The sequence below is a fragment of the Cervus canadensis genome, chromosome 8 (genome assembly GCF_019320065.1).
Source record: "Cervus canadensis isolate Bull #8, Minnesota chromosome 8, ASM1932006v1, whole genome shotgun sequence".
NCBI classification, from domain to species: domain Eukaryota; kingdom Metazoa; phylum Chordata; class Mammalia; order Artiodactyla; family Cervidae; genus Cervus; species Cervus canadensis.
In genome coordinates this window covers 67,177,954-67,299,849 of record NC_057393.1, presented here as the reverse complement: position 1 = coordinate 67,299,849, position 121,896 = coordinate 67,177,954, and the positions used below count along the sequence as shown (strand labels likewise).

At 45.4% G+C, this 121,896-nt stretch overlaps 4 protein-coding genes, 2 long non-coding RNA genes and 1 pseudogene across 8 annotated transcripts; 4 read left to right on the top strand and 3 right to left on the bottom strand.

The window, feature by feature from the left end:
• Positions 1 to 382: 382 nt before the first annotated feature.
• LOC122446459 (core histone macro-H2A.2) lies at positions 383 to 53,891 on the top strand. The gene is made up of 9 exons (XM_043476722.1): positions 383 to 703; positions 23,744 to 23,975; positions 37,372 to 37,478; positions 38,733 to 38,930; positions 40,204 to 40,314; positions 41,691 to 41,790; positions 45,072 to 45,161; positions 51,291 to 51,465; positions 53,057 to 53,891. Exons 2-9 carry the CDS (start codon positions 23,804 to 23,806, stop codon positions 53,220 to 53,222), a joined length of 1,119 nt encoding a protein of 372 aa, XP_043332657.1. The 5' UTR covers positions 383 to 703; positions 23,744 to 23,803; the 3' UTR covers positions 53,223 to 53,891.
• On the top strand, positions 27,896 to 28,636 carry LOC122445999 (annotated as a pseudogene).
• Positions 53,515 to 71,316, bottom strand: AIFM2 (apoptosis inducing factor mitochondria associated 2). Of its 2 annotated transcripts, none has more exons than XM_043476720.1 (10): positions 71,189 to 71,316; positions 63,757 to 63,950; positions 63,287 to 63,402; positions 62,022 to 62,141; positions 61,222 to 61,314; positions 58,636 to 58,744; positions 57,402 to 57,554; positions 56,037 to 56,237; positions 55,553 to 55,727; positions 53,515 to 54,146 (listed from the first exon to the last, which is right to left on the bottom strand). In XM_043476720.1, exons 2-9 carry the CDS (start codon positions 63,932 to 63,934, stop codon positions 55,576 to 55,578), a joined length of 1,122 nt encoding a protein of 373 aa, XP_043332655.1. In that variant the 5' UTR covers positions 63,935 to 63,950; positions 71,189 to 71,316; the 3' UTR covers positions 53,515 to 54,146; positions 55,553 to 55,575. The 2 variants fall into 2 exon arrangements, with proteins under 2 accessions (XP_043332655.1, XP_043332656.1); XM_043476721.1 differs by having other exon boundaries at positions 63,757 to 63,947; positions 71,189 to 71,284.
• A 132-nt stretch (positions 71,317 to 71,448) lies between these two features.
• On the top strand, positions 71,449 to 76,708 carry LOC122446461. Its single transcript, XR_006270877.1, has 3 exons — positions 71,449 to 71,576; positions 75,306 to 75,350; positions 76,324 to 76,708. It is a non-coding gene; the product is annotated as an uncharacterized LOC122446461 (long non-coding RNA).
• A 1,174-nt stretch (positions 76,709 to 77,882) lies between these two features.
• Positions 77,883 to 87,954, bottom strand: TYSND1 (trypsin like peroxisomal matrix peptidase 1). 2 transcript variants are annotated; one of them, XM_043476718.1, is made up of 4 exons: positions 86,640 to 87,950; positions 84,630 to 84,760; positions 83,438 to 83,623; positions 77,883 to 80,969 (listed from the first exon to the last, which is right to left on the bottom strand). In XM_043476718.1, the coding sequence occupies exons 1-4, from the start codon at positions 87,806 to 87,808 to the stop codon at positions 80,752 to 80,754; spliced, it is 1,704 nt and encodes a 567-aa protein (XP_043332653.1). In that variant the 5' UTR covers positions 87,809 to 87,950; the 3' UTR covers positions 77,883 to 80,751. The 2 variants fall into 2 exon arrangements, with proteins under 2 accessions (XP_043332653.1, XP_043332654.1); XM_043476719.1 differs by lacking the exon at positions 83,438 to 83,623 and having other exon boundaries at positions 86,640 to 87,954.
• On the top strand, positions 80,859 to 81,366 carry LOC122446462. Its single transcript, XR_006270878.1, has 2 exons — positions 80,859 to 80,997; positions 81,238 to 81,366. It is a non-coding gene; the product is annotated as an uncharacterized LOC122446462 (long non-coding RNA).
• Positions 87,955 to 90,243: 2,289 nt separating the features above from the next.
• SAR1A (secretion associated Ras related GTPase 1A) lies at positions 90,244 to 103,348 on the bottom strand. The gene is made up of 7 exons (XM_043476723.1): positions 103,200 to 103,348; positions 99,722 to 99,795; positions 99,478 to 99,597; positions 98,967 to 99,032; positions 96,419 to 96,522; positions 93,698 to 93,829; positions 90,244 to 92,648 (listed from the first exon to the last, which is right to left on the bottom strand). Exons 2-7 carry the CDS (start codon positions 99,777 to 99,779, stop codon positions 92,532 to 92,534), a joined length of 597 nt encoding a protein of 198 aa, XP_043332658.1. The 5' UTR covers positions 99,780 to 99,795; positions 103,200 to 103,348; the 3' UTR covers positions 90,244 to 92,531.
• Positions 103,349 to 121,896: the final 18,548 nt, after the last annotated feature.

Here is a 121,896-nt window from a genome sequence, read left to right as displayed (position 1 = left end):
AACACTGGATTTTGTCTTAATTTATAAAAAGCTAAAAGGCAGGCATGGATATAAAGTCTTAGTTCTCGTGGCAGCGGCCACCCAGTGCTATCGTCCCAGTGATGGACACAATCGTTAATGTATTTATTATTCTTTAAGGACATGAGACATTGGAAAATGGCATTTTTCCCTTTCACGTTCTAAGGCTCTCCCCAGGACTACCAGATGAACGCCCACGCCACCTTCTTCCACCAAAGGTGGATCCTGCTAACAGGAGACTCTGGATCGAGACCATAGCGCCTCAGTCCCCAGCTCTGGGGGAAGCCTCATCTTATCAAGTGGCCCTCAGCGCATCCAGCGGATCCGCCAGCTAAGCGGAGGCCGCGCGGTTTCATCATTAATGCTCCTGAAGGACAATAGCTCATCAAGCCCCACCGAAAGCCCCGGACCCGTCGCGGAGCCTGGGCTGGCGGGGGATGAGGCTGAGCGACTCCTCCTAGAGGTGGTTATGTGGAGAAGGAGCAATCCCTTCTCCCTCCTCCTCCTCCCCCCGCTACTATCCGCGGCCCGGAGAACTGCCGCTTGCCGCCATTGACACGCACAGATAGAACCCAAAGAAAGGCAAAGAGTCCTGCCCGGCACCGGCGCCGCGCCGGCCGAACCTGCGCCCGGGGAGCGGCGCGCGGAGGGCACCGGGCGCCCGGAGCAGGCGGCGCAGCACCAGGTGAGCCCGCCATGGCGGTGGCATTATTGTTCAGGGGGCTTCGGGGTCTGGAAACAAAACGCGCCGCGGGGGCAGTGCAGGGGCCGGAGAAATCCCCCTGCCCCTCCCCGCTGCCCAGCCCCTGCGGGCGCTCCCGGAGAGCCGACCCTTCCCGCAAAAAAAAAAGAAAAAGAAAAATTAATAAATCAAGCTGCCCAACTTGCCTTCTCGGGAAATAAAGGGGGGGTTGCTAAAGAAGCGGTAAAATTCCTGGGGCCGGCGAGGAGCCGGGGGGTGGGGGGCATCTTGGGCGATGAGGGAGGGAGAAGGAGGGATGCGGGGTCCAGTCGCCGGCCCCGGGCGACGCTGGACCCGAGGGAGCGGAGGGCTCCTGGGGATGCGGAGTTGGGGCGCAGAGGGGGAAAAGGGAGGCGCCCGGCCGCAGAGGAGGGTTAGTCCGGGGGTGGTGGTCTGCGCAGGGGCCGAGAGAGCCCGGGCAGGGCCGCTCTGGGGGCCTCCGAGGGTGCCCAGGTCGGGCGCCGGCTGCTCCGGGCTGACAATGGAAGGGGCGCAGAGGCGCCGGGCGGAGGGAAGAGACCGGGGTCCGGGGGCGGGCCGCGCCAGAGAAGGTCAGGCCGGGGACGCGGGCCCCGGGAGCTAGGGTCGGGGGCTGCCGCGCGGTGAGCGGGGCGCCGCGGGCGCCTGCGAGCCCCGGGCCGGTGCGGAGGAGGGTTCGGGGCCGGGCACTCCCCTCCGGTTTCCTTTCCGGGGCGCCCGGTGCCGACGCGCGCTGCGCTTTCCCCGGGAAATGGCGGCCCCTCCGCCGCTCGCTCGGGCAGTCCCAGGTTCCCGCTTTGCGCGGGAAAATAATAATAATAATAATATTTAGGGTGAAAAGGAATAAAAGTAAAGTGTCTACGACTCAGGAAAGGGCTGCGCCGGGCGCCAGATGCGGAGCGAATCGCGCGCGGGGCGGGGACCAGCCCTGCCTCCCCGGGCGCCCAGCCCGCTCTCCAGGAGCACCCTAGTTCCAGCCTCGCCCGCCTCCAGAATTCCGCCCGCGGGTGTCCTTCCCCACCTTTCCTCCTGGGGGCGCCCTCCGCTCCTGCCCTCTTTGTTCCACACAACAACGGCCAGAAGGGCCCTGAGCCTCTGAAGGGCCAAACGCGCCTCCGGTTCACTCGTTTCCAGACCCTGATTATTCCGGGCCTGAAATGGGCCGCCGCGGACTTGAGTTAGGCCTGGTCACTGCTGGGTTTATTGGCACTGGCCCCAGGGTGGGCGAAGGGATAAAAGGGACGAGGATAGGCTGAGAAACCACAGCGCGGGTCCCTGTGTATTTTAAGGGGGAGCATCAGCGACCACAGCCCCGAGGCCCTGATGATAAACTAAGGGCAGTTTGGGTTTTCCAACAGCGCTAATGAACTAAAGTGTTAGCCTTTCCAGCCTTTTTCCAGCCCAGGGGAATTCAAAACCTCGCCTAGGTCTAAGCCCCCTGAGACCTCAGGGACCCATTCCCCAATCGGTCCAGCACAGCAAACGACTTCCTCATTTTTTTTCATTTGTTTTTGTGTCAAAATGCAATTGTACCCTCACTGGGCTGCACAGTTGCTATTGAAACGGTTCATTAGGTGAGAGAAAAAGAAACACTATTAAGAGCCAACATGTGTCTTCTTTTGTGTTGTTTCTTATTTAGGAGCAGTTCCTTTGTGAAACACAAACCAAGTTACATGTGATTCTCAATGAGTTCACATTTAGCTGAAAGCTCTCTCTCTTAACCCTTTGGAAAACTCTTCTTATTTTCAAATTAATGTTCAGAACACCAAGATTTGGAACTTCACTAGTCGATTTTTAGAATTGCTTTAGCTCAAGATTGTCATATAAATAAATATAGGCACTGCTTGGAGGGAAGTTTCTCTTGCATCACGTAATTCACACCTTTAAAACCCTTATTTCCTGTATCCACATTTCCTTTAAAAATATGCCCAGTTCTCACTCTGGTTTTTCCTACCCTTTCACAGTTCCTCCTCACCCAGATCCATTTACTGCCATACTTTGGACATTATTAATGGTTTCCTCTATTTCAAAACCCTATAAAAGAATTTACCTTCTTGGATCCAGAATGTTCCAAAGATTGTGACCCTGCTCCCTCACCATTCCATCTTGTCTAGTTCCCAGGGGTTTTGAGGCGCCTTTGGTCTCCTGTTTCCCAGCGGGTGGGACACCCTGCTAGCTATTGTCTGAGATAACCAGGTCTGTTTTCACTGCTCCCTGCCAGCAAGGCAGGAGAGAAGCCTGTCTTAGACAACTTTAAATGAAAGATATCTGTAACTTGTTCAGGGAGGAGGTATGTGCAAAAAAAAAAAAATCAACCAACTTTCTTAGAATTTTTTTCATTCTCAAAGCTAACTTGGTAAATGCTTTTGAAAAGTGTGTATTGCCCAGAGGTGAACAGAAAACTTATGGTTAGAGAGCATTCAACAAGCATTTGTGAAGTACCAGTTATTAAACCCCACTGGATGGGGGAAGAATTCCAAATATGAGGAGATCCTAGACCCTGCTTTCAGAGCACTTATACCCCCAAACCTAGGAAATAAACTATATATGAAGGTAAAAGAAGGGGAAAGGAGATTAAGATTGGCAAATTAATGGGAAAATGGGTACGTTTATATACTGCTGACAGGTGTATAAATTGATATAGCCTATTTGGAGGGAAGTTTGGCAGTGTTAAAATTAATAATGTGCACATTCTATGACCCAGCAATTCCATTTCTCAGTATATATCGTAGAGAAGCAGGCAGGCGTGTACACATATTATGTTATTCCCTTCCATGGCAGAGTTTTGGTAATTTTGAAATTGAAAAAAACCTAATGGCCAGCAGTAGAGAATGGCTGAATAAACTCTGTACATCTTCTTGGAAATTAGGAAACAGTTAAAAGAATGAAGTATACCTATATATACTGAGACAGAAAGGTCATTGAGACTTATTATTAATGGAAAAAGCAAATTGCAAAACAATATATACTGGATGGTACCACTTTCATAAAAACAAAATAAAACCATGAATTTGTATAGGTAAAAATGCATACATAAATGGATAGGAAAGGTGTAGAACGAGACACCCACTAAAAGACAAGAATTAAAGGCATTGTGGAGGAGTTTAGTCATATTAATCATACCCATCCGTAACCGTTGTTATAATATTTGAAATTTTACAACTTGGATTAATTTGTATGTTGCTTGGATAGCTAAACACAATTAATTTCAAAGTGATTGATAATATGTAATAAAAGCCATAATTAAAATGCTACAACAATTTTTAAAGGAAGAAGAGAATTCTAAGCTGGAAGGGAGGGCTTGGGCAAGGCTTCATAGAGAATGTAGCAGGATTGGAGGGAAAGAGGGAGAAGAAACAACGCAGGAGACGGACCTAGTGCAGATGCCAGGCTCTAGCTAGCACCTCCTCTTTCTTCTGCGTGATGATGTACATTCCCTCACAGGCTGAATCCTGGCCTGTCCTGCCTGCCCAGGTTCAGGCTGGGGCGTGAACTAAATGAACAGGTCACACTTGCTTTCATCGCTATGATTCTAGGAATACCTTAAGTTAGATGTAGAAGGAAAAAATGAGGACATGAGTCCTAACAGTGGTATTGACATTTTGAAAAGGAATGTAGGGGGGACTTCCCTGGCGGTCCAGTAGTTAAGACTTCGCCTTCCAACCCAGGGGGTGTGGGTTCAATCTCTGGTCTGGGAGCTAAGATCGCACATGCCTCAGGGCAAAAAAATAAAAAATTAAAAAAAATAAAACAGAAGCAATATTGTAACAAATTCAATAAAGACTTTTAAAAAATGGCCCACGTAAAAATAAATAAATAAATAAATAAAAATGGAAAGGAATGTGGTAGAAACGAGGATGGGGATTGGTTTTCCTCTGGATACTCCATGAGATATGAACTGGGAAGTAACTTGGAGGGGAAAGTGTCTGAGAAGGTGATCCATTCCCTCTCCCCAAATATCACAAAAGGAACTGCAAAATAGTTTGAAAACAAATAGTTAAGGTTGGTTTCACTCTCTCATTGAAGGAATATTTTTTTGAATATCAAATGTGTAGATAATACTATGCAAGGTGCCAGTGGGGATGAAACATACAACAAAGAGTATGAGAAACAGCCCCAGACCAGGGTTCCAAAAGTGGGGGTGAGGGGACCTGGTCTGGTCTCACACAGACTGTGTAGCCATGGTCAAGTCGTTCAGTGACCACCACCCTTCATTTTATTGTGGCGAAAATTAGGGAGGGGGTCTAAATGACTGATCACTCAGGTCCTTTTCAGTCTTAGGTTATGATGTTGTGAGATCTTATGGGTCTAACATTGTGATGATTGTGAATTCCCAGGCAGATGGGAATATGAGGTTAGTACAGGTGGGGCCCAAGGTGCCTTGAGGGAAACAAAAGCATTCCCTGCAGAGCACGTGGCTTTTGGTGTTCTCCCAGGACTAACGTTTCTTTTCCACCCCTTCACATTGCCTCCTAAAAGCAATGAAAGAAGCAGAAAGACATCACTGAGTTTTAAGCCTCATGTTATACATACATCCAGCACTGTACTATTATAATAGTCGCTTTTGAATCCAAATGTTAGCCTGCATTCTATGAAAATAGTCTCTAAACCTTTCTTTCATGGGAATAAGTCATAATAGCTAATGTTTATTAAATGCCTTCCTGCCTGCCAGGTACTAGTCCAAGCATTTTGTATGTATCGGTAAGTTTCATTCTTACAACAGCCCTAAAGACAGGTACTGTTGTTATACCCATCTTGCAGAAAAGAAAAGAGAGGTTAAAATGTGTCCAAGGTCACCGCACAACTGATGGGTGGTAGACTTAGGACTCCCACGCCAGCAGTCTCACTCCACCAACCACATCCTCATGTGTGCCTAGCGAGAACAGGAGGTACCAGCACTCCACTGATTCTCAGATTATGTTCTTTTTAAAGTTTTTTAACGTTATTGTATGCAGATTTTCTTTTAAAACTCTTCTTTATGTCACTATTTTACCTGACTGTGTCAATAAAAGATAAAGAGCATCAGATTGAACCACATCACACTGTACTGTAAACTGTCTTTGTCACGAAGTATTAAATAAGATAAATTTGGTGGTTTCTCTGAAGCCCTTACTGTTCATTTATCCATCTCACCATCCATCATACTTGGCCCGATTTATTTGACTGGCATTGCCAATTTGGACTTGGAATGGAGTAAGTAATTCAAGTCAAAATTCCCCTGCTTTGACAGAACATGTATGGAAACAGGCATAGGACCACCAGCCTCGTACAGGGATGTTTATTTCAGCTGATTCTGTGATGCCACGAGAATTAAGTACAGCAACGGTATAGTTTAGGTCAAAATTGCAACACATGGTCTGACCAAAGGTTTGAAGGTCATTTCTGGATATGAGAGGTAGTCCTGATGATATAGTTTTGATGCCTAAATGTGGTTATTTCCATGACAACAGGGTAAAAATCTAACAGAATGAAATCAAACTTTCCGGGAAAACCCAGGCCCTGTGTTCTGGCCTCGGCAATGGTTCATACACAGAACTGGGTAACTTGTATTTTTGCTGCCTTCACTGCTCAACAAAACCATAACAGTAAATAGTGGTGGTAGACTACAAAAAGGTAAGTTCCAGTAGCTCATACCATATACAACATAAACTTTTAGATCAGATGATAATTCACTGGGTTCCCCACCAGAGTGCTGAACTTCCAAATCGACAGGTCTTCCAGAATTTCAGTAAGGTGGTCATCCACTCAAGCATTGCCCCCTGCTTCTAAACTGGATTTTCACCCCTGGCTATTCTGTAGTAAACAATATAGATCATTGTCTTGGGGTGGAAAAGAAACAAGCCATAAACTCAGTGAGGTTTTTCAGGTCTGCTTTTTCTTTTCTGTGGTTATCATGGGTGATGCAATAGTGACTTCAAAGGAAAGATCACCAGCATATGATTTAATTCTACCTGACTGTTTCATTTCTAGGAATAAAGTAACAGATGGGAGTGGGGGGTCAGGAGTGACATTGTAAGCATCTTCCTAGAGTAGCAACAACTTTTAGGTCAGAAAGGACCTCAGAGGTCCACTAGTGCCATGGTTCTCCAGTGGAATCCCCTGTATCCTCAGTTGCCCAGCAGTACTGAGTGTCTGGAAGCCCTTAATGGGTCAGGCAGCACAAGGGGCTGCAGACCACTCACTGATGGACTGGTCCACTCACCCACCCCCAAAGGAGGCTACATCCCCTTCCCTCCCACTGAGCAGCTCATCTGGGTTCAAAGCTAGTCCCCTGCAAGGGTAGGTCACTGTTCCAACAATACACCTCACTATTAATTTGAAACTATTCGATTTTAAGGAAACAGGATAGTATGCCCACTGTTCTGATTTGTTAATTCTCAAAAGAGCAAAAAGACAAAACCAGGCTGGACCCAGTGAAGGGTTTTCTTTTATTATGTTTTCCGTGAGTAAATAGATTCAGGAAGGCAAACTGGTTCATTTTCTTCTGGGATGTGTTACTAACTCAGAATCAAAGAGAATTCATGGTATTTTTATTCATTCATGTATACTCATTTCTCATCTAATTAATACCATAGGTGGCCAAATATATTTATATTAGAAAGTAACAGAAGGCTAATAACAAGGAATCAAAAAAAAAATTCTTGACTCTGGTTCAATGAAGACAAAATGTTTTAAGAGTCACCAGAGATAATTGAGGAATATAAAATTTCTTATCCAGAGATTGTATAAAACTCGGGGCTTCCTGGTGGTCCGGTGGTTAAAACTTCGCCTTCCAATGCAGGGGGTGCAGGTTCCATCCCTGGTTAAGGAGCTAGGATCCCACATGCTTCATGACCAAAAAACCAGAAACAATGTTGTAATAGATTTTTGCTTTAAAAATGGTCCACATAAAAAAAAAAAATCTTAAAAAATAAAAAAGTCACCATGTACTGCAGTAGCAGCAGATAACCTAAGTCCACTCCACATCGGCTCCATCCCACGCTCTGTTCTCCATCCCTTCTAAAACGTCTCAGACAGCCGCATATCTTCTGCCTCTGAATTATAAAGAATGTGCTGGCAGTTGATTTTCCTGCCAGATTATTCCAGGACATGACTTGAAATGCTTTTTTAAACGGGACTGATTTGTAATCCAATAGTATAATTTAAATAAATTGGGTTAATGCTTGGTTCTAACTTTCGTGGTTGGTTAATTTAGTTAATTTGATCCGTGTCATCTTGATGAAATTGCATTTGATATAGCTCTTTACATTATAAATTGTTAATGCGCTTTAACATATATGATGATAAAATTATTGACTCTTCTCATTCACTTAAAGGTGGCCTTGGAAGAAAATGGTTTGGAAAGTATTACTTGTGCAATAATGATTTGCCCTTGGAGTTCATAAATGGAAGTGTAATAGAGCAAGTGATTTAGCCAGCACTGCTGAAAATGGTTTTTACAGCTACAAAATAATACTAATAAACTACTATTATTTTAATACAGTACTTATGGTAACACACCGAAATATGTTAGAATTTTATCAAGTATGAGACTGGGATTTTTTTTTGCTACCCTTTAAAAACATTTCTACATACAGTTAATGTATTTACATTGAATTCCCTTATGTCCTACCTAATTTTATTTCATCTCATTTTATTCTCCCAAAGGATAGTTTTGAAATGACAAAGTAAAGATGCTTATTGCAGGATCTGCTTTGTTTTTTCATAAATATTTACAATAGAAACTATTCTGAAGCACAGTACGACAGATTAGGGAAATATCATGGGAACTGAAGATGAATAAATTGAATAAATTTCAGCAATTTTAAAACGAATCCATTAGGGGATGACACTATGAATTTCATGTTTATAAACATTACAGAAGTTTGTTTTTAAATTTATTTCTACCATTCAAAAGCGAGAAGACCTTTTAGTTCTAGATTTAAAATAATGTATGGACAAAAACCATTACAATATTGTAAAGTAATTAGCCTCCAACTAATAAAAATAAATGGAAAAAAAATAATGTATGTATAAAAGTATTTTGATTTATATACTTCTGAAGGGAATGACCTCAAAAGAGTATTTAAAATAAACTATCTTGATAGTCTAGATCCTTCGTCAAAGTGGCTCATCAGCCCAATCAGACTACACCTGTAACACACTGGCCTATAATTATTGCTGCCAATCTCAAGTGCTGACTGCTGTCTCTTTTTATTTTTTATTTTTTTATTTATTTTATTTTTTTTGCTGTCTCTTTTTAAAAGATGGTTTGCTGAAGCTCAGGGGCAGAAAAAGTTGTCATTTAAATCAGAATTGCTGGCGGCTGCTAACAGGCCATCTTGCCAGTTGGCTACTTTGTCTTGCTCCTCATCAGTTTGTATATAATAAAAACTTCAAGAAGTTGGGGCATAAAACTTAGTTTACTCTCGATTGGCTATTTATGCTTGAGAAAGAACTTATTTAAATTAAAGGAAGATACTAGTCTAAAAAGAGCTTCCCTGGTAGCTCAGCTGGTAAAAAAAATCCCCCTGCAATGCAGGAGACCTGAATTCCATCCCTGGGTTGGGAAGATCCCCTGTAGGAGGGCATGGCAACCCACTCCAGTATTCTTGCCTGGAGAATCCCCATGGACAGAGGGTTGCAAAGAGTCGGACACAACTGAGTGAATAAGCACACAGCACATACATTGTTCTAAAGAAACCAGATTATTTTATCTTTTCATGAAGGCAGTCAGTGTATTAAGTAAAGTTTGCTGTTTCTCACCAAGAGCAATTCACTCAATAAGGGCAAATGCTTGCTTAGGATGTTTTCTTTCCTTCCACTCCTCCCATCTGGGATTACAGTATAGTTTTAAATATTGTTTATAGGAATTCCATATGCTATAATTATGCAAATACAGACACACTGAATCTGATTCTACTAGTGAGTCTTATAATCTTTCTTTTTGATGTGGACCATTTTTAAAATCTTTACTGAATTTACTGGGCTTCCCAGGTGGCCCTAGTGATAAAGAACCTACCTGCCTGTGCAGGAAACATAAGAGACATGGGTTCGATCCCTGGGTTGGGAAGATCCCCTGGCATGGCAACCCACTCCAGTATTCTTGCCTGGAGCATGCCATGGACAGAGGAGCCTGGTGGACTACAGTCCATGGGGTCAAAAGAGTTGAACGTGACTGAAGTGACTTAACACACTGAATTTATTACAGTATTGCTTCTGTTTTATGTTTTGAGGTTTTGGCCGAGAGGCATGTGGGATCTGAGCTCCCTGACCAGGGATCAAACCCAAGCCCCTTGCGACAGAAAGCAAAATTTTAACCACTGGACTACTAGGGAAGTCCGAGTCTCCTACAATGTCTTGATAAGAAATTTTATATTCCTCAATTGTCTCAGGGCCAGTTAGTTTCCACTGACTCACCTGGTGATGAAAGTAAATCTGAATTTTTCAATATGCCATTCTTATTCAATCACAAAACTCTTGAGCTTTTCCTCTTTACTGGTATACTCATTTCTAGGCTAATTCCCAAGTGATGTTTGTTAAGAGGTTAAATTAAAATGACACTTTTGATTTCCGGTCCTAAGTGATGAACTCTGAGCACCTGAGCTTTCCCAGAGCACATGCGCTTTTCCTCTGGAGCCCACAGAAACAATGGTAAAAGACATACAAAGAAAATAAGCCCTTCACAGCCAAGCAGTGGGGGCTGCTGATGGTCATCAGCAAACGGGAGGGAGATTTCAGCAAATTTCTTTCTGTGACTGAAAGCACATAGAAACGTGGATGACATCACAGAAAGAGCCACAGCTAAGAATCAAAGCAGGAGGGACCTGCCCTGAAGTTGGGCAGGGTGAAAAATGGAAAGTCATTGAAGGTCTGTCTCCACAACAGTTAGGTGAATGGGTCTCTCTCCCTCCTCTACTTCTAATAGGGCTTCTGTCAACCTGGCATTTATCCTCCAAACTGACGATCTGAGGTTTCTTCTCTAAAGAAACTGAACAACTTCAGAGCAGGTCTAGAATCTGGAGGATGGGTATGGCTCTATCAAGTAAAACTCTCATTCTGGCATTTGAGGGCTCTTAGTTCCTAACCAGGCACCCTAAGATGATGCCTGCTAATTGGCATGCCCCATGCATGTACCCTGAGGTCCCAAACAGGAACAATGCCTACCAAACAGTAGTGTGGAAAGCTTTTCTGTCTGCCTGTAGTAAGCCTCCGTGCCCTCTGCGTCTTTCATTCTTAAATATGAATGCATGCCCAAAGATCACCAGACATGGTTGGAAAGCCAACATGAAAAAGAAATAAATGGGACAACTGAGTCGATAACCTCAGACATGCAGATGACACCACACTTATGGCAGACAGTGAAGAGGAACTAAAGAACCTGTTGATGAAAGTGAAAGAGGAGAGTGAAAAAGTTGGCTTAAAGCTCAACATTGAGAAAACTAAGATCATGGCATCTGGTCCCATCACTTCATGGGAAATAGATGGGGAAACAATGGAAACAGTGTCAGACTTTATTTTCTTGGGCTCCAAAATCACTGCAGATGGTGACTGCAGCTATGAAATTAAAAGACGCTTACTCCTTGGAAGGAAAGTTATGACCAACCTAGACAGCATATTAAAAAACAGAGACATTACTTTGCCAACAAAGTTCCATCTAGTCAAGGCTATGGTTTTTCCGGTAGTCATATATGGATATGAGAGTTGGACTATAAAGAAGGCTGAGCACCGAAGAATTGATGCTTTTGAACTGTGGTGTTGGAGAAGACTTGAGAGTCCCTTGGACTGCAAGGAGATCCAACCAGTCCATCCTAAAGGCAATCAGTCCTGAATATTCATTGGAAGGACTGATGCTGAAGCTGAAGCTCCAGTTGCAAAGAGCAACTGAACTGAGTCGATAAAATAATTTAGAGAAAGAAGATGATGTAAACACACCCCATAGTTTCAGAGAGATTGGAAGATATGGTGCATTCATTAAAAAAAAAACAAAAAACAAGATGCTATGAAAAAGGAACAATCAAAGAACAAGAAAGAACGCTTGGAAATTAGCAATATGATTACCAAAATTAGAAATTAAAAAGATGGGACTTCCCTGGCAGCCCAGTGGTTAGGACTCCACACTTCCTGCAGGGGACATGGGTTCAATCCCTAGAGGGAACTAAGATCCTGCATGGGAAGAAAAGGAGTGGGGAGAGAAATTTAAAAGACTGAGAATCAGAAGGAAACGGTTGAGACTTGGGGGAGCAATCTAGGAGATCCAAGACCTGGTTTACCGACATCCCATTAAGAGACAAGTAAAGGGAGAAGTGGGAGAAATGAAAGAGATGGGGGAAATAATCAAATACATAACAGGAAAAATTCCAGGGGCTTCGAAAAATTTTCAGATTGAATAGGTTTATCATCAAGTGCTGACACCTAGACACATCCTTGTAAAATTTTAGAACACGCAGAGAAAATTTAAAAGCTTGGGGGATTGGAGTCTACCAAACTTCTCTGTAAAACTGAATGCCAAAAATGGCTCAATGGCTTCAAAACGTTGAAGCAAAATGACTTTGATGCTAGAAACTCCACCAAATAATAGTCCAAAGATCATAAGGACAATTTCATTTGTGTAAGAAAAAGTTTATCTCTCAGCACTGTCTCTGAACAGCAACATGAGGCAGATAAAAGGAAAACAAGGGAGAAAGACAGTAAGGAGGAAGTCATGGCATCCAGGATGAGCTGGGAAGACAGCCCCAGGATGACCACCGGGTAAAACAACCACTCCCCACTGGAGCCCAGGGCAGAGGGCTCCAGGAACAATGTCTCTGGGGGAAAAGTGCCCCCTGCAAACAACAGTGTGACCTAAAAGCTGGGTGACGCCCCAACCAGGGATCAAACCCAAACCCCCTGCAGCGAAGGCTTCCCCAAAGGCTCAGCAGTGAAGAATCCATCTGCAATGCAGGGGATGCAGGTTCGATCCCTGGGTCGGGAAGATCCCCTGGGGGAGGAAATGGCAACCCACTCCAGTATGCTTGCCTGGAAAATCTCATGGACAGAGGAGCCTGGTGGGCCACAGTCCGTAGGATCACAGTCAGACACAGCTGAGCCATAGAGCACTAGTCAGTTGCAGTGAAAGCCCAGAGTCCTAACCACTCGGCCGCCGGGGAGCTCCCAAGGCACGCTTCTCTTCTGTCAACACGAACAAGATAAGTACCGTCAACCCTCATCATTCATGGATTCCATATGTGTAACTCGCCCACTCACTAAAATTTATTGGTAACCCAAAAATCAATACTTGTGGCACTTTTGCAGTCATTCAAAGACATGCACAGAGCAGGAGAGGCTGACCCGTCCACTGCGCACCTTCCCAGCTGAGATCAAACAAGGCCACACTCTGCCTTCTTCTTTCATCTTCCACCTTGTACACGAGTCTTCATCGTGGTCTATTTAGTGCCATGTTTTTCACTTTTGTGCTTTCTGTTAGTAACCTCACTGCTCAAAATACCCCCAAGTGTAGTCTTGAAGTGATGTCTAGTGTTTCTAAGGGCATGGAGGCTGAGATGTGCCTTATGTAGAAAATATGTGTGTTAGATAAGCTCTGTTCAAGCAAGAGTTATTGATGCTGGCCATTTCAGTGTTAGTGAATCAACAATTCATATTACATAAGGTGTCTTTGAACAGAAACATACATCAGACAAGGTTGTGTGTTGATCCCTTGATGAAAATGTTGTGATCAGAGGCTCACAGCAACCCAACCCCGTTTCCCCAGAATAGTTGTTCACCACTCACTAGCGCAGTGTCCTGCCTACTTTATAGAACACATTATAGCACATGGAACTCTGCTCAATGTTATGTGACAGCCTGGATGGGAGGGGAGTTTGGGGGAGGATGGGGACATGTGTATGTATGGCTGAGTCCCTTTGCAGTCCATCTGAAACAATCACAACATTGTTAACTGGCTATACTCAGTATAAAATAAAGTTTGGTTTTTTTTTTAAAGAACTACTGCACATAACAAGGCTCAACTGTAATTACACAAATACCTCATTTTATTGTGCTTCGCGAATACTGCAGTTTTTCACAAATTGAAAATTTATGGCAACCCTGCCTTGAACAAGTCTACTGGAGCCATTTTTCCCACAGGATTGACTCACTTAGTGTCTCTGTATCACTTTTGGTAATTCTCACAGTATTTCCAACATTTTCATGATTATTCTTTTTGTTACGGTGATTTGCGATCAGTGATCTTACTGATGTTACTGTTGTAGCTGTTTTGGCATCTTTTTAGCAGTAAATTATTTTTTAATTAAGGTATGTACTTTTTTTTAGACATAATGCAGTGCTGTGTGCTTGGTCACTCAGTTGGGTCTGACTCTTTGCGACCCCATGGACTGTAGCCCGCCAGGCTCTTCTGTCCATGGGGATTCTCCAGGCAAGAATTTTGGAGTGGGTTGCCCTGCCTTCCTCCAGGGGATCTTCCCAACCCAGGGATCAAACCCAGGTCTCCCACATTGAAGGCAGATGATTTTTCACTGTCTGAGCCAACAGGGACGCCCAAGACATACTGCTATTGCATGCTTAACAGACCACAGTGAAGGGAAAACATAACTTTTATATGTGCTGAGAAGCCAAAAAATCCGTGTGACTCACTTTATGGGGTTATTCTGGAGCAACACCTAAAGGAGATCAGTCCCAGTTGTCCATTGGAAGGACTGATGCTGAAGCTGAAACTCCAATACTTTGGCCACCTCATGCGAAGAGTTGACTCATTGGAAAAGACCCTGATGCTGGGAGGGATTGGGGGCAGGAGGAGAAGGGGACAACAGAGGATGAGATGGCTGGATGGCATCACCAACTCGATGGACATGAGTTTGAGTAAACTCTGGGAGTTGGTGATGGACATGGAGGCCTGGCGTACTGCGATTCATGGGGTCGCAAAGAGTCGGACACGACTGAGCGACTGAACTGAACTGAACTGAACACCTACAATATCTCTGAGGTATGCCCGTAGTAACTTGGGTGGGTGTGTGGAGTGTCCTAGCGTTGGACCACAGAGAAGGAAGTGTGATGCTGGCATCCCACTCAGGTCTGACGGGAATGATATTTACAAAGCCTTCATCATGTAAATGCTGTTCATTGGCATTTATTTTTAAAATTTCACCTAGGGACAAAATTGTGATTACAGAACAAAATAGAGATGTAATTCAGGATAGTGGAAAATACAGAAGAGAGAGGTAGAAATAGGAAAGTAAAGTCGGGAGGTGAGGGCCAAGGAAAGATTGGGGGCCCCACATCCTCATTTTACATTGGGAAGGCTTAGGAATTAGTACCTAAACTTGTGTGTGTGAAAGTTGCTCAGTCATGTTCAACTCTTTGAGACCCCATGGATTATACAGTCCATGGAATTCTCCAGGCCAGAATACTGGAGTGGGTAGCCTTTCCCTTCCCCAGGGATCTTCCCAACCCAGGGATCAAACCCAGGTCTCCCACATTGCAGGCGGATTGTTTACCAGCTGAGCCACAAGGGAAGCCCAGCAATACTGGAGTGGGTACCCTGTTCCTTCTCCAGTGGATCTTCCAACACAGGAATCGAACTGGAGTCTCCTGCATTGCAGGCAGATTCTTTACCATCTGAGTTGTCAGAGAAGCCCTAAAGTTGATGGAGTCAGAAACGGGGATTGAAACATATTATTTAAAGTTTTCAGTGCAATCAGTGATGGAAATAAAATTATAAACTTCTTTACCTTTTCGATTTATTTTTTTGTTGTGTGAAAGTATTATAGATTTAAAGATAAATTCAAAATTTTAAATAACTTCTTTAACTTTCTTGTTTTCCCTGCTTTAGGGAGACCCTGAGCAAGTCCTAATTATATGTTTCAGCTTATATAAGCTCACAGAGAATTTAGGGTCTCGGCCATTTTTTCACAGAGCCCAGAAAAGCCTTCCATTCCATTTATTAAGTGGTTCCATCTCAACAGCTAATAAGTATTTCTGTCCTAACAATTTAGTCGGAGAAGGCAATGGCAACCCACTCCAGTACTCTTGCCTGGAAAACCCCATGGACGAAGGAACCTGGTAGGCTGCAGTCCATGGGATCGCTAAGAGTCAGACACGACTGAGTGACTTCATTTTCACTTTTCACTTTCATGCATTGGAGAAGGAAATGGCAACCCACTCTAGTGTTCTTGCCTGGAGAACCCCAGGGACAGGGGAGCCTGGTGGGCTGCTGTCTATGGGGTCGCACAGAGTCAGACACGACTGAAGCAACTTAGCAGCAGCAGCAATTTAGTAGCCATTTGAAAAACTAATAACACATGAATTAGAAGAACAATTGCATCCCATTCTTAAATAACCAGGGATGAGTTAGAAAGAGGGGGTGTACACCTGTTGGACACTACATGATTTCTCACACCTTGGAATCAGATTGAACACCCCATTCTCATTCACATTCATTTTCACCCCACACTTGCTTATAATCACAACAGCCAATAACTCAGCTTTGCAAAGATACAGAATCACCAAAAGGAAGATAGTATAATCTACCCTGAAGCACTGGTGGAACCACAATAAGCTGGTAGTTGTGGAGGCAACCAGAGTTTGACTATCACCGTAGTCCACTTGAAAGCTGAGACATTCGCTGTTTTGTCCCAAACTTGGCACACAGTTTGAGAACCATGGCTCTAGCATCTTTAGAACTTTATTATCATCTGTCATGCAACTTCATTGGAAAATATTTGAGGCCAAAGGCCATGTATATTTTACAATATCTAATGTAGTTTCTTGTTCAATAATAAGTGCTCCATAAATACTTTCATTGAATCGATGATCTCATAGATTGTAAGAGCATGCTGACTTCTAGAGATTAAAAGAAAATTTTAAGTGCATCATAAAATCAGTGAAATACAATAGCTATTCAAATAGGCTGGTGTGAGTTTATTGCCCACGTCTGAGTCAGTGCTGCAATTTAATATTTACCCTTGTGATACCTGTAAAGTCTAACCCATCGGTGTTCTTATGGACTTAAAACACAAACATAAAAATAAATCCTAAAACAACAGAGTCTGATATGCCCTCTTTCCCAGCACAAACAAAGCCAGTGGTGTCCTCCCAACCGCTGTGCTCCCAGAGGTGAAAGGCAGTGAGCAGACAACACTCATTTTCCCTGCCTCTTCCATGAGTTTTATATTCCTCCCCTCCCTCAACTTAACATGCTTACAACTCTTCTATTCACTTTGCAAGTCATTATGAGACTTTATACAGTAGTCGTACCCTAGTCTTTCAGATGTGGAAGGAAGGTATGATGCGGATCTGGCTTGTACCTGATCTGCTTTCCCATTCCTCTCTCGTCCCCCGCATAGTGTGTATAAGCACTGGAAGAGCTTCGTCCAGCCGTCTTCCTCCTTCAGTCCTATAAACAAACATCACACTGTAGTCCTTAAGCTCTGCCTAGATCTCATAGACAGAATGCCTGATGAACTATGGATGGAGGTTCGTGACACTGTACAGGAGACAGGGATCAAGACCATCCCCATGGAAAAGAAATGCAAAATGGTTGTCTGAGGAGGCCTTACAAATAGCTGTGAAAAGATGAGAAGTGAAAAGCAAAGGAGAAAAGGGAAGATATACCCATTTGAATGCAGAGTTCCAAAGAATAGCCAGGAGAGATAAGAAAGACTTCCTCAGCGATCAATGCAAAGAAATAGAGGAAAACAACAGAATGGGAAAGACTAGAGATCTCTTCAAGAAAATTAGAGATACCAAGGGAACATTCCATGCAAAGATGGGTTCAATAAAGGACAGAAATGGTATGGACCTAACAGAAGCAGAAGATATTAAGAAGAGGTGGCAAGAATACACAGAAGAACTGTACAAAAAAGATCTTCACAACCCAGATAATCACGGCGGTGTGATCACTCACCTAGAGCCAGACATCCTGGAATGTGAAGTCAAGTGGGCCTTATAAAGCATCCTTGAACAAAAGCTAGTGGATATGATGGAATCCAGTTGAGCTATTTCAAATCTTGAAAGATGGTGCTGTGAAGGTGTTGCACTCATATGCCAGCAAATTTGGAAACTCAGCAAGTGCCACAGGAACTGGAAAAGGTCAGTTTTCATTCCATTCCAAAGAAAAGGCAATCCCAAAGAATGCTCAAACTACCACACAATTGCACTCATCTCACACACTAATAAAGTAATGCTCAAATTCTCCAAGCCAGGCTTCAGCAATACGTGACCGTGAACTTCCAGATGTTCAAGCTGGTTTTAGAAAAGGCAGAGGAACCAGAGCTCAAATGGCCAACATCTGTTGGATCATCAAAAAAGCAAGCAAGTTCCAGAAGAACATCTATTTCTGCTTTATTGACATGCCAAAGCCTTTGACTGTGTGGATCACGATAAACTATGGAAAATTCTGAAAGAGATGGGAATAACCAAGAACACCTGACCTGCCCTCTTGAGAATCTGTTGCAGGTCAATGGAAGCAACAGTCAGAACTGGACATGAACAACAGACGGTTCCACTGGAAAAGGAGTATATCAGGTGTATATTGTCACTCCTGCTTGTTTTAACTTGATTTCAGAGTTCATCATGAAAATGCTGGGCTTGGAATAAAGCACAAGCTAGGATCAAGAAATTGCTGGGAGAAATATCATAACCTCAGATATGCAGACAAAACCACCTTTATGGCAGAAAGTGAAGAATAACTAAAGAGCCTCTTGATGAAAGTGAAAGAGGAGAGTGAAAAAGTTGGCTTAAAGCTCAACATTCAGAAAACTAAGATCATGGCATCTGGTCCCATCACTTCATGGCAAATAGATGGGGAAACAGTGGAAACAGTGTCAGACTATTTTTTTGGGCTCCAAAATCACTGCAGATGGTGACTGCAGCCATGAAATTAAAAGACGCTTACTCCTTGGAAGGAAAGTTATGACCAACCTAGATAGCATATTAAAAGGCAGAGACATTACTTTGGCAACAAAGGTCCATTTAGTCAGGCTATAGTTTTTTCAGGGTCCATGTATGATGTGAGAGTTGGACTGTGAAAGAAAGTTGAGCGTCCGAAAAATTGATGGCTTTGAACTGTGGTGTTGGATGAAGACTGAGAGTGCTCTTGGACCTGCAAGGGGATCCACCATCCATCCTAAAGAGATCAGTCCTGGGTGTTCATTGGAAGGACTGATGCTGAAGCTGAAACTCCAATACTTTGGCTACCTCATGCGAAGAGTTGACTCATTGGAAAAGACCCTGATGCTGGGAGGGATTGGGGGCAGGAGGAGAAGGGGATGACAGAGGATGAGATGGATGGTGGCATCACCAACTCGATGGACATGAGTCTGAGTAAACTCCGGGAGTTGGTGATGGACATGGAGGCCTGGCGTGCTGCGATTCATGGGGTCGCAATGAGTCGGACACGACGGATCGACTGAACTGAACTGAATTAGAACTTGTTTTCAAGGAGAAGGTAAGTAAATGTAAACATTTAATTATTAGTCTAGTGAAACAAGTTTCCCTTTGCTGTAGTTCTTCTCTCTTTCCAGGAGTGGCCCTCCACAGAGATTCATATTCACAAGAGTAAGGAAACCTGTGTTCAAGTTTTTTAACTCCTGTATTACCAAGCCTGCATAGAGTCTGGGGTGGTCTGGAAAAGAAGGAAGTTAAAGGTTATCTTTTCTCACCACTCCGGGTAGAGTCCAGTGCAGGCTGGGGGGCAGGGGGGATTTGGAAAGTAGGGTCTTCTCTCAAGTGGGCTGAGGAGGTTCTACCCTTCCTTCCATTTATGGGTCCCGGCAGGTGTGACCTATTAGCTCCCATGAGCCTACTGTCTGCTTCCCGAAGGATTCCTGGACGCCATCTGATTCAACGTGCAGGGGCCTCCCAGCCCTCGAGGCCAGGAGTTAGGCACCTGGCTGCCAGCACAATGCAACCGGAGGGAGACCCCTTCCAGGGCCCGAGAGTGAGCTCTCATCTAACACTTGGAAATGAATTGTCCAAGGAGACACACACACTGACAAAACAAAAGACTTCACTGGCAAGGGGGTGGAGAACACAGGGTAAGGGAACCCAGGAGGGCTGCTCTGCACATGGCTCGCTGTCTCAGGGTTTTTGGTGGGGGGGGGTTAGTTTTTGGGTTGACTCTGGCCAGGCATCTTGCTTGTGCTCATACTTGGTCTGATCAGGGTTCTTTCTAGTGGGGCGGGCATCTCTCAGCCAAGATGGGTTCCAGCGTGAGGGTTTCTGGGAGGTTGGCAGAATATATCGCCCTCCTGATCAGGACCTCCTGTAGTGAGACTCGTAGTTCATGCAAATGGTTATTATTGTGCCTGGCCACAGCGAGTGGTTTTGGTCACTAGTTCCCTATCAAAAAGACGGGTCCTCAGACACAAAGATTCTCCAGTCCTAATAAAGCACGTGCAACAGTCAGCCTCACATTTAGACTTCAAATAGCGCTGCATCCCTAGCTCTAAGGCCCTTTTGTTGTTCAGTCGCCAAGTCGTGTCCTCTTTTGCAACCCCATGGCTACATGGACTGTAGCCACCGGGCTTCTCGGTCCATGAGGTTCTTCAGGCAAGAATACTGGAGTGGGTTGCCATATCTGGAAGTCAAAGGAAGAAATTCCCGATACAATGTTTGGGGTGATCCCTACATTTTATAGTGTTCAGCTTGTACGTTACTTCATTTGATCTAACCCTTGTTTTCCTTTTTGGCTATTTTATCTTCATGAATGTGTTAGGCATCAATTCCCTAAAGTCCCCTATTTCTCTTCTACTGCCAGTCCTCATTTCCAACTTATAGGGCAATTTGTGACTCCACTTGGCTAATTCTGGGAGAGTCCCTGGGTGGCTTTATCCTGCACACATAGTCATTCCCTGTCTGTTTTCATTTGAGAAAATGTCCTGGGGGTGGGGGATGAAGGGGTCCTGCCCTTGTGGCGTTTGTGCTTCGTGGGTTTTGCTCTCTGTCAGAGAGATCATGACCATCCAGCACATCTACTGTAGCCATGGCGTATATCCATCCTGTGATGGGCTTTTCAGGTGGTTTCCTTGGCAACCAGACCTACTAATCCTCCCCCTCCCCCAACTTACCAGTAACTGGAAAAAGCACATAATTGGTTTAGTGGAGTTACAAACACTAACACATCTTTATACACCTGCACAGACTTTTAACTCTTTAGAACTCATTTCTTAAAGAGACAGCTTCTTTTCCAGAGCCACTGAAAAGTGCATTTTCAAAGATTGGAATGTTTAAGATCAGAGGGGCCTTCAGGATCAGTCAGTCACCTCCCTGTTTTACAGAGGAGGCCCACATGAATGACACATAGAGCTCCCATAGCTGGTCATGAAGAAGTGGGACCACACCCAGGGACTCCTGCCTGGTCCCCGGCTCTTTCCACTACACCAGGGGCCACCCCCGTTTGAATGTCACCAGTGGCTAGCCAGCATGTGCCACAAAGCTGTCCCTGAGAACAGCAACTGTTTAACATTGTTTGGAGTGTTCCCTGTCCCCCAGGACAGCGCTGACCAGTAGGTACTTCATACACTTAACTAATGCCTGACCTAAGTTTCTTTAATATGAATTGATGGTCATAATCCTGATATGCAGCTACTTGCTCCAACATAGGGAGGACAGCTGTAAATGGATTTGTGAGAGTTTGCAGCAAATGCACAGAAATGTGGAAGTTCTAAAAACATTGATGCTGTCTTATCCTTGCGCCTTACCGGGAAAGAGATAATGTTCTTAGGCTATTTGCTAATCTTTCTCGTACTTAACTTTGATGAATACCTACATCTCTCGGTGGCAAAATGACACATAAAATAGGAGTGCAGTAAGTACATAAGAACATATGAAAAGAATGTATGTAAAGTATGTAAAGAAAAATGCCTCTAACTTACATCATTTACCTCTGAGATAAGAGGGTGCTGAGAATGGGGTTTGTTGCTAATTCCATGGTTTTTATATAAAAATCCTCAGTTATACAGAGTAATCAGATACTTTAGAAAATTGAGCTCCATGTTCAGTCTTCCGTCTGGATTAAATAAATACCAGTTCTGTGTCTTTCATATTAGCCATGAGTTTATTTATCTAGCACTTTCTTCTATCGTTTTTTTCTTCTTTCATTGACATCTTGGTTGTTGGCAAACCGACCGAGCCAAAATTTGTGTTGCCCCAACAGGTAGAACCAATTTTAATTTATTTTTGACCTTCTCATTTTCCATCCCCAAAGAAAGGGGCCACTGAAAACAATGTTGCCCTTGGGCCAGAGAGGTTTGATTAACATTTTTCCTAGAAAACTTTTGTTTCCTTTTTTTTGGTCCTTCTTGTTTGTAATTTGCTTTTACTTATTCTAGCTTATATTCCTTTATTTGGTTATAATACTCTCTCCACCAACAGGTTAAGCTGTATTACAATTCTCTGAATTAGTTTTAGCCTTACAAAGACTTCTTCAGAAGTATACAATTATTTTTCATCTTTGCACTAAAGATAGCTTCCTGAAATAACAATAAATCATATACATATCTCTCCATGCATTGTACCGAAGTCACCTCTTTGTGCTGATTCTGAAGTTCCTCCCCCAATCACCCTGGGTTCCCCATTCCAAAGAGCAAGAGTCCGAGTTGTGCTATGGTTTTCCATTTGCTGTGTTACTCTGCATTAGCATATTCAATAAAACGGCCTCTTCTGCCATGTTTCTGTTTGCAAGGATACTACATTGCTAGAGAATTTAGAAAAGTGTTTCCATCTAAAAGGTGCACATCAGCTCTGAGTTGTGGATCAAAGCTAACCATTATGATAGGCATGGCCATATTAACTTTGTACTATTTATTAACAAGAGGCAGAAGCAAATCACGGCAAAGAGGAACCATACTGGTTTGCTTGTTGCTGCTGTAACAAGTTATCCCCCAAATTTAGTGGCTTTGAACAATACAAATTTATTCTCTTACAGTTCTAGAAGTCAGAAGTCCAAAATCATTTTCTTTTTTAAACTTATTTAATTTTATTATTTCTTTGGCTACGGTGGGGCTTCGTTGCTGCACATGGGCTTTCTCTAGTTGTGGTGAGCAGGGCTGCTCTGTAGCTTGGGTGAGCGGGCTTCTCTGCGGTGGCCTGTCAGGTTTCGGAGCACTTGTTCTAGGCACGTGGGCTCAGTAGTTGTGGCGCATGGGCTTCGCTGCTCCTCTGCATGTGGTATCTTCCCGGACCAGGGAGCGAACCTGTAGCCCCTGCATTGACAGGCAGATTCTTATCCGGTGGACCACCAGGGGAGTCCCAAAATCATTTCCAGTGAGTAACATGAAGGTGTCAGCAGGGCTGGTTCCTTTGGGATGCTCTGAGGGGAGAATCCATCTCCTGCTGTCATCCTGTCACTCCTCTCATCTCCCTCCCTTCTTAGAAAGACCCTTGCAATTACATTAGACCCACCCAGATAATCCAGGATAACCTCTCCCACTTAATCACATCTCCAGAGGGTCTTTGGCCACATGAGTGAGTGATAGTCGCTCAGTTGTGTCCGCCTCTTTGCGACCCCATGGACTGTAACCCACTAGGCTCCTCTGTCCATGGGATTCTCCAGGCAAGAATACTGGAGTGGGTTGCCGTTTCCTTCTACAGGGGATCTTCCCAACCCAGGGATGGAACACGCGTCTCCTACGTTGCAGGCAGATTCTTTACCATCTGAGCCACCAGGGAAGCCTACTATGAAAAGACATTTCTGAGTATAAAGACAGAGCCACTTAAAAAGTATCAGCAGATACATGCTTGATAGCCAATTCACAGATTCTGGAGATGAAGTGGATTTCGTTGGAGACTGACCACAGGACCACCGGGTGTCCCTCTCCTGAGTTTCTGTGGCCTCTCCTGCGGAGGCTGGGCTGGCTGGGTGGGATGGGGAGTTGTTTGTGGGCGGGCGTGCGGACACCCAGCTCCCATCTGCAGCGCCCTGCAGTGGCGGCCAGGACTCAGCTACCTCCCCGGGGCTCTCAGGTGGGTCACAGGTGCCCTGGGGCCGCACCAGTCGCCCTTGCTCACCCTGCCATCTCTCCTTTCCAGCATCGAGTCAGTGCCCGGAGGCCACCGTGTAAAGCAAGCTGAGAGGGAAACTAAGGCAAGATGTCGGGCCGGAGCGGGAAGAAGAAAATGTCGAAGCTGTCGCGTTCAGCCAGGGCCGGGGTCATCTTCCCGGTGGGCAGGCTGATGCGGTACCTGAAGAAAGGGACGTTCAAGTACCGGATCAGCGTGGGTGCTCCCGTCTACATGGCCGCAGTCATCGAGTACCTGGCAGGTAATGTGAACACGCTGGGCAGGTAACCCTCCCCCCGACCCCCACACCCAGGCTGGGCAGGGGAGCCTTCATTCATCCTGTGGCTGTCTCAGGGTCGCTGTGGGCAGTACCAGGGTTTCGGCTTGCCTGATTGACTAAAACTGACTCCTGCAGGCTTTAGGGAAAAGGACAGAGAATCCACATGAAGGGAAGAGAAACAAAGGGACTTTTCTAGGCCACCCCAAGAGAGGTGTGTCTTGCTGTACACAAATGTAATACGTAAATTTCTAGATTCCCACAGAAGACAAACTACAGGGAAGATAGGGGGTTGCTATTCATTTTGCAGGCGAGTTTTTCACTTTTACTTCAGGGTCCTCACTCAACGTCAGTTCTCCTGCTGTACTGAACTCAATGTCCATAAATAATGGACTCAATGTCCGTAAGTAATGCTGACCCCGGCATTGAAAGCATCTTCAGTTGGTTCTATAAAGCCAACAATATTTTAATTTTACTCTCCATTACAGAGGTAGTCCTCTGTCTACAGATATATTGGAAATAGTTTCCCATGTTGGTTGCTAAAATTATTATTATTATTTTTTTTAGTGAAAGATGACATTCTTATTGTGTGTGGTCTCTATCTATTTGAGGACTTTATATTTAGCTTTTTTGCTGTGGCTCTCTTATGTCTTAAACAGAAACCAAACTTCACAGTATCAAAGCATATATACATATATAAAATATATAAGTATAAAAATAGGTATGAAGAAATGTGATTAGTTCCTTGAGAGGTCATTTTAGCTATAAGCAACAATATCCCTGACTTTGCCCAAAGTTAACAGATTCTCCAGATACCAGGGTTAAATCCTGGTTAAGTCCATAGGGTTACAGAACAAACCTCCCCAAACTGTCTACCCGGGAAGCCGAGCTCCCTACAGCGGCAGGATGACCCAGCTTCTGTCACCAGATCCCTCTTTCCCTCCTGCTTCCCCTTCAAGAGGAGCCTCTTCCTTCTCTTTATCTACTCAGTCCTGTTCTGCCCTCTTGGTCCCCACTGCTCACCAAGCAACACTTACTGGCAGGAGGTTTGCTGTGATCCACCCATGGAAACTTCCTCCCCCTGGAGCTTCCATCAGGCAGACCTTGGCGTCTTGAGTCTTTATCTTCTCATGAAAAGAAACGCTGGTTCCTGAGCTAGACGTGTTTTGGGAGGATCCTTTAGGAGGTCGGAGAGAAGGGCAGGAGGGATCTGAAAGGCAAATCAATCAAGTGTGATACAGCAGTGCTTCTCAAAGTGGGGGTCACTCTGGGAATCTTGTGGATAAGGTCAGGGGTAAGGCCTGAGACTCTGCATTTCTGACACGCTACAATGATGCTGATGCTGCTGGTCCGGGGACCACTCAGAGGAGTGATTTTAGCCAGTCTTTCAGCAGCATGAATGCTTGTTTAAATGCAGGCTCCCGGCTGCACAGCCCGCACCCCCAGGGGTCTGATTCACTGGATCTGGAGTGGGACCCAGGAATTTGATAGGAGAAAATCTCCTGACTCAGAGGGAGAGGAGGGACTTTGAAAGTGCTGACTGAAGCTTTAAAACAACCTGTCAGGTCCGTGTCACCCACTGATGCGGGAAGACCCTGAGTAACCCAGAGATGCCATAGCCTCCAAGCAGGGAGCCAGGGTTCCCTGAGGTTCTTCAATCCCAAGCCATGCATTTTCTACTTCAATACACTGCTCCATTGCAATGTTTGTATAATCAAAATAATTAGTACTTCCAGCGCCTCCATGTAGCCAAAGACTAAACTGTGCGTAACAGAACAAAATTTGGCCTTTTCAATCACCAGTGACTCTCTTCTTTGGTTCACATGTGTTTGATGAGAAAGCTTATGTTTTCCTCTCCACTCATTCAACAAATATTGGCCAAGCTTCTACCTGTCAGTGCACACAGTAAGTCCTTAGACTTTTTCCTGGTAATAGCATTGGGCTGTTCATATGATTTTTCATTTATTTTGGCTTACAGCCACGAGACCCCATAGCAATGCATATTATAGCCTGAATGTCACACTCTGGACTTTGAGACAGCACATCCGTGAAGAATGATGGTGTCTCAGAATATCACCCATTTTCTCATAGCCCTTCATTCACTCAACAGACATTTATTGAGCACCTACTATATGCCAGGTGTGGTTCTAGATGCTGAGGATACAGCAGAGACCAAGGCAGACAGGAGTCCCTGCCTTGGAGCAGAGTGCATTCTGGAGAGAGAAACGGTCAACAAATGAGTGAGGTGCATGTGCTCTATTAGATGGTGATACGTGCTCCAGGATGAATGAAGCAGGAAAGGAGTGAGGCTGTTCCAGGAAGCTGGGAGCTGAAGGGAGGCCCACTGAGGAGCTGGCACCTGAAGGAGGCCAGGAAGGGGCGTGTGGGGTGGGCCCTCGGGGCCGGGGGAAGCAGGTGCTGGGAGTGTCTAAGATGCAGCAGTGTGGACAGAAGGCTGGGACTGAGGGAGGGGCTTGAAGGGTAAAAGAGGCCCGAGGGACAGTAGCTGGCCGGGGAAGGAGAGCTTGTCATGAAGGGTTTGAGCAGAGGTGGAGGGATCTGACCTTGCAGGCAGAGGAATATAAGGCCAAAGCAGGGAAAATGGAAGGAAGTTAGTTAGTTGCAGAGATCCAGGTTAGAGATGCGAGGCTGGGGAGCGGCCGGTGAAGCTTCTAAAGAGGGATCAGAGTACTAAGGGATTTTGAAGGCAGAGTCAACAGGATCTGCTGACAGGTTGGACATGAAGTGTGAGAGACAGGAGGAGGAGCACCCGGAAGGATGGTGTTTCCAATAACACTCCTTCCCAGGGCCAGCCTCCAGCCGTCCTGGGTCAAATGGAGAAGATGAAGCGGGTCTTCTGGCTTCTCTGTGTCCTTTCCATCCCTTCCTTTTGTGCTTTTTTCCTCCTCTCCAAGCGAGGCTGGAGTTGAGAGCAGGGGTTTAGATGTCAGTTTAAATCTGGTTTCTCAATTTACCAGCTCCATTACCTTGCACTAATTCCTTAACCTCTCTGGTCTTTGGGTATTTTCAGAGTTAAGCTCCTTTAACTCTATTAATGAGCCACAATATATGTAAAATGTCTGATGCATAGGATGCACTCAATTAATGCTTATCCTTCTCTTTTCTCTTCTATAAAGAGCTGATGAAATCATTCAGGGTAAAGTGTAATGACTAATTCCATAAAGGTGGTTTATTTGGGGGCTGTATTGCATTTTAATGAGGAGTGTAAGCCAAAGGAATGAATCATTACTGCAAGCCATTGGTGAATAAGTAAAAGGAGGATTTCTGTTGGCTGTTGTTTTGTTTTGTTTGGGAGAGGGGCATGAATTGACTTTGTTTAGGGAAAGGAGTTGAAAATGTGAGAGTCTCCCGTCACCCTTGAAATGACTTTCAAAGTTCATGACAATACTGACTGAGTTTCTCCTTTGGATCAGGCCTTGAAAATATAAAGGAAAACAGACAGATGTGGTCCTGGGTTTACGTTCTAGCAGGGCCAACCAAATAAACACAACAAAAAAGGGACTTCTCTCGTGGTCCAGTGGTTAAGACTCTACACTCCCAATGCAGAGGGCTCGAGTTCAATTCCTAGTCAGGGGACTAGATCCCACATGCCTCAACTAAAGATCCCGCATATTGCAACTAAAACCTGGTGCAGCTAAAAAAACAAAAACAAAAAACAACACAATAAGATGACATGCCTGTGGGCAGGGAAGCTAGAGAAGCTTTGGAAAGCAGGGGGAGGCTGCCTAATATCAAGCAAGGGCTGTAAAGACCTAAATCAGGTTCTCAATCCTGGTTTTTTAACAAATTGATTGATTTAAAATCCTGATGCCTGGATCTTACTCCAAAGATTCTGGGATAATTCTGGGCATCAGAATTTTTTTTAATTTCCCCAAAAGATTCTGATGGGCAGCCGTGGTGAGTAATTAGTAGGAGCTGGATAGACTCAGATGGGTTGATTATGAGGTTGGGAAGAAATGAGAGGGAAAATCGAAGTTTAGAGGAAGTATATGGCCCCTTGCAGGACCTAGAGGCATTTCTGTGTATGTGGAGCAGAGCCGGGGAATGGGAAGGGTGAGAGATGAGATGGGGGAACAGGGGACAGGGCTTTTAGGCCACATGACAATGTGCACATTTTGCACACTCATGCCAGGGAAAGGCATTGAAGGCAGGAGGTGGCATACTGGGGCCCTTCAATATCCATAATATTGGATATTTGGATTGGAATATTGGATATTGGAATATTGGAAAAAGAATGTACAAGAAGCTGATAGGAACCTGAAACATCTTGTAGTTGTCTGAAGATTCTTCCATCACTACGTCAAGTAACACAGATGTTTCTCTTTCTTCATTTGATGAAGATCAGGGATCTAAACTTACCCTAAAAGCTAGAGGCACCATTTGACCCCATTGGAATGGCAGGTTTTGCACCAGTTGTTGCATATGGATTGTACAGATTGAAAAGCAGGGGAAATACTAAAATGTGTGTTCACCTGATCCACATGCGTGTGGCCGTCCAAGGCTTTGTTGTGGGAGCAATGACTCTTGGTATGGGCTGTTCCCTGTATCAAGAATTCTGGGCAGAATCTAAACCTTACAAGAGGAGATGCCGTCTTGGTCTTGTTGGTGGTGCTTGCTTTAGTTAGATATCTCATATTGAGGTTATATGTTTATATTGAAAATAAATTGTTTGGGTCAGACAAGAACATGGTAATTTGAATTTTGGCTTCCTTTCTTGCAGGCTTGATTTGTCTGGTGACCAAGTTACTGGTGACTAGTTCCCTAGCTAGGTCATTCAGGGGAGTCAGATCAGCACAAAAGAAACACGTCACTTTAAAATACACTTGATAGCAGTACCTGTCCACCTTCTTAAACTCTTCTGTTGAAATTAGTTCTAAAGAAGACAACATGCCAATCCTGAAAATGCGCCCAGTTGCTGCAGTATATCATATGCTTTTGATGTAATGAAGGAATCCTGTTTACCCCAGTTAATTTAACTTTCTGACTGCCTTGTGGACTGAGTACTGTTTTTTTGTTTTATTTTGTTTTGGTTTTTTTGTGTGTGTACTGTTTTAAGGGCTGGTTGGCTCTTGAGGAACCCTTTCAGAACAGTGCATGGAATACATTATAAACCTCCCTGCAAGTTTGTGTGTGTTTTTAAACCAAACCTAAAAAGCTGGTAACAGAGCCACTTTGAAATAGTATTTATTTTAGCATCATAGTTGTAAACATGAGAATAACTTAAATTGTAGATCCTTTTTAGCTCTTTTGTAATTGCAGAATTATATCTTGCTGCTGTTATATTAGAATAATTTTAACTGTTAATTTGAAACAAATGTGTAGTTTAAGTGCTAATGCAATGGTAAATGAAAAACACTTTTTAAATGTGTGCAGTATGTTTATTTTCTCCAAAAGAACCATCAAATAAAATGCCTATAATGGAAGTGATTGATGAGCAAGCTGGTTTGGTCAGACATTATACAAACTTTGGTATATCACAGAATGCTTTTCTGTACTTGTGAAATTCTCTTGTCTAACTTGAATTTACATTCCATGGTGATAACATGGTAAATGTAGTGTTGTTAAGTAAATGAACACACACACAAAAAGGATGTACAGCAGTAAATAACACACGTTGTAAATCAACTATACTTCAATAAAAAATTTTTTAAAGAAAAAGAAAAGGGTTTTTAAAATAGCATGTAAATTGGTGGGAATGTAAATTGATACAGCCACTATGAAGAACAGTATGAAGATACTTAACTAGTAATAAAACTACCATATGACCCAGCAATCCCACTTCTGGGCATATACCCTGAAAAAAACTATATTTGAAAAATACACATGTACCCCAATGTTCATTGCAGTACTATTTACAATAGCCAGGACATGGAAGCAACCTAGATGTCCATCGGCAGATGAATGGATATAGAAGTTGTGGTACATATATACAATGGAATGTTATTTGGCCATAAAAAGGAACAAATTGGAGTCAGTTCCAGTGAAGCAGATGAACCCAGAGCCTGTTATACACAGTGAAGTAAGTCAGAAGAGAAAAACAAATATTGTATATTAACACATATATCTGAAATCTAGAAAAAGGAGCTGATGAACCTATTTGCAGGGCAGGAATGGAGACACAGACGTAGAGAACAGACTTTGGACACAGCAAGGGAAGCAGAGGGTGGGATGAACTGAGATAGTAGCACTGACATATGTACACCACCATGTGTGAAATAGACAGTTAATGGGAAGTTGCTGTTAGCGCAGGGAACTCAGCCTGGTGCTCTGTGACAACCTAGATGCGTGGGATAGGGGTGGTGGGGTGGGAGGGAGGTTCAAGAGGGAAGAGACGTGTATACCTATGGCTGATTTATGTTGATGTATGGCAAAAACTAACATAACCTTGTAACGCAAGTATCCTCCAATTAAAAATAAATAAACTTTTTAAAAATAGCATGTAAAAATGCAAAGTCATATTTCACAAATCTTTGAAATTCATGAACCATTCTTTCTATTAAGTTAAATTATACCAAGAAATTATCCGTATTTTAAAGTCCATTTTAATTTTTCCTGGAGCAGATCCCCCAATTTAATAAAATCTATTAAAAATTTAAATATTTAACAAATAAAAATAAAATCTACACCACATGGGAAAAAAACAAAAGAGTAGGTGCTACTTAGCCAAAAAGAAGGTTGCACAAATTTTCAGGTGCTTGGGGAGAAATAGTAGTTGGCCTTCCCCAATTTCTCTGAAGTGGCTGCCTGGCCAACCCCAGGTTCACACATCATTATGAGTTTAGAGCCATATGCCATTTCTGGTCCCAACCTATGGGGGAGGTTGCACACTCTGGCAGCAAGTGCACGTTGGACTGCTTATCTAGAAGGTCCCTTCCACCAGAAACACCCACTAGCCTCTGAGAACGGACATCACATTCATAGTTCAGTTTATCAATCTGTACATCTCTGATGTAAGTGAGGAAAATGGACTGAAAAAGCAAGCCCAAATTCTGGAAAAGAATTTTGTATCCATCAACAATAGTTATCATGTAAATCTAAGGTATTGAGAATGAGTAATTTATAATCATCTTATGGTGAGAAAATATTCTGTAATATATTTTTAATTGACTGGACAAATAGGCCTTAAAACAGGGTTGAGTGACTTCCCTGGCAGTTCAGTAATTAAGACTTCATGCTTTCACTGCAGAGAGCATGGGTTCGATCCCTGGTCGGAGAACTAAGATCCCACATGCCACTCAGCATGGACAAAAAAAAAAAAAAAAACAAGGTTGAATTTGAGGGAACTTCATGAAATCTTCATGTAACTGAGAAACCTATCATTTACACATCATTTCCGGACAATTGGGTTTATCCATTTAACACCAATGGGTGAATTTAGTTCATAGCAGGAGAGATAAGAAAGCCTTCCTCAGTGATCAGTGCAAAGAAATAGAGGATAACAATGGAATGGGAAAGAAAAATTTCTCTTCAAGAAAATTAGAGATACCAAGGGAACATTTCATGCAAAGATGGGCACATTAAAGGACAGAAAAGGTATGGACCTAACAGAAGTAGAAGGTATTAAGAATACATGGAAGAACTATACAAAAAAGATCTTCATGACCCAGATAATCATGATGGTATGATTACTCTCCTAGAGCCAGACATCCTGGAATGCGAGGTCAAGTGGGCCTTAGGAAGCATCACTACGAACAAAGCTAGTGGAGGTGATGGAATCACAGTTGAGCTATTTCAAATCCTAAACAATGATGCTGTTAACAGGCTTCACTCAATATGCCAGTAAATTTGGAAAACTCAGCAGTGGCCACAGGACTGGAAAAGGTCAGTTTTCAACCCAATCCCAAAGAACGGCAATGCCAAAGAATGTTCAAACTACCACACAATTGCACTCACACACTAGCAAAGTAATGCTCAAAATTCTCCAAGTCAGGCTTCAACAGTACATGAACCGTGAACTTCCAGATGTTCAAGCTGGTTTTAGAAAAGGCAGAGGAACCAGAGATCAAATTGCCAAAATCCGTTGGATCATAGAAAAAGCATGAGAATTCAAGAAAAACATCTGCTTTATTGACTACACCAAAGTCTTTTTGTGGATCACAACAAACTGTGGAAAATTCTGAAGGAGATGGGACTACCAGACCACCTGACCTGCCCCCTGAGAAACCTGTATGCAGGTCAGGAAGCAACAGTTAGAACCAGACGTGGAACAAGGGACTGGTTCCAAATTGGGAAAGGAGTACATCAAGGCATATTGTCACCCTGCTTATTTAACTTATATGCAAAGTACATCATGTGAAGTGCCAGGCTGGATGAAGCACAAGCTGGAATCAAGATTGCTGAGAGAAATACCAATAACCTCAGATACACAGATGACACCACCCTTATAGCAGAAAGCGAAGGATTAAAGAGCCTCTTGATGAAAGTGAAAGAGGAGAGTGAAACAGCTGGTTTAAACTCAACATCCAAAAAACGAAGATCCTGGCATCAGGTCCCATCACTTCATGGCAAATAGATGGGGAAACAATGGAAACAGTGAGAGACTTTATTTTCTTGGGCTCCAAAATCACTGCAGATAGTGACTGGAGCCATGAAATTAAAAGACACTTGCTCCTTGGAAGAAAAGCTATGACCAACCTAGACAGCATATTAACAAACAGAGACATTACTTTGCCAACAAAGGTCCATCTGGTCAAAGCTATGGTTTTTACAGTAGTCATGTATGGATGTGAGTTGGACTATAAAGAAAGCTGAGCACCAAAAAATTGATGCTTTTAAACTGTGGTGTTGGAGAAGACTCTTCCATCGGACTGCAAGATCGAACCATCAATCCTAAAGGAAATCAATCCTGAATATTTATTGGAAGGACTGATGCTGAAGCTGAAGCCCCAATACTTTGGCCACCTGATGTGAAGAACTGACTCATTAGAAAAGACCCTGATAATGGAAAAGACTGAAGGCAGCAGGAGAAGGGGATGACAGAGGATGAGGTGGTTGAATGGCGTCACTGACTCAATGGACTTGAGTTTGCGCAAGCTCCGGGTGATGGTGATGGACAGGAAAGCCTGGCGTGTTGCAGTCCATGGGATCGCAAAGAGTCGGACACAACTGAGTGACTGAACTGAACTGAACTGATTTAGCACCAAACTTTTTTTTTTAATTTAATGATTTTTTAGTTTTTACATTTGGATTTTGAAAAGATCACTGTGGCAGCCAGGATCACACCTGTGGTTGTGCAGGTTGTACACTGCACAAGGACACACATTTAAGGTGGTAGCATTCACATCATAGACCTCAAAGAACTGTAACTTATTATGAACACTTCCAGCAGATGGCAGTAAAGGGTCTTGTCCTAACAAAATCAGGGAAGTCAAGCATCTTGAGGAAGGGGCATCTTTTTCTAGTTTGCACAAAGACGCCATCGGCCATTGGTGGACTTTTGGACATGGGTCTAGACGAAGACAAAACTGGGGACAGGAAAACCACTCAGCCACTACAATTATCGGGCCTGGAAGAGAAGAGAGCTTTAACTCAGGTAATGGCAATAAGCTTGGGGAAGAGGGGCAAAGGTGTGTAAGACTGATGAGGCCAAGTGAAGAGAGGAAGGAGAGGTAGGGATGGAGAATGACTCCAGGTCTGTGTGGATGGAACTGCCAGTCCCAGGGGTGATGAGAAGAGCCTGTTTCTGGGAATGATTTAGATTTGGGGATGCAGTGAGTTGGATTTACCTGCAGAACAGCCAGGTGGCATCATGGCAGGGCTGGAGGTACAGAGCTGGTGATATGAGAAGGAGGATGGAAGTGGGCGCTGTGACTGAATGAGGTTTCCCCAGAAGACTGCGCAGCCTGAGCGGAGCAGAGCACCCAGACTGAGCCCAGGGACACCGCCAGTTCGTGGGCAGGCGGACAGACGTGCAGAGGCGAGGGCAGGAGATAGTCCTGTGTTCCGTCTCAGATGTACTGTGGTATCTCCCATCTCCTGTGAGCTGAGCTGTCCATTGTTGGTTTAGATTGTGTACAGAATGAGAGGACACGGGCTCTTCCAAGAATAATGTGCGTGATGAGCTTTCCTGCATCCTTTTTGGCTATAGAAATCATTCTTTTTACTATCGGATACTCAGTTGTATTCCAGATGGTTACTGTGACTGGAAGTGTGTCTTGCGAGAAGTGAGAGGTCTGCTGTAGAAATTTCCAGACTTTGTTGGAAGTCTCCACCACTTAACAAATTATGATCTCCCCACAAAATTTGCAGTGAAACATTGTGTGCCATATAAATTCAGTTTTCCTATTGATTGCCAGTTCACACAAGGATATTTGTGTTCCCAAGATCAATAAAATCACTCAGGAGTGTAGCAAACTTTTATAGTTGACATGAATATATTTGTCATAACAACATTTGAAAATATTAATAATGATTAACGTTATTTCAAACATTTAAATGGTGAAATCTGGCCCCAGGAATGTTTAGGCTAAACATCCAGCAGAGAAAAGAACTTCTAGGTCCAGATTTTCTGCTGTGTATTGTTTTTTTTCTCTTTAAAGAAAGATTGTTCTACCTCTGCTTTTGCACTCGAGCACACAATCAAGCTTTTCCTTCCTATAAATTATTTCTGAAGAGTTAGTCCAAGAGCCCGGCTGCACACGGGCCAGCCTCACCTGTGGGCCTGCATTGCGCCTCCTGACAAATTGCTGCCTTTAGCCTCTTCCTGTGGCCACATGCAACGAGGGCAGATTTTCCTTTTGAGAATCCAGTCTTTGCATCTGTCTGTCAAGCTGAAAATAACCTGACCTTTAGGGGCTTCCTGAAGGCTGCAAGCATGGGCTGCAAGCTTCCCATTAGCCCTGCCTCTTATACTGATGGTTAATTTGATGAACCCTGGAGAGGATCCTTAGCTGCTTCCTCTAAATGCTGGTGACAGAGGCAGGACAGTTATGGTCCATGATGCTAAACGAAATTCACCTGTTCAGAAGCTTAAAACTCAGAGGCCCATTTCCACCCATCTGGACAAAGGGGTGAGTGGAGTGCTCCTTCCTCCCAGGATTGGGGCCCCTAGGATCAACAGGTATAGGAAAGTCCTTTTAATTGTGCTCAGTGGGGCGTTATACATTTCAACCTAGAGTCATAACACAAGCCTATTTGTGAAGACTTTACAATGACACCTCTTTTGATGGGTTCCCTTTTGTATCATTTGATTGACTGATTGATTTTTTGGCTGTTCTGAGTCTTCTGAGTGGGCTCTTCTCTAGTTGCGGCGAGCAGGAACTACACTTCTTGCAGCGCACGGGCTTCTGCTTGTGGTGGCTCCTCGTGTTTTGGAGCACAGGCTCTGGGGCACTCCAGCTTCAGGAGTTGTAGCACATGAGCTCAGTAGTAGTGGCTCTCAGGCTCTAGAGCCCAGGCTTAAGAGTTATGGTGCACGGGCTTAGTTGCTCTGCAGCATGTGGAATCTTCCCTGACCAGGGTTCAAACCAGTGTCTCCTGCATTGGCAGAAAGATTCTTTACCACTGAGCCACCAGGGAAGCCCCACTGGGTACCCTTCTTAAAGAAAAGTTGGGCAACAATCTGAAGGCAGCAAACCAGATCTCTAATATGGCATTCATTTCAAATGCTCTTGTGTTCCAGTCCCAACAAGCCTGCTCATATTTTTCAAACTGCAGTGCCTCAATCTTTGATTCAGAAAATGCCATGACTGTGTAAATGAATTGTTAGTAAACACCATATTCCTTGCTTAATAACCTGGAAAAGATGTTGTGAGAATGAATTTGCAGTGATTTAGCGCTTTTCATTATGGAAATGCCATATAAATATTTAACTCTAATGCTTATTTTATTCTAATTTTTTGTTAATCACATTTACTTAGTTAATATGGCATATTTATGCCAAGTTTGTATTTTATTGCCATAGATTTTATGAATGATGGCAATTGCATGTGTTGTTTTATTTGAAATTAGGTTGATTGTATAAACTCATGCAAAATTGTATGTTAATTTTAGGGCTTAGTATATATTCCATTGTACCAGCAAATCCCCTCAACAGACACACGTACACACACACCTGCACACATACATACATATAACACATTCATGCACATACAATTACCCCCAGCCCCACATATAACTCATTGGCACTTTGCCTCTTTCTCTAGGGAAGGAATTCTTTCTAGGGAAGGAATTATTTCACATGCTCATTCATACTTTTGAAGGCAGACAAATTTGATTTAGCAAAACATTCTTCTAAAATTGAGAGAGAATGAAAAAAATAAATAAAACAAATGTGGAAGGAGAAAGCATTCAGGAGTATAAACCAATTCTATGGATTTTTAAAAAAAAAAATTTGACCCCCAAATTTTGATAGTATGTGAAATACTTTTAGGAATATTATTTTCTTTAAACTTTTTCATATTTTTCAAATAATATGTTTGCTAAAGTCAGAGCCATGGTTAGGTCCTGAGGGATATGTGAAAAATCCCTGGGGCCCAACAAACCTCCCTTCCTAGGTCTCAAAGGTATTCCCGGTAGGAATTCACCTTTTGGGTTGAGCAGTTCCTCACCCGCTGAGTATAAATCAGTTCTTTCTATCCACTTTCCTTTAGGACATAAGGGACCAGGGGCATCAAGTGAAGAGGAAGGAGATTCTGAAAGGGGTCTCAGCTCTCCTCAGAAATGGCCGCACACTGAAAGAAACTTGGGTTTTACGTTAGGGTCATGCTTGAATAAGGGTTAACTTCTGCTGAATGTGGCTTAAACAGGAGAGTTTCTTCTTCTTTCATACAAAAGAAGTCTATGGAAGACAAGGAGGCTCCGTAATCATAAGAGATTCTGGTTCCTTCTACCTTGTTGCTCTGTCACCCACAACTTCGTACTCTTGGACAAAGGTGGCTGCTCAAATTCTAGCCATCGTGTCCTCAGTCTGCCAATAAAGAGGGAAGAAGAGCACTGTCCTTTCACTGACAGATACTTCCCAGAAGTACCATACAACACGGCTGCTTGCCTCTCATTGGCCGGATCTTTGTCACATGACCACATTTATCAACAAGGGAGGTTGGGGAATAGTGTCTTCATTCCTGTGATTATGGGCTCAGCAAAAAATCAGAGGTCTATCTGCTAAGAAAGATGGGGGAGAATTAATGTCAAGGGACAATCTAGAAGACTTTGCCACTGGATCATATATCTGGTCTTGCTAAAATATCTTACATGTCTGTGACCTGAGTACTCTTCAGTTTTCTGGATTTCTTTCCAGGCCCAGACATAAAAATCTCAAATGAGTAAAAGTGATCAAACTCAAAGACCATTTCCAAAGAAAAGCTTTGGAAAGCTGTGACCCCTTTCTAGATTGCCTATTAACCCTCCCTTGAAATTTCAGCGGAAATTCTAGAATTGGCTGGGAATGCAGCAAGGGACAACAAGAAGGCCCGGATAGCCCCAAGACACATCCTGCTGGCTGTTGCCAATGACGAGGAGCTCAACCAGGTACGTCTGAAGCATTGACACCAGCCACCAAATGGGTTTGCCAAACACATTACTGCTTGTGGACCCAGCTGGTTAGAAATACTTCCTGCTATAGTGCCCAGTCACATGTACACTGAAACATTCAGATAGTATAGGATTGAGATTCAAAATAAAATTGTCTCTGGAATAGACTCTATTATACATTCTGAATCTTGCCAGAGCTTCGCTTCCTTTTTAAAAGCAAGCTCTGCATGTTGCTAGAGGAGGTGCAGTACACACGTGTTCTCTTTACAGGTTCTTCACCTAAAACTTTGTTGATGGTTTATTCTGATGAGGGCAGAAGTGTCCTTCTTTCTATATCAAAACTAACCTTTTATACTTTAAAACTGATTCCAAAATCAAGTAAATTCCCACCCTCATCCCCCCACCAAAGATGTGTGAGGTAGCAGGTGGATAGTATAAGAACTTTCATTTATATTTATTTTCTGGTCTTATCTTTTCAGCCTGTTTGTGGCTAAGAATCAGTTCCTGTTTCCAATCTAACATGAACTGATATTTTCCTAAAATAAAAAGTAATTACTAGAAAAAGTAAGACAAAAATACACAAACTACCAGCTACAATTTTGTTGTTACTAGATCTAATAGATATAAAATAACTCTATCAACTTATTAGACACTTCCTCATGATTTGTGTACTGCTTTTGCCACAAATGGGTAACTAATAGCTTGTGGATGGGCCCTGGTTGCAGACCACACTTGGAGTAGCGCTGCTATAGAATGTGCAGAATGTATTAGTGTGGTAGTTCATGTTGATTAGTTAGAGTAAACAGATATCCATTGGGAGGTGCATGGTCAAACATATTTTACTGATGGAATGCATGATCAAAGGAGTGAGGAAGGTTGTTAACTGAGTCTAGCCCTTGCATTAACCTTTGAACCCCACTTTGTCAAGCTGTGCTCCTGCGTCTGAAGCTCTTTATCCTCTGTTATGTCTGGAATTTCCGAGCTCTGGGCAATATCCCTGGTTCCACCCTGTCTATGCTTTCATTTCACTTTGCTTGTTTTGTTTTCCGTACAAAATTGTGGATTGCCTTGATACCTACAGAGAAAAGCCCTACCCGTGAGGCAGGGAAAACCAGTTAAATCGTGTATCGTGCCCTTTCTTTGGAAAGCAGAGACCAGATTTAACACTCTCTTTGCCAACAGTTAGAATCGTTTTAAATCCAGAACCAACGTGCTCTTTGCTGTCTGAGCTCACACATCGTCTCTCTTCAGCTGCTAAAAGGAGTGACCATCGCCAGCGGAGGCGTCCTGCCCAGAATCCACCCTGAACTGCTGGCCAAAAAGCGAGGGACCAAAGGCAAGTCAGAAACTATCCTCTCCCCTCCCCCAGAGAAAAGAGGAAGGAAGGCCGCGTCAGGAAAGAAGGGGGGAAAGAAATCAAAGGCTGCCAAACCACGGACATCCAAAAAGGTAAGCCTACTGGTATCTGTGAGCCCCGGACACTCACAGAACAGGAGGGAAATTGAACCCTCCAAAGAGGAGGATGTGGCCAGCATCCCCAGAGGACTTGAGGCTTGCCTCAGCTTGGTACCAGGGGTGGGTGGGGGGAAGAAATGATAGGAATGTCTGTGAAAAAGAATAAAGGGAGGGAGTTCTTGGCAGCCCAGTGGTTAAGACTTCACCTTCCACTGCAGGGGAGTATGGGTTTGACCCATCCCTGGCCGGGAAGCTAAGATCCCACAAGCCTGGAAGTCAAAAAACCAAAACGTAAAAGCAGAAGCAATATTGTAACAAATTCAATAAAGAATTTAAAAATTAGCTACGTCCAAAAAATCTTTAAAAAAAAAAAAAAGAGTCTTTGAGACCAGCCTAGATAATCGTGCAGGGTCTACTGGAGATTTCCAGCCCCCAAACATGGTGGTTTTCACGTTTCCGGACCCCTTCCACTGCCCCCACCAAAATCTTCAGTGAGAGATGCTGGCCTGGCACCCTACTTCCCACCTCCCCCATGTGGCATACTGACACATCTCTAGCCTTCCACAGAGAGTCATCCAAGTTCAGCCACTGGCATTTCAGGTGTTTGGATAACCTGATATGCTAAGTAGCTATAACTCAGAGATACCATTTGTGGAGTCATATTTTTCATATGCTGCCCAGTACAGCAACTACTAGCAACATATGGCTATTTAAATTTGTATTTAAATTAATTAAAATGAAATAAACCTCAGTCCCTTGGTTGTTCCAGCCACATTTCACATGCTTGACAGTACCGAGCAGCACAAAGGTATAACATTCCCACGAGGGAAGGAAGTTCTGTTGGACAGCACTGCCCTGCGGGTTGCAAGTTTTCATTCCTTGGACCTCTGTGATGACTAAAAAGATGACAAAAGAGTTCATTTCTCGGCTGCTGTGCCCCAGGGAGTCCTGGGGAGAGAGGAGATTGAACAGTGTACTATGAATGACCCCAGCCTCCATAAGGTGCAGGTGTTGAAAAGAGCAAGAATAACATACCTGTGTCCAGGTTTGAGTAAGGACTGTGGATGCATAAGAATCCCTTAAATACACTTTATTTCTTGCAGTATGCTTTTTTTCCCCATATTGGTATCCCTTGCTTCCCTCCATCAAAAACACCTGACCACTTCCTTTTATATCCAGTGGGGTGGTAACCAAGGGGAAGACTTAAAAGCTACTTTGGGCTTTTTGTGGATGATTTCTCATCTGTCCTTCTGGTTTCTACCAACAGTCCAAACCAAAGGACAGCGATAAAGAAGGGACTTCAAATTCCACCTCTGAAGATGGGCCAGGGGATGGATTCACTATCCTGTCTTCTAAGAGCCTTGTTCTAGGGCAGAAGGTAATAAAGAAAGTTGTAATATGCTGTCATAAAGCACTACTGTTTACAAGCAATGATGCCACCTTCATCCATTCCTTCCCTGATACAACTTTCACTCTGGTCTTGTATTCATTTTTAAACTAAAAGGCTATGGCAATGTCTGCATTGTGAGGATAAACAAGCTCTTTAGTGCTGAGAATTCTTTATGCTGACATTGGCCAGCCAGTGGATCTTTCTGCTCAGTATCTTCCTGCTTCCCATGTCCCAGTTATTCCTGCGCTCACCGAAAAAATCCATAGCTAACTTTCTCAACCAGCCTTTGGGAGGCCTGCTTTACATGGTGTGATGTAATTTATCATAGAAAGAAAATAGAAAGATATGTCCCCTGAATATCCCTGGTGTTAGAAGTGAATTATTTGCCAATAATTCAGTCTGCTTGCCTTTCTAGGCTGCAGAAAGAAAACAAACTGGGTTATACATTGAACAGTTTTCAGCAGCACAACAGCAGCCCCCGCCAAACATGCAGATAATTCATTCCCACAAGCATAACAGACAATTTATCTACTAAGTCAACTGGGGCTGCAATAAGACACGTGTGGAAAGAGTCAGTTAATCATATCTCGGGTAGCGAATGTTTGCAGCCTGACAGTGGTGGAACCTCTTTTGAAGCCATTGGCAAGAGCATGTTTTGAGAAGCGCATCAAAGTGGCGGGTTCCTAATTTATCACTGATGAAAGCAGGAGAGCAAAAGGTGGAAGTTATGTCTGCTCTAGGGGCTGTCCATGGTTATGAGATGATTCGCTTTCTCTCACTTAAATAGGGGAGCAAGAAGTTCTTGCTCAGGTGGGGAGATGATGGAGAATGGTTTCCATTCCACTCAGTTCACGCCCCTAGGGCAGCATTTCACAAGTGTGGCTCCAGGGTCCCCAAAAGACAAGGTGGCCATACATAGGCAGGTCAGAATCCCGGAGCCCATCACTTCTCTCCCGCAGAAGTGGTTGGCTTTGCGTCCCTGCCCCCAGAGGTCTGTGCTCCCCTGAAAAGAATGCCGGGAACTGGGTAGCTTCTTGCAGGAGCTACTCAGAAACTACCCCATCAAACACCAAGACCACCCAGACGAGAAATGAGGGCATAATCTATAGGGAGAAGAAAAGGAAGGGAGGTCCCATTCCTGTTCCTGGAAGGGGAGGCAGATTTGTTGCGTGCTGCTAACCTCAGGGTGGACATCAAATCCTCTGAGCTCAAAAGAGCCTACTGAAACCACACACCCGGGAAACTTGAGATGGTCGCTCCATGTAGAGCCCTTTCTGTTGGCAGCCAGTGAAAGAATGCACAGATGTGAAGGTTTTCCATAGGACTTACCTCACCCAACTCTCCATCTTCTCTTCCCAATGCAGCTGTCCTTGACCCAGAGTGACATCAGCCATATTGGCTCCATGAGAGTGGAGGGCATCGTCCACCCAACCACAGCCGAAATTGACCTCAAGGAAGATATAGGTAAGGTTCTGAGACTTCAGGAGAAGTGCCTTAGAATAGCCACTGTTCTGGCAAGTTTTCGTGAGGCCAGTCTCTGCTTGGCGGACCCTGTCAATCAAACTCTGCCTTTGTGTTTAACTGAACAGCATTAAAGTATTGGGACGTCCCTGGGGCCTCAGACGGTAAAGAATCTGCCTGCAATGCCGGAGACCGAAGTTTGACCCAGGGATCAAAAATTAATTTTTTTAATATGCACATATTTTTTTAATTTTTATTGAAGTGTTATACAAAAACAGATCATTAGTGCACAGCTTGATGAATAAAATTGTGTGACCAGCATCGTGATCATGAAACAGAACCTTGCCAGCACCCCTCAAGGCCCCTTCATCCCTCGTCCCAGGACCATTCTCTCCGAGGGTAACCACTGTGATGTCCTCTGTTTTATTTTGTTTCGTTTTGTTTTTTGTGGCTGCGCTGTAAGGCATGCAGGATCTTAGTTCCCCCACCAGGGATTGAACCCATGCCCCCTACAGTGGAAGCACAGAGTCTTAACCACTGGGCCACCAGGGAAGTCCCTACCACTCTCCTGTCTTCTAATAGCATAGAGGGGTCTCATCTGTTTTAGATTTTATGTAAGTCATGCAGTATGTCTCCTTTTGTGTCTGGCTCCTTTAGCTCAACTTTGTGAAATCCAAGCATGTTGTTGAGCATGGTTGTAGTTCATTCATTTTCTTTACTGTGCAGTGATCTGTTGTAGGAATATAAGAGTTTGTTGATCCAGTGTAGCCCTGGTGGCGCTGGGGCCGTTTCCAGTGTGGGCTGTAATGAGTAGTGTTACTCTCAATGTTGTTGTGCTTGTTTTGGGTAAACCTGTACATATATTTTAAGCTGCAGTATTAAGAACACCACTGGTAAAAAGGAAATTGACATCTGGAGCAAGTTAGGCTGTCTGTAAGGCTATACACTGAATTATTTCACCAGTGGATTGCCACCTGTCCCACAAGTGGTACCAGGCTAGATGGAGGAACCTGGGAAGGTAAGCTTCCAGACACTAGAAATAATAAGGTGGCAACTAAATGGTTACCATCTCACCCATTTTTACAAGACAGAAATGAGTAAAGAAAGGGTTTTGTTCCTGGGATACAGGGCTTGCTCCTGAGGTAGGTGATTTTGTGTGAATACTAGTAGCTCAGCCCTGGATGGTGGCACCAGGGGCCCCAGGCTGCCAGGCTCACCTGTGTGTCCCCCTTGGCATCAGAGGCCACTTGCTTTGCTGAAATGGAGATACGATAGCACTGGGTGGGCGAAAACACAAAAAACAAACAACAAAAGCTAGTATTACAGAGAAACAGGATTTCTCTTGCACACAGAGATAGTGAAAACTCCTCCACTCCCCAAACCCAGACCAGGCTCTACCAAGGGCCCTCAACTCACTGCATTTGGAAAGACTCCCCCTAGTGGCTTAATCTTGAGCTCTGCCTTAAGTGTGTTCTAGTGGCTCAGTTGGTAAAGAATCTCCCTGCAATGCAGGAGACCCTGGTTTGATCCCTGAGTTGGGAAGATCCCCTGGAGAAGGGAATGGCAACCCACTCCAGGATTCTTGCCCGGAGAATTCCATGAACTGAGGAGCCTAGTGGGCTACTGTCCATGGTGTCACAAAGAATCAGACACAACTGGGCGATTAACACTTTCACTCTAAATATGTCCTAGCTTCTCACAAGCAAAATAAGTTTATGTTTTAAAGTTTTACCTTCTTTTTCATTTCTACAGTATTTGCATTTTTATATCAGGAAAACAATAAAGATAGCTCTATTTTTTAAGTGGTGGGTAATAGTAGAATAGAAAAAACACTAGAATTGGAACAAAAACTCAAGGTCAGGTCCCAAACCCAGTAGAGGTTCTGAGTCCTTAATTTTTTAAAAAGATCATTAAGAGTTCATGTCACTGAGACTGCTTAATGAACAAATCAACCCCTAAAAAGGTCCTTTGAAGAGTTTGTGTCAATTGCCAACAATATAACTTGTACCACTGACTTACTTTGACAGTACTCGTAAAGGTATAACTTCTTCTCCCATTTTATGCCTCTCCTGTTTTTTCTTAGGCTTCCTTTTTGCTTTCAAGAGGGATCAGTCTTTTATATCTCCAATATGCTTTTCCTCTACAGTGGAGACTTCTTATTCTAAATGAAATACCAAGTTAAGAAATAAAGACCTAAGTTGAAAAAAAGAAAACTTTATTTATCTAACCCTAAACCTTAAAGTTATAAATACCTTTGTTTTCTTTGCAGACTTTTTTTCTTTTTTTTTTTTTTTGGCCACACCATGGGCCCCAGCAGTGAAAGTGCCAAGCCCTAACCACGGGACCACCGTGTAATTCCCTCTTTGCAAACTTCTGAGGCTTCTTTTTTATTTGTTGTCTTTCTGGGCCATTTTTTAAATTTCTAATTTGGGAGTGAAGCATTCTGCATCTTCAGAGCAGCTTCTTTTCCTCTTCCCTGTTCTGACTAAAGGTCCTAGACCTACCTCAATAGCTTCTGCTTCTAGTGCTCTTGTTTCACATTCCACAAAGGCAAACCCCTTTGACTCTCCAGGAAACTTATAATGTGGTACAGTTATGGAAACAACATTACTGTATCTCCCAAATATTCTTTCAATCCAGCTGTGACTAACATTTTGGGGAAATAATTCCTATGATACATTAGAAGCAATAGTAAGTGAAATAAAATATTAAGTAATTCTTTAAAAAAAAAAAAAGTTTGCTAGACTCTAAGGACTGTTGGATAGAAGCACAGGGACCCCTGCCACCAGTGATCACTGGCAACCAGGATTTAATTTTTTAATTTTTAAGGTTTATTTATTTATTTTTGGCTGTTCGAGGTCTTTGTTGCTGCATGAGAGCTTTCTCTAGCTGCAGAGAGTGGTGGCTACTCTCTAGCTGGGGCAGAGGGAGTTCTCACTGCAGTGGCTCTCTTGTTACAGAGCACAGGTTCTAGACACACAGGCTTCAGCAGTTGCGGCTCACCAGCTCTAGAGCACTGGCTCAGTAGTTGTGGCTCATGAGTTTAGTTATCACGCAGCATGTGGGATCTTCCCAGACCAGGGACTGAACCCTTGTCCCCTGCTTTGGCAGGCAGGATTTTAAGTGCTGGACCACCAGGGAAGCCCCGTAACCAGGATTTAATTGCAAAAGTTGATTCCTACTTTCTGAGCACTTTTTTAAGACCTAGCAAAACTGTCAACCAGTGTAAATTAATGGCTTTGAAAAGGACAACCACAATGGCTTTCCGCTATTGTCCTTCACAGGTAAGGCCTTGGAAAAGGCTGGGGGCAAGGAGTTCTTGGAAACAGTAAAGGAGCTTCGCAAGTCCCAGGGCCCTTTGGAAGTAGCTGAAGGTAAGTGTGGAATTGGGTCACGTCCCCAACCACCTTCCCCTCTAGCAGGACATACTTCACACACATTCACTTCACAGAGCAAAACAGGCCACAACCAATCAAGAAGGTATTTTAGCATCTCTCAGATAATCAGAGCAGGTCCACATAGATCATTTCATACACCATGGGGACTATAAAGTGTCTGGATAGTTCGGGCCATTTTGCATCATCAGCTCACCCAAAAATGGTCTAGAATGGTTGGGTAACTTTCTGTGTGTGCAGAAAATACATGACAGAATTTACCATTGTGACCTTTAAACCTGTACAGTGCGGTGGCATTAAGTATCCTCAATGCTGCTTCTCTGTCATCACTACCTAGTTCCCAGAACTTTTTATCACCTTCTGTAGAAACTACACATGGATTAAGTAGTCACGTCCCTCCCCCAGCCACTGACAACCACCAGTCTGCCTTCCCTTTCTATAGATTTGCCTCTTCTGGATATTTTATATAAATTGAATCGTATAATATGTGATCTTTTGAGTCTGGCTTCTTTCACTTAAAATGTTTCGAGTCTCATCCATACTGTAACTTGTATCAGTGCCTCATTCCTTTTTAGGGCTGAATTCATTTGTTTATCCATTCATCACTTGTGTTATTTCCACCTTTGGCTTCTGTGACTAGTTCCTCTGAACACCTGTGCACAGGTTTTTGTTTGTCTGAACACTTACTTTCAAAGGTAACTTTTTGACAAGTGGGTCCGACTTCAGATCCGTGTTCACACCTACCTCCAGGGACATCTAGTTGGTGCCAAGTGCTGCCCTGGGGCGGGGGCTCCAAGGACAAAGAAAACCCACTCCTGTCCTCCAGCACTGGACAGTTGAGAAGGAAAGACAGACACATAAGTGGGGTACAGAGAGAGAGCCATACTCTCTGCTTGGGGAGTTGGGGGAGTACCAGTGAGGATGCAAGATCTACTTGGGGGCAAGGACATTGTGGGCAGTAGGGAACAGTGTGTGAGAAGGCAAGGTCAGGAGCCGCAGGGAGGAGATGAGCAGCAGCCAGAGGTGGGCCTGGCCCTCGGGCTGTGCTAATGGTGTGGATTTGACTCTATGTAGACTAAGAGAGGTAACTTTGAAAATAGAAGCTGGGGAATGTCATGATCAGATTTGACTGCAAGAAAAGTTATAGGGCTACTGATCAAGAAAGAATGTGTGTCCTCACTTTACAGTCTGCACATACCACTCGTCATATAATAGATAGAATTTCCTTTTTAAAATTTTGAGACATTGGACTTCCCTCATAGTCCAGTGGCTAAGAATCTGCCTCCAGTGCAAGAGGCATGGGTTCAATCCCTAGTCCGGGAGGATCCCACATGCCGTGGAGCAACTAAGCCCTAGTGCTACAACTATCGAGCCTGTGCGCTGCAACAAGAGAAGCCACTGCAATGAGAAGCAGGTGCACCATAATGAAGCATAGCCCTTGCTCACCACAACTAGAGAAAGCCCTCACACAGCAACAAAGACCCAGCACAGCCAAAAAGAAATAAAAATTTTAAGACAGAGGCACGCTGACATAAAACATAAGCATCCATGTAGACAGAGATAGGAGAGCTGCAAGCAGCAGCAGTGAGGGGACGTGGGAGCTGGGCTGCAGTTCTGGTAATATGGAGAGAAATCAGGAGGTCGCCTCTTAACTGCTGATGGAACCAGAGTCACCTCACACTTGGAAGGGACGCGAGCCAGGCTCCCTGGTGAGAGAAAGGGCTGGATGAAACTTCCAGCCCTTACAGGAAGCCAAGGTTCTGACCAACACCTTGGGCTCTGGCTTGTGTGAAATCCATTTTCTAGAGTAGCAGAAGTGCAGAGAGCCCCTCACCCAAGCCCAGGACCACATCACCCACCAGCTGAGTGCCTGCATCTACCCCATCCCTTGTATAACCCTGAGACAGAGCCCTGAATTGTCCGTGTAAGAGAGGATCCTAACTGGGGTCTTGGGGAAGCACCTGCAAACTGCCTGATAGGATGGGAAGGAGAGAGAAACAGCTTCTCTACATAAAATGAGAGCCTCCAACATGCTTCTAACCAGTTCCAGAGGTAAGAAATAGGAGGTAGAGAAGCAGTATGTAAAAAGATGAAGGGACTTCCCTAGCAGTCCAGTGGTTAAGACTCCATGCTTCCACTGCAAGGTCACAGGTTCAATCTCTGGTCAGGGAACTAGGATCTTGTATCACGGGCCAAAAAGTTTAGAAAAATTAATAATTAATAAAAAGATGAAGAGTTACAAACTACTATGTGTGAAATAAATAAACTACAAGGATATATTGTACAGTACAGGGAATACAGCTAATATAGCCAGTATTTTATCATAATGTTAAATGAAGTATAATCTATAAAAATTCTAAAGGACTATGTTGCACAACTGAAGCTAGTATGTTATACATCAACTATACCTCAATTTAAAAGAAAAAAGATCTTGACTGAGAATTTTCCAGAATGAAACCCTTGAGTCTTCAGGTTGAAAACATTGAGTATATTTAAAAAATCAAAATAAATCCAAAACCTGGCCTATCCTGGTAGCATTTCCAAAAATCAAGAGAAACCTGAAAAGCAGCCTAAGGAAAGGCAGGGCATTTGTAAAGATGGTTGTCCTGCCAGCAGACTTGTCAGCAACAAAAGATGCTCGGAGACAGAAGTGTCTTCAGAGCACCAAGGGGGAAAACTGTGCACTAAGAAGTTCACATGTTATTTGTTATTATTCAACAGGGAGGGTAAAAGGTGCAGAATTTCAGATAGCAAAAGTTGAGAGTCAGAGGTCCACAGACTCTTGCTGAAAGGACCACAGAAGCCTCAGAAGCCTCACAGGGAGAAACAGAAGTGAATCCAGAAGGAAGGAGAGGGGTGCGGGAAACAAGCTTGAGCTAAGAAAGCAGACACATCTGTACATGGCCCCGGGGCCAAACAGGAGTTACCTCCCTGGGAAGAAGGGTTTCGTGTGGGTGCATCTGGAAAAGGGGAGATAGTTCATCAGGGTCTAAATTAGACCATATTTCATTCAGTTTCAAAACACCATCACTTGTAAGATATGTCCTTATTGTAAGAAAGAATACATTTCCAAGATGGAGTGGCCAGTAGGAGACCCCACACAAAGCCTGGGCACCTTCAGTGTAACAGAAAGCAAAACATGGACCCACCATGCAGAAAGGGCAGCCAATACCTGTCTTGACCTTGGCATTGGGTAGACCAATGGGGAAAAGCCTCACTAGGGAATTTGAGCTACATGCTGGTACTCCTGTGGATTTGTGCGGTGGCCCCAAAACCTCAATTGGGAAGGTTAGTGGGACATGACCTGGGTATGGTAGAGTCCCCAGATGACATAGAAGCAAATGCAACTTCCCTGTGGAAGAACTCATCTCGGTCCAAGCCCACAGCGATTATAAGTGCATCCAGATTCCAGCCAGGAAGCTGGATGGGAGAGGGGTGGGACATGGTGGTGGAAGTCAAGCAGATGGGCCTAGAGTGAGGCAAGTCAGAAGAAGCCAACAGGTGGTTCCAGCGACAGAGACAGAGGAAGGGGGATTGGCTTTGGGCGTGAGCAATGACTCATGGGCACCTGTTGGACCTGGGGCTCCAGCAAGGTCACTGGTAAGCAGCTGATGAAAACTGCAGACAAAAATGGCTTGTGGGAGCCAGGGCCAAGCGGCAGCAGAGAGAAGACCGCTAGGCCTGGGTGGATAGGAGAAGGAGGGGCTGCTGCAGGAAGCTGAGGCAGGAGGGAAAGCACAGAGTCATGGAGACCAAGGATTAGCTGTCGCAGCAGCCTCCCAGCAGGACAAGGGGCCACCCTGCCATCCGCCTGATGGTGGTGACTCTGAAAAGGTGTTGGGCTCCCCTAAGGAAGGTCCTAGAGGCTCCTTGCAGCCGCTCTGCCGTCTCAGAGCATGGTCCTCACCAAGTGAAGGTGACTCACCAGGGGACATCACATCTCATAAAAAGTATTAGTAGATGTTTCTACCAAATATCAGGGTCCCAAGCCCCAAGATCACTTGACCTTCACCTTGGCACCTCTAGAGAACACTAAACATTACAACTACAAGCGGAGGTTTCCATTTCCAGTTGCCATGGAAATGTTTTGTTTTGGGCTGACCTGCTATCATGGACTACCTTCAAAATCTAGTGTAGAGACTTCTCTGACGGTCCCCACTGCAGGGAGCCTGGGTTCAGTCCCTGGTGGGGGAACTAAGATCCCACATGCCATATAGCACAGACCAAAAACACCAAAGAAACAAACAACAATAACAAAAAAAAAAATGTGTAAATAGAGAGTGTCAGAGAGGATGAGAAGGCATGCCATTTTTTCTTGTTTCACTTAACACTACCATTAGGGGTACATTTCTCTTATTTAAAATGACTTTTAACATTAAAAAGAGTATCATTCAGCTGGTAACATGATCATATTTTAAACATATAGAAAATAAATCAACCTTTATTTTGTAAGGAGCTGAAATCTCCCCAGCGTATAAGAACAGTGAGGGCCTCAGGGAAGTTGCCCCAAGCAGGCAGTGCCAATCCCCATGATACTGGGTTCCCTTGAACCACAAGGCCAATGGGAACATTCTGCTTCTGGTGTACAAATGTACATGGTCGGAGAGTCAACCGCCCGCTGCTGCCTCAGTATTTACATCGACTGATTCCTTAACTCACTCCTTCACTAATCAGACGCTTGGCACCAGCCTGGGCACTGGGAAGGCAGGGCGTTCACAGCTGTAGCCGACAGGCGGGGGACGCCCCTTGCGTTTGTCGCCACCCACCCTGGCCTCTGCAGCACTGTGGATGGACATCACTAGGAAACACAGCTCGTGTACTGGGTGGGCATCACACATTCCAAATAAGTCTTTCAAACCAACCCCATACGCTGCTCTGGAATGTGGCAGACATATATTTGTTAGAAATGCTGCCATAGCAGCCTGACCTGCCCGAAGTCCCCCAGTCTCCCAGAGCCTGGCCACTGCAGGAGGGTGGAGGACCTTTGCTAAATCTGGTCCCTTGAGTGGCACAGAGCCCCAGCTCCACAAGGTGGAGGCAAGCAGCAGGTGGCTGCAGCCACGGACACCCCTAAGGGGCCAGAGAGTGGCCAGTGGATCAGACCCAGCCACTCCTTTGGAGATCAGTGGCCACAGGGACTTAACCTGGAACTCCTCACTATCAGCTCTGGCCCTGACAGGAAAGAGGTTTGGGGGAGTAAAAAATAAAAATAGGGAGTATGAACTGAAATTATGAGACCAAGCAGGCGTAATCTAACTTCACAACCTGTTGTGAACACCTGCTCCCTGCAGGCTCCTCAGGTATACAGAGATGATCAAAAGATAGTCCCTGTCCAAGGAGGTATACAACATAGTAGAGTGGTTCTCAATTTATGGAGGGTCCTCAAATCACCAAGCACAAGGCCTGCATGAGACTTACCAAGTCAGGATCTCAGATGGGGAGAGGAGAGAGGGCTTGTCCATTTTTAAAAAGCCGTTGTATTAGTTTCCTATCACTAGAAACTGTTACAGACCTGCACAAATTAACACAAACTTGGTAGCATCAAAAAACACAAATGTATTGTCTTAGCACTCTGGACATCAGAAGGCGCAATGAGTCTTAGGAAACTAAATTCAAGGTGCTGGCAGGGCTGGCTCCTTCTTAAAGCAGCTGTTCCTTGCCCGTTCCAGCTTCCGTTTGTACTAAGTTATTTCAGTCATGTCTGACACTGTGAATCTATGGACTGTAGCCCGCCAGGCTCCTCTGTCCTTGGGATTCTCCAGGCAAGAATACTGGAGTGGGTTGCTATTTCCTCCTCCAGAGGATCTTCCCAACTCAGGGATCGAACCCACGTCTCCTGCATTGGCAGGCAGATTCTCTACCACTGCACACTACTACCTGGGAAGCCCCATAGCTTTTATTAGGAGGCCAGAAGGCAGACCATGTGAACATCTGTGGCACGCTGTCACATCTGTTTTCACTGTTTACCCGAAGCTTGTGCCAACTGTCAAAAGCAATTCTGACATGGCTCTTCCTCTCCTAAGGAGGACACAGGAGATTCAGCCTAACCCCCTGGCTTAAGGTGAAGACATAGGAAATAACCTATGGCATTTCTCTCTCCTGTCCCAGCCGCCGTCAGCCAGTCGAGCGGACTTGCAGCCAAATTTGTCATCCACTGTCACATCCCGCAGTGGGGCTCTGACAAATGTGAAGAACAGCTTGAAGAGACCATCAAAAATTGCCTCTCGGCAGCAGAGGACAAAAAGCTGAAGTCGGTGGCATTCCCGCCCTTCCCCAGCGGCAGGTGAGATGTTCTCTTCTGGGCGGGCAGCGGGGATGCTGGGTCAGTTCTTGCAGCCTTCTTCCTGGGAGCCAGCTGCGCCCCCACGTGGTCACATCCAGCGTGGCCATCCCAGAGGACAAAACCAAGGACTGCCAGTGGATGCCAAGCACTTTGACCAGGCGACAGAGTGAGAAACAGTTTCCCTCGTTCGAAACACACAGAGAAAGGTAGCTTCCAGGAGGAATGGGAGGCAGAGTCCCTTTTTGAGAGCCGGGTTCAAAGTCCACGTGCTCACCAGCTGTCCCCGTCTAGAACACAAACTGGGAAACACCTGGCTCAAAGGCGCTTGCTTCTCAAAGCGTGGTCCACCGACCAGCAGCAGGGAGCCCACAGAGTTAGGATGCAGATCTCAGAACCCCCAGGGCACCCCATGCTGCCCTGGGGCTGGGCGAGCCCTGCAGCAGAGGCTGGAGAAGTGAGAGGTCCTCATCAAGAGCTTGCTTTCAGGGGTTGGAGAAATGATTCCTGTCTCTGCCACAGACCCCAAAGGGGCGTGGGAGCAATATTTCAGGTAAATAATGAGGCTGTCTGTCCTCACATGTAGCATGGCCTCTCCCCTCACACTCACAGCCAGAGGGAGTTATTGCTTTAATTTTGAACACCCTCTCGAGAGAGAGTCCTCCATAGCGAAGATAATGATTTACAGTCTGAAGATGTTACAGCCGAGTCACAGCGGAAGGTGGAGAGGGAAGGAATGAGGCTTAGCTTCCTGACACAATTCTATCTCAACCTAAGCGGGCAGTGTTGGGTCTCCATAGCCTGGCCCGGAGGCGCTGCGGATGGAATTCTCTGCATACAACTGCAACCACTCACCGGGATGTCCTGGGCTGGGACGTGACAGCTGACGGAGAAGAATTTTTATTAGGCCAGCCCGTCCCAGACCCACCCAAGGGGGCCAAGGTTTCACCACGATGGTTGTGTCCCTGGCAGACAGCTCTCCTGTGGCATGCTTGACAGCTTGACAGCTCTCCTGGGGCTTGGGGCCCTGCCCAGAATCGTCACTGCTGAAATTACATTGGCACATCCACATGGGTTAGTGAGAGGAAGGTGAAATGCATGAAACAGGAATTAATGAAGATGTGCCTCTTTTGAGCATACATTTGTGCCCTTTAATAAACAATCTGTTTAGCATGGAAACCGGTTTTGAGGGAGCTAATAAAAACTATACAGGCTTTCTGCAAGATCAGGTATTTTAAATCCTGAGTTTGTATTCTTTAAAGCTAAGCCAGACTTGAGTCAGGCCACATAGATTCAACCATGGGGCTCCTCACCAGCCAGCCCTAAAACCATGGTGCCTCTCTGAGCCAAGGTGGCACCTGTAAAGTGGGGACAATGACCCCTGCCTGTCTCCTTCCCAGGCTGTCCCTCTTCTGGGGTCAAAAGAGATTGTGTGTGGACCCCCCTGCACACAGTAAGACCTTGAGTGACAGGAACAAGGGCCTGGTGCCAAGATAAGAAGGAATCACGTCGCCCCGACCCCGGGCTGAGGGCAGAGTTCCTTCATGGGCCCCAGAACCAAAGTAACATTGGCTCCTCTTTCCCTTTGGCACAGAAACTGCTTCCCCAAACAGACGGCAGCCCAGGTGACCCTCAAAGCCATCTCGGCCCACTTTGATGACTCGAGCGCATCCTCGCTGAAGAACGTCTACTTCCTCCTCTTCGACAGCGAGAGCATCGGCATCTACGTACAGGAGATGGCCAAGCTTGATGCCAAGTAGCCGCCCTGCGCCCACAGGTGGCCACCACACTCACCAACGGGAAATCAGGAGGATCAGAGTCACAGGAGCGGGGTTTTATCTTTACAAGGAGAGAGGAAGGGTGACGGCAGGGGAGCAGAGGGCAGCTGAAAGGGAAGCGGGTAGCAGGAGCCGCAGGAGCAGGCCCTGCCCATGGGAAGAGCCCTCTGCATTTCTATTATTTTATATTCTCGTTAAAAAAGAGCCTCAGTCCATAATTAACCAGGTCTCCACCAGGGTTTTCTTTCTATGTGTTTTCTTCCTGTTGTTTTAGAACTTTTTAAAAAAAACAAAAAAAAAAAAACAGACTTTGTTTAGATTTATAGCATTGACTTTTACACACACACAAAATCTTTTCAAAATTCTTAAAATCTTCTGTTTCTCCTTTTTTTGCAAGGGAAGAGGGCGGAAAAAAAAAAGTGACTTGGGCTTTGTTGGCTGTCTGTATTCAGTGATGGGAGAGAAGAAAATTAGAAAGGCATCTCACTGGTGCTTTTCTTTTCTGTCTTAGTGCCCCCACCTTTAACCCTATAATATCTGTAACTACTCTTAAAAAGATTTTGCTTCAGGCTTTTTTTGTTTTGTTTTGTTTTGTTTTTTAAAGAAAATGAAAGGAAAAAAAAAAATATAAAAGATCCAGTGTCTTTCTTACAATATATTCTTTTATTGCAACGTTGTCCTCAGTCTGGAGAACTGTGTCCCCATGGATGGACACTTCTAGAATGTTATAAATAGAACAAGGCCTGTCACTACAGGACCGAGGCTCCCACCATGCCAGGCCCCAGGGCAGACGGCACACAATGGCTTGTGTTTCTCAGGCAGCAGGTCCCGCTTGCAGGAAGGGAGTCTGGTTGGTTGTGGTCCGCAGGAATGGAGGCCTGGGTGAGCCTCCATGGGGTGGCCATCCTTTGGGAGAGAGGCACAGTCTCTCTTAGGCATGGGCAATAGCATGGAACAGACCTGGGCCACAGCCCAGACAGGATAGACCACGAGACCCCAGTGAGGCTGGTATCCTAAGAATTCTGGTCAAGTACCCAGAGGTTAGCAGTAAAAGTAGGCAGCAAGAGACAGGGCAGGCCAGGACAGGGCCTGAATTTATTCAGATGAACTCGTCAGGCTCTTTTCATTAGGCTTATGGTCCCAAATAGGCTTATCCTGATTAGAAGTCCTCTCTCTAATAGAAGAGTCAACTTTTTATTTTTTATACCTTAACATCATTGGTGGCAGGCATTATTGCCACAAGGCTGAGCCTCCAGATAAGTGACATTGGGGTTGGTCAGGAAATCAGAGGAACAAAACCACAGGGTTCCCACAGGGTACCCCTGCTCCAGCATCAGCTAGAGATTTGTCACAAATTTGCCCATGATGCTAGCCTGGAAGCATTCAGGGGTTCCCCTGCTGAACCCCAATCTGTTCCCTGAGTGTTAACCAGATTGCAACCCATGAAAATGGTCACGCTAGCTTGGCTGCCTTTCCTTAAACACCCCCAGCAGCTGGCAGACCAGGCTTCTGTCTTAACCCTTTAGGTCTATAAAAACTCGCTCTCTGGTAGAATGGACTAACCAGGAGGGAAATTTCATCTAATGCTTCTTAAATATAACCTATGGTATATAATCAGGATCTAAAAATATAAATATACGTTTCATGAAGAATAAAGATGGTATGGACTAACAGTTTAAAAATCAGGCTCCTATTAACCTGACTGTTGCAGGATATACAGGCTTCCCCAGCCCCCATGTGATGGGAGAGGTTGGGATCCAGACCATCTCTCCATCCCAGCCCCCTTTCCTTAGCTGGTCTTGTGCAGGCCCTCTTTCCTGCCCTTACAGACAGGGAGATGCTTCCTGCCACCAGGAGAGGGAGCTCTCTCCCCTACTCAGAGCTCTGAATGCCACATACCGCGCGCGCACGCGCACACACACACAAACACACACACACACACACACCCACCCAAGCCACATACCACACACACACACACACACACACCCAAGCCACATACCACACACACACACACACACCCCCAAGAGGAGACTGGGGTAGAGAAGGCAGGCTATGCCCTCCTCAGGACCAAGTGAACCCTTCAGCCAGCATGAGTGCAAGAACACCTTTCCAAACCCAGAAAGAGTTCCTTAGGGGGTGTCTTTTTAAACATTAATATCCCTCCCCCTCTCCCAGTTTCTGGTTTTCTATAAATTGTGTTTCTGGTCGGTACTTCACTGACATCTTACTCCAGGAAAAGAACTTTTGCCCTTAGGCATTTGTCAAGTGGGTACCATCTGTCAAGAAATCTGATCCCCAGGCGGCGGTGGTACCTGTCTCTTGCCCAGCTTCCCCATCAGGGTGGAGACTGTTTCATGGTTTTCCAGCTTGTGGAGACCAACAGGTCCCGGCTCTTGGCCAGCCGAACCATGAGCCGCCCCACGTAGAAGCCGCTGATCTGGCCCACGCCATCATTTCTCCCCATGGCCAGGAGGAACGTCAGTGAACCTGTGGAGCAGAAACATGCACACAATCTAGAATCCTGCTCACTGTTCATGGGCCTTCAACTCCCTGGGCACAAAGCCTTCCCGGGGCCTTCAGTGTCCAGGCGGGGAAATGCATGTGGCTTTCAGGAAGGTGGCCAAGTCCCCGACATATCTTCCTAGAGCTCTGGGTTGGGGTTGGGGGTGTGGGGGCGGGTTCTATCCCCAACTTTCAGAGTGTGTTCTAGCGCTCAGGCATCCTAAAGTCCACAAAGGCTTCTCCGCATCTAACCCAAACTCTCTTAAGACTGTGCCACGTGTGGGGCTTCCTGACCTGGCTTGTAGGTTTTGAGGGGTCTCTGTTTCATGGAGTTGACAATGTTGGCCACGGCAACGTTGGCATGGAGGCTGGCGTGATAGGCCATCTTGGGCTCCCTCACGTCGGCGCAGTCTCCGATGGCGTAGATGTGGCTGTAACCTTCCACCTGAAGGTACTCGTTCACTCTCAGAGCACCGTTGCCAGCCAGCCGATCACCTGCCAGGAAGAACCAGCCCAAAACCAAGATCCTGAGCTGCCGTGGCCACCTGAACCACAGTGAGGACTGGCCGTGGTGCTGGTCCAGCCACCCTCTAAAGGCACATCCTCAAGAGGCAAGTCTCCTTCCTGGTTTATTTCTGCCTGACCTCCCCACCTCAGAAGGCTTCGTGCAAAGGTGAGGTTACAATTCTAGGGTGGAAACTGGTCAGAAATATCGGAAAGGGTCACTTCTTACAAAGCACACGAGTCTCTATAAGTTACCACGATTAACAAGAATTCACTTATGATGATTAAGTCACAACCTAGGCAAGTCTTGGATTTCCTTCTGAATGAGGATCAGATTTTTTAAATAAATGCAGGACTTTAATAAATGATAAACTTTTCTTTATAAGGGACTTTAAACAATTTATCTTTGGAAATATAACATGAGGACCATTAGGTGTTAAGTCCTGGGATCTCTGTACATTTTAAACCCTTGATCCCACCCCCAAACAGCCAGGACTAGTTTCTTTCTGGATCATTCTTTTCTGCTAGACACACAACAGGAGCTTCTTATCTAGGAAAGGTAGTGGGGAGCGTATGACGGGGACCTGGGGACACGCCCACAGTGGGGCCTGAGAAGGAACCACTGCGTCTCCAGCTCACAGATGTAGCCATGGGTCCAGCTCCCTCATCTCCATTTTAGTTCAATAGGTCAATGCTGAGCTTTAAGAACAAGAGGTTTCATTATCGCCCCCGTTCCTCAAGATAGTTCCAAGCTCAAGTGGCCAAATGTCTGGGTCAGGATTTTGGGAGAGCGGCACCTATGGACAGAGAAAGGCCTGACCGTGGAATTTCCCCTGCATCTGCAGAGGAAAGTTAACAGAAAGCAAACCCTTCTCTCGGAAACCTGTTTCCATCTCTCCCCACTAGGGGGCGGGATCCGATTTTGGAAGGATCTGGTCACTTTGGGCACCTTGAGCTAAGTCACCATCAAAACAGCAGAGGGAAGCACAGGAGGAGTGGACCTGAACTTGAAGTTTGATGTCACCATTCAGAAGAAACCAAATGAGCTGTTGAGACAAGGTAGGGGTGGGGGGCAGAGTCCTGCAGGACCTTTCCAGGGGCTAGAGAGAGAAGAGGCAGCCTGCGGAGGGGCCCACCACTGAGCCTCCCACTTACCAAACGCGCTGCGGTAGGCTGCACTGTTGATCTTGATACCGTTGCAGACAATCACCAGGTTGGCGGCCACCTCCGTGCCTTTGTCCGTCTGCACCTTGATGCACTCGCAATACTCGTTGACGGGCAGTGCCTCCAGGTTGCTCACCCGCTCACCTGTCAGGGGAGGCTGGTTGACCAGGAGGCTGGCAGAGGGCAGGTGTGTCTCCGAGGCTGAGGCCCAAGCCAGGGCTGGCCTAACAGCCGGAGACCAGTGCGCTTTGCAGCCCGGAGAAGCACCAGCGGGACATCGGGCCCCAAGGGACCCAAGGAGAGGCAGGTTCCAAGAAGCAACTCGGGGAAATGAGGTTGAGTTTCCCCAGAGGTTCTGCGAAAAGCTCTTTGAGGAAACCGCCCTCCTGAATGTGTACTCCACTAGCCCAGCCAGGCAGGACGAGCCCTCCAGGCTCACCCCCGTGAGGGGCAAGGTAAGTCAAGGGGCCCACTGTCCTTGCTGCCCGGAGGAGGGCTGTACAGCCACTTTCATGAAGCCCAGGAGCCGGGAGGGCTGTCACGGAGCAGACACCTCACCCTCCCAGCAAAAGGTGAGCGGGTTGGGCAGGGAACTGGGGGGTCACACCCCCAGAACAAGAGCCCCACCCTAACATGCTGGGTAGATCTCTTCTGTCCTGCTCTGGACAAAAGCCACGCTCTTCACCATGCTCAAAAAGTGAAAGTATTAGTCACTCAGTCATGTCTGACTCTTTGTGACCCCATGGACTGTAGCCTGCCAGACTTCCTCTGTCCATAGAATTCTCCAGGCAAGAATACTGGAGTGGGTTGCCGTTCCCTTCTCCAGGCGATCTTCCCGACCGAGGGATAGAACCTGGGTCTAGATTCTTTACCATCTGAGTCACAGAGAAGTCCCACCACCCTCAAAATACAAACCAAAAACACCTCTTCTCTCCACCAAAGAGATATCATAATTCAGGTCGAATCTTTTACGTGATTTTTAAACCATTCAACAAGTGGGTCCCACCTGTACTCCGTCCTAAGCAACAGCCAGAACAGTGCTGCCTCCATGACATGGAAGTCTGTCAGGACCAGGGCTGCTCAGACACACCTCCAGCAGGACAATGGGGCTAAACGGGCGCTGAACAGAGAGCCTGGGGCTGAGCGCAGCCGCCCTCACTCGGACTGTGGGCAGACCAAGCCTCTGCCGGGGAGAGGGGCCGGGCAGGAGGGGCCTTGCACGTACTCAGCAGCAGCTGCACGCCTTTCCGGAGCAGGATCTCCTTCACTTCCTGCCGGACACAGGGCAGGAGCTCTGTGTCTGCGAGGGCCGTCTGGGAGTGAATGAGAGTGACCTGGGGGCAAAGAACCACAGGGCAGAGAGAAACCACTGAGTCTCCCGCTCACACACACACAGAGGACTGAAAACACAGCAGCGCTTCTCCCGCACCTCCTCCCAGCTTCCAGTTTACAGGTGAGGAATCTGAGGCCCCAGCGAAGTAAGTGGCCCACTGGCAGACCAGTTATAAGACAGTAAAGAATCCGCCTGCTATGCAGGAGACCCAGGTTCGATCTCTGGGTCAGGAAGGCCCCCTGGAGAAGGGAATGGCTATCCAGTCCAGTATTCTTGCCTGGAGAATCCCATGGACAGAAGAGCCTGGCGGGCTACATTCCATGGGGTCGCACAGAGTTGGACACAACTGAACAACTAGCACATTCACTTTCAGACCAGTTAATGGTGAGCTGGGCTGGAACCCATATCTCCTAGACTGGAATTCTTTCAGATGTGCCAATGCTTCTTGACACATACCTCACTGAGGGCCATGTGTAAAATGATTTTCAAGCATCCTTGGGCACTTACACAGTCTCTATGTAAGCCATCGACACTCTGTAAATCAGGCTGACATTTACACTAAAGCTGGTTCTAAAACTGGTGCTTCCAGACATGTCTATTTGCTGCCTGGGTCAGTGCAGTGAAGTGGAAGGCAGCTTGTAGAGATGTTCAGAGCTTGGACTTTGAAATCAGACTGGCTGGGTTGAAATCCCATCTCAGATATCCACTCAGACACCTCCCAAAAACTTCGTAAGGTGGACAGTCCCACTCGGAGGGATTTTGTAATGATGAAATGACAAAGGAAGTAGGAAGCCCATAGCTCAGCACATGTACGTGTGTACTCAGTCATGTCTCTTTGGGTTCCTATGGACTGTAGCCCACCAGGCTCCTCTGTCCAGGGGATTTCCCAGACAAGAATACTGGAGCAGGTTCTCATTTCCGCCTCAAAAGGATCTTCCTGACTCAAGGATTGAACCCTCATCTCCTGCATTGGCAGGTGGGTTCTTTACTGCTGAACCACCTGGGAAGCCCCAACTCAGCACATACTGACTCCTTAACAAAGGGTAACTACTATTACTCTTACCTGTCTACTAATTATAAACACATAAGAATTATACTGAGTTTGTATAGACCAGTATACAGTGTACAGACCAGTCTGTACCCCATAAATCAAAATTAATCAACTTCTACCTCAATCACTCATAATAATTTCCAATAAATCATCAGAGAATAGCCATATAATTAAATGAGCCTATATTGATCTTACTTTTCAAAACCAACCTGCCTTTCCCTAGGGAAAAAGAACCAGCCATAGGCTCCACGTGGCTCCCAGAAGCTGATCTGGCATCAGCTACAGGCAAGCTCTCGCCTCATGAATCCAAAATCATTGATCATCACTCAGCCCTCGGAGAAGGCAATGGCAACCCACTCCAGTACTCTTGCCTGGAAAATCCCATGGACAGAGGAGCCTGGTAGGCTGCAGTCCATAGGGTCGTGAAGAGTTGGACACAACTGAGCGACTTCACTTTCACTTTCCACTTTCATGCATTGGAGAAGGAAATAGCAACCCACTCCAGTGTCCTTGCCTGGAGAATCCCAGGGATGGGGAGCCTGGTGGGCTGCCATCTATGGGGTCGCAGAGAGTTGGACACGACTGAAGCGACTTAGCAGCAGCAGCAGCAGCACTCAGACCTACGTTGACCCTTTAGAGCCTGCTCCCTTTCTCTCCAAGATGCCAGCAAGTTCTCTATCCCTCCATAAACAGGAGCAGAGCCACCCTCTCACAGGCAGGAAACAGTGCTGGCCAGTCCTTCCCCAGCAGGGGCTGTGAGGGGTGCATTGCAGGGTCCCCCATCTGTCCAGGAAGAAGACTACTGTCTCTTATCCAGAAAAAGTGAAAGTGTTAGTCACTCAGTCACGTCTCACTCTTGCAACCCTATGGACTGTAGCCCGCTGGTCTCCCCGTCTGTAGGATTCTCCAGGCAAGAATACTGGAGTGGGTTGCTGTTTCCTCCTCCAGGGGATCTTCCTGACCCAGCAATCAAACCTGGGTCTGCTGCATTGCAGGCAGATTCTTTACCGTCTGAGTCACCAGGGAAACTCAGCTCTTTCCCAGACAAGACACCAATGAGGATATCTTTGACCAAGCTGGTTGTCAGCAAAAAGAGGTAATCAAAGTTTCTATCACAAAGGAGAAATTGCTGCAGGGGACACGGGAGTTAATCCTTTGTAATATTCCCCCCCTGGGCTTGATCCTCCAGGTTGGCCTAGAGAGCAGAACCTCTCACTGAACGATGGCATACCCTAGCTCTCCAGGAAGAATTCCCAGCAGAATGGGACTTTAGGGGGGGTCCAGTACAGAGAGCAGGAGATGAGAAACACATGCTCCCACTTTATGTTAATGGGACTCCCTTCCCAGGCCCTGAGCAAATTCTGATGTTCATTAGACAAAAAAAGAAGCCCACTTAGGGGAGTTCAAAGCCAAGGTCACTGGCCCACCTCTTTCTCGGGGTATTCCGTTTTAATCTCTGCAGCCATCTCCACTCCTGCAGAGCCTCCTCCCACCACCACAATGGACTGTGAGCGCTGGACCTGGAGAAGCAAGAAATGTAAGCACACCCTCAAGTCCACCCCACCTCTGGGTCCAGACTAGGAAGTGGGTACCTTGACCAAGGAAGCATAGAGAACCCTTTCCAAGTTCAGAGTCCAAATATGCTTCCTGGGGGTCAGGCTTTTGCTGGGTGTCTCCCTCCATTTCTTACTAAGCTCTCACTACCTGCCCACCTTGCAGATGAGCGGATCTGTCTGAGATCATAGGCTAGGTTCTTAACTTCAAATCTAACGTCTGCTCATGACTATGTGAGAAGTTCCCCAGGCCTCTCAGTGGCTTTGCAGAGAGGGAAAGGCCTGACCTCGGTCACACAGCTGCATGACCTTCTCCGGGTCCCCATGCCTCATCTATTCAATGGGGACAGACCCATTCCACCCACCTCCCAGGATCCCCGTGAGAACCAAGAGCATGGATCCAAGCCCGCTCTGTAAAACACATGCCCTGTACAAACAGGAGCCAACAGCTACACGAGCAGGTCTAGATGCCCATGTCCAGACTTCATGACAGGTCCAAAGGTCTTCTCCCAGGAGCCTCTTTCTGGTAACTCTGCATCTCTACAGTGCCTCTGCAGCCCCAGACACCTCCTGGGGGCTCCCTGCTGCAGCCCCTGGTGTCCCACAGCTGTTTCAGTCTCCAGGGCCCCCCCAGCTCTGTTCTCAATCCCCGCCCCTGGCAGTGGGCAGCTCACCTGCGTCACCATGTCCTCATAGGCCTGGATGGCCATCTGCTGGCTGGAAACCTGGTTAAACTTGCCCGGGAAGAGCCCAGTGCTGCCCGTGGCCAGGATGAGATGTGAAAAGGGTAGGGCCTGGGAGGAGCAAGGAAAAAAAAGGTGAGGGTAGAGCCTGGGCTTTGGTATCCAATCCCAGGCTCCACCAGGCAAAAAACTATTTCTGGGGAATAAGTAGGATTCTAGCTTCCAATGTGGAGTTAGTCTAGACTCTCCCTATTACAACCATTATTTTAGAAGAAACTCCCCCCATCCTGGCCAAAAGAAGAAAAAAAAAAAAGAGGGAAGGAAATCCTGTTTGGAACGTAAATATTGGGCTGGCCAAAAAGTTCATTCATTCAGGTTTTTCCATAAGATGTTATGGATATAAAATTGACAAAGGCAGAGCTGCTCTGATGGGAGGGAGACTGGAGGGTCTGTATCCCACTCAGCCCCCCACTCCCCCATGGAGGCCTGATATGCCCTCAGGGACCCAAAACCACAGGATAAGGAGGTTCTCTATCATCATGCCAAGCAGAGGTTCTATAGTCTTAAAATTGATTCAAGGAGGACTGATTCACAAGAAACCACACACTCACTAAAGACAGGAATTGGAGCCCCTTTGTCCAACCCCCACTTAGCTTTGACTAGAGCAGAGGGCCAGGCTGGAGGGGACCCTCCAGCGGGTGGGCAGGTGGCGGCTCACTGATGGATTTCTGGTCCGTTGGGGATCCACCAGGCCCTGAACTTACGCCATGCTGAGGAGCCCAAACTCCAGGAGGAAAACCTCTGCACCCCTCCCCCACTGGGTGATGTGGGAACGTGGCACCTACCCTTTGATTCCAGACAGCGAGGGGGCCTCTGGGCGGGGCAAAAAAACTGCCTGGATCCACATGCTGGTGGAGTCTTTCCAGCTGTGGGGTCTCGGGCAAGCCTCTTAAGCTCGGGGTGCGCTGAGACTACTCCACCTCCCTCGCAGGGTCACAGTGGGCATTAAAGGAGAACACATGAGGCTTGAGACAGTGCCTGGCCTACAGGGAAGGCTCCAAAAATGTCTGCGCCACTCTCCTGTGGCCGCTGGGGTCTGGCCTCGGCTCAGGAGGCATCTGCTATCTTCCAGGCACAGGGCAGGGATGGGGGCGCCTCGTCCCTGAGGAGACCAGCCCAGGTATCCTCCCACCAGCAACCACATCCCAGGGGGCTCCTAAAGTCAGCTGAGAACTGCCAGCCCTCGCTGGACTCACCTGGCCATCCTCCAGCAGTACCGTCTGATTCTTCAGGTCTATCCCGACCACCAGGCCCTGCCTGAAGTTTTCCTTGAAGGTCACCGAGTAGGAAATGAATGTCTTTTTGGCAAACCCTGAGGAAAGGATAGAAAGGAGGTCGTGGTATAAAGCTGGGCTGCCCACAGGAGGCCAGAATAACTCAGAACCCGTCCTGAGCTGCATGCCAACAGCGACACCCTTGGTTAAACGACCCCTGGGTAGCCACTACCCCTTAAAGCACCCAGTCTGAGCCCCAGGTCCTCAAGGAAGCTCACACTCTGACTTCTGGGGCCTTCATGTGGTAGCTGCTAAAGGGCAGGGACTTAAGATTCCCCAGAACTTGCCAATGGTGGAATTTGGGCACCTTGCTGTAAAGGCAGAAAACCACGCTCTGACCCAGTGGTGAGGAGGCCACTAACACAAAGAAAGCCCCAGAGAGGGCCCCTTACCGCTCTCCACAGAGGCCCGGAGGGCTGCCACGTTGTGGTGGAAGGAGTCCTTCATGTCCACCAGCACAAAGGGGATGTTCAGCGCCTGCAGCTGGCTGGCGGCAGCAATGCCACCAAAGCCCCCGCCCACGATCACGACGTGCAGGGCTCCTGTGTCCATCGAGACCTGGGACCCCATCTTGGACCGGGCACTACTGGGATAGGAGGAAAGACCACATCAGATTCAGGGGGGCTCACGGCTGAGAAGGCAGAGGTGGGCCCACAGCAAAAAAGGCCTTGAATGCCAAGACTTGATCTTCTGAAAGCATGCAATCACCTTTCAATGAAACTCCAATTTTTGTAAAATTTGAATTAAATTCCAAAGGAACAAAGGGTTTCCTAATTCCATCTCATCCTCCCAGCCCCCCAGTTCCCTTCTCCAAGGCATCTTCTACCAAGTTTATATGAATCCTTCCAGAGACATTCTGTGCACCTACAACCATGATTATTTTTTTTTTTGCACACATTAAACAACTATTTTGCACTTATTTTCACTCATTAATATATTTATTCACTCACTTATATAAGTTAATGAACCTCTTGCTCTTCAATGTGTTCTGTGCTGAGGATGCCGTAGTCAGAGACAGACAGATAAGGCTTAGCCCTTGTAAGGGAGGATTTCAAACTCAAAGGGTCAGTGGATGATGTAGGAAGCTGGGTAGGTGCACAGTAATGAGAAACAGTGGGTATACCTCTGGGGAACTGGTAAGCAGAGGTCACATTAAAGGAACTAACAAAATTCTTTAAGGACTGCACTAAGCCGACAGGGGCCAGATTCCACCCAGCTCACAGGTCACCAGCCTCAGCCCCAGGTCTAAGGAGATCAGTTAGTTGGTAAGACAACCAGCCTATAAAATAGGCTGCGGTGAGAGGCCATGACAGTGGGATCAGGAGGAGGGGGCTGCTGGAACAGAAGGGGTACAAAGGAACTGCAGGGTGACATCCCCCAGGAGAGAGGGGGCAGGAAGAAATCTCTGCTGAGAGAACAAACAGTGCTGGTTAAGGACCAAGAAGGAAGCCTGCGGGTGAGAAAGAGGCTGGAGATGTGCTGATCGTGAGGGCTCCAGGGAGAGGGGCAGGTGATACAAGGTCCTACTTGATGTCCAGGAAAGGGGACCTGCAATCAAAGAGAACATCTGCGAGGAAAGAGGGCCAGTTTTGCAGGCCAAGTATGGCCCAGGCTCACACACACACACGTAAGTGCGGTGAGGAAGCAGACAGCAAGCTGCCAATAAGCGATGCAGAAGCATGTCCCAGTCCACCTGGTACCCTCTCAGGCAGCACTGCAGGTAACTGGAAGGCCACCACTCTGTCCTGCATCATCTGTGTGGTCTGGGGCACAACACCTCCCCTCTCTGGGCCTTCATTTACCCTCTGTAATGGGAGGGGCCAGCCCGAAATGTCCTTTTACAGTAGTTTTCCAAGATACAGTGGTCCCCAGATCTTCCCACACTTATGGGGGCAGCTTATGGTTGGACCTCCAGGTACTGTTGCCATTGATATTCAAATACACACTAATATCTCCTCTGGGGAAGTAAAAACCTGGGTGAGGGAGGGCAGATCTGGCATAGGAGATTGGAGGGAATTTAACTTTGCCTCTCATTGACTAAATGGTCCCCAATGTGTTGAAAGTTATGCATTCTACCATTTTTCCTAATTATGACTGTTTTTTAATTGAAGGAGAAATATCAGTAACCTCAGATATGCAGATGACACCACCCTTATGGCAGAAAGTGAAGAACTAAAGAGCCTCTTGATGAAAGTGAAAGAGGAGAGTGAAAAAGTTGGCTTAAAGCTCAACATTCAGAAAACTAAGATCATGGCATATGGTCCCATCACTTCATGGGAAATAGATGGGGAAACAGCAGAAACAGTGGCTGACTTTATTTTTCTGGGCTCCAAAATCACTGCAGATGGTGACTGCAGCCATGAAATCAAAAGATGCTTACTCCTTGGAAGGAAAGTTATGACCAACCTAGATAGCATACTAAAAAACAGAGACATTACTTTGCCAATAAAGGTCCATCTAGTCAAGGCTACGGTTTTTCCAGTGGTCATATATGGATGTGAGAGTTGGACTATGAAGAAAGCTGAGCGCAGAAGAATTGGTGCTTTTGAACTGTGGCGTTGGAGAAGACTCTTGAGAATCCCTTGGACTGCAAGGAGATCCAACCAGTCCCTCCTAAAGGAGATCAGTCCTGGGTGTTCATTGGAAGGACTGATGTTGAAGCTGAAACTCCAATACTTTGGCCACCTGATGCAAAGAGCTGACTCATTTGAAAAGACCCTGATGCTAGGAAAGATTGAGGGCAGAAGGAGAAGAGGACGACAGAGGATGAAATGGTTGAATGGCATCACCGACTCAATGGACATGAGTTTGGGTAAACTGTGGGAGTTGGTAATGGACAGGGAGGCCTGGCGTGTTGCAGTTCATGGGGTCGCGGAGTCAGACACAATTGAGCGACTGAACTGAAATGAATTGCTTTACAATATTTTATTGGCCTCTGCCATATGTCAACATGAATCAGTTTTACAAATGACAAACTGACAGGGCTGGGACCAAAACAAGCCCCCCAGCAGGTATTGTCACTTTTGCGGTCCCAGGCCATCAGAAAGGTTGTCCAGATATAGCCTGAGGAGTGTTCATCAGGCTGAATCTGCCAACTGGGCCAGGACCCAAGAGGCCCCCAGGGACCAGCCAGGGACAGAAGCAGACACCAGGAGCTGAACAGGGCCTGGGAATGTGGCAGGTGGTCAGGCAGGCTATGGAAAGGGCACATTTCATCTGCCCCCTTCAACATGGCCCCCCTCTGTGCCAGCCTGCCCTTGGGGCCAGCAGCCAGTGAGGAGGTCAGAGAACCACCCAGAGAGCTCTGCTTCCAAAGCCAGGAGGGTCATAGGACTAAGAGAGGCTACTAGCTTGTTGGGGAGAGGGGTCCACCATAGACCACCCAGGGAAGCTTGAGCTGGAGCCTTGAAAAACAGCTGGGGCCAGGGGCCTTCATCACAGAGGAAATAGCTTAGGCCAAGAAGTCCAGTGGCAGGAAGGGAGGGGGTGTGAAGGATTCAAGGAACAGGTTTGGGCAGCCAGGAAAGCAGGTGACAGGGGCCAGCACACACAGAGGACTGTCATGTCAGACTGGTGTCTGGGCCTACAGGCTTCCCTGAGGTCCTCACAGGGAAGAAAGCCCCGTGAGCCCAGCACAGGCTGGACGGGCAGTGGGTTAGTCAAAGGAGCTGAACTCCTGCTCCCTCAGCGCCCCTGGGATCATTCACTGGTTCCCCGGAGAGCAAACCCTGGCCTCACCCAACTAGGCATAGCCCTCGATAAACGTGAACTGATTCTCTAGTTGTCCAGGTGCAGAGTGTAGGGCCTGAGCACACACCCAGGCCCAGAAAGGGCTGCCGGAGCCGGGTTGGGGAGGGGAGGCGTTTCTTAGCCACAAGCTGCCTGAGGCCCCTCTCCTGGAATCCGCCCTCCTCTCTCCTCCACTGACCCCTGACACACCCACTCGCAGACTGGGGGCCTGGCGGCGCTCCAGCCCATTCCACCCTTTCTCCTCGGCAGCCTCCCTTGCCCAACACTCTTGGACACCCGCCTCTCCCTTGGCTCATCTGATGCCAATTCTCACCTGGCATCAGAGTGCCAAGGACAACTGGACTCCCCTCTGATCAGCCCTGACCTATTTCACCAGACACCTAAACCCTTGGCTTAAGTCACGGATCTGCACTCCCAGGCATACACCCTGTAGGTGCTCAGAAAGCAAGTGTGCAATTGGTGATGTTGAATTATAGGTTCTAACATAGTAGCAGTGCTGGGCAAACAGCCTCAACCAATGGGCAACTCCATCAGTGGAAACCTCCACCAATGGGAGATTATAGGCCCCATATTATACACCCATACAATGGAATATTCTGGAGGCAATTTTACAGTGGAAGAATTTTTACATGAAAGTTTGTTCGTGATTCATCTGTACCCACAGATTACACAAGACCAAGAGAGAACCATAGCGTGAATTCTGGTCTGTGGGTGAATAGGTTCATCAATGATGAGTGATGTCAATAATGGAAGAGGCTATGCATGTGTTGGACAGAGGGCCTATAGGAAATTTCTGTGCCTTCCACTCAGTTTCACTGTGACCCTACGACTACTCTAGAAACATCATAAAGTCTTAAAAAAAAGAAAGCTAGTCCATGAAAAAGTCAGACAATAGAACAGCACATAGAGCCTGATCTCACTTGTGGACCACCAAGCACAGGCACCTAACTACACCTACACACATACATGTAACGATGACAACAGCGGGCATCCACGGAGCTTTCAACAACATCTCTGCATTCAGGAGGGGGGGTTCATCTTCATTTTGGCAAGAACTTCAGGAACGTGCCCAAGATTAATCCTCAGCAGTCTGACCACATCTGCACTCTAAACCTAAATGCTAATAGTGCTTGCCAGATGATGTTTTTACTTTCTTCTTTGAGCTTTTTTCCTCTTTTTTTGTACTGTGTGAATATTTTTAAGTGAGTATGACACTTTACAGAAATAATAAAGTTTTAAAGGCAGGGCAGGCCTCCTGCTGCCTAATTTTCTAAATTGAGATATTTGGGGGATTTCTCTGGCAGTCCAGTGGTAGGACTCTGCACTTCCACTGCCGAGGGCCCAGATTCAATCCCTGGTCAGGGAACCAAGATTCCGTAAGCCATGCAGTGCAGTGAGATGTTTTTCATATATTATGAAACTCGCTATCTCAGAGTGTACAACCCAGTGGATTCTAGTACATTCGTAAAGTTGTACAACAGTCACCACAATCTAATACCAGAACATGTTCATCACTACTCCCCCTAAAAAAGACTCCATATCCATTAGCATTCATTTCTCATTCCTTCCTCCCTCCAAAATCATTAATCTTTCTGTCACTATAGATGTGCCTATTCCATACCTTTTGCCTCTGGTTTCTTTCGCTTAGCATGATATTTTCAGTATTCATCCAAGCTGTAACTTGTATCAGTATTTCTTTTTTTTTTATGGCTGAGTAATATTCTATTGTGTGGAGAAACCACAATGTGTTTATCGTTTGGTCCACTGATGGACATTTGGGTTGTTTCCCCATTTTGGCTAAAGTGAACAATGCTGCTATGAATGTACAACTCTTTGTGTGAATAAAAAATTCTCTTGAGTATATATACCTGTGAGTGGAATTGCTGGGTCCCATGGTAACTCTAGACTTCACTTTTTGAAGAATTGCAAACCCACCATCTGATTTTACTGATCATCAAGCCAAGAGAATGAGCACAGAATATCTTAACTGAATCTTCCCAGATGCAGAAATGTTAGCATAAAAGAAGGTCCAAGAGAACAAATCTTAAGTTCCAGTAACTCCTAAGTAATGCTATCTTTGCCCCTTCCCCAACACACACACACAATCTGGTTTAGACTCAGATTTTCTCAGTAAATCCTGTTTCCTCTGCCAAGGACACCCAGCCTGATCCCAATGGGACTCTTCTCTAATAAAACAAAGGGCTTTTAGGAATCTACTGAAAAACAAGGAAGTTAATTTAGGCCAAAGCTGTGAAGAGGTCATGCTTCAGAAGCCACACAGTGGGAACCACGTGGGCTCTGATCAAAGGGTGGATATCACCCCAGAATTGTTTCATAGAGATTACAAATAAAACCCACTGCTTTCCGAGCTCACTGGTTATGCCCAAGGTAGAGTCCACAGCCATTTCCAGAGTGGCTGACCTGGATGAGAGGGCCTAGTGTGCCTGCCTGCGTGAGTGTGTGCGTGCGTGCTAAGTTGCTTCATTCGTGTCCAACTCTTTGCAACTCCATGGACTGCCTGCAACTCCAGGAGCCTGCCAGGCTCCTCTCTCCAGGGAATTCTCCAGGCAATAATACTGGAGTGGGTTGCCATTTCCTTCTCCAGGGGATCTTCCTGACCCAGGGATCAAATCCGTGTCTCCTGCATTGCAGGTGGATTCTTTACCACTGAGCCACCGGGGAAGACCTGAGAGGGCCTAGAGAGTGACTCAACACACCATGAATATACCCCTCCCCACGGGGGAAGGCAAAGGGGTAGGTGGCCTCCCTCGCTGGACACCAGGGCCCAGGCTGAGAGTGGGTGCTCCACAGCCAGCTCCTCAGGAAACATATGCAGAACAAAACCCCAAAAGACCAGTTTCCAAAAGGAACTCAAAGTCTGAAGAGGGGGTTGTCGTTTCATGTCCCAGGGGAGGGCATTTTTGGACAGACAGGTTCCTTCATGTATCATATAGCCTCTGGTGCTGAAACGCAGGCCACACAACTTGTACAGTCTCCTGGGAGCCAGTCACTTTGTGGTTCCCTTAACATCCCCCCAGTCTGTGCCTGGACCCTGGCTTCCTCATTTCACCACCAGGCACAGAGATCAGGCTGGCCCTGGAGCACACCTGCTCTGCCCAGCTCCTCACTTACCTGCTGGATAGTCCTGAGCAAAGGCCCGTGCACCTGGGCCTCATCTCCCACTCTGAAACGGACCCTCCAGATGAGAGGCTACTCACCGCGCTCCTTGGAGGCCTCTGAGAGCTTGGGGCACTTACATACCCAAGGAGGCCTCCTTGATGTTTTAACACGTTTACATATTTTGAACACAAGGTGCAGAGCTGGGACACGCGGAAGCCCCTTCCCAAACTATGTCTGAACCTCTGCCCTGTGCCTGCCCTGCTGTGGGACCATCAACTCCCAAGGGCCTTGCCCCTCCCAATCTCATGGTACAATCAAGGGCCAGAGAGAGTGTAACCAGAGGGGAAAGACAGGGTGTATTTAATGGGTGCTTTGAAAGAAAAATGCCAGACATCAGGCACCAAAAGCCCCTCCCACCCGATCAGGAGTTCCTGGACCCCGCCGGCCCATCCGAGTTACTTGAGTCACCTCTGGCCTTAGTTTCCGGGAAAGCTGGAGCTCCGTGGAGAAGCGGACCTCCCAGTGCACCCTGGAGCCTGTGGGCACTGGGTAATCCCCGCATTTTCCTCCTGACCCTGAGGCTTTGCTCCTGCCTTGTGACACCGGCTTCAATCCGCCCACGGCGGCGTCCACCATCTAGTTGCGACCCTCGGAGCCCTCCCGGGACGGGGGTGGGGGGAGGGTGTCTGTCTTACTTGGGAAGACTTAGGACGGATCTCCAGGGTAGGAGGTGAACGGGGTGACAGGCAAGTTTGCTCCATCCTCGCTGGAGCAAACTTCCCCCTTGACTTTTAGGGGACCTGGGGGCGGTGCAGGCCTGAACCCCGCTTCCCATACAGCTCGCCCTCTCCTCCCAAGGCCACATCGGGCACCCCGGCCCCCGACGCTGTTCCGGGCATCGTGGGGCCCAGCAGGCGCGAGGGTCCCAGAGAGCTCGCCCGGCGCGCCCCTTACCTGCCGGCGGCCTCTCGCCGCTCCGGCTCCCGCCAGCAGCTCCCGTTGTCGCCGCCCGGCCCGAGGCCCCGCCCGGGCCGGCGTGACTCGGCGCGTCCTCCCTCCAGCCTGGGCTGTGCCCCCGGCGGCCCCCCAGGGAACTGCAGCCGCCGGGAGTCAACCGGCCCAACCGTGTGCCCTTGGTCCCTGCGGCCGAGGCCGCCGGCGCTGCGCCGGCCCGGCTTCCCTGCCGGACCCCCTACCAGGCGCCGTTCCTTGGAGCGCGGGCTCCGACGCGGGCTGTGGGACCCCGGCGGCGCGGATCACCAGTCTTCTGCCCTCGCTTAGGTGACAAGTTGAGCACCTAATCCATGCCTGGTATTGTGCTAGGCGCCTGTAGAACAGACAGGTATGGTTTCTGCTTTCCTCGAGGTTGATACTCTGGGGAAAGATACTAACTGCAAAAAAAAAAAAAAAACTATATATATATCACTAATTGCAGTAAGAAAGATTTGGGGCAAGAGAAGGGTGCCAAGGCCTCTCTCCAAGGATAAGTTAGCCCTGGGCAGAGGGGAGGCAAGTGTACTCCGGGTGTGCAAAGAGGCAGGCTAAAGAACTGCCAATGGGAGCATTGCAGGGGAGGTTGGGGACAGAGCAGCCCAGCATGGCAGGATGGCACAAGCCTCCAGGCCCTGGTGAAGACTGTCCAGGACAATGGGGAGCCACTGCCGGGTTTGTTTGTTTGTTGGGTTTGTTGTTTGGGGTTTTTTTTGGGGGGTGGGGAGGGATTGTTTTGGTTTTGATTTATTTTTGGCCACAGCGTGAGGGATCTTAGTTCCCTAACCAGGGATCGAACTCATGCCCCTGCAGTGGAAGCGTGGAGTCCTAACCACTGGACCACCAGGGAAGTCCCGCTGCTAGGTTTTATGCAGAAGAGTGAAGTCTGAGTTATGTTGGGGGGTGAAAAGATGGGGGAATAGAGGGCTGCCTGAAACTGGGGGAACTAGGTAGGACGAGAGTCCAGGGGGAAGAAGAAAGCGGTTGGACTCAGATCTGTCAAGAAATGTACTGATGCAAACTGGAGGTAGGATCGAGCCAATTTGGTGACAGATAAGCCATCTTCTGGAGAAGGAAATGGCAACCCACTCCAGTGTTCCTGCCTGGAGAATCCCAGAGACAGAGGAGCCTGGCAGGCCACAGTCCACAGGGTCACCAACAGTCAGACACAACTTAGTGAAACGATGAAGCCATCTTCATCTATTTAATGCAAATATTAGCACTTACACGAAGCGTTGTAGAAAAGAGTTGATGGAAAAAAAAATAAAGAAAAGATTCAGTGAGATCATTTGTGTGAAGTGTGTTCGTATGTTGCCTGGCACGCAGCAGCAGTGAGTACAGAGCAGCCATTTATTACAGCTTTTTGATATAAGGAAATGAGGTTGCCCAAGGCTATGACACAAAACATTGGCAGCTTCCTCTCTCCCAGCCAGGTGCTCTTTTGAATAGTGCCCTTTATTGCCTTGGTTTTCATGACTATTTATGCTAGAAGTAAGCATTTCTGTACCTTTTCCAAAAGCTGTGGTCAGAGGTCTTGTTTTCAATATCCCTGGAATAGGGAGTGTTGTGAGCAATTCCATCTAGAAGATGCTGGTACCCAGAATCATCTCAAGCTGGAGAAGGAGCTGGCATCCTCCTATGAGCATCCCATGCTCATTATTAGCCCACACACCTCAGGCTGCATCTGCTGGTCCTTTGGAATCCTCACATCTCTTCCCATCCAGCTGGCACCCTGCCCAGTGAGAACATGAGCTGAAGAAAAGAATACAGGCAGAGGCATGGGAGTCTGTGTCTTCTTCTCTCAGGCCTTGAGGTCACAGAAGAGCAACTGTGCCAGAGTGTGGGGTGCAGAGAACCCATAAGCCCTGCCTATCCCACCCCTGCCTCTCAGGGATGCATCAGAGAGCCCTGAGTTGGCTTTGATGTTCTGGGTGCAGTGAGCCTTCGTTTGTCCTGGGCTTTGCAAACTTCCATAAAGCTTGTATCGCCTCGTAGTCCTCCTGAAATCCCTAAAGTGGTGCGTGTGTATGTGTGTGTGCACACATGTGTGCATGCACAGTCATGCCCAACTCTTTTCGACCCAATGGACTATGGCCCGCCAGGCTCCTCTGTCCATGGGGATTCTCCAGGCAAGAATACTGGAGTGGATTGTCATTTCCTACTCCAGGGGATCTTCCTGACCCGGGGATCAAACCCATGTCTCTTGTGTCTCCTACACTGGTGGGCAGATTCTTTACCACTAGCACCACCTAGGAAGACCTAGAGGAAAGTGGGGTCGGGGGGTGGTTAAACTCTGACACTGAGGATAACAACCACCATTGACTAGCTCTTTGGGGCAGAAACCTGGCTTTGCTGGACTTTGAGTCCCCAGCGTCTGGCACTGACCCCAGCACTTGGTTCCCTCAGAGTTCACTAATGTTTGCTTAAATGATTTAAAAACAAGTTTACTCATTTGGCTGCACTGGGGCTCAGTCGTGGTGTGCGGGACACGGTGCACACACTCTCTGGCCATGGAACTCGTGCTCAGTAGTTGTGGTGCACAGGCTTAGTTACTCTGAGGTATGTGGGATCTTAGTTCCCCAACCAGGAATCGAACCCAAGTCCCCCACATTGCAAGGCAAATTCTTAACCTCTAGACTACCAGGGAAGTCCCTGCTTAAATGATTCTTTTTAATTAAGATATAATTCACATACCATAAAATTCACTTTTAAAATGTAAAACAGTGGGGTGAAGGCTATGCAAACCTCACCATTATCTAACTCCAGGATATTCCATTGTTTAGTTGCTAAGTCGTGTCTGACTCTTGGCGACCCCGTGGACTGTGGCCTGCCAGGTTCCTCTGTCCATGGAATTCTCCAGGCAGGAATACTGGAGTTGCCATTTCCTTCTCCAGGGGATCTTCCAAACCCAGGAATCAAACCTGGGTCTCCTGCATTGCAGGCAGATTCTTCACCTACTAAGCTATGAGGGAAGCCCAAAATGTTAGTTGCTCACTCGTGTCTGACTCTTTGTGACCCCAAGGACCCATAGCTGTCCGTGGGATTCTCCAGGCAAGAATACTGGAGTGGGTTGCCATGCCCTTCTCCAGGGGATATTCCTGACCCAGGGATCAAACCCGTGTCTCCTACACTGCAGGTGGATTCTGTACTGCCTGAACCACCAGGGAAGCCCAGGATATTTGCATCACTCCAAAAAGAAACCCCATACTCAATGAGCAGCCCCTCTCTACCCCTGCCTCCATCCGGCCCCTGACAACCAGAATGATTCATATCTGATGAAACAACCCTACCAGTACTCCTAGAAACATAGTAACTAATATTTGTTGAATACAAACTAAGTGCTTTGGATAGCTTCTCAAATTTACAAGTGGGTCCTCCAAGGTAAGTCTTATTCATCTCCACTTCACAGATGAGGAAACTGAAACTCAAGCTAATAAATCAGCAAAATCACACAGTTAGTAAAGGAGAGGAGCTGGGTCTTAGACCCTAAAATCAGGGTATTATCCCTAAGGGAGCCAGAGGTCACTGAGCAGGCATAGGAGAGACTCAATGGTGAGTCACACAGGCATCAGAAATTCACTGGGCACATGCCCCGGCACTGTGGGAAAGAGAGAGGTGAAGAAAGCCACCACAGCCTGCCCAGGGCAGGGATACAGCCCTGGGGCTTGGGAAGGTCAAGGAGAGTTTTGTGGAAGGACTGGACCGATACGGGTGAAGTGAATTCCAATTGGCAGGGTACAAGGAAAGGACTTATTAAATTTGCAGCACAAACCTGAAGCTGGGAGGGAGGAGAGAGAGGCATGCAGTGGCCCATGCTGTGTTTGGGACGTGGCTTGCAGAGCTGGTATGGCCCATCTCTGAGGACCTGACCCACACCAGGAAAACTAGGGAAAGTGTCATTGTCATTCAACACCTTCTTGGCAACCAGGGAACACCTTGATTCAAGAGAGGGGAGGGGGTCCCACTGGAACCTTCTTGTCCCCACATCACTCCTCTCTTCCCACTCAACGGTATACATATCTTTGGCGCTGAAAATCATGGCTCCTTGCCTAACAAGGGACTTTTGTCTTTAAATTTCCAGGTGCCGGAGGGACCAGGGAGATACAATTCAGATGACCTAACGTTGGTAGTTCTATGGAACCTTAATGATTAAAAGGGGGACTTCCCTGGCAGCCCAGTGGTTAAGAATGTGAGCTCCCAATGCCGGGGACACGGGTTCAATCTCTGATCGGGGAACTGAGATCCCGCATGTTGCATGGCACTGCCAAAATAATTAGAAAAAAATGAAAGATGGGAACCTTGAATTAAAAAAAAAAGAATTAGTAGGAGCATCAGGCAGGTTGTCTAATATCCCAGAACCTAAGAGGAGGACGCACTGCTGGCTCACAGCAAGGCCTGAAGGCATACATTCCCTGACAGCACCAGGTGTCTCTACTGCTGACTCCCAGGGCTGGGAGGAGCGCCATGGTACTGGGATCACCTCAAGGGCCCAGAGAAACAGAAGCGGTATTCCCACTTGAGGAAGGGACAACTCTTGACTTTATCTGAAGAGCCTGGTTAGTTTTAGTGAAATTCACAGCCCTCAAACGACGGGGGGAGTCCCCCAGTTTCTTCTCTCCCTCGAAATGTGGTTTGGCAGAGTGCTCACAGCTAGGGGAAGGCTATATTCATGAAGCTAGGTTCTGCCACTGTGACAAGCAGACCCCCCAGTCTAATGGCTCAAATACAACAGAAGTGCATTACTTGCCTGGGCTTCAGTACCAGGCCAGTGAACTGGTTAGTGAGGCTGCCCACTCCACACCATCATCCAGGGACCAGCTAAAGGGGCTGTCTTCACCAAGTGGCCGCCAAGGTGTCTTTTAAGGGGTGTCTCCACTCCCAGCGGGTGGGGTAAGGGCACAGAAAAGGCCGGGCCTGGCAGCAGCATCCCTCCCTTCTGTGCTTTGGAACTCACGACACACCCGACTGTGGGGGTGGCCAGGAGATGCCGCCAGTGTACGGGTGGAAAGAAGAGAGGAAACAGATCCCGGTGTCTGCCCTGCTGGCCGAGCCTTAGCCTCCCTGGTTTACTTCCTGTGATTCTTGTTTTCCTTTCTCAGGCTCCTGCAGGTTCCTGCTCTTAAACACTGGTAGCCTCAGGCTCTTCACTGCACCTGCTCCCAGAGAAGTCCCAGATGAGAAAATGATGGGCTCAAGCAGAAATTTGCTCTCTTGGACATTTATTGAGGAAATCTGATGATGGGGCATGTGACAAGGAAATCTAGAGGTAAAAGGTCATGGAGAGAAGGGCGATAAAGACCAAATTGTACTAACACGGGAGGAGAGACTCAGTGCCCAGAAGGCCAGAAGAGAGGAAACAGAGCAGAGAGGGATGCTGAGTCATCACTCATACCGAGTGGGCCCTAAGAGCTTCCCCAGGTCAAGCAGCTTTCCAGCACCTGTGCCGGAGCGTCTAACACTAAACTGACTTGTATTTCGGTAATATGAGTGAGTCTTTGTTCCTAAAGCAGCACTAAAACAAGACGCAGCTTGGCAGGGCCAGCCAGCTCTCCACAAAGGTTGTTCTCCCCTTCTGTGGCACAGGGGGCCTGCCGAGGAGCATCTGCCAGCCAGGGACTATAGTGCCCATCTCCCCCACACCACTTTGCTGCTGGCTGGGGCCAGATTCTCATGGAAGGAATGTGAGCAGGAGTGATTATAATGTCACTTCTGGGCTGAAGCAGTTAAGAAGCGAGGGTGACTTTCTTCCCTTTTTACTAATGAAGTAAAAAAATCACGAGGCAGGCTTGTGCAAAGCAGTAATGGTGGCCTGTTTAAGAGCAGCATCAGAGCAGAGTGGCAGGGACAGCCTGATGGGGTCAGAAGACTGGCTACATGCAGGGGGTGGAACAAACAAGTCAATATACTAAGGATAACGGAGCTGTGTTTCTCACTGAAAGGAGGGAGGTACCAATATGAAAAGGGGACAGCTAGAATGAACCTTGTGGTATTGAGCTTGTCTTTTCAAACTGCAACTGTCGGTGTTAACTCATGGCTTACAATGTATAGAGACAGAAATAAATACAGATGTAAGTTCTGTCTACTGAGAGGGCCTGGGAGCAGCAACACCTGAGGGAGAAGCACACCTAGTACCTAGATATTTGTTTCTAAATACCATTCTCTAATGAAAAAGGACCCTAGAGAAGTGACTGACTCCAGGGAAAGTACAAGGTGAGTCTGGAACATTATGCTTTGAAGGAAGTTCTCAAAGAATGATGGGGAGGGGACTTCCTTGGTGGTCCACTGGTTAAGACTTCTTGCTCCCACTGCAGGGGGCTGAGGATTAATCTCTGGTCAGGGAACTAGATCCCACATGCCACAACTAAGGTTCATATGCCACAAGTAAGACCTGGCACAGCCAACTAAATTAATTAAAAAAAAAAAAAAATGTTGAGGAGAGGCCAAAAGAACAGAGAAGTTAGTTTGTGGGAGTTCCCACCAGCCAATAGGGACGATTTGAGCATCAAAATAATGACAATAATAGATTATAATCCACTGACTAAAATACAAATCCATGATTCTACAAAAATGTAGTTAAACAGAGAGAAGGGAAAGCTTTTACTTTTACTTCAATAGAATGCCAACGAATAAATGTAGGAGGAAAAATGAAAACAAAAGATTACCATTTGGTAAACATTAAAGTTATTTAGTCAAGGGACATCAGTAGGTGATAAGCACAGTAGATGAAACTGGGTGAGGAACAATATTTTTACATAGTCTTCAAATATTCCCACGCAAATATCTACTAATTACAAAGAAAAAAGAAAATTTATAGTGGAGAAACCTAGCAGGCATCATCTTAGTCAAAGATCGATATTATCATCTGTAATTTGACAAATAAAGATCATGTGACACCCAGTAGGAGACAATGACAAGACATCACTAATGTGATATCCCAAAGATGTACATCCTGAATTTAACCATGTGGAAGTAAGGACAAACCCACACTAAGACACGTTCTACAAAATAACTTGAGGAAGGTCAAGGGCATCAAACTCAAGGAAAGACTTGGGAGCTGCTCCACGTCAGGGTAGGGAGAGAGCCATGGCAAGTGGGTACAATTCATGATCCCAGATGAGGTCTTTTTGTCACAGAGAACATCACTGGGGCATTTGGCACAGGTGGTAAGGGGTATCTGGGGGAAGGGTGTGTCGGGAATCTTGCTACTCTTCTGTAAGTCTGAAACTGTTTCAAAAGAAAAAAAAAACTTTTTTTAAAGAAGCCGGAATATCTTCTCCACTCTCTCTTGCCCCATCCACTAGCAGAATACAGAGGACCTGCTAGAGTCTGAGGTCCAAGGCCCAGTGATAGAGCTGTCGGAGGGAAGGAGTTTGGGTCCCTTAACCCCAAATGCATGACAGCTACCCACCCCCAACCTTCCTGGTCAGGTGCATGACTTTGGACTTTCTATGAGCAATAAACAAACTTCTATTGCCTTTAGCCACTGAGCTGGGGGAGAGGGGACCTTTTCCTGCATTATCCTAACTCATAGGACTTACTCAACAGCCTGCTCTGCTCTCCACTTGAGGTCCCACAGACACCCCAGGGAAACATCTTGTCCCTAAACTTGCCAGCCGCTCATCACTTTCCTGGCCGGAGACCCAGCACTGCTTGACCCTTCTCGTTCTCTGCATTGCCCCACATCCAGTCAAGCCACTTCCTGTGTCACGCTGGAGCTTCTCCACGCCCACCAGGCCTGCCTCAGCCGTCTTCCCCTCACCAGGGCCATTGTCACTGGCTCCCTAGCCTCCATTCCAATCTTTTCTGCATTAAGCATGGCAAGACATATGTGTGGTTCCACAATTCCTTGTCCCAGCCCCTGCTGCCCTCAGCCTGGACACCCTCCCTGTTTGCAGCCCGTCTGGTAAACACCTAGTCTCCCCCCAGGGTTCAACTCGTGAGTCACCTGGATGAACCCTTGCTCAATCCTCTGTCCTTGGGGCCCCTGGACACGGTCTTCCATCTGATCAGGGCAGACAGGCCCTGCTTGCTCCACTAATTGGGGTGGTGGTTGGGGGGGCACACACCGTCTCCCCAGCATAGCCTGAGCTCCTTGGCACCCACACATGCTGGAATAAATCCTCTCCCCTCCCACTCGCAGCCAAGTCAGACCCCAGCCCTCCCTTGCCACCCTGTTAATTCACTACAGGCTTTCATTCAAGCTATTAAAACATTTGCCCTCTGGCCCCATTCCTAATCCACACAGAGAATGACTGTCTCATGAGTGTTCTGTGGTTGCCCAGAGCTGGCATTCAATAGATATTGAAACAAAGTACTCAGAGCAATTCTCTCCGCTTAGATTAGAGCCCCACCCCATTTCACTCCTGCCCCATTTGTTCCCAAATCGCATTCAACCTGTCAATGATTTAACAATTATTTCTTGATGGCTGGCACACACAAGACCCTGGGCACGCAGTACATGTTCCTGACCCCAGGGGTTGGTCTTAGCTCCTAGGGGCCACCGTGGCCTTGTTCAGTTTTGAACTCCCCAACTCCTGCCCATCCCTGGGCCTGGCACAGCTAGGCACCCTGTAAACATCTGCTACCAGGCCAAGACCACTACTAACCCAGGTCTGCAAGCCCATCCAGGGCTGACTGGCACTACAACCAGCTACTAGGACTAGTCTGACACAAGATTGTCCTGTGAGATCAAACCCCACTGAGACAGCAGGACAGAAAGTGTGTACTTTTATGCCTGGAGCTTTCCTATTCCCCATTCAACTCTTGAAACAAAGAAAGAAAAAAGAATCTGACATATAAGGACCCACCCCTTGGGGGTCCTGTTTATTCCTGAACCCCAACCAGACAGCCCAGCAAGACACATTCCACCCCTCCACCCCACCCCAGATCCCTGAGGCCCATTTCACGGGCTGGAAAACTAAGGCACTGTGTCTGAGTGCCCCAGAGGTCAGGGCACTTGACATACGAAAAGCCAGGAGTCCTGGCTTTCAGGGATGCCACTGCAGGTCCACGGAACAGGACGATGCTCTTTTTCTTGCACCTCTGGTCTTTGGAGCAGAGCCCCTCTGCTGAGGTTTTCTGAGGAAGCCCCAGCGCTCTATCAGCCCCATTCTGACCGAGGGCAGAGAGGAGCCAAGGCCCCAGGGAAGACGCTGCTCCAGGTGGCCAGCGATCATCAGGTGACAGGGGACAGACTCGAAACCAGGACTGGGCCTGTCTTCCAGCCAGCATCTGTCTGTCAGGATCAGGGCTGTTGTACGGCTGTCCTGGGCTCCCCTGAAGGGAAGGAACAGAACTGAGTCTACTGTCAGGGGCAGAGAGAGAAAGCACCCCCAAACGGGCTGCCCGGTAAGAGATCCCTGGAGGCTAAAGAGAAGTGTGGCCCAGACTCCAGAGCTGAGCAAGGCGGGTAGTGAAGGGGAGACAACTGGGATCTGGTGGGTCCTGTCTGGATCCTGAGGCCGCCAGCATCAGCACTCCCCACGGCATCAAAGGGCTGCTCTCCCCCGCAGAGGGGTGACACAGCTTCAGAGCTTGCTCCGCAGGGCCTCCGCTGGGGGCCGCTGCAGCCGCCACACCACCCTCACTGGCACGGAGGCGTGGTCCAGCTGGCGGAAGCCGCCCAGGTCGCCTGTCTGGCTGTACTGCTGCAGGGCCGGCTGGAGCACCGTGATGGGGATGCTGAAGTTCAGGTGGGGGTATGTGGCCCCCGTGTTATTGTCCCGGGTGTTGCTGGCGACGATGCCTGTTCAGGAGACAGAGAGGAAAAGAAGGTATGAGCGAAGGCGCAGGGAAGGGGGGGAGACCCACCTCTATCCTGGAGGGCCTAGGCCTGTGGGGTGGGGGGGCGGTGCTGAATGCCCCTCATAGTAACAGACACCAGGCTTTGACATAGGCCCCTCACGCCCCAGTCCTCCTTCCTGGCTTTACTTTCTCCCTAACACTATCAGTATCTGACACACTATGTCTCACTTATTTTGTTATTTTTCTCTCCAACTTCTGTTATCTTTCAGCTCCATGAGGGCCAGGCCGCCCCAGGCTGTGTTTTGTTCATAATCTCCCCAGGACCTGGAAGAGTGCCTGGCAGAGTGGGATCTCAACACATACTTGTTGAGTGAATGAATAAATGAATCAGACTCACACATAAGACTTGGGGGGCCGGCTCAGTGCATGTGTATGAATTTTTTGAAGACAATTTTAGGCTTACAGAAGTCTTGCCCAAATAGTGCAGAGTTCCTGCACATCCTGCACCCAGCTTTTCCTTATGTCACCACACCACATTGATCAAAGTCAAGAAATCAAGCTTCGTGAAATGCTATTAACTGAAGTACAGAACTCACTTGGATGGACCAGGGTTTGCACTAATGCTGTTTTTCTGATCCAGGATCTCACATGGCATTTAGTCATCATGTCTACTAGGTCTCCTCCTATCTGAGTCACTTCCAGTCTCTATCTTTCACAGCCTTGACACTTTGAAGAGTACAGGTCAGTTATTCTGTAGAATGTCCCTCAATTTGGGTTGACCTGATGTTTTCTCACAACTAAGACTGAGGTGATAGGGCGTGTCTGGTAGTCCAGTGGTTAAAAATCTGGCTTACAAAACAAGGGACACCAGTTCGACCTCTGGTCTGGGAAGATCCCCTATGCTATGGGGTAACTAGGCCCATGTGCTACAACTACTGAGCCTCATTTCTCCTACATTTATTAATAGAAATTCTTCCATACGGGAAAGCTATACTTTGTCTCCATTTTTAAATTCATTCAACATTAACTTATATTAGTATAGCCTCACAAGTATTCATTCTTTTCTTGGGTTACAATTCAATACTACTGCTATTTGTTTTGTTGCTCAAATTGTTCCAACAGGAGCTCCTTCACATCAGCTCTTGGGTTTTTCAACATTTGACATGCTCATCATTTTGTTTTTCTTAGTTTCCTTCCTTTCCAGCACCACAAAGCAGCCCTGGAATCAGTCAGTTCCTGGTGCTTTTTATTAGAGAATGACTCTTAGAAACCAAGATCTGGACTCTCAGCATGCTCATTGCAACTGGAGTGTCACCGGCTTCTAGCCCCTATCAGCAGACCGAGAGAAGAGACCTATGTACATACACACACACACAAACTCATGCATACACACATTTATATTTATCTCTGTATCCACTTATCTGTATACATCTTTTAGAAGGTCAACCAGTATATGGGAGAAAGATGGAAAGCAGACTAGGATGAATGTACCTAACTGTATTTCAAATGAATCACATAACCATTCTGAAGGGGAAGGAGCTAATCTAAGAAACTTTGGCAAACAGCCTTTTGACTGGACACTTTAAGGCTAAAGAATGGTACTCGCTCAAAGATTGTCTTCTAGTTGGTAAATCTGTTTCTCACAGGGATGCAGTGAGGAATTCTGAAAGTACTTTTTTTGTACACTACAGTTGAAGAAATAAGTAAATCCACTGCAGCTAGCAACAGAAAGGCAACGTTTCTCACTGTGGGAGAAAGCAGTCAGAAATAAGGGAAGGGGAAGGCTTGCATGAACCCTGTGTGCTGGACTGTGGGTGGAGGTATCCATATAGACTCATGGTTGGCTTTTTTCTAAACAGATAAACAGATTTAAAAAAAAAAAAAAAACTTGAGTTAACAAAATTTTTAAATTGAAAGATTTAACAAACACATTTATTAAAAAAAAAAAAAAAGAGTTCATACTTCCTTGTGAAAAACTGTAAAGTCAGCCAGTGTTAGGCCAACATATTTTTGTAATGAGGCAAGAATGTGCTAGAGTTGAGTGGTATTCACCCCGTTTCTCCTTTGCCCTCCACTCACTGAAGATATTCACTCACTCACTCACTCATTCATTCACTCTTTCACTTTACCTGCCCAACCTCTGTAGGCTTTTCAGTTTGTGACCCTTGGACTCATCCAACTACTGAGTTTCACAGATCAAATGATATTAAGTGACTTACCTAAGGTCGTGGAGTGCCTTAGTGGCAGAGAAAGGACCAGAACTCAGATCTCTTCCTTCCAAGCCCAGCATCCATCCTTTCCGACCTCAGAAGCACAACAGTCCGAAAAGCTTGGCTAATTACCCCTGGGCATAAGGCCCATCATCTTTCCAGACAGTGGGTGGCTCCCAGGGCTGGCCAATGAGCACTTGTGGGTGGGACTGAGGCTATGGCCAGGGGAAGGCTGGGAGAGGGGCAAGGAGCTGGTTACCCAGGAGGTCCCCGGAGCAGGCAGAGAAGAGAGGTCCCCCGCTGGAGCCACCATGCACGGCACACGTGGTCTGCAGCATCACCGGTGTGTCATCCACCTGCACCACAGCCGACAGGATGCCCGAGGTCACCGAGGGCCCGCAAGCCTGGCCGAAGACACCGAAGCCCACTACACTGACTGCCTCGCCTGCCAGGGAAGGAAGGAGGGTTAAGCTGGGGAGCCTCCTCCGTCTGGCAGGACTCACACACTCACCAAGCCCCCCCGCCGGTCCTCTCCAAATTTCCAAACCCTGTCTGCCTTTCTAGTTTCTGCTCAGATGCCTGTTGCCTCCATGAGAAGTTTCCCCAGGCCCCTACAGAAAGAGGTCAGGACCTCCACTGAACTCCCAGCCCTGTTATCTGCTCCATCGTTTCTCTTCAGCCCTCATTCTCCTTCTGGACTGGGTGGTCACTTTTTAAGATTCCTAGCATCTAGCCAGGGGCTCAACACATGTTTGTGGAATTAACACCCAACTCCTGGGACTAAAAAGTCTATTGGTGAAAATAAAATGCTGACAATGACTACAAAATGGACACCACCGTCCTTCACCAAGTGCTTTACAGGCAATATCTCAGCCAGTCCTCACAAGACCTAGGAGTAAGTAGCATTATCCCCGTTTTAAAAATGTGGAAACCAAGACAAAGAATGTTAAGTTGCCTGTCCAAGGACACAGGGCTAGTAAGCGGCAGAAGAGATGCCAATGCAGTGAGCTCATAGTCCTTGTTATGTTCTAACAAATCACATCCACAAACCAAAACATCTGGCACATCTGTGGCAGCATCACAAGGCCTTTTACTCAGATCACGCCACCGGAGCCTCACAGACCAGCCTGCAGTGTTATGAGGAGTCCTCAAGGTTCAGCACCTCCACACCATACTGCTGCAGGGCCTCAGGAAAAAGACATGCTTTACCTTTCACTGGGAATTTCACCTGCCCCCCAGCACCACGGGCATGCTGAGCACAGCAGGGAGGCCTCTAAGAGCAACTCCAGCCAAAGCACTGTAACCAGGATGCAACAAGGTGCCAGCTTGACTCGTTACTCCAGCAGGGGTGGGCAAGGAAGCTGACCTGGGGGGCTGGCCCCTGATCTGTAGGTGACCAACACCGATTTTCCAAGGTCCTTTCCAGACCAAAGGGACACTTTGTTCATTACCTTCATGGAAATGCTCAGCAGGCACAGGTATAGGGACACCATCTAGGTCCTCCTCCAGGCTCACAACTGCTATGTCATAGGGAGACGTCTCCTGGGTGGCAAACACCACGTGTCCCCAGATTACGGCACTCCTGGATACAAGACAAACAAAATGACAGGTTAGTTCTCCCAACCTTTAGCACTGAGTGGAAGCAAAATAATGAGTAACAGTAAAAATCATGAACTTGGGACTCAAAAGATTTGGGGTCAGCCCTGGAACATACCCGCAAGCAACCCTGGGCACATCTCTTAGCTGTTCTGTGGAATTTCCAAACACGCTTTACCAAGTGCAGAGTACCTCTACATACAGATTCCTGCACGTTATCATGATCACAGACACCCAGCACCCAGGGAGCACTGCAGGCCAGGCCTGGTATTAATGTTCTATGGGCATCATTTCATTTAGTCCTCAGAGCAGCCCCATGAACTAGGCACTGGTATTATTTCCATTTCAGATGGTGCTTTTGAGGCCCAGAGAGGTTGAGTAAATAAATATATCTCACAGTCACACAGTTAGTGGGAGGAGCCAGGGCTGATTTTCCCAGGGTCTTCCTTTTCTGCCTCATTTGATACCAACAATCCTGTCATTTAGTGGGACAGACATGATACAATTTCATCCTCTGGGTCCGTGTTTATACAGATGCTAGCACTTCTACAGCTCTTACTATGTGGCAGTAAGAAGACTTTATATGTCAATTCCTGGGAAAGCAGCTTAGACAGATTAAGCACATTGCCCAAGATTATGCATGGCTGCCTGATACACATGCTGCAGGAATAGCTTCCGGTAGACCTGGTGGGTTCCCTAGGACCAGAGTATGTTGGGGTGGGGGTGGTGGGAGGGGGGAGGAATTGAGGACCACACACAGAGGAAAATTCTCAGCATCAGTCTTCCCTATACAGTCATGGCCATGCTGTTGATTGCCAGAGGGGATTCCTATGCAAAGCCAGGCTGGGTTAACCTTGGAAGTTCAGTAGAGGCATTTGGGAAGATCTGGGCTGAGAAGTTGGGTTGGACCACATACAGGAGAACAACAAGCATTAACACCAAGGTGCTACAGTGCTTTGCTTTGGCCTAGGTAAAGCACCTGGAGTTACAGAAGAAACAGAAAGAACATGTATTAGAAAGTCAAGCCAAGAACCCGAGGCTGCCAACTCCACTGTCAAAGCAAGTGAAACTACATGACAGCAAGAGTGCTTTCCTTGCAGAGAGGGGACAAATGACTGTCTGAAGTCCTAAACTGGCAGCCAAGACCACCCCACAACTGTTCAAAATATACCTATTTGCCTGGGCCCCACTCGAACATTCTTTTTTTTTTTTTTCCCCATTTATTTTTATTAGTTGGAGGCTAATTACTTTACAATATTGTAGTGATTTTTGCCATACATTGACATGAATCAGCCATGGATTTACATGTCAAACATTCTAATTAGGTGGAACCCCATATCTGTCATTCTGATCCAGAAGGGATGTTCCGGTTAAGATCTAAGAGATAAAACAAGTAAGAGTAACAGGCTCCTCTCCTACTCCAGGAGGGTGGCACCCTGGGCGCCTGGCACTTCACTAGGCATTCAGGGGAAAGAGAACAGGGTTAGGAAGACTCCATTCAAGGGCCTCTGGTGTGTGGGTGCAAGGCTGAGACAGGGCAGTTGCCCAGAAGGAATTCAGACTGGGAATGGGAGCTCAATGATGCTTAGCCAGGGATGCTGAACACCACCACAGACCTCCAGAATTATTTGGCATCTTGCCCAAGTCCCATTCACCCTCTGCCAGGAGGCGCAAAACTCCCTACTCTGGGGTTCTGAGTAGCAAGGATGAGAGGAGGGTCCCAGGTCCCTACACATAGTGCACCACCAAGGCATAAGCCTGAGACCAGAAGGCCTCCGTAATCCTCAGGATTATGACCTGAGGCCTGGGATCTAGACCTGACAGCTGGTGAGGGAGTGGCGTGCTGGCAACCTTGAGAGCCTTACTTGGGGGTGGTGGAGCGCACCAGGACCCTGGCCGTCTCCCGGGGGGCCACATGCCGGCAGGTCACCACGAGACCGGGTGCCACGACCACTCCGGAGCCCCAGACAGAACCACACTCCACCAGCACGGCCGCAGCTACCCAAGGGGGCCCGGGGTCTCGGTATCGCAGGGGCAGGCCCCACGGGGCGCCCATCTCAGGCGGTAGGAGGGTGGCCAGGGCGGCAGTGTCGGGGTGAAGGCCGCGGAGGGCGGCTCGGGCGACGCTGAGCAGTGGGGCGGCGGCGCAGAGCAGCGTGAGGCCCACCCACTCGCGGGCCTTCCAGCAGAGGGGTGCAGCCACCAGCGCCACCAACGCCGCCGAGGGCCGTGATGTGAACACGCCTCCGCCCTCCGTGCCTGGCAGGCAGCGGGCATCAGTGAGCAGCAGCGGGCCGGCCGAGTTGCTGAGCACGCCGCGGCTGAGCGTATTGAGAAAGATGTCCGGGCAGAAGGCCCCGAACGGGGAGCCGCAAGCCAGGAGCGGTGCGCCCTTGGGCACGTCCCCGAGAGGCGCCACGGCGAATACCGGCCCTCGCTCCTCCACCTCCTTCGGCTCCGGCCGCACGCGAAGCAGCGCGAACCACCCCAGTGCTCTCAGCTGGTCCTCTTCCTCCTCCTCCGACACCTCGTCATCCGGTGTGGCGTTTGCGAAGCGCCACTGCTCGGCCTCCTCGCCGCCGAAGAGGTATGAGAAGTGGCCCCGGAAGGCCGGGCAGCTCAACAGCAGCAGAAGCTCGGCGGGGCGCGGGGGTTGCAGTGGTCGCCCGTGGGGCCGGGCGGGCGGGCCGGGCTCCAGGCCGGCGCACTGGGGCGTGCATAACCCCGGGCGACCCCGCTCCGCGCGGCCTGCCGGACTTGCGGCGGTTGGGCCCCACTGCACGTGCAGGCGCAGGTCGTCGCCGCAACTGTCGCCGGGCAGGAAGGAGGCGCTCGCCGCGGTCAGCGCCCCGCTGCCGGCCCGCAGGAAGGGGGTGAAGATGCCCCCATGGCACAGCACCAGGCCCGGGCGACGGTTCAGGATCACCCCGCTGCAGCTCCACGAGCCTGCCTCGGGCTGCCCTGCCCGGGAGGCGCTCACCACGCAGCCCGCCTGCTCAGCTGCCCTCATGGCGGGCCCCCACTGCCGCCCCATGGCCTCCGGGACGGCACACCGAAGGCTTCCCGGAGAGTTAGCGAGCGAGCGAGCAAGGACCACGACCGGAACCAGCTGACCCCACGTAGCGCCACCCAAAGCTGGAAGCGAGAGGTGCAAGCACTGTCCCAGGGCTTCCTCGTCAGGCCGGATTGGCTAAACCCCATTGGCTGGGCAAGGGGCCGAGTCCTGATTGGCTGCTGAGATTGACCCCGCCCCTCCCCGCCCTAGACCTTTCAAGTCACCTGCGCAACGCAAGCGGAAGCTGTAGGACCGGAGGACAAGCCCGGGAGGACGAGCCCCGGGAGAGTGACTGGAATGTGGCTTTTACCGGGAGATAAGGGCGTGCTGGTCCCTCAGAGCCTAGTCTCGTTTCTGTTCGCTGAGCTGCAAGAAAGGGAATACAAATACGTGCTGCCGTGCGTAGACTTGCCCAGTCCCTAATAGGTCCTGTCAGTATCTGCCCAGGTGTAGGAAACATCTGACCTCTGATCCCTGGGATAAGACGGGCAAAGAAGCCGTTCAGTACTTTGAAATTTTGTAAGTAAATCGTACAGCAATCCACTAGGAGATAATAGAGCTCATAAGATTACGACTCGGGTCTTTTGATGCCAAAGTCCACACTACCAATCTCATAGAAACTGGATTTGCTCAAAATAAAACTGGCCTTCAAAACTATGATAAACAGTTGTTTAGTTGCTAAGTAGTCACCGACTTTTTGTGAACCCATGGACTGTAGCCCGCCTGGCTCCTCTCTCCATGGGATTTCCCAGGCAAGAATACTGGAGTGAGTTGCCATTTCCTCCTCCAGAGGATCTTCCCCACCCAGGTCTCTTGCATCTCCTGCATTGGCAGGCAGATTCTTTACCATTGAGCCACCAGGGAAGCCCAGGATAAACAGTAGCTGAAGTCAAAGTTTTAAATTACACAACCCTGTAGTTGGCAGTATACACATTTCATATAAAGACATTTACATGGTTTATAGGATTTACCTAGGTTAGGGGTTCCTTTTTCTGTAAAGGGTCAGAGTGTGAATAGATCAGGGTTTGTGAGCCATATAGTCTGTGTCTCAAATACTACGCTCTGCTGGTGTAGCGTGCAAAAGCTAAAGGAGTGGGATGGCTGTGTTCCAATAAAATTTAATTCAAAGAGTTTGAATTATTTGTAACTGTAGCATGTCACAAAATTGCACCTGTTTTCCCCTCACAGGTCATACAACAGGCAGCACGCCAGATCAAGACCACAAGCCATCCCAATGAAGTCACCCTGAGGGCAGAGGAATATGAACAACTGTGCTTTGGATATCCCTGAAGCAGACACCACAAGCTAGACATTTTGTGAAGGTCTGTTTATCACACTATCAACTAAAGTACACATTAATTTTAATGAATTATTTTAGTATATATTTATGCAGCATTAATGAAAAACATTCAATTACTACATTACATAACCTTTCTAATCAATTTTTTAGTAAATTAATGCTGCTTGGTTTTATCTGCAACACAATACAGGGTAATGTTCAGTATTTCCAGTCACACAAACCTGTTTGAGAAAGGGAAATGACCCATTATAGTATGAGGCAGGACTGAAATCAGTTTTCCCATAGCAGGTACTGTCTTCTTTTAGTTCTGTGACACAGAAGATGGCTTGATCACAGTAAAATCTGACTATCCAACTTCCCAGCAATTAAGTGTTTCTTTCTAAAGTCCAGTGATTCTCCCTTAATGACCCTCAAGCCTCCAGCATGAACTGTTTGTATCAGGTTTTTCCCTATTTACGACACATCACAGTAGAGTCCTGACCCCCCGACTGCTGGGTTCATTGACTCAGCCTTTAATTTTCATGCTCTGACTCAAGTAGCACAAATAAATTCATATATATGTAAAACCCATGCCATCATTTCACAGTATGTTTCAAGCTCAAGATGTCTCCAGTAATTTAATACTCAGTCAAAAACAACCTGCTGCATTTTGCTTCCCACTCTAATTTTATTCCAGTATTTAAATTTTAGCACCTTATTTGGGTTTTTTAAAAGCAAAGCTTCCTACAAGCCTAGTAAATGCTCAAGCATAGGTTTCATTACTTTTCCTATTTTGCAAAATGTAGCATTTAACTGAATCTCTCCAATTTTATATCAAATGATGAAACCAGCTAAACTGAACCCAGCCCCTACTAGCATGTTAATATATGAGATTTTGTACAAAAAGTCTGCCATGTCCATCCTGTTGCAGAAATAACCACCAATCCTGGGACCACCATTTGTTGCAAGACTCTCAAACAGTACCTAATTTATTACTTGTAGTGGATGTGTAAACTACCCTGGTCTTTCTACACACCCACACCCTGCATCCCCTAATAGCAAAATTTGTCTCTCTTATCTGTTGTATGTTCACATTCAGAACAAGCCAATGCCAAAAAGGAGCGAGATAGCAAACTTGTTTTAACTTTTTATTAAAACGCTTAAGATACAGATTGACTCTCTTTTGTAAATGACTATTTTACTTTTCCTGAAATAGGACATATACGCACTCTGATAAAACAGAATGAAAAGTCTCAATTCACGGGAGTTCCTGTACAAAGCTCTGATCCTAACTGTTAGGAGACAAGCTCCTCACAGCAGCTTCTTTCCTCTATTTTATTATAGGAACTGTGTTTTCTGTGGGGGAAGAAACAGACAGGTGCCACTTGATTTTTCAATCCCAACTCTTTCTCCGGTGGCCAAAATAAACCACTTTCACAAAGAGCTGCCCTGTGTAGAATCCATAGTTTTCTAGCTTGCTAAAAATTGACTAGGGACAAAAAGAAAAAAAACGATAATAATAAGAAAACTAACACTGAAGCAATCACACCTCTCTTATCTCTGGATAGAGAAGTATGGGTTACCTTTAGCCAAAGGAAATCAAAAGTATGCAATTTAACTACCTAGTTCATTCACCATTAGCTAGATTTGTTCACTTAAGGCTTTAACCCCTTTCCAAACCAGCTATGCTTGCTAATAAATGAAAGACTTGTTCTTCCCAGCTTTATGCTTCATTGAGCCTCTGCATTTGGTACCAAGCTGTGAAAAAGTATGCTTTCCCAACAGGTCAGTACTAAAGACTAACGATGCGACATCCAACTAAAGAAAAATATTCTCACCCCAGGAATGTGTTATCCACACTTTCCATGCTCTCACATTAAAAGCAAGAATCCACTGAATTTAGTTCAGTCCTCTGCAAATAAGCCTCAACATCACAATTTTCAGTTCTGAGAAAAATACCTCTAATTTTTCATTAAAGAAGATATATTTCCATATGAAGACCATCTCTTATCCCTTCATCCTTTACTACAAGGGTAAAACATTGGTTAAGATCATGAAAATCCAATTTCACATGTGGCATTAGGAAAATGGAATGCCATAAAAATAACCCTCATCACACCGCTGGGGACGCTGAGACTTTTATACCAGGTGCTAACTGACAAGTGATGCTGGCTCAAAAGGAACAGCTCAACACACAGTTCTTGGATTAGAATTTCCCCAGGTTATTTCTGGCCTGGAGAAAGACAATTTCATAACAATTCCCACCCCCCCACCCCCAAAATCTGGAAAAGTTACAGATGATAACCTTTAACACCAAAAAAAACCTGATAACCAATACAAAAAACAGAGTTCATGAAGAGTCCGATAAAGAAACCAAACTCTGCAAGTGGAGTAAATCTTTCCTAGATTCAAACAAATGCTACAATATCAGATGTCGAAGTTCTCAACTCACAGAATTAAGAGTCCTTAAGCTGTTATCTGCATCCTGTGTGACTCTCCTATTGAGAAAAAAAATGTCCTCTAGAATTTGCAAAAATGACTGAGATACACCTGCAGTGTCTGACAACATGGGAGATGTTCTCAAATTTTTCATGAGGTGAAAGTCACTTTTTACAACTGAAAAAGGTGCTACAGAAAGAAATGAAATTTTAAAACTGCATAAAAGCAAAGACTGGCTGAAATTGGTAACTTATTGAGTAAAGACAGTAACAATAACCCACACTAGAACTAACTCCTCCGCAGTGACCCATCTACTACCCATGCTGGGATGAGACATGACCGGAGCCAACCACAGTGGAAACCAGCCTCAGCTGAGAGGCTGGGGTTCTGCTCTTTCCGAGTGCTCTGTGCACAGGGGGGTGCCACCTACCAAAGGCAGCCAGGGAGACGGGGAGCCCCTCTCACCAGCCTGCTGCTCACTTAACTGAGCTCTGGACTCCAACGTGTATCTGTGCATTAATTTTATGAAATGTCTAAATGCCATTCACTAGATTAAAAAAAAAAAAGAAAACTCTGGACCAAGTATATTGTGAACTTAAAAAAGTTATGAGGAGGGTCACCAATTACATTAACAACACTTTCTTTAAAAAATAGAATCACTTTCTTTTGAAATCAACCACAGTGGTGAGACGTGTTTTTCTTTCCAGGTGGCCCGTGATGGCACACAGCTCTACTCGACAAATCCTGCCACCTCCAAGTCCCGGGGTGCTGAGCTGCACCAGCACGTGGGGCAGCAGAACCTCCCAACAGTGTGGAGAAGAGCACATGTCACCACTGGGCGATGAGAGAGCAGACAGACTCTTGGCTTCTCAACGCCAGACACGGTCGGAGAGCTTTCCTTGTTCTATTAGAAAAGTTCATGAGGAAGCTGTGAATAGGATCAGTCCAGAGAAGTAAAACTCTTTTATTTTCACTGTCCAAACATCAGTCAATATACTGGGAGAGCCAGCGGAAGCCCTCGCCGTATCCTTGCCTCTTGAGCACACTGCACATGAACACTTCCATGGGGCGGGCATTCAGCTCCTTCAGGGTCACATTCCCCTAGGGGAGGCAAAACCAAGATGTTAGCATTCCATGTGGAAAAGCTTGCAAGGGTGATGACAAAAATCACTTTCTCCATCCGTCAGAAGCAAATCTGAGCCAGAACTAATTACAGAAGTGTGGTCAAGGCCACTGGGGTTCGTGCTTTCAGTAGAGTCCTACTCCCAGATTCTCTCACTGTGAAGCACCTTTGCTTTGAACACACCAACCGGTTCGTCTGGAAAACTATGGCAGCAAACCAAGAAAAGCATGTTCTCTTATGGACAAAAAAAGTCCAGGATTTCTTAGAAATAAGCACATTCTTATTTATACAAGCATTCAGAAATATATATGAATGACAGTTTATGTCAAGAAAATTAAAAATTCATGTGTGTGTAAAATGGAAAACTAAGTTAATGAAAAGAAGTATTTCTAGAAAGAACTATATAACCAAAAAGAGGCAAGACTAAGGAACCATGCAAGAAAGTCAGGAATTTATAGATTCCAGAAAAGGAAATTTTTAAAAATTAAATATACCAAACCTTATGCTGCAAAGACCAGGATTCCTATAAACTAGAGCTTATCTGGACTTTTCTCTCACAAGCATACTTTCCTGCAACAGGATTCTACTGATGTGGAAGATGTGGGTTCTATTCCTGGTTTTATCACTGACTTGCTGTGTAGACCAGAACCAATCACTCTTAGCTTCCTCATCTCCAAATAGGGTAACAGTCCTACCTCTCTCAGCAGGGAGCACAGCGAATAACCCAGTACTCTGATTTCAATGCTTAGAAAATGATATAAACGAGCACTTTTCATAACCTAAAATTTCCAGTCCAAAAAAATTTCTAGCTAAAGACTCTTTCAAATACCTGAGGAAAACTCTCATTAGAGAACAGTGGAAGAAAGAACATGCTCCAGTCTTCACAGTCTACAAATCACCTCTACTAAAACAAATGTTAAGCCCAGTTACTTTTAAAAGACAAGTAAAATCTAGATTGTAAAACATGAATGTTTCAAAAGCTGTGAGTTGCCTTTATAATGTATCTGCTGAAGATTTTTTCTCTTACCTTTCCTGTGGTCTGTCCATAAAGCCCAAATATCTCACGGAGTTTTTCTTCACTGATTGCATCTGTTCTGTCAATTTTGTTACCCAAGATAAGGATTGGCACATTGGATATTGTCTCATCTGTCATTAAAGCCTAAAGCCAAGATTTAAAAAAAGAGCTGGGTGAGGAATCTATAAAAATTTACCCAAAGCGTCAAAACAATTATAATGTAAAGTTGTGTCTATTTGTAAAGCAGCAGAACCTTAACTCTGAGCTAAATCACTCAACCACAGACCATCCGCAGCTCTCCACTGAGCATTGTCCAGAAAGAACAAAGCTCTGGCTACAGAGCCTCAAAGATGAGTAAAGGAATCCCCAAGTATTCACTAGATGCCCCCATGTGCTATCCCCAACAATGACAGGAAGACAAAAGAAAGTAAGACACATCCCTGGCTCGAGAAATCCTCACTCTATGCTCTCATCTCTCAATAAAGCAAGGCAAGTGGATGATTAACTGTCACAATGAATAGGAAGAGAATACAAATACTAAAAGACATTCAGGAAAATAAAACAGTGATGTGGACTTAAGCAAAGTCTTAACAAAGATGTGGAAACTAAACTGGACTCTGAAGGATGGGCAGGGTTTGGATAAGTACAACCCAAAGAATGAAGAAGATAAGCAATGGCTTTACAGTAGGAAGAGTTCATAAAGCCATATGGACTATCACTTGGCTGGATTAAAGCATGTATGATGACGTGTCTTGACAGAGTAAATGAGTTGGGATGGTATGACAAATATTATGGTACCAGTCTGAGAAGTTAGCTGCAATAGACCCTAAATCCAGGAATTATTAGATAGAATCTACACTTCCAGTACAATGAATTCTCAAATAGTATCTATCTGTGGTGCTCAGGTAAGGGATGATGATCTAGCCTAAGATAGCAACACATACTGAATGTGCAGCAAGCATTCCAGAGAAAGTGAAGAGACTGATGTCTAAATGATAAGACAGACAACACAGGAGTCAAAGTTGGCAAAGATTTCAAGCCTGGGAATCTATTTCACTGACAGGAAGAGCTAGGAAAGGAGGGAAGAATTAAAAGGATAAAGGGAAACCCACTGTGAACATCTCAAGTACCAAGAAATGTTAGACAAAATCAGAGTAAGGATGTCATTCATTCATTAAATAGTAACAAAGTGCATATTATATGCCCAAGGCTTTACTAGATATGGGGGTTTCACAAAGAAATAAGACAAGATCCCTACATCTAAGTTCCAGTGGGAGAGACCTAAGAAAATCAGTAAAAAACAACAGATGCTGGTAAGATGGAGAGTCTAACAGTCTGAGAGGTCAGAGAAGGCTTCTCAGAAACAGTCATACCTGAATTCTGGGATCTCTTAAAGGACATTTAGAAATTTACGAGCAAAAGGGGGTAAGGGTCAGATGAGAAAACCAGGCAGAGACAGTTACTTCTGAATATTCAAGGGAGGGCAAGTTGTTATCTATGTTTGGAATGTAGTTCAAGGTAGGCAATAGAAAAGCTGGAGAAACAAACAGAAGAAAGATTATGAAAGAACTTATGTGCTATGCAAAAGAGCTGTAGATTTTATCCCCAGAATATTAAGGAGGACAAAGACAAGTAGTATGTGGCAGGGTGTTGTTGAAATCTATAGTAATTCACTGCATGTCCAGGAACAGGATGTGGAAGACGAATCGTTCCATTCTGGGAGTACAGAATTGGTAGGCAGAGTTTCTAATAAGTAGCACTATGTATGAGGTTGGAGCTCAAGAAAGATTTAAATAACAGAAACCCATTTGGGGGTCACTGGCATGATGGGTTGCAGATGAAACAATGGGAGAAGCCTGGACCAGCCTGGGAAAAAGTACAGACCCTGGGGAGCACCAAGATTTAAGGGCTAAGCAGGGGAACAAGTGCTTGTGCCAAGAGTCAGAGAAGTATCAGCCAGAGAGAACACCAAAACCAAGAATGTACAGGGGCGTTTACACAGAGAGAGAATGACAAGTGCCAAGGGGTCAAGTAAGGGAAGGATTGTAAGACTACAGCTTCAGATTCAACAAACATACTTATACCAGAAAGAGGTTCAAATTGCCAGGAACAAGAATGCAGAGAGTTATAAATCAAAGAGAAAGAAGAGGCACAGAGTGACACAGTATGGATTACAAAGGCAACGCTACAGAAATTATCAAGACAAGAAAAATGCAATGTTGAAAAAGGAAAAAAATCTGACATGAATCCTAGTTAGTATCAAACAATGCATGTGATCAAAACTAAAGACAGAACAGCCTGTTAAGGTCTGGGAAGTCACTCAGTGACAAACGTTGGGCAGGTACAACCTGAGAACACAGATTCAAAAACACAAAGAACTCTAATATCTCCTTTAAGGTTTCACTATGCCAACACATCATAAAGAGTGAACATACGTGATGCATGAAAGGGAAAGACATTAATTATGCTGGGAAAATGGCATTAACTGAGGAAATGTCCTGAGCAAACCGCACATAGAATCAACCTATGATAAATTTAAGCAAAGTTTATTTACTTGTGTTCAAGCCAAGTTTCCTCAGAACATTGAAAAATGTTTTTGATTTTAAAACACTTTCTTCCTGTAGCTACGACTTTTACCAAATGTTAACTGGAATGATTAAGTATTGGCAGTACTAAGTTGCATTTCTTAAAAGAAACAGAGGCCAAGAAAAGAAAAAGAAAATATAAACATACATTAAGCTCAACTTTGGATTCCATAAGTCGGGGATGATCTGCACAGTCCACCAGAAAGACAATCCCATTAATTGCTGGGAGGTAATTTTTCCAAACCCGACGTGCTAAAAGACAAAGTTTGCAGTTGCATCAATTTAAAAACATATATGCTGAATATGAATAACCTAATGGTCTATGAAGTAAGTAAATTCTGGCCAGGTTTCAATAGCATTAAACTCTGTACAGATTCTCCAAGTCCTAGCCAGTATTAAATCAGAACAGAGGACAAATAAACTGATGGTCCGTGAACTGAATCTGATTTATTCAAATACTAAAATCAGGGTTTTCTGCCTGATTTTCTGAAAAAGTACAACATCTGGCAATCCCATGCCTATCAGTCCACATATACTGGGTGGGTAATAATCAGTTGGAACTGAGTGGTGGCTGCCCCTTTACATGCGGCCTCAGTTCTTCAGTCTGTCAAAGTTTCCACTGCCTCCTACTGTCTCACTCCCAATTTCACTCACTTAAATGACCTACCTCACCCCAGAGCCATTTTAGTTTGCAACTTCTGAGTTAGAGTATCAGGATGCAAATTATTTACCCATATAACTCTAGTCCCAAGTTAGTTCCTAACTAACCAATTTGTAAGTGTACTGACACTTTCATCCACTCAGCCCACAGGGAGACTGGGCTTGCCAGGTGGTTGACGTTTCCAGGCCGGTTACCTCAGTCTCCTCATTTAACCCAGTGTGCCTTATAAATTTCAATTTTTGGTTTATAACATGATGTGACAATGATCTGGGAAGCAATGCTTTAACTGTATTATAATTTCTAAGCCATTCATTTCTATGGGATGATTAAGGAAGCATTTCTACATCAAACACTTAAGCGGTTACCTCTGAGAGTGGGACTGGGAAGGAGAAGTTGGGGGAATTTCACTTTTACCTTTCAGATTTGTAAATTCACTGTATACTGAATTTGCTACATTAAGCCTGGACTACTTTTATAAGTTAAATTTTTAAGTTATACCAAAAAAAAAAAAAACCTCGGTATATAGAGCATCTCAGTAATGTGTGTAAAATGTAGCAAGGTTATTATGGAAAAAATGTTTCTGTTAAGTAAATTTTCCTCAAACAAAACTATGAACAAATCGGGTTATATCCCAATAAATCCATTGTAAGTTGAAAATCTCCTAAGTCAAAACGTATTTGATAAACCTTCCAAATACAGCTTAATCTAGCCTACCTTAAAAGTGCTCAGAACACTTATATCAGCCTATAGTTGGGCAAAATCATCTAACACAAAGCCTATTTTATCATGTGTTGACTCTCTGATGTAATTCATTGAATACTCTATGTTTGTATGAAATATGTATGAAAAAAAGAATGGTGCATGGGCACAGAACGATTTTAAGTGTATCAGTTGTTTACTCTCAGGATCAGGTGGCTGACTGGGAGCTGCCCAGCATGATGAAAGGCTATTTATCATAAAGTCAAAAATCTTAAAGTTAATTCATTGTTAAGTTGGAGACCATCTGTACATAAATGCATTTCCTTTTCTACTCTATCAAAACCTGAAAGCTAAATTTATCACACCAAATAATATACAATTCCCAATTCAGGTATCTAAAAACACCTCCTCCTTCTGCATTCTCCAGATGGTCTCAGTTCAGCTTACAACTATTTTATCTCTGAATTTAAATCTGTAAGTAGTTACAGATACTTCTGAAAGAAGCAGAAAAGATACCATGCACCGTTCTCTACCCAAATGAAAATGATACAAGCTGATTACAGGAAAAAAGGAAACAAGATCACCTGTAGCCCTCCATCCATACACAGCCACTGCTGATGTTTCTGTACGTGCTCTTTCAGTCACTTCTCTGTAGAGGTATTTTATGTACTGATGATCATTTTACACATATGATTTTGTAGGATATAAATATTACATGAATAAGATAAGTGTAATGTTAATAAAATCACTGACGATAAAGTCATGCCAAATGTAAAGTGGGCATCCATCAGATAAAGATGCCCCAAATTCTGCATAAACACCAGATAGGAATCTGGGAACCAAGTGGACATAGGCTGAGTAAGGCACTGAGAACAACAAGGCAGAAGAAAATGTTCCACCAACTGCCCCAAATGGGGAGAATACACAAAGTATCAGTTCAGATCAAAGTGATCACAGATAGTCACTGTACTATTTTTGCAACTCTTGACAAATTTAAAATGACTCATAAATTACAAATAATTTCCTACATACACTCCACTGAATAAATGATAAAAACGAGACATGATTAAATTCAACATGTGATACTGTACTGGATCTTGTTTAAGAGAGGAAAAATGTTTAAAGGAGCTTACCAGAACAAATGACAAAAAAAGGCAGTATACACTATAGAGTAGATAAATAAAATTTTCTGGGTTTGACAATTATTATGATTACGTAAGGGAATATTCATGTTATTAGAAAGCAATTTAAAAGGTATATATGAGACTCTGCTTTGACAAGGGGGAACAAAATGATCCAGAAGCCAACATCACCCTTCCACTGAATCATCTCTTACCTTGCTCATGCCCACCAAGATCAAAAGTTGTAAAAGTCATTCCAGCAATTGTCAGCTCTTCTGATGCTGAAAAATAAAGGAAGGAAATAGACTTCTCCATCCAACAAGGCCAAGCTACCAAAATTATAATCCAATACAAACGTAGAACCTAATGAAGCTTTCACTTTGTAAAGAAAAGGATACAAGGGTGAAAATACTCTTCAATTATATTTTTTTTTTCCTTCAATTATTTAAAAAAGCCAAATCTCTTTTTCTCCAAAGTGTTTGCTACTCCTTAGAAGTCGATATGGGAGATGTGTCCCATGGCAGGACTAGTGAGAACAGATAGTGACAAAGTTCCAGAGGTCTTTAGATTCATGGGTATTTGACTTGAGCATATCCTATAGATAATCTTTTGTCAAGTCTTTTGGGGATTCAGTAAATGAAAGAACTGCATCAATTGGAGATCCATCCTCCAACCCTGACACTGACCCTCAAATACCAAAAGGTCACCAGGTATTTTCAAACCTACTTGGATGTAATGTTGGAACATGCTGGCCCAGTCTGTCATCTTTGAGCATGTGTAGAAGAGTGGTTTTGCCTGCATTGTCCAAACCCAAGAATACAAGTTTTCCAGATTTCTTGTAGAGTCCTAAAAAAGAAAATAATAATAATAATAGCATAATTAGCTCCTATACAACAAAATCTACCTATATTTAAATTGTTTCAGGAAATGCACAGCATTTGAAATGTGTATTTCAAGGAAATGGCTTTACCTAGGAACTGGAGCACACTGCTGAAGCCATTGTAGATCCACTCAAAGATGAAAGACATTATTAATGCTTACTCCCTGTATAAAATAGGAAAGCAGCAAATATTAGCCTTCTGAATGCTGCTACATTTCTGGAGACGTTAACTCTCATTTGCTGGCCCTCATGCATGGTTATAGCTCCATGTTTTGGAGCCTAAAAAAAAACAAAGGATTTTGCACCCTGGAGGGAAGTCTCTGGGGTACTCAGATCTGCATAAACTCCTAATTTTCTATCAGTTTCCAATCTATGATACTCAGAGGACTAGGCGTTAAAGATATACTTTCCTCTTTCACTGTATGACTCACTTCTCCAGGCAGCTGCTCATTCACGTTCCCTAGATACACCACAGCTGTCTACCAGTTAACAAAACTTCTAGGAAATCAGCCTCATCAATAATCTGGATCAAAATGTCACACTGATGTGCTAACTAGAAAACAACAATAAAAGGCATATTAACCTGAATGAAAAGCATATTAACCCATTCTTGTAAACAACTCTAAAAAACAAGGTCACTAAAATCCTACTAGCTGGCACAATTTGCACTGCTCCATTTACCAATTCTATCTCTTCTTAAACAGTATTGTTTAACCTCTTTTATAGATGTGTCTCAAGTTAGAAAAAGATGACAGCACTATGTTGGAGAGCCATGAAGAGATAAGAGAGTCCAATCATAATGTGAATAATTAAGACCCATATTTTACAAATATGGACTTTCTTAAAATAAGAAAATTCATTCAGGACATAGAGGTAGGTTCCTACCCAAGTACATACCTCAATACTGATATTAACATCACTTTTTCTACTGTTTCCCATAAGCCTAGACAAAACAAAGATGACCCAAAGCTACTAAAAGGTGTACATATACTGGGAATAAGCAAGAGGACCTCTAAATGTAACAGAATAGAATCTAGAGCCAATGGTGAGTGTTTAGTTTTCTCAGAGTCAGCATTTCCTGATCACACTGAATTTTTGCTGCAGCACCTCAGATTTGGTGCAGAAAAACGAATGATCCCCCACTTTCACTCCTCTCCAACAGCAAGAACACCTGAACGCAAGGCTTTATACTAGACGTGGCCAACTGCTATCAAATTTCCCGAAGTTTTATTTTTCTTAAAAAAGTAAAGGTTTACTGTAAAAGGGTTAGCTACAAAAACCTACCTATATTCATTTAAAGAATGAGACAGTATATGTTAATTTTCTTTTTCATCCAATTACTGTTTTTGTTTTGGTTTGGTTTCTTTATCAGGCCTGTGGCCTGACCTGTAAACTTTCAGGACTGCTTAGTGCTTATCTTCTATGGCTTACTATACACAGGTGGGTCAAAAGAAGCTTGGGAGTTTGGGTAGGGGTGGAGACTGACAGAAAGGCTTTTATACAAAGATACTAAATAAGGATTTTTTTTTTGCCTTCTTCAGCAACATCAAAATATATTTTGGTAGAAAAACCAAATTTAGTATGTTAAATAATAGTTTTGTCTGGAAATTTAGTCTCTAAGAAGTCCAATGACTTAAATACACTTACAAAGTTCCTGTGCTTAAGTTTCCACTGTTGGTAAGCAAAAGAACAATGTGCCTCTCCTCAGCAATCCTACCAAACCAGTCATCCTTCCTTATTTTCTTTCTCTACCACTTGAAGAAGCACATCTCACTTTAGAAAGCATGTCTCACTAAGGTCACTCCCACTGATTTCAACTTTAAAACCCAACACATATATCCATTTGTACTACACTGGTTTGCAGTCAGTACTTTATAGACATTTTGTAAAGTATTTACCACATCATTATAGAAGTGTTCCCAACTAGATAAATTCTCTGGAGGTGACAGAATGGCAGAAAATTCCATTTTAAGGAATATTTCATAATTAACTGAACTACTTTAACTTTCCAGTTTATTTTCACTTGATATCCCTGTTTGAAAAATCCTATAATTCTTCCCTCCAAAATGAAAGGTGATGTTAAAAAATAATAAAACCCCTTATTTGACCCAAAGAACCTCACAGTAGTGCTACCCAAAGAGGAAACGGCTCTGATGGTGGCTCCATCCTTGAGATCTTAGGCTTTGCACCCTCGAGTGAGTAGTTTTTCAGTTTATAAGGTGCCTGTACATGCATCTCATTTCAGCCTCACACTAACCCTAGGAGGTAGGGATCCCTGGCTTTATTTAACAAGATTAGGGCGCTGATGGTCCCAGATTAGTTAGCTTAACCAAGGGAGCTCAGCTGAAAAGGTAACAATGCCAAGACTCAAACCCTCCTCTTTTAATGCCAAGGTCAAAGCCCTTCCTTTTAATATCACATAAAATTCCAATGCAAATCACAAAACTGCTTTAAAAGAAAATAAAACTTTCTTAAACCACCAATTACACCTATGATAATCCAATGTTTTCATCCTTACAACTCATCACAACTTTTAAACCATAAGTTAAGTAACTAGCACTTTATTTCTTTTCTAGCCTTGATCCACTTTACCACCTTATGGCATCTTATTGCAAATTAGTTTAAGGGCTCTAACTACCAACAAAAGCATTACCAACGTACCTAAAATTTGCAAATTTAAGGACGGATGATTCAAATAAATAAAGAGCACCAGACTGACGATCAGTCAATAAAAAACCTATCCATCACTTATATTGCACATACTCGTTACTCATATATGCTCCGAGCAACTTTAAGACACTATTTCAGACAGATTTGGGATAGCAAGCAGCTGGCTTTTGGCTAGGAAACTCTGCTTAGCTGCAGGGTAAATGTCAAAGGTCAGCCCCACTGCAAAACTCTGTAAAGCCCCGTCACAACTTAAATAGATGTACCGAAATAAAAGAGAAAAGACAAGAACAAGGGAGAATACTAACCGAGATTTTTTTCCCAAGCACTTAAGAGAGGGAAAAAGAGGGAGGCGGAAGAAGAAAACACGGGGTTCAACCCAGGACAGCAGATGATAATACACGGCTGAAGTGGGGGTGGGGAGAGCCCTGGACTAGGAGCCAGGATATCTAGTTCGAACGGTCACACTTGCTATCTATGGGGTCTTGAGCAATTCACTATGCCTCTACAGGCCTTAATCTCTGTATAAAAAGGATAATTATCAAGGACTTCAATCCACCCCACCGAGGGCTGAGAATCATCCCAGACAGGGGATGTGAAGCCGATTCGTAAACCGGGACGCACAGTAAAGACAGGAAAACTGGTATCCTGCCCAACAGCTGCCAAGACCCCCGAGCGAAATGCGGATAGACCCAATACCCGTGAGGCCGGCAGGGAACCGAGCAGACCCGGCCAAGCCGGCCCGTCCCCGCCCAGAACAAGCCCCGCGGCCCCACAGAACCGCCTGCGTGTCACTTCCTCCCCCAATCTCGCCTGCGCCGGCCTCCACTCTAACCCCCCTGCCCGCCACCTTCGCGCCTCCGGCCCCAGCTCCCTCCTTCGCTGAGGCCCCCAGACTCACGGCCCAAGGGGTTCCTCCGGCGGCAGCAGGCGGCTTGGACCCTCCCTCAGAGCACAGAGCCCAGCAACACCCGGGACCGCCAGCTACTCGCCGGATATACGTAACACCCCCTCCCCGGAACTTCCGGGCGCGTGCTCGTCCCCACCCCTTCGTAGCGTCACGGCGCTTGGCCGTCCGGTGCCGCCCTACCAGCGACTGGGGCCGCGGAGGGGCGGGCCTCGGCGTGACGAATCGCTCGGGGGCGGGCTCTGCCTCTCGTAGGGAGCTCGGGATGCGCGAGACGTGGCAGCGCTGCAGCCCAGTGGGTGGGGTGGGGTTCTGGAGTCTCGCAGCGAAACTAGGCGCTCAATCTCGCGGCTGCAGATACGAGTGTGTGTTTTTCTAGACGCTCGGGGAAAGTCAGAAGTGGCGACCAGCGGGTAGGTAGGTTCTCGGAAGGAAGAGTTGACCTGAGAGTCCTCGACCCAAGATGGATTTCCGTAAGCTTCAGCGTTATGTTCGTTTCCTGGGAGAACCTGTTTTCTGGAAGAACAGCTAATATTCATTGAGTACTTATGTTCCAGTTCACTGAAGACTTTGCACGCCTCATCTCATTTGACCCTCGTCACAGCCCTGTGAAGCCGATACTATTGTTATCCCCAGTTTACAAATGAGAGAATCAAAGTTCATAATACTCTGGTAACCAAACCCAGGTTTATAACCTAAGAAGTGGCAAAGCACTTCCAAACCAAAACATTGGTTCCTGTTATACTGTCATTCACCTGCATTTCCCCATTTAATTATAAGGACAGCCCTATGAGATTGGTATTATTGCTCTCATCTTACAGCTAAGAAAATTGAGTCATATGGAAAGATGAGTGATGCTTTTGGATGAGAAGTCACAATATAACGATCTCAATTTTCTGTAAGTAAAATTACAAATTTAACATAATTCTTATAAAAGTGCAAATAGGATTAATTAAACTACCCTGTTTGTTCCTAAAATTCACATGGAAAAATAAACAAGAATAGTCAGAAAACAGTCTCTGAAAAAGAACGTCGAGGGGGATCTAGCACTCAGATATTAAAACATTATCAGTTCAGTTCAGTCGCTCAGTCGTGTCCGACTCTTTGTGACCCCAGGGACTGCAGCATGCCAGGCCTCCCTGTCCATCACCAACTCCTGGAGCCTACTCAAACTCATGTTCATCACATCTGTGATGCCATCCAACCATCTCTTCCTTTGGCATCCCCTTCTCCGCCTTCAATCTTTCCCAGTATCAGGGGCTTTTCCAGTGAGTTACTTCTTCACATCAGATGGCCAAAGTATTGGAGTTTCAGCTTCAGCATCAGTCCTTCCAATGAATATTCAGGACTGACTTCCTTTAGGATGGACTAGTTGGATCTCCTTGCAGTCCAAGGGACTCTCAAGAGTCTTCTACAACACCACAGTTCAAAAGCATCAATTCTGTGCTCAGCTTTCCTTATAGCCTCAACTCTTTATAGTCTCAACTCTCCTGGAATAGAGAAGGTCTTTCTGTTTGTGACTGAAAATCCAGAAGCCATGAAAGATTGATAAATTCAACCACAGAAAAATTAAAATACCTTGTATGGCAAAACAGCAATAATGATGACACCATAAACTCAAAAGACTGATAATAAGTTGAGAAAAAAATACATCATGTTGTTGTTGCTCTTTGTCACCTAATCATGTCTGACTTTTTTGTGACCCCAGGGACTATGGCCTGCCAGGCTCCTCTATCCATGGTATTACCCAGCAAGAATATTGGAGTGGGTTGCCATTTCCTTCTTCAGGGGATCTTCCTCACCCAGGGATCAAACCTTCTTCTCCTGCATTGGCAGGTGGATTCTTTACCACTGAGCCACCAGGAAAGCTGTAGTTACATCATAGGCAAGTGAAAAGTTTATATGAAAAAGATTCATTTAAAAAATAGGTATCATATGATTACCAGGGAAAGAAATGTAAATGGCTCTTAATCATAATAAACTTAAAATATAGGTTACAGAAAATAATAAAAGTTAATAAATTTAAAACTCAATGAGATGCCATCTATTTAACTTATAAGCAAAGTACATCATACGAAATGCTAGGCTGAATGAAGCACAAGCTGGAATCAAGATTGCTGGGAGAAATATCAATAACTTCAGATATGCAGATGACACCACCCTTATGGCAGAAAGTAAAGAGGAACTACAGAACCGCTTGATGAAAGTGAAAGAGGAGAGTGAAAAAGCTGGCTTAAAACTCGACGTCCAAAAGACTAAGAACATGGCATCCAGTCCCATCACTTCATGGCAAATAGATGGGGAAACAATGGAAACAGTGAGAGACTATTTTCTTGGGCTCCAAAATCACTGCAGATGGTGGCTGCAGCCATGAAATAAAAGATGATTGCTCTTTGGGAAAAAAGCTATGACCAACCCAATGTTTTAAAGAGGAGAGACATTACTTTGCCAACAAAGGTCTGTCTAGTCAAAGCTATGGTTTTTCCAGTAGTCATGTATGGATGTGAGAGTTGGACCATAAAGAAAGCTGAGTGCTGAAGAATTGATGCTTTGAACTGTGGTGTTGAAGAAAACTCTTGAGAGTCCCTTGGACTGCAAGGAGATCCAACCAGTCCATCCTAAAGGAAATAAGTCCTGAATATTCATTGGAAGGACTGATGCTAAAGCTGAAGCTCCAATATTTTGGCCAACTGATGCAAAGAAGTGACTCATTGGAAAAGACCCTGATGCTGGGAAAGATTGGAGGCAGGAGGAGAAGGAGATGACAGAGGATGAGATGGTTGGATGGCATCACCGACTCAATGGACATGAGTTTGAACAAGCTCTGGGAGTTGGTGGTAGACAGGGAAACCTGGCGTGCTGCAGTCCATGGGGTCACAAAGAGTCTGACACGACTGAGCAACTGAACTGACTGACTGAGATAACATTTTCACTCAGGTTGGCAAATGTCAGCCTGTTTACTGGTGCAAAGCTATTGTCAATGAAGGCCCTACCAAGATGCCATTTGGAGAGGACCTGAAAGACATCTGGGGGTAAAATGTTCCAGGCTAACAGCAGAACATGTGCAGAGGCCCGAAAGAGGAGTGTGCATGGCAGGTTCCAGGAACAGCTGGGAGGCCAGCATAGCCAGGCAGGGTGTCAAGGGAAACAGTAGCAGGAGATGAGGTGAGAAAAGTGTTGGGCAGACGGTTAAGAATTGGGAAGGTTCTGAGACTGCCTAAAGAGTTAGCCAGGCACACTTCCATGGAAACTGGCAAACATGAGACTCCTGGGGCAGAGACAGGATTTTATTACCTCAACCAAAGCAAGTAGCATGAGCTTCATGTTAATATGTTTTGCACTTGCCCCCAACCAAGTCCTTCGGGGGTGATGCAGAGCAGCCCAGAGTAGGTTTGCATCACAGCTGAAGAACCCAGAGCTTAGGAAACCCCAGTCTTTCATAATAGACTGCAGGCAAACTTGGCTGACTTTTGACCCAGATAGAGATTACACTGGCCAGCAGAGAGACCTATCCCCTGCCCAGATGGAGACTCTCTTCTAAGGCTGTTCTTTATCTAAACATCCTTGGGAAAAAAAGATAGTTGAAATAAAGGCCTCTAATACCTCAGCTGCAAGAAGTACAGAAATATGAGAGATTCATGGAGAGTTGTCTGTCAATAGGGGCAAACCTTTAGAGCCTTGTAGGCCACTGTGAGGATTTAGCTTTTATTGTGAGTGATCTGGAGATGGAAGGTTTTTGTTGAGGAGTTTTATGTAATTCTCCTCCCCATTGTAGTCTTATTCCCATATGTGTGCTCAACATTAGATAGAGAGGAACTCAGAAACTAAAATGGAGACTGAAATGCACCTGTGTTAGTCCGAGTTTTCCAGAGAAGAAGCAATAGGGTACATAGATCTGTATAAGTGGAGACTTATTAAGGAGCAGGCTTGCTTGGTGATGGAAGCCAAGAAGTCCCATGATCTGCAGGCTGAAGAGTCAAAAAAGTTGGTGAAATAATTCAGTCTGAGTGCGAAGGCCTGAGAATCAGGGGGCTGTTGGTGTAAGTCTTGGAGTCTGAAGGCTGTGGAACAAGGAACTCTGATGCCCAAAGGCAGGAAGGTAGATGTTCCAGCTCAAGAAGTGAGAGAGATTTTGCCCTTCCTTTGTGTTTTTGTCCTATTTGAGCCTTCTGCAGATGGATGATGCCCATTGACTGGTGAGGGCACATCTCTTTACTTTGTGTACTGAATCAAATGCTAATTTCTTCCAGAAACACAGACACACCCAGAAATAATGTTTCACCAGTTATCTAGGTATTTTTTAGTCCAGTCAAGTCAACACATAAAAATTAACCACTTACTGAAATTGTCAGCATGGAGGCCATGGATGACCTTGATACATGCAGTTTCAGGGGAGTAACAGGGATGGATGCTGGACTGGAGTGACCTAAGGAGAGGCCAGGAGGGGAAGAAAGGGGGAAGTGACCCTAGACAGTGCCATTTGAAATGTGGCTATGGAGAGGAGAGACCAGGGAGCCAAAAGGGCATGGATTATGAAAATTAGTGACTGCTTCCTGCATTGAGGATGGTAAAAACTGGAAAACCATCTGTGTTAATACATAAAAAGTCATTCAACTGAGAAGAATGTAAATGTTTAGCCTTTTATTAGCCAGAGGAGTTCATATAATGCTAATTAGAAAAATCATTCTGAAAAGCAATCAATCTAAAATTTGAGGAGGTAAAAGTCTTAAGATTTCTAAATGTTTCTCTTTAACATAATCTAGAATTTGGAAAAAATTTGCAAGAGCATGTGCACATTTGCAATTTGGAAAAAATCTTAATTCTTAAGCTAATTATATGTTCCCAATGTGTATACTGTTGGCGGGAATGTAAAATTGTGCAGCCCCTATAGAAATCAATGGGGGATTTGCTCAAATATAGGAAATGCAATTACCATATGATCCAGCATTCCACTTCTGAGTATATAACTTGCAGAATTGAAAACAGAGTCTCAAAGAAATATTTGTACACTGATGTTCCCAGCAATAGTGTTCACAACAGCCAAGAGGTGGGAGCAACCCAAGTGTCCATCAATGGATAAATGGATAAACAAAATGTCATATTATTCAGCCTTAAAAAGGAAGGAAATTCTGACAACTGCTACAACATGAGTGAACTTTGGGGACATGCTAAGTGAAATATGCCAGTCGCAAAAAGACAAATACTATATGATTCCATTTATACTAGGTACTAGTATAGGTACTGAGAACTAGAGTTCTCAGATTTGCAGACAGAAGGTAGAATGGTGGTTACCATGGCCTGGGAGGGGGCAAGAATGGGGAATTATTTAAGGGTTACGGTGGCACTCCTGCCAATGCATGAGACACAAGTTCAATCCCCGGGTCGGGAAGATCCCCTGGAGGAGGGAATGGAAATTCACTCCAGTATTCTTGCCTGAGAATCCCATGGACAGAGGAGCCTGGCGGACTACAGTACATAGGTTCACAAAGAATCAGACACAACTGATGAGACTTAGCACACACATAGTTTCAGTTTTGCAAGATGTAAGGAATGCTGCAGATCTGTTGTATAACACTGTGAATGTACTCAACACTACTAAACTATACAGTACACTTAAAAATGGTTAAGATGGTAAATGCATGTTATGTGTATTTCACCACAATTTTAAAAAACATTTTTTTCTTTCACTTGGTATCCCTAGCACCTTCGTCTTTCTGTGCCTGGTCTGACTTGGCATTTCCATTTTTTTCAGTTACTCCCATTCTTTTTGGGTCCCTTTTCTCCCTTCTTTACAGGGGTCTTTTTCAGGCTTGGGTCCTGTCTTTGGAGGATCAGGTTTAGCAGATAATCTTGCTCCTGTTCATATTACAGAGTTAACACTCACAACATGCTCTCTTAATATTAGTAGAATAATTAATAGTAGTTTTTAACTAAAAAGCATTAGTTGAGGTCCCCAAGAAGTATTAGGGATACAACAAAATAAAGATTCCTTCCTTACATTGAGGAAATTCCAACCACCTCCATACATGCAGAAAAGAAAAAGAAAAAAGCCTGAATATGGAAGCTTTTTTTTTTTTTTAACAAAATTAACTATCCTATGATGATTGACTAGATTTAGTAAAATGTTAAGTTAGTGTTCTCAGCGAACTCCAGAAATACACATTTTAGTTTGTGAATGCCCAATTATGGTCTTATCTTGGTACATAAGTATTTCCCTTTAGGAACCAATGAAAGAATTTGTATTTTGGATGAATTCATTCAATACTTATGAAGTACATGATATATGTGAAGACATGTGCTAGGTGCTAGAAATACAGAGGGAAGCAAAAGAGATAGAGCCTCTGACCTCATGAGGCCTCGTGAGGCTTAGAGTCTAGTGGCACTTGGAAATCACCTCCTAGATTTTGAATGGCCCCACTGGAGGACCCTCTAGCACCTCCAGAGAGCCTTGGACCCTGCTTCGGCAATCACTACACAACTTGGTACTCCCCTCCACTGCCTCCCATGGGGCACCCAGCAAATGCTTGTGGAACATGTCCAAATGACATACCATACCAAGACCACTCCAGTATTTATAGAGGAGTTATGCATTCAGTGAGAGCTTCCCTGGTGGCTCAGACGGTAAAGCATCTGCCTACAATGCGGGAGACACGGGTTCAATCCCTGGGTCAGGAAGATCTCCTGGAGAAGGAAATGGCAACCCACTCCAGTATTCTTGCCTGGAAAATCCCATGGACAGAGGAGCCTGGTAGGCTACAGTCCATGGGGTCGCAAAGAGTCAGACACAACTGAGCGACTTCACTTCACTTCTATGCATTCAGTAAATACGGTTGGACGTTTCCTAATGAGAAGGGTATGGTGGGGAGGGGAAATATTATCAAACAGGACTGCAGATCACCAGGATTCCTAGAATTCCTAGAATTCTGTACCCATTAGAGAAATAAGATAATAGTTGTTTCCAGCTGTAAAAACTGTTGGTGCCTCTCAAGTTTCTCCTAAAGCCCAGGGTCTCTAGCGAGTCCTTTTATTACCCAATCCTTGCCTATCTCTCTTGCCTGCCCCTCTTCTATTCTCCAACTTGTAACCAGCATTCCAGCTACCTATAACATATTAAATTTCAGAAACATGTCATGCATGCTTAAGAATGTGTTCAACAATACATCTGTATTACCTTTACACCAGTTTAAAAGAATTAGGTAGCATGTAGGATTTTCCTCGTGGTACATTAGATAAGAATCCGCCTACCAATGCAGGGCCCTTAGGGTAGATCCCTGGTCCAGGAAGATTCCACATGCCATGGAGGAACTAAACCTGTGCACCACAATTACTGAACCTGCACTCTAAAGCCCCTGAGCTGCAACTGCTGAAGTCCGTGCACCTAGAGCCTGTGCTCTGCAACAAGAGAAGACATTGCAATTAAGAGCCTCACACTGCAACTAGAGAGTAGTCCCAGCACTCTGAAACTAGAGAAACCCTGCTTGAAGCTACAAAGACCCAGTGCAACCAGAAATAAAATAAATAAATAAATTAAAAAAAAAGAATTAGGTAGCATCCATATGGAGAAGGAAACCCACTCTGGTATTCTTTTTTTTTTTTTTTTTTTAGTTGGAGGCTAATTACTTCACAACATTTCAGTGGGTTTTGTCATACATTGATATGAATCAGCCATAGATTTACACGTATTCCCCATCCCGATCCCCCCTCCCTCCTCCCTCTCCACCCGATTCCTCTGGGTCTTCCCAGTGCACCAGGCCCGAGCACTTGTCTCATGCATCCCACCTGGGCTGGTGATCTGTTTCACCATAGATAATATACATGCTGTTCTTTCGAAACATCCCACCCTCACCTTCTCCCACAGAGTTCAAAAGTCTGTTCTGTACTTCTGTGTCTCTTTTTCTGTTTTGCATATAGGGTTATCGTTACCATCTTTCTAAATTCCATATATATGTGTTAGTATGCTGTAATGTTCTTTATCTTTCTGGCTTACTTCACTCTGTATAAGGGGCTCCAGTTTCATCCATCTCATTAGGACTGGTTCAAATGAATTCTTTTTAACGGCTGAGTAATATTCCATGGTGTATATGTACCACAGCTTCCTTATCCATTCATCTGCTGATGGGCATCTAGGTTGCTTCCATGTCCTGGCTATTATAAACAGTGCTGCGATGAACATTGGGGTGCACGTGTCTCTTTCAGATCTGGTTTCCTCAGTGTGTATGCCCAGAAGTGGGATTGCTGGGTCATATGGCAGTTCTATTTCCAGTTTTTTAAGAAATCTCCACACTGTTTTCCATAGTGGCTGTACTAGTTTGCATTCCCACCAACAGTGTAAGAGGGTTCCCTTTTCTCCACACCCTCTCCAGCATTTATTGCTTGTAGACTTTTGGATAGCAGCCATCCTGACTGGCGTGTAATGGTACCTCATTGTGGTTTTGATTTGCATTTCTCTAATAATGAGTGATGTTGAGCATCTTTTCATGTGTTTGTTAGCCATCTGTATGTCTTCTTTGGAGAAATGTCTGTTTAGTTCTTTGGCCCATTTTTTGATTGGGTCATTTATTTTTCTGGAATTGAGCTGCAGGAGTTGCTTGTATATTTTTGAGATTAATCCTTTGTCTGTTTCTTCATTTGCTATTATTTTCTCCCAATCTGAGGGCTGTCTTTTCACCTCACTTATAGTTTCCTTTGTAGTGCAAAAGCTTTTAAGTTTCATTAGGTCCCATTTGTTTAGTTTTGCTTTTATTTCCAATATTCTGGGAGGTGGGTCATAGAGGATCTTGCTGTGATTTATGTCAGAGCCACTCTGGTATTCTTGCCTGGAGAATACCAGGGACGGGGGAGCCTGGTGGGCTGCCGTCTATGGGGTTGCACAGAGTCGGACACGATTGAAGCGACTTAGCAGCAGCAGCATCCATAAATAATAACATGAAATTTCAAAATGTATATAATACCTATAATCCCATACATACTTAAAAATACTAAATTGTGTATTTATATTCAGATATATGTGTGTAAAAACATGAAGAAAAATCAAGAAAGATTCATACTGAACTGATAATAATGGTTGTTAAGAAGGGAGTGAGATTGACAGCAGGCATGGAGGAATTTATCTGTATTTTTTTTTAACTTTAACATATAAAAATTTGTGTAATTTAAAAAGTAAAATACATTTAAAAATACATTAATAGTATATTAAAAGGACTGTACACCATGATCAAGTGGGATTTATCCCTGGGATGTAAGGATGGTTCAATATCCACAAATCAGTCAGTGTGATACACCACATTAACAAATTACAGAATGAAAATCATATCTTAATAGATGCAGATAAAGCTTTTGACAAAATTCAGCATCCACTTATGATAAAAATTCTCAACAAAGTGGGTATAGAGTGAACAAGCCTGAACATAGTAAAGTCCATACATGATAAACCTACAGCCAACATCAAACTCAGTGGTGAAAAGCTAAGATGCTTTAAGATGTTCTTTAGTCACTAAGTCATGTCACTAAGATGTTCTTTAGTCACTAAGTCATGTCTGACTCTCTGCCCCCCCATAGACTGCAGCACGCCAGACTTCCCTGTTACATGATAAACCTACAGCCAACATCAAACTCAGTGGTGAAAAGCTAAGATGCTTTAAGATGTTCTTTAGTCACTAAGTCAAGTCACTAAGATGTTCTTTAGTCACTAAGTCATGTCTGACTCTCTGCCCCCCCATAGACTGCAGCACGCCAGACTTCCCTGTTCATTATCTCCTGGAGTTTGCTCCGATTCATGTCCATTGAGTCAGTGTTGCTATCTAACCATCTTATCTTCTGTCACCTCCTTTTCCTTTTGCCTTCAACCTTTCCCAGCATCAGGGTCCCTTCCAATGAGTTGGCCCTTCGAATCAGGTGGCCAAAGTAGTAAAGCTTCAGCATCGGTCCTTCCAGTGAGTATTCAGGACTGATTTCCTTTAGGATTGACTGATTTGATCTCCTCACTGTCCAAGGGACTCTCAAAAGTCTTCTCCAGCACCACAATTCGAAAGCATCAATTCTTTGGCACTCAGCCTTCTTTATAGTCCAACTCTCACATCTGTACATGACTACTGGAAAAACCATAGCTTTGACTATATGGAACTTCTTTGGCAAAATGATGTCTCTGCTTTTTAATACACTGTCTAGGTTTGTCATAGCTTTCTTTCCAAAGAGCAAGTGTCTTTTAATTTTATGACTGTAGTCACTGTTCACAGTGATATTAGACCCCAAGAAAATGAAACCTGCAACTGTTTCCACTTTTTCCGCTTCTATTTGCTGTGAAGTGATAGGACTGGATGCCATGATCTTAGGTCTTCAATGTTGAGTTTTAAGCCAGCTTTTTCACTCTTCTCTTTCACCCTCATCAAGAGTATCTTTAGTTCCTCTTCACCTTCTGCCATTAGAGTGATATTATCTGCATATCTGAGGTTGTTGATATTTCTCTCGGCAATTTTGATTCCAACCTGTGATTTGGCATTTCCTCTAAGATCAGGAACAGGACAAAGATACCCACTAGATGAAATACATAGAGCCTATAGCCTCTGGCCCAACACTTAGGAAGTATTCACAAATGGGAGCTATCATCATTGCTGCTGTTGCTGTGGTAGATGTTTGCTGGGTTATCTCATGCTGATCTAAACCCCATGAGAAGTTTTTCCTGATCTCTGAGACTTATGACTAGAGCATTAGTTTCAAACATAGGGGTATGTTTGAATCACTGGGGGAACAGGTCAAAAATCAGATTCTGGGGCCTAGTCCCTCCCAGTCCTTATTCAGTATGTCTAAAGATATATATACATACATATACATATATATATATGTATGTATATACATAACTAGAAGCCCCCTGCCACTAGTTGTGCTGAGTACTGTCCATTGGTGTCCTTCTCCTACTTTATTTGATTTTCTTAAAAAAAATTTAAATTAAATCTTATACATGCTTTTAGAAAAGCAAACCAAAGAGTATCAGTTCAGTCGCTCAGTCCTGTCAGACTCTGCGACCCCATGGCCTGCAGCACACCAGGCTTTCCTGTCCATCACCAACTCCTGGAGTTTACTTAAACACATGTCCATTGTGTCATTGATGCCATCCAACCATCTCATCCTCTGTCATCCCCTTCTCCTCCTGCCTTCAGTCTTTCCCAGCATCAGGGTCTTTTCAAATGAGTCAGCTTTTCACATCAGGTGGCCAAAGTATTGGAACTTCAGCTTCACCATCAGTCCTTCCAATGAATATTCAGGACTGATTTCCTTTAGGATGGACTGGTTGGATCTCCTTGCAGTCCAAGGGACTCTCAAGAGTCTTCTCTAATGCCACAGTTCAAAAGCATCAATTTTTCAGGGCTCAGCTTCCTTTATGGTCTACCTCTCCATACATGACTACTGGAAAATCCAAAGCTTTGACTAGACAGACGTTTGTTGGCAAAGTAATGTCTCTGCTTTTTAATATGCTGTCTAGATTGGTCATAACTTTTCTTCCAAGGAGCAAGCATCTTTTAATTTCATGGCTCCAGTCACTATCTGCAGTGATTTTGGAGCCCAAGAAAATAAAGTCTCTCACTGTTTCCACTGTTTCCCCATCTATCTGCCATGAAGTGATGGGACCTGATGCCATGATCTTAGTTTTCTGAATATTCAGCTTTAAGCCAACTTTTTCACTCTCCTCTTTCATTTTCATCAAGAGGCTCTTCAGTTCTTCTTCGCTTTCAGCCATAAGGGTGGTGTCATCTGCATATCTGAGGTTATTGATATTTCTCCCAGCAACCTTGATTCAAGCTTGTGCTTCATCCAGTCCAGCATTTCTCATGATGTACTCTGCATATAAGTTAAATAAGCAGGGTGACAATATACAGCCTTGACATACTTCTTTCCCGATTGGAGCCAGTCTGTTGTTCCATGTCCAGTTCTAACTGTTGCTTCTTGACCTGCATACAGATTTCTCAGGAGGCAGGTCAGGTGGTCTAGTATTCCCATCTCTTTCAGAATTTTCCACAGTTTGTTGTGATCCACACAGTCAAATGCTTTGGCATAGTCGATAAAGCAGGAATAAATGTTTTTCTGGAACACCCTTGCTTTTTCAATGATCCAACAGATGTTGGCAATTTGATCTCTGGTTCCTCTGCCTTTTCTAAAACCAGCTTGAACATCTGGAAGTTCACAGTTCACATACTGTTGAGGCCTGTCTTGGAGAATTTTGAGCATTACTTTGCTAGCATGTGAGATGAGTGCAATTGTGCAGTAGTTTGAGCATTCTTTGGCGTTGCATTTCTTTGGGATTGGAATGAAAACTGACCTTTTCCAGTCCTGTGGCCACTGCTGAGTTTTCCAGATTTGCTGGCATATTGAGTGCAGCCCGTTAACAGCATCATCTTTTAGGATTTGAAATTGCTCAACTGGAATTCTATCACCTCCACTAGCTTTGTTCGTAGTGATGCTTTCTAAGGCCCACTTGACTTCACATTCCAGGATGTCTGGCTCTAGGTGAGTGATCACACCTTTGTGATTATCTGGGTCGTGAAGATCTTTTTTGTATAGTTCTGTGTATTCTTGCTACCTCTTCTTAATACCTTTTGCTTCTGTTAGGTCCATACCATTTCTGTCCTTTATTGTGCCCATCTTTGCATGAAAAGTTCCCTTGGTATCTCTAATTTTCTTGAAGAGATCTCTAGTCTTTCCCCTTTGATTGTTTTCCTCTATTTCTTTGCATTGATTACTGGGGAAGGCTTTCTTATGTCTTCTTGCTATTCTTTGGAACTCTGCATTCAAATGGGTATATCTTTTCTTTTCTCCTTTGCCTTTTGTTTCTCTTTTTTTCATAGCTGTTTATAACGTCTCCTCAGACAACCATTTTACCTCTTTGCATTCCAAACAGCCTAGAAACTTACAAAGTGGAAGGAAACTCCCTGGGCCTGACTCCTTCTGTACAGAACTCATTCCTACTCCCTGAGATAATGGTTGTTGGCTGTGGTTAATTTTTGTCTTTGTCCCAGAAAGCATCTATACCCATACAAGCAGATCCATTAACGTATCTCTTTCACCACCCCCTCAATACTTACTTTGTAAAAAAAAAAACAAAAACAAAACACAAAGCGGATCACAGGATAGAGCAAAAATTGGCAAAAGTTTTTGGTAAAGTGTCAAGCAGTAAATATTTTTGACTTTGCAGGTCATATGGTCTCTATCCCAACTATTAAACTCTCTCTCCATTATAGCTAGTAGTCAGTCACAGCAATTCATAAGTGAACGGGTTTGCTTGTCTTCCAGTGAAATGTTTCTACCAAACCTCCAGCAGGCTGGATTTGGGCCCCAGGCCATAGCTGGCATCTGTTGAGTACTACAACTTTCTCCTTTCACTTGGATTTTTTGGAACATCTTTTCCATATCAGCATATGCAGTGATGTCGTTGACTGCTACATGGCATGATATTTAGCCATTCCTCGACTGGACTGCTGGATATGTTTTCCAGGTTTCGTTATAAGAAACAAAGCTGCCATAGGCTGTATGCCTGGTTGGCTATTCTTAGTCAACTAGCATGAATTCTTATAGCAGAACTGGTGACTCAAAGGGTAAAGACAAATTTAAAATTTTGATAGATTGCCAAATTGTTTTCAGACTTTTTAAGAAAAATTCAGATTGCCACATACCTTTGTGATTTTTATTGCTTAATCTTATTCCTGGTGAATATTTTCTGTTAACTTAACAGTTTTGTAATAGCTAGAGGAAAGATCCCAGAGACAAAGGGAGCAATAAACTCTGGCAGTTGACTCGACTTAATAACTCTTCAATAAATACTCGCCATCATGAAGCAATTTGCACAGCTTTCTTGTCAGTATATGGAGAAGGAAATGGCAACCCAATCCGGTACTCTTGCCTGGAGAATTCTGGGGAGCCTGGTGGGCTACAGTCCATGGGGTCGCAGAGCCAGACACGACTGAGCAACTTCACTTCACCTTCACCTTGTCAGTGTAAAGGCAAATTCCCTTTGGCCCAAAAGCAGTGAGGGCAGCTGTTCTCAATGCAAAGAACATTCTGTGCAAAAGCACAATATAAGTCCTTGCGTGGCAAATATACTGATTAGATAGGACTTAATTGCCATTACAGGTGCAGCATATGCAGGCCTGGGCTCAGGGATGGTGAAAATGAATTTTGAATTTCCAATCAGAGGTCTCATTTGGGCCCTTTATATAACTGGGCCAATGCTTCAGATTACCTTACCTGGAAAAAAAAAAATGCATTGATCATGCAGTGTTGCTGAGGGTACAATATTTAAAAATTTTTTATTTTATATTGGAGTACAGTTGATTTACAATGTTGTATGTTTCAGATGTACAGCAAAGTAATTCAGTGAAACATGTATCCATTCTTTTTCAGATTATTTTCCCATATAGGTTACTACAGAATATTTAGAGTTGCCTGTGCTATATAGTAGGTTCTTATTGATAATGTTTTATATATATATAAAAATAATCTGTTTTATCAATTTTATATACAGTAGTGGGTATATGGGCTTCCCCAATGGCTAGGTGGGTAAAGAATCCACCAGCAATGCAGGAGACACAAGCAATGTGGGCTCGATCCCTGGGTTGGGAAGATCCCCTGCAGGAGGCGTGGCAGTCCACTCCAGTATTCTTGCCTGGGGAATCCATGGACTGAGAAGCCTAGCAGGTTACAGTCCAAAGGGGCACAAAGAGTGGGACATGACTGAGTGACTAAGCACACACACAGTGTGTGTAACAATCCCAGTCTCCTAATTTATCCCTCCTCTTCACCTTCCCCCTTTGGTAACCACAGGCTTGTTTTCTGAGAGTCTGTTTCTGTTTAAAATGAGTTCATTTGTATCATTTTTTAAGATTCCACATATAAGTGATATCATATGATATTTGTCTTTGTCTGATTTACTTCACTAAGTATGATCATCTCTAGGTCCATCTATGGTGCTACAGCTGGCATTATTTCCTTCTTTTTTAGGGTTGAGCAAGAGCCTGTTGATGAAAGTGAAAGAAGAGTGAAAAAGTTGGCTTAAAACTCAACATTCAGAAAACTAAGATCATGGCATCCAGTCCCATCATTTCATGGCAAATAGATGGGGAAACAATGGAAACAGTGAGAGACTATATTTTGGGGGGCTTCAAAATCACTGTAGATGATGACTGCAGCCATGGAATTAAAAGACTTGCTCCTTGGAAGAAAAGCTATTGACCTACCTAGACAGCATATTAAAAAGCAGAGACAATACTTTGCCAACAAAGGTCCATCAAAGCTGTGGTTTTTCCAATAGTCATGTATGGATGTGAGAGTTGGACTATAAAGAAAGCTGAGTGCCAAAGAATTGATGCTTTTGAACTGTGGTGTTGGAGAAGACTCTTGGGAGTCCCTTGGACTGCAAGGAGATCCAACCAGTCCATCTTAAAGGAAATCAGTCCTGAATATTCATTGGAAGGACTGATGGTGAAGCTGAAGCTCCAATACTTTGGCCACCTGATGCCAAGAGCTGATTCATTGGAAAAGACCCTGATGCTGGGAATGATTGAAGGCAGGAGGAGAAGGGGATGACAGAGGATGAGATGGTTGGATGGCATCAATGACACAATGGATATGTGTTTAAGTAAACTTCAGGAGTTGGTGATGGACCAGGAGGCCTGGCATGCTGCAGTCCATGGGGTTGCAGAGTCTGACACGACTGAGCAACTGAACTGAACTGAATATTCCATTGTATATGAAAAGAGAAGTACCACGTCTTCTTTTCCCATTCCTCTGTCAGAGGATGTCCAGATTGCTTCCATGTCTTGACTACTGTAAATAGTGCTGCAGAGAACATTGGAGTGCATGTTATCTTTTTGAATTATGGTTTTCTCTAGATTTATGCCCAAGAATGGGATTGGTGGGTCATATGGTAGTTCTATTTTTAGTTTTTATAGAAACCTCCATACTGTTTTCCATAGTGGTTGTACCAGTTTAAAAACACTCCCACCAGTAGTGTAGGAGGATACCCTTTTCTCCACACCCTCTTCTCTAGAGTACAGTTATGAACAACCAGTCTTCACTAAGCTCCCACTGTGGCCCTGGCACTGGGCTAAGTCCTTCACCTATTTCCTGCTACCCTGTGATGATGGTGATATCACCATTTTAGAGATGGGAATACTAATGCTCAAATAAGCTAAATCATTTAGCCACGGCAATATAGTTGCTCCTTTTGACTTCCAGCCCCATGGGGGGGAAAATGCAACTATATGCTGCATTGAAAACTGGCAAAAGCCTTGCAGAAAACAAAACAAGAGGAACAAAGATGTCTGTATTCCATGATCTTACAATCTACCCCTGGAAATTTATCCTTAGAAAATAATCCCAAAGGAAAAAAGTTATGCCTAAAGATACGGATAACAAAGAGCTAAACAAGGAAGTTTAACAAAAGAGAAATGATTAAGGAAATAATCAGTTTATGGATTAGTAAGTACACATTTTTTTAATTTATTTTTTAATTGAAGGATAATTGCTTTAGAGAATTGTATTGTTTTCTGTCAAGCCTCAGCATGAATCAGCCATAGGTATACATAATGACGGTGAAAACCAAGGAATAATGTAAAATAGTGGGAAAACCCCTGATCTCAAAGTCAGGTAACTGGATTAAGTCATCACATACCATCTGAGTGAACTTGGGTGAGTTACTTAGGTTCTCTGAGTCTCTTTTTTTTCTCAGAAAAAAAAAAAAGATTACTTCTCTGTGTGTAAGATAAGGTTTCAAAGTATTTGCATTCCCACTGTATGTAAATAGTAACACTTTATTCCATGGTCAGGCATGGCCATGAGGCCTCCATTAGCCAATGACCAAGAACATCTATGATGTGTGTCACTGACTTCAGAGCATTTAATCAGCAGTGTGAGGCTCCAGCCCTTTCTCCTTCTGTGTGATGGTGATCATCAGGAGAAAGCAAACATTAACAAGGTGGGCCAAGGCCGAGCTGTCACAGGGTGGACAGCTGCCCAGAGGCAGAGACGACTTTGTGAGGAGTGAGGAATGAACTGTTGTTTTCTTAAGCCACTGAGATTTGGTTATAGTCAAACACAGGAGGTCTATCCAGATGATGCGAGTAACCTCACCAGTCTGCTTATTACCACTCTCCCCACAGGATCGCAAACAGTGCCTGGCACAAAGCCAAATCTCAAGAAATGTTTGTAAAATGACTGTTGTCCCAAGGGTTAGGCTTTCTTTGAGGTTTTAGTATGCAGATAACCCTTATTCAGCACCAGTGATGAAGAACTTTACAGATGCCTGAAGTTGTTATGGGTTATTCTGTCCCACAAAAATTCATATTTTGAATTCTTAACACCCAGTCCTCAGAATGTGACCTATTTTGGAAATAGGATCATGATGGGTGTAATTAGTTCAGATGTGGTCATACTGGAGTCAAGTGGGCACCTAACCTGGATATGACTGATGTTTTTGGTGTGCCATGCAGCTTACAGGATCTTAGTTTCCCAAGCAGGGATTGAACCTGGGCCCATGGCATCAAAAGTGCCAAGTCCTAACCACTGGCCCACCAGTGAAGTCCCCTGATGTTCTTATAGAAGAGGAAATTGGAAACAAGCAGACAGGGAGAATGCCTTGTGAAGATTAGGGTTATGCTGCCACAGGCCAGGAGCTACCAAAAGCAGGGAGAGCCCTGGAATAACTCCTGCCTAGGGAGCACGGGCCTGCTGATACCTGGATCTCAGACTTCCAGCTTCCAGGACAGTGAGGTAAAACATTTCCGTCGTTTAGCCCATCCAGTTTGTGGTACTTGGTTATTGCAGCCCCAGTAAGCAAGTACAAGAGTATTTTACATTTCCTTACTTGAACAGAGGAGTGAAAGCTTTCTACAGAGGCGCTCATAACAGGAGAACTATTGTTGACATTTCTTCCGACTAATGTTGTGTCCCTTCCTTCCCATAAAATCGGGGTGGGTGATTTCCTATTTATTAGACCAATACTTGTGAAGTCCCCTACTTTGTATAGTCTTTCACTAGAAAACAATTTTTATCTTAACAAATCACTTCAGAAACCACATGACTGAGGCAGCATTGAGAAACAGAACTTATAAAAGAATAAGAGAAATACTACTAAAGTCTGAATGCTGATGTTTCTGATTCTGGTCCAGAAAAGAAGACATAGACCTGTTTTTCCCTGCTTCTCCTGCTAAGCACAGCTAACAACCCTGGAGATAGCAAGACACAACCAAGGAACTCTGGAAGGTACTAAGAAGGCTCGCTGGTTTGGGACCCCAGGACCGGAGAACAGCACTGACAGGGCACATACAGTCCTACCGCCCAACAGGAGGAGAGTCCTTCTCAAACCCCGACCTAGCAACAGAAGGCAGCCCAGACAGGCTTACACACCTGCCCCCACCCACAGAGAATGGGGGTCTGCCTGGTGGGCATGACACCCCTGGCAAGGGGGCCACTGGGAACCCAGGTGGAAACAACCAACCAGGGAGGCACTCTCCTTCCCCGCAAGGCCTGAGACACCCCTTTTCCACCAAGAGTTACCAAGGTAGGTGGGTAGACTGAGCCAGAGGGAGAAATCCAGTCGTAACAGGTATACCAGTTCAGGAAGCTTCTTTATCCCTGTAGCCCAAGACTCTCCTCCTTCACCAGTAGATACTCAGCCTCCTCAGGCAGCACCAGCAGGAACCAA

Excerpts from the sequence above, each read along its gene's own strand:
- TYSND1 (XM_043476718.1), bottom strand. The coding sequence starts at position 87,808 with ATGGGGCGGCAGTGGGGGCCCGCCATGAGGGCAGCTGAGCAGGCGGGC. Across the intron at positions 84,761-86,639 it reads GTGCGCTCCACCACCCCCAA|GAGTGCCGTAATCTGGGGAC; the intron begins GTAAGGCTCTCA and ends TCTTGTATCCAG. Across the intron at positions 83,624-84,629 it reads TGCTGAGCATTTCCATGAAG|GCGAGGCAGTCAGTGTAGTG; the intron begins GTAATGAACAAA and ends CTTCCCTGGCAG.
- LOC122446459 (XM_043476722.1), top strand. The coding sequence starts at position 23,804 with ATGTCGGGCCGGAGCGGGAAGAAGAAAATGTCGAAGCTGTCGCGTTCA. Across the intron at positions 23,976-37,371 it reads AGTCATCGAGTACCTGGCAG|CGGAAATTCTAGAATTGGCT; the intron begins GTAATGTGAACA and ends TTGAAATTTCAG. Across the intron at positions 41,791-45,071 it reads TGACCTCAAGGAAGATATAG|GTAAGGCCTTGGAAAAGGCT; the intron begins GTAAGGTTCTGA and ends TGTCCTTCACAG.
- SAR1A (XM_043476723.1), bottom strand. The coding sequence starts at position 99,779 with ATGTCTTTCATCTTTGAGTGGATCTACAATGGCTTCAGCAGTGTGCTC. Across the intron at positions 96,523-98,966 it reads TCTTGGTGGGCATGAGCAAG|CACGTCGGGTTTGGAAAAAT; the intron begins GTAAGAGATGAT and ends TTTGTCTTTTAG. Across the intron at positions 93,830-96,418 it reads AATCCAAAGTTGAGCTTAAT|GCTTTAATGACAGATGAGAC; the intron begins GTATGTTTATAT and ends TCTTGGCTTTAG.
- AIFM2 (XM_043476720.1), bottom strand. The coding sequence starts at position 63,934 with ATGGGGTCCCAGGTCTCGATGGACACAGGAGCCCTGCACGTCGTGATC. Across the intron at positions 63,403-63,756 it reads CCGGGCCTCTGTGGAGAGCG|GGTTTGCCAAAAAGACATTC; the intron begins GTAAGGGGCCCT and ends TCCTTTCCTCAG. Across the intron at positions 55,728-56,036 it reads CCTCAAAACCTACAAGCCAG|GTTCACTGACGTTCCTCCTG; the intron begins GTCAGGAAGCCC and ends TCTGCTCCACAG.